The sequence below is a fragment of the Natrix helvetica genome (assembly GCF_964273705.1).
Source record: "Natrix helvetica genome assembly, chromosome: 8".
Classification (NCBI taxonomy): domain Eukaryota; kingdom Metazoa; phylum Chordata; class Lepidosauria; order Squamata; family Natricidae; genus Natrix; species Natrix helvetica.
The window spans coordinates 17,205,586-17,309,354 of NC_138559.1; the positions used below are offsets into that span (position 1 = coordinate 17,205,586).

The 103,769-nt window shown below is 41.5% G+C and overlaps 2 protein-coding genes across 3 annotated transcripts; one reads left to right on the forward strand and one right to left on the reverse strand.

Moving 5' to 3' along the window:
* Positions 1-38,058: 38,058 nt before the first annotated feature.
* Positions 38,059-51,595, forward strand: TMEM218 (transmembrane protein 218). The gene is made up of 4 exons (XM_081961427.1): positions 38,059-38,881; positions 40,936-41,053; positions 43,702-43,804; positions 48,600-51,595. The coding sequence occupies exons 2-4, from the start codon at positions 40,944-40,946 to the stop codon at positions 48,735-48,737; spliced, it is 351 nt and encodes a 116-aa protein (XP_081817553.1). The 5' UTR covers positions 38,059-38,881; positions 40,936-40,943; the 3' UTR covers positions 48,738-51,595.
* Positions 51,596-59,515: 7,920 nt separating this feature from the next.
* SLC37A2 (solute carrier family 37 member 2) lies at positions 59,516-100,448 on the reverse strand. 2 transcript variants are annotated; one of them, XM_081961079.1, is made up of 19 exons: positions 100,156-100,448; positions 86,174-86,255; positions 85,595-85,682; positions 83,788-83,866; positions 81,443-81,578; positions 76,738-76,814; positions 75,900-76,066; positions 73,486-73,523; positions 73,074-73,241; positions 71,950-72,040; positions 71,042-71,104; positions 70,447-70,532; positions 68,892-68,940; positions 68,587-68,660; positions 66,574-66,652; positions 65,489-65,586; positions 65,122-65,186; positions 62,230-62,277; positions 59,516-61,802 (listed from the first exon to the last, which is right to left on the reverse strand). In XM_081961079.1, exons 1-18 carry the CDS (start codon positions 100,212-100,214, stop codon positions 62,259-62,261), a joined length of 1,518 nt encoding a protein of 505 aa, XP_081817205.1. In that variant the 5' UTR covers positions 100,215-100,448; the 3' UTR covers positions 59,516-61,802; positions 62,230-62,258. The 2 variants fall into 2 exon arrangements, with proteins under 2 accessions (XP_081817205.1, XP_081817206.1); XM_081961080.1 differs by lacking the exon at positions 62,230-62,277.
* Positions 100,449-103,769: the final 3,321 nt, after the last annotated feature.

A 103,769-nucleotide genomic window follows, 5' to 3' on the forward strand; every position in this document is an offset into this window, starting at 1 on the left:
CCAGGTCCTTGGAAAGGCCTTGATAGGTGAATAAAAATGTCAAATCCAGCCTAAACAGCTGGCTAACTCTATGAACAAATGTAATAATATTTTAAACTGGAGTTCTTTTTAGCATGGGGGATGACATGCCAACCTAGCCCTTTGTACACTTAGGAAAGCGGGAGTTTATTTCTTGATACAGTTAATATGAATTCATATCAATAGGTCTTTACTTACCATGAGGCTTTTTGGCAAATTTCCATTCCATTTAAATAGCAGTAGCGCCATATGTCTCAATTTAAGATTTGAATTTAAAAAATACAGAAAGAAGAGGAAGGCAGAAACAGAAGGAGCGGGGGAGAGAGAGACAAGCAATTGTTTGAGGGCCAAGAATCCAGAAGTTGTTTCTATTTTGGCTATTTCCAGGAGTTTTGGCAGCTCTCCGCAGACTTGGCCGAGAGCGTAACATTGTTGACCTTTTCTTGTGGGGGACCTCATCCCTAGATATCACATGGTCCAAATAGGAAACCGAAAACACAGCAAGATTTCTTGGCACGGTAGGTGGCAGAAACACAGAACTGTTGCTTGAGTTACAGTGATATATTTTGTAAAAGGTAATAAACCCAACGAATCACAAAAAGAAAATCAGTTCTTCCAATTCTTCTAATTGCTGTAGAAGAACCTGAAAGAGAAAAGGGGATCAGGACCAAGGAGAGCGCTCCTGCAACTGAAGGAAAGACAAGTTACTCCGGAACTACATGGAAAAGTGGCAGGTTTTTAATCTTCCTCCTTCCCTCCTTCCCTCCTTCCCTCCCTCTTTACTGCTTTCTCCTTCCTTCCCATCTCCCCTTGCCACCATTCTTCCCTTCCCCATTCCTTCCTTCTACTCCTTCCCCCTTACTGCTTCTTCCTTCTTTCCTCCCCTCCCTTTCCATCCCCCTTGTTGTCATTCTTCCCTTCCCCTCCTTTTCTTTCCCTTCTTTCCTTCTTCTCCTATCTTCCTTACTACTTCCTTCCCTACCCCTCCCCTCCCTCCCTCTCTTCCTCCCTCCCTTTCTGAAAATACTACAAGGTCCTATTGAAAAGGATGCTATTTGAGGTTGAGGGATGCATTTAAGATCCCTAATATCCATGAAGCTATGGGAGGGGGGGAACTCCGGAGATTGAGTCCTGCTCTTCCTCATACCTGCTGTCTTCAGTACTCAAAATCACTGATTTTGTGTCCTAACTGTTTTAAGACTTTCCAACTTAGGTTATTCAGCTGTAAAATTATGGCTCCCAGACAACATTCCATAGGTGGGTCATAAGGTGACTTGAATTCTTCTCTCCTAGATCAGAGATAAGACACTGGCCTTGAAGGGGAGGTTTGGATATCCCATCCTACAATTCAGACTCTGCAGCTGTTGCTTTCCCAGAGCCCAAAATTAAGATGGGAGCACTTACTATCCACACTGATGTCCCTTATTCCAGAATTAATGTGAGGTAAACCATTATGTTTCCTGGTGGCTTGCAACTCAGCTTTCTGCAAATCAACGGTATTAGAAGAATACCAACCTATGCATTTGGACAGAATTTTATTGCCAGGAGTTTTGATTAGAGAAATATTTAGACATTCAGGCTGCCTATGCTAGTTTGCATGATTAATTCTGAGGGTATTCTTAATGTTAAAATAGCCCAATTTAAATATGAATAATTGAATTGCTTAGTGAAGGAATATCTTTTTTAAAGTAGCTTTGATTAGTTGGTGTGAGAGATGTAGTTTGCCTTTCTCTTGCACTCTTATTTTCACTTTTGTACATTAGTAGCCCATTATGCTGCACTATATGCCTGCATCAACCATTTATAATAGTTCTTGCCATGGTGATAATAATAATTTGTGCAAATTATTAGATTTCTGCATAAACTGGGCACCTTCTCTTCAAAATCTAGGTTTTTTTTAAAAAAAAGAAACAAAATATATTTCATGTGGGAACAATCATGCCAGGTTGCTAAAGTCAGATTTGTTCCTGGATTGAAGCCCATTTCAGATGACAAGGAAGTGCTTTAACTTAGATTAATCCTTTTTCTTTAATACGCATCCCCAACTATTTGCAAGAATTGGATCTCAAGTTACACATCACAACATGATTAGTATCTCACCTCCATTTTTGCTGTCCCTCCATCTTTGTGCACAAATTGAAGAGGTATGCACCATTTCTTTTGATCCTGAGTAATGCAAGATCCCCACCTTCTATACTCTACAGATGGATATACAATTTCTAAACGTACCCAGGAAAAAATATATGCATGTTTGACCTTTATAGGACATAGCATCTAGGAATCCCATTCCACTCTATACAAGCCTTGCTCAAAATTATGCCCAGTTTTCTCAAGTGGTCGGAGTAGAGGAGTTGGTAGTGCCAGGACACAGGGGGAGATGAGATATACACCAGATAGTCCTCAATCTATAATCATAATTGAGTCCAAAAGTTCCATTGCTAAGCAAGACAGTGTTAAATAAATTTAGCCCCATTTTATGACCTTTTCCTGCCACAGTTGTGGATGAAATCATTGCAGATAAGTTAGTGACACGATTGTTATGAATCTAGCTTCCCCATTGGCTCTGCTAGTCAGAAGGTCGCAAAAGGTGTCCACGTGCCCTTGGAACACTGCAACTGTCACAAATAAATGCCATTTGACAAGTGTCCAAATTTTGATCACATGGCCATGGGAAGGCTGCAACGGTCGTAAGTGTGAAATGGTCATAAGACACTTTTTCAGTGTTACTGTAACTGTGGATGGTCACCAGATGAATAACTGTAAGTCAGGTGTGTCAATCGGAAGGCCTGGGAGCCAGATCCTGCCCAGGGGTACTTAGATTTGGCCCTCCACCCTAAAAACAGCAGAGCTCCAGCCTGCGCTGCTTCTGCCAGTGAAATTGGGCTCCCAAGCTCCGTTTTCGGCTGTCACAGCCTCCTGCAACCCTCTGCCAGCGAAAGCAGAGCTCAGGAAGGCACTCCCGAGCACCATTTCCACCGGCAGAGGATTGCAGGAGGTTGTGGAAGCCGAAAACGGAGCTTCGGAGCCTGTTTTCTCTGGCAGAGCACTTGGGCCACCGCAGGCACCCCTGACATGAGTGACACCGAGCTGGCCCTGCCCATCCTAGCCCTACCCCCCCTGGCCCGCCAGAGGTCAAACGCAGCCCTGATGCAGCCCTCAATGAAATCAAGTTTGACACCCCTGCTGTAAGTCATTCACTGTATAGCTGAAAGATTCGGCAAGACAATTAATTCACTGAGCAGAATTGGTTGAAGAAGCCTTTGAAAGTAAACGTTTTTTGCTGAGAAGCTGTACTTACAAAGTACAGTCTGAACTTCAGCTATTTTTTTGTACGCTTGCTTCCTTTCTCTCTGTGTGTGCAAATGTGTGTTTTCCCACCGACTCCGGATGGGTGTTGTTTGAAGAATTGAGCCCTAAATCAGCTTTATGGGAGCCTGCTGTCAATGATAGCTCCGGAGTGTCACGACATTTTTCTGGGCAACTGCAATAATGATATCGACCAATCTTTTTAAATTTGGGAGGCCGTGCCTTCGGGCATCAGATTACGTGCGAGAATTACTGACAGTAATAGAGTGGGTCTCAGTTGGAGGCAGGCAAATAAAAGATATAATGGGTTTAGAAATAAGCTAACCATCCAACAGAGAGTTCTTTTAGATGGCGGCTCTCAAGAGCAGGTCATTAATAAATGGAATTGTTTTACAGTGCAGTTGTGCACAGTTCTACTCAGAGACAGGCTGTGATGATTTCAAGGGATTTGTTCCAGGGATCCCTGGATTGGAATATTTCCATCCTGTGCCACCTTTACTGAGTTCATTCATGAATTGCTTCCACTCTGAATCCAAATATTTCTGCATTCTTGGTGGTGGTGGGGAAACATTGCAGATACTGCATTTAAATGCATATGTGTGAACACATTTTCTTGCAAAATAAATGTTGGCGTATATTTTACATAGTTGGTACTAGGAATCTAAATTTTTAAGAAAAGGTAAGTCCTTAACATAAGACTATGATGGAGCCTGACCGGTACGGTCATATATTGCAACACTCGTAAATGACCGATCCAATTTTACAACATTTTTTTTTGTGGGCGGTAGTTAAATAAACGTGGTGGCTATAAAAGGAAGACGGTTGTTGTTAAGCAAACACTGCCCTTGTCTCAAAGGTGCCTTTTCAAAAGGCAACTGGACTGGGTTTTTTTTTCCTTGAAGAAGAAGGGGGGAAAAAAACGTTTTGCTTCTCATCCAAGAAGCTTCATCAGTTAAGATGGTGAATTTTGTTATTTTGATCCATGGCCTCCACCATCACAACTGATGGAGCTTCTTGGATGAGATGCGAAACGTTTTTTTCTTCTTTCTCAAGGGGAAAAAAAAAACCACTCCAGTTGTCAGCGTTCCAAATATCGTGCAGAATTAAATCAGAGTCCAAGGCAGGGCTATCCTTAAAGTTCCAATTTAATAAGTCAGACATGTTGGCAACGAACAGTGGAATCCCAAATCGGAAGAACTTCCTGGGATTCCACCCAGTTGAAAGTTCATGATCTTATCCCCACACCGATAAATCCATCACATGGTCCAATCTTCTTCTTCCACGCTGGCATCTCCACCCAGCTGGTTCCGGTCAGGTGCAGAGGTGCGGAGACAAAAGATGACCTTGGGCTTCTACAAAGGAATGACAACAACACATTCCACAATTCTACTCCTTTCTATTCCCCCTCCAAATTACTATACTAATGAAACAGCACAGTGAAATAATAGAGTGTGTGGCAGGCCAAAGATCCTAAAAAGGAATATAACTGCAGGCCTGACACCAGTTGCCTTTTGAAAAAGCACCTTTGAGACAACCATGACCTAATGGCTGAGAATCTCTACAGATAAACACTGCAGTTGTAAAGCAAACCAACGCTTCCCTAGAACCGATTTGTTCACATGGATAGGGTGCGTTGAATAGAGAGAGGCAGGCTAAGAAGGATGCTGGTTGGACGCTAACAAGCTTTATTATTTTTTCCTGAGAACTGTGAAGAAACAGGTCACGGAGTCCTGACACTGCTGTCCCTAAGCTCTGACACAGCCTCCTTGCTATTGCACCCAAGCAATAAATCAAAGGGATGTTATTCAGACAATGAGACAGATGGAGAAGATTTCTTTGCAAGACACAGCCAGATTGCTATCGGCACAGCATGTCAGCGTGACAAACATTGTTGGAGGGATCACTTGGAGCAACTCTGGATTCTCCCTCCCTGTCAGAATGCCTTTGGAGAGTTTGAAGGGACTAATGATTTATAATTTTTCTTTCCTGTTCTGGGCTCCACCTACAGTAGGGATCTCAAGAGTGCCTTGTAAATCAAAAAACAGGATGGTCTTCACACACGCATTGTTATTCTACAAGAGCAATGGGAGACAAGAAGCTATAAAAATTGCCTTCATTGCTAAGTTGCTTTTCAGCTAGATTTAGTTCCAGGAAGGGAAGAGAAAGGAAGGAAGGTAGTAGTATAATTGGAGTAGGAGAAATAACTAAGGCAAAAGATAAAATTTATATCTTCACATCTAGGTCAAGGGGAACGTTTGCATATTATTCTTAGAAGAAAAATGAAAGCAAGAAGCGAAGTCGTAACAAAAGAAATCATTTTAATATTTCTGCATGTCTCCCCCAAATGACAAGACAACGCAGTTATTCATGTCTGGGATTTGACTGTCTTTCTGAAGATACAAATTTGTTCCTTCAGCCCACAGTGTAGTTCCGCAGTAGATTGATAGAGCTCCAACTAAGAACATGGGGCGTCTCCATTCCATTTTCTCTTTCTGAACTTATGCTCCGAGATGATGCTGTCTAATAAGTATCTCTCTTGTATCATAGGTGGAAAACCCATCTCTCATGATCTACATGCAGTTCTGACCCCATTAGGACTCTTTTCTTTTCTTCTTTTCTCTTCTCCTCTCCTCTCTTCTCTTCCCTCCATAAGATCGCAGCACACTGAAATTCAATGAGAAAACATTCCTTTAAAAAAAAAAAACACACACACAAACACAATAAGTCCAAAAACAGGTGTATAGAACTCTGGTAGATTTAATGCATGGATTTTCATCCAATTGCTTCCCCAAATCCTGAAAATATAAGTCCTACAATATCATTACATAAATACCCCCAGGTGAAAATAAAAAAAAACAAACCTCTGCCCACAAAACAATATCCTCCTATGATCCATAACTTCTTGATTTTAATCACAAAGCTTTCCTGGTTCTACCTAAGATGCTGTTGATTGACTGCAGCATCCTCTGAAGAAGTCAGCATCAGAATAAAAATCAGAATCAAAACAGCTTTATTGTAGTAACCCTGGAACAATATAGTACAACTCTGTCATAAAAATATAATACATGATTAATAATGTAACGTGGTGATATATCATAATACATATACTGCCATAACACAGCATAAGAGAATAACTGTAAGGTATAAAATATAGAGTACATAAATTAAGAGGGGGAGTAGGAAACATGGGGAAAGCTCCATGAAATATAGATAATATTATATTATGTACTCTTAAATGCCTGCTTAAATTATAATATGAATAAATTCTATAAATAATATGAAGTTAACTCCAAAGTTGCAATTTAACCAAAACAATCATCTTTCAACATTTAAAGGAAAACATACAGTAGTAGAAATGACCACTTGATAAGAAGCTGAAGTCCACCAACCAATTATGTAGGCATTCAACTTTTGAATGCATGAATATGCATTTTGTAGTAAAGTATGGTGTTAACTTTAATGTCCCCCATTTATTCATGAGTCTGAATGCCAAAGATTTATGCTGCTAGATCCTTTCCTTCCGTTTTGCTTACAAGCAGACATCCTATTTTTATTCTCTATAATTTTAACTTTTCCTTACTCTTGCTGGACTTTAGGAAAAGAACATTTTTCTATTACAGCAAAACATGAATAAAAATCCTCATATTAGGAAAATTATGCACAGGGAAATAGCACACCGTATACTTGCAGGCAGGTTTGGGTGAGACTTTGGGGGAAATTAGATCTAAATCCGGAAGCTGACATTCTAATGGGACCAAAGCGAAATTCAGTAGCCGAACAATAAGAATTGAGCACAAGCAAAATTGATCAGTATACCCACCCTTTCTCAAAATATTCAGGTAATCCTCCACCTATTACCGCAATTGAGCCTAAAATTTCTATTGCTAAGTGAGACATTTCTTAAGTGAGTTTTACTCCATTGTTAAGAGACTCCCTGTTAAGCTGTTAAGTTAGTAACACGGTTGTTAAATTGATTCTGGCTTCCCCAATGATTTTGCTGATCAGAAGGTTGCAAAAGGGGATCACATGAACTCAGGACACTGCAACCGTCATAAATATGAGTCAGTTGCCAAGCGTCTGAATTTTGATCAGGTGATCATGGGGATGCTGCAATGGTCATAACTGTGAAAAACAGTCATAAGTCACTTTTTCAGTGCTGTTCTAACTTTGGGCGGACACTAAATGAACAGTTGTAAGTTGATTAGTATAGGACTACCTATATTTAGGCACTTCCTTGCATTTATGGATCAGATTCCCTATATTCAATCAGTATTTCTTCTTCCCTTCTGCAAAAAACTGATAGCCGTTTCTATTACGCACTGTGAAAAAGATATGCTGGCAAAAAGCATAATTTCAACGTGCTAATAATTTACTCTAAAGGACGTTTTTTAATAGCTGTTATAATGGTGACAAGAAAAAAAAGTTCACCCCAAGTTTGTTAAAATAATAAACACTATACAAGTGAAATAGCCCAGATAATTCATAACATTTACACTTTTGCGTAACAAGCTTAGTGAAGAAAACAACTTGCAGAAAAATCCACTGAGTTTGATTGCAAAGTAAAATTCACTACTTTTTTGAGATAAATAATTAAATTCTCTTTATAAGATTATATTATTGTTAGAGTGCAATTTCTCTAACAGAACTATGTCAGGTTGCAAAGGGAAATTAATGCTTACAGGTTTATGTGTACATAAACAGAAAAAGCTTGTTAAATATGCATAAGATGGAAAAGGAATACATTATTGAACAATCTACTTTCAAAAGCACACAGTTTTAAAATTATTGTTGGGGAAGTACACATTTAGGTATTCGAAAGAGGAAGAATTCTTTATATAAATGAAGTTATATTCAATACAAATGAATATATTTATATTGCTAAAAAAAAAAAGAATTGTCTTTTCCCCAATCGTTAAACCAAATGATGCAGTAACTTGAAAAAAAAATCTCTTAGGGCTTAGGGGATAAGCGGTCTTCTATTCCATCAGCCCCAGTGCCAGGGATTGATTGATGATGTACAATGTAGTCCTAAAACATATGAAGAGTATCACATTGCTCACTTCTGGGCAATGAATCCATTTATGGGGCAGTCAAAAAAGAACCTGATTACTATTTCATGAATCTGCTGAATGAGAGAGACAGCACACAGGCAAAGAATTTTAAATATATATACATTTACACGAAAAGAGGCAGAAACATTAATGATGTTCCCCAAATTTCTAGTTTCCACGAAGCTAGAAAATCTCAAGCCAATGCACAAACAATTCAGTAATATAGGTAGTTCTTGACTTACAACCACAATTGGGACCAGAAGTTCTGCTGCTAAGCAAAGTGGTTGTTAAATGAGCCACACTCAATTTTACCACCTCTTTTGCCACGGCTAAGCAAATTACTGCCGTTGTTAAGTGAATTGCGCAAGGATTAAGTGAGCGTAGCTTCCCTCGTTGACTTTGCTGAGCCACGGTGGTGCCGTGGTTAGAGTGCATTACTGCAGGCTACTTCTGCTTGACTGCCAGCTGCCTGCAATTTGGCAGTTCGAATCTCACCCGGCTCAAGGCCGACTCAGGCTGCCACCCCTCTGAGGTTGGTAAAATGAGGGCCCAGATTGTTGGGGGCAATTATGCTGACTCTGTAAATCGCTTAGAGAGGGCTGGAAAGCACTGTGAAGTGGTACATAAGTCTAAGGGCTATTGCTATTGTTGGAAGTTAGTTGGGAAGATTGCAGGTGCAATCACTTGATCTCAGGACGCTGCAACTGTCATTAATATATGCCAATTGCAAAGTGCCCAAATCCTGATCATGTGACTGTAGGATACTGCAACGGATGTAAGTGCGAGGACAGGCTGTAAATCACTTTTTCAGGCCTCTATAAATTTGAATGGTCTCTAAATGAAGGGTTGTAAGTCAAGGGCTACCTGTACTGAATACGCTTCTTATTCCAATGGTTTCAGACCAGTGGTGGATTTCAAAAAAATTTTAGAACCTCTTCTGTAGGTGTGGCCTGCTTTGTGGGAGTGGCTTGCCAGCCATGTGACTGGGTGGGAGTGGCTTGCTGGCCATGTGACCGGGTGGGAGTGGCTTGCCAGCCATGTGACTGAGTGGGAGTGTCTTGGCGCTTAGCAACCAAAAGGTTGGCTCAGAAACTCTGGCATTTGAAGCACACAAGTCTTAAAGCTGTCAAGTTACAAGACCCTTGCACCCCTAACCCTTTAGAAAAAAACCCCAGGGGTGTTCAAACTTGACAGCTTTAAGACTTGTGGACTTCAACTCCCAGAATTCCTCCTCTCGCTCTTCATCTTGATGGTGTGCGGAAGGGCGGGGGGAGGGAACTGGAACCGGTTCTAAACGGCACTGTAGATTTGTGGAACCTTCTTCTATAGAAGAGGTTAGAACTGGCAGGAACCCACCCCTGCTTCAGACTGAGATTGGATGATTTTGGCGGAAGTTTGCTCTCCAAGCTTGTTTCAATTTATTTCTGAACGTTTCGTGACCAGACTAGGTAACATCATCAGCAAGGTTTTCTTGTCCTATTCCTTCCTTTTGCTTTTAGGTGTCTTGTGTGCCAGATTTGTTGTTTGTTTGGAACTATATTTAAATTCTGGGCAGCTGATTGGTTCTCTTGATTGGTCGTTCAAATGGCCCAGTTTCTTATGGATTCATATGCTGGATCTAGATCAATATGCTTGCTCATTGCTCCTTGGGGAGAGTACCAGGCTTCAATAAATTCACGTGTGTGGCGGGTGTTGGCAAACGGCCGATGATTTTTGTTCCTTCCCAATCAAACTGGTATTGTTTATTATCAATGTGGTTTGAGACCAGGGATTTTTGGGTCGTGAGATTGGGTGAGTTGAAAGAATGGGGTTAAAAAACAAAAGATTTTTACCCCAAGGATGAAAAGCCTCTCCTCAGAAATTTCATAGGACAGCAGGCGATTACCGGAATTCTAAAACCAACACACACCACATTCCACATTAATCCTGCAAATGCGGTAAATAAATTGTGTATCACAAAATGCCAAAAGCTTCTCATATTTCATTCCAAAGAAACAGAACCTGTTCTTACCGGCTCAGAGAATCGGCATCCATATCACCATAAATCTCAGAACCGCCATAAATTATTGGCTGTCGTTCCTTCAGAAGTAAATCTTTTGTCTCTTAACTTGTGGAAATAGAGGAAAAAATAGAGCAGTGTGTTTTCACCGATTGTCTCCTAGGTTGTTCCTCCCTCCTACAACTTTGGGCAGTGAGGGACCATTGTGGCTGATGAATACAGTACTGATGCTACTAGACTATTAACACTACTATAATTGATGCGTATTTACTACTATTACTATAGTACTATCACAATTACTACTACTAAGGTTTGCTACTATTACTTGCTTAGCAACCAAAATGTTGGCTCAGAAACTCTGGCATTTGAAGCATGCAAGTCTTAAAGCTGTCAAGTTACAAAACCCTTGCGCCCCTAACCCTTTAGAAAAAAAAACCCCAGGGGTGTTCAAACTTGACAGCTTTAAGACTTGTGGACTTCAACTCCCAGAATTCCTCCTCTCACTCTTCATCTTGATGATGTGCGGACGGGCTGGGGGAGGGAGCTGGAACTGGTTCTAAACGGCAGTGTAGATTTGTAGAACCTCTTCTGTAGAAGAGATTAGAACTGGCAGGAACCCACCCCTGGCCAGCAGTGTATGGCAGCAGCCAAAAAAGCTAATACAATCCTTGGTTGTATAAACAGAGACATAGAATCAAAATCACACGAAGTATTAGTACTGTTTTATAAAGCCTTACTAAGACTACACCTGGAATACTGCATCCACTTTTAGTCACCACATTATAAAAAAAGATGTTGAGACTTTGGAAGGTGATTAAGATGATTAACGGCCTGGAGACAAAAACGTGTCAAGAACAGTTGAAGGAATTGGGTATGGGCAGCCTAGTGAAAAGAAGGACCAGGGATGACATGATAGCAGTCTTCCAACATCTGAGGGGCTGCCAAGAGGGGGCCAACTTATTTTCCAAACCACCAGAAGGCAAGACAAGAAACAATGGATGGAAACTAATCAAGGAAAGAAGCAACCTAGAACTAAGGAGAAATTTCCTAACACTGAAAAACAATTCATCAGTGGTGCAGCTTGCCTTCAGAAGGTGTAGGTATTTCATCACTTTTTTAAAAGAAAAGACTAAACAGCCACCTATATGAAATGGTCTAGGGCCGTGATGGCGAACCTATGGAACCCATGCCAGAGGTGGCACACAGAGCCCTCTTTGTGGGCATGCATGCTGTCACCAGCTGCTCTTCTGGTTTAAAAAGCAATCCCTTTTTCGGGCTGTTTTAGGCTGTTTTCAGGCCAAAAAAATGGCCCCAAAATGCCCCCCCCCCAAAACAGCCTGAAAAACAGTGCCAAAACAGGCATGGGCACACTTTGGGTGTGGTCTTTGGGTTTCTGGCACCCTGGCCCATGGACATGCACACAGGTTCCAATTTGGGCACTCGGTGCCAAAAAGGTTTGCCCTCCCTGGTCTAGGGTCTCTGGCTTGAGCAGGGGGTTGGACTAGAAGACCTCCAAGGTCCCTTCCAGCTCTATTTTGATGGAATAATTGAAATAGCAGACACCTTCAAAATAAATGCAGTGCAGTTGTGTTGCATGCATGGCTTACCCTAAGCCTACGCACCTTCACAGCTGTACGGGTTCAGCCCTTCCCAACAGTCCATTTCTCATGTGGCCCCTTAGGGAAATGAATTGCCCACCCCTGCCATAAGCAGTAGGAGGGTACTGAAAGAAGAAGACAGAGAAAGCAAGGGGCAATGAACTAAAGGAGGTGCATAGGTAGGGGGGGGGAAACTGTATACCAGGGGTGGGTTCCCGCCAATACTAACCTCTTATATAGAAGAGGTTCCACAATGCCGTTTAGAACTAGTTCCAGCTCCCTCCCCCCACCTGTAGGCACATCATCAAGATGAAAAGCGAGAGGAGGAATTCTGGGAGTTGAAATCCACAAGTCTTAAAGCTGTCAAGTTTGAACACCTCTGGGTTTTTTTTCTAAAGGGTTAGGGGTGCAAGGGTCTTGTAACTTGAAAGCTTTAAGACTTGTGTGCTTCAAATGCCAGAGTTTCTGAGCCAACATTTGGATTGCTAAGCAAGAGCGTTGTTAAGTGAGTTTCACCACATTTTACAAGTTGACCACGCCCACCCGGTCACACGGCCGGCAAGCCACTCCCACCCGGTCACATGGCTGGCAAGCCACTCCCACCCGGTCACATGGCCGGCAAGCCACTCCCACAATGCAGGCCACACCTACAGAAGAGGTTCTAAAAAAATTTGAAACCCACCACTGCTGTATACATACACATACCCACTGTGCCAAGGAAAACTGGCAAGCCTCAAACTTCTACAATGCAAAAGGGAATGGAGGTTGAATTACACATACTAAATGGAACAAAAAAAGGCTGTTTATCAGCTGCGAGCTTTCTAATATATATGTATAATAGTGATACAAATGTTATTATTTCCCAAAGGCAAATGGCATTCAATTTTGGCTGGGACAATATTTTATCCTTACTGATTCTTGTTCTCTTACCATTACCCCCAAGCCTTATTGCAGAATCCTGCTTACATACAGCACCTGTTCAAAAGGTAACCAAGCAAGACCTCCAAAGGTATAAGACCATTCAGGAACCTAGATGTGGTCACAACTCTTTAAAGATGCAAATTGAGAATCAGCCATCATAACAAGAGAGTTCTGCTAATTCTCTTATGAGTATGCAGATTTCAGCACCAACTTTTGCGAGGCTTATTTGTTTTATTTAGCAATAAATTTAATACTGGCTCGCTCCCTGAAGCAAAAAGACAGATGGACTATAAACTTTGCATTTTTAGTGGTTTTAGTTACTAGGTTGCAGTTATTTTTTTATCCCCATTTAAATTATATCCTTGCAAGTTTGTATTGATTGAATTTTGACTTTAAAAAAAGTGGCCTCTGGTGTGACTTGTCTATTTTTGCATTAGACTCTGCAGGAATACGTTTTATTGCCTGCGAAAATTCATTGGATTTGTCTGTTCTTAATTTACTTTCTTGATGCATACATGGATTAAGATTAAATGTTTGCATTGAATATCACTCAATGGATACCAACATAGTAGTTATGGTCTCATATGGCAGGCCCAGGAACTGAGAACAACACATAAAGCCATTTCCCATTAGTTCCCCCCACCCTTGCCCACAGACAGAATCTTGCCAGACTAAAGCAACTATCTGCCTAACATTAGATGCATTCTGTGAACTGCTATGGTAAGGAGGGCCCATCCTTGCCCTCTTCCCACCTATCAGACATTCCAAAGTCCACTGCCTCTTTGCCCTCTGGTACTTCCTCATGGGTCTCCAGACTACATTCCACCATGCATGATGAGATGTCCCATGACCAAGAAGCACTTTTTCAAGAGAAGGACCGCATCCTACCCCATACATCCCTGCGGCCGATTCGCTCTCACAGAGAGGGACTCCTCCGGGTGCCGTCCACTAGGCAGTGCCAGTGGGCGACGCCCAGGAGTAGGGTCTTCTCTGTGATGGGCCCGACCCTCTGGAATGACCTCCCCCCCGACATCAGAATAACTACCGATCTCTGCTCCTTCCGCAAGAAACTTAAGACCCACCTGTTCAACTTAGCTGGCCTGGCCTAACCGCAGTTTTAATCTTTCTAGCCTGTATTTTAAATTGTCAGGGGTAGGCTTTTTAGGTTGTTTTTTAATTTTTATTACTGTACAGCCTAATCTGATTTTAGGGGTATTTAAGACTATTTATTCTGTATATGGCTTTTATCTTGCTGTCTGTACACCGCCCCGAGTCCCTTCGGGGAGAGGGGGCGGTCTATAAATTCAATAAAATTCAAATTCAATAGACTTGGACAGTTCATCAGTAGTTCTGGTTTTTAGGTAACTTGCTTATGTACTTGCTTCATCATGTCGTTCACTCACGTCACATGTCTCCAGCAAAGATCAGATGGGTGAGTTTTACACTGCTGAGAAGGTGGTAAAAAGTCAGGAAGTAGGCAGAAATGGTAAAGATGGTATCACCAGCTAACCACGACTTCTATGATTGCTGATGGGGAGGATCATGGAAGGCACGTTGTCCAGACTCTTGGGAGGACAACCTGGTAGGAGGAGAGCTGTGGTAGCCTATAATGGCCAAAATCAGAAGGAGTCTGGTAATACCGTTTCAATCTAACACATTTTGTAAAAAAAGAATAAGTTAACTCCAGCTCACTTCATCGGACGCATAGAACACCTGAACTGACACAGGATTTACAATACAATACAATACAATACAATACAATACAATACAATACAATACAATACAATACAATACAATAGCAGAGTTGGAAGGGACCTTGGAGGTCTTCTAGTCCAACTCCCTGCCTAGGCAGGAAACCCTATACCGTTTCAGACAAATAGCTATCCAACATCCTCTTAAAGACTTCCAGTGTTGGAACATTCACAACTTCTGGAGGCAACTTCTGTTCCACTGATTAATTGTTCTAACTGTCAGGAAGTTTCTCCTCAGTTCTAAGTTGCTTCTCTCCTTGATTAGTTTCCACCCATTGCTTCTTGTTCTACCCTCAGGTGCCTTGGAGAATAGTTTGACTCCCTCTTCTTTGTGGCAACCTCTGAGATATTGGAACACTGCTATCATGTCTCCCCTAGTCCTTCTTTCTCTTAAGCTAAACATACCCAGTTCCTGCAACCGTTCTTCATATGTTTTAGTCTCCAGTCCCCTAATCATCTTTGTTGCTCTTCTCTGCACTCTTTCTTGAGTCTCCACATCTTTTTTACATCGTGGCGACCAGAACTGAATGCAGTATTCCAAGTGTGGCCTCACCAAGGCATTATAAAGTGGCATCAACACTTCACGTGATCTTAATTCTATCCCTCTGTTGATGCAGCCTAGGACTGCGTTGGCTTTTTTGGCAGCTGCTGCACACGGCTGGCTCATATTTAAATGGTTGTCCACTAGGACTCCAAGATCCCTTTCACAGTTACTACTACTGAGCAAGGTACCACCTATACTGTACCTGTGCATTCCATTTTTGTTGCCTAAATGTAGAACCTTACTCTTTTCACCATTGAATTTCATTTTATTAGATAGTGCCCAATGTTCAAGTTTTTACATTGGGAAGAGGTGGATGAAAAGAAGAAGACAGATTGCTTACGCAAATTGCCTGATACACATGAGACAGATTGAAAGGCTCTTATTAACAACAATTATAATGTCTGAAAAATCCACTGTGCCTGTGGCAACCTCCCGAGAGAGGCTGAAACAATATATGTGAAATCAGCAATTTCTTGCTCAATCATGCTGCTAAACTTCCTTTTTTTTCCAAATGGCTACTTTGAGATCCGTACTGGAAGATCCTCGGAGACTAATATGCTCAGAGAGGTGAGCTGTAGCTCATGAAAATGTATACCTTTTTAGAAAATTCAAGTTGTAACTAAGCTCGTCCCCATGTCTGTTCCACATCATAAGACTATATCAATAAACCATGGCTACATGTAGGCTAGTTGGTGTATCTCATGCTTCGCCAGTTACTGCACTGGGAAGCTTTGATGCTGCCTCTTTGGAGCTTTAACTGTTCACTCTAATATTGCCGTTGTCTTCTTAGCAGTGGGGGAATGAAAAACTTTTTAAAGTTAATGGTTGAATGCAAATTCATTTAATCTGGCACTAGAAAAATGCATTTTGCTTCAAATGCTTCTAAAACAGAGCACATTAAGAGAAGGAATTGCAAATAAGTTTGGAGGCGTGTGCCGTGCATAAACATTTGAGTGGATTTTTAAAATAAGAACTCTAACCTGAGAAATGAGAAACTGAAAAAGTGAATTTGATGTAACTGACAAAAACGAAAGACGGAAAGAAAAAGTGAGAAACATTTACACCTTTAAGTAATTGTTATACCAAACTTATCTTAGCCTCTCTTAGCCATCCATTTCTTTGCATCCTGAGGCTTTGCCCCACATAAGAATGGGAGTCATATCTTAAAAGTAGCTTGGACTCATATGGCAGTGTCATTTGGAATGATGCACAGTGAAACATTACAATTAATATTGTAAACTGCCCACCATGTGGCAAGATGGATGGCTAATATTATATAAGTGAGCCCGTGGCTTAGTGGCTAACACTCCTGCCTAAGATATTTACAGCCCGGGTTCAAGTCCCAGTAAGGGTATGGCTAGCTGATGAGAGCTAATTAGCTCGAAATAGATCTATACTAGTCTCCCTTTATTTATTTATCAGTACAAATATAACACACACACACACACACACACACACACACACACACACACACACACACACACACACATATATATATATATATATATATATATATATATATATATATATCCAATAAATACTGACAATACTGGCTTAATTGCCTTTGTACTTTATTCTATATCTTCTTTTGCTTAAGCAGTGGGAACAATTTCATAATACTAACGCCTTAATATTTAGGAAAACATTCTTTCCCCCTCTTTATAACCAGACCCAATTCATAAGCTTTATTCTGAAACAGACTTATGAATCACTTTCCCCATAAGTGGGCATTAGCTAATGCCAAACTGCAATAGGATTGCTACGAATTAACATATGGCAGCCCTATTAAAATATAATGAGGGTTTCCTGATTAATGTTATTATGGGGAACACCAAAGGAACTAATGATGATTACCCACTGTACAGTGGAGAATTTGAGTTCCATTATCAAGGACTGCCTGGCTTCTCTTAAGAACTCAGCTTGGGCCATCTGGCCATGTTTGTCCTGAACGGGGGGGTGGGTGGGTGGGTTATAGGGTGTGTTCTACAGCAGGGAAGCAACAGGTGGAGAGAGGAAAATGTGCATCTGTAGATCTGTCTATGTGTGAATGCGTGTATGTCGGAGGAAGCATTTTTAACCCAGCTGCACTGAATCCAACTGAGATCTGCCAGGAAATAATCTGTGTAGAAGGAAGTTCTCCTCTCGTTTTTGTTACTTTCCAGTAAATATAAAAATCCTGGATAATGGAATGGCTGCATTTATAAGCAGCTAGTAGGTACGTTGCTGTTACAGGGAGGGGCATTTAGTCCTCAACTTACAATAGTTCATTTAATGACCATTCAAAGTTACAATGGCACTGAAAAAAATGTGACTTGTGACTGTTTTTCACTCTTAAGACTGTTGCACCCTCTCATGGTCACGTGATCAAAATTTGGATGTTTTGCAACAGACTCATATTTATGACCGTTGCAATGACCCGATCATCTTTTTGCGACCTTCTGAGAAACGAAGTCAATGGGGAAGCCAGATTCACTGAACAACCAGGTTTTTATTTTTATTTATTTATTTACTGAGCGCTTATAGACCGCCCCCTCTCCCGAAAGGGACTCGGGGCGGTGTACAGTCCATATTGGAAATACATCGTATAAATAACTATAAAATTAAGCAATTAAAATTATTAAATGGATAAATAGATACGAAGGAGGATAAAAAGGTTTAACAGAACTGTACAGCTGAGTAAATAGTTTAAAACCCCTACAAATATCCCATAAAATCAAATTAAATGATGTTACTAAATGATCAACTGCAGTGATTCACTTAACAACTGTGGCAAGAAGGGTCATAAAATGGGGCAAAACTCACTTCACAAATGTTCCTCCTTAACAACAGAAATGTTGGCCTCAATTGTGGTCGTAAATCGAGGATTAACTGTAATTAGAATAACATCCAAGATATGGTGTATCTGAGATGGGATGGATTGATTGCCTCTTGCAAAATTACCCTCCAGGCTGGGCTCTTCGGCCATCTGGTTTTACTTATCCTGCTGAGAAGTCATACATTTGGTCCAGTTTGGGCTTAATGCGCTGTGGGAATGCAGATGCTATGGTTTAGGAAACATGTTTCATGACTTTGTATAGAGAGTGAAGTAAACCAGTTGGGGATTATTCCACAAATTAAGGATAAGCAAATCATAGCTTATTGTCAGAGGTGAACCTAGCTGTTATCTAAAATCAGTGAGGGTCAGGAGGTGGTAACACCTATTCTGAAAAGTGGGGAAGGAGTAGAAATGAGAGAGAGTATTTGAGGCTCAGGACTAAACTGTGAGATCCTTGATGCTCTCTGACACCATTTAACATAACTGGATGATGAAAAGTCTGTGAGAAAACAATGAAGCTGAGAGTGCACCAAGGATGTTGAAGAGAAATGGATTGTTCTTCTAGAGATAATGTAGACTATGGATAAGATACTTCCAGGTCTGTTTAGTCTAGGGCAGGGGTGTCCAAACTTGGGAACTTTAAGACTTGTGGACTTCAACTCCCAGAATATCATGAAATCATAATCCCAAAGTAGGTTTGGTGGACACGGGAGAGTAAATATTCTCTGGGAATGACAAAACTATGGAACTTCGACTCTTTAGTTTCTGATGGTTTTTTTTTAAAATTCTCATCGTCTAATTCTTGGTTGCATGCAGCAATCTACAGGCAAGCTTTTAAAATCTTTAATTAAAGATTGTTCTCATTTTGCTGCGTATCAAACACATTTCTCAAATCCACAGCTGTCTTATATTAAGTTATGGTTTGCTTAATCATTGTTTGTAGAACAAAAATCTTCATTGGCTATGTCTGCATAACACATAATGGTTTGAGAATTATAACGGCTAAGTTCAACCAAAAACAATAAGCCAGGGGTGTCCAAACTTGGGAACTTTAAGACTTGTGGACTTCAACTCCCAGAATTCTGGGAGTTGAAGTCCACAAGTCTTAAAGTTCCCAAGTTTGGACACCCCTGGTCTAGGGAAAACATGGGTGTCCTGAAGAGATAGGCCACACGGGGTTGTTTTTTCCCCATATGTTGGAACTACTTTACAGTGGAGAATTTGAGTTTCATTATCAACGACCGCATGGCTTTTATTAGACTCAGTTTGGGCCATCTGGCTATGTTTGTCCTGTATGTAAGGTACGGGGTTCATTCTATAGAAGTGTCTCTCCAAAAGGTGGAGAGACAAGCGTATTGTCATGGCTCCTTAGTAGCCAAGCCAATCTTCAAGGGCTTCAGTTTTACTTCAGTTATACACTGTCATGGCCACCACCCACTGGAATAACATCCCACCCCACTCAAGATAAAGAAGGCAACCTCACTTCTGGGGTTCTGAAAAGTCCTTGTGACTTGGAAAGGAAACAATTTTTTGCCAGCGGACTGAACTCATCCCTTGCAGATAATTTTTGAGATGGAGTTGACAGCCCGATGGAGTTGTTAAGGCCACAAGTTGGCGACGTCTCCTATTTAGTGTTCCTGACTCACCTGGCCTATTCCTTCATGGATATTTTGGCTTACTTTGTCAAATTGTGGTTATCATGCTAAGAAAGAGAGAGAGCTAGAACCCAAACAAGAAAATGTCCTTGCTGTTTTTCTTGGGAAAATACCCAAAGAAAATTGTACAGGCAGTGTTCAACTGAATCATTCACCGAGAAGAAATGTAATCAAATTACTTTCAAAAGGATTAGGATACCTGCATTTTATCTTCTGGCACATCCTCAGTGATTCAATGCTTCTCCACCCCCCATAAGCCTCCACCACAAAATATCTGGCCACAATCCAGTCCTGTTCTCTCTGACATCGAATGTGCAGGTGGAAAGCGTTCTTGTAAATCTAATATCCAATAATAAGGCATTGAAACTCATCCTAAATCATGCCTTTCTCCATGTCCTTACTAAAGCCCTATTCTATGGTGCCTCAAAACACTATAAACTATTGATTACACACAGGTTCCAGTTAATCCCCCCCAAGGATGCAAAGGAAATGGCAGTGCTTCAAGAGGGCTATTCTTCAGACGGACCTATTGCAGGGTGATTAATTTTGATTTGCTCTGAAATTAATCTTCTCTATTAACTTTTCTGTTCTCTCTCCCCCACCTTCACATATTAAAGGATCGTAATACACACTCATGTAAGCATGGTTTGTAATTGGCTGTATCAAAAACATGCCAGAAATCCAAACTCTGGCTGGACTATTTAGATCAGGCACTGGGAATAACAGAATTCCAAAAATTCAGTCTGAATTCCAAGGCCCTAACCTAGGAGTTGAGGGTGATAAGGATGCAAAATTTGCAGAATAAAATTGTGTAAGGTTTTTCTTGCTGTATCTGACAAGGTGACTCAGAAGCAGAAGAATGGATCCACTGATATTTTTTTTCTTCGTATTTATACACAAGATAAATCAAGTGATGTTTCTTACCATACAGGTTCTCTCACAAACACACAGCCTTCCCCAAATAGGAAATTATCATCCTTGTCCTAAAATGTTGCTACCCATTTATATTTATATTCTTATAGTTCAGTTCTGCAGAACATTATCATTATAATATCATATTCTGGCTAAACTATTGGAGAGGCATTGTCAGCAAAAGCCATTGTGCTAGATCTTTCCAGAAAGCTGTGTGTTTGAACATAGCAGATTTTTTAAACTTTTTTTAAAATGACTTCATATCTCATTTTATTATTTCTGAACCTTGCAGGATTTGTTCTATTTGAAGTTTTACATCCTCATTTCCTGTCAGTTCTATTAAAATTGATTTCCGCCATCAGCAAGAGAAAGATAATACAAAATGAGCTCCTATGAGGAAGGGGGAAATATACTTATCCCCAGAGGAGACATTACAAAACGGCTATATTATTTGAACTTTCTTTTCCTTGTTGTTTGCATTAGAAAAGGGCAAAATCTTATCATTGGGCCAGTTAAAGAACAAATACAAATCTCAAGGAAAAATTGTGAGGAAAATTAAGCCGGCATTGTGCCCAATGTTGAAAATAAATGCGATGGAATCTCTCTCTATCACAATGAATAATTGGTTTTATTTTTGCTTATGTGTTGGTTTTGAACTTGAGCTGGTTACGAACAATAGTAGTATTTTCTTTCATTGAAAACCCAAAATACAGCAGGGAATAATGGCAATATTGGAAGTAGAACCGAAACAGGTTGATCACAAGGTTTGAAGGAGGGTTGGTTAAAATGAAGGGGCTCCATGGCCAATTTGGTCTGGCGGTTAAGGCACCAGGCTAGAAAGGAACAAGCTGTGAGAACAAGTCCCACCTTAGCCATGAAAGCCAGTTGGGCGACCTTGGGTCAATTACCAGGAGATAGTGAGTTCTAGTTCTGTCTTAGCCATGAAAACTGGTTGAAAGACTTGGAGCCAATCACCAGGAGATGGTGAGTTCTAGTCCTGTCTTAGCTATGAAAGCCAATTGAATGACTTTGGGCCAGTCACACTCAGCCCAACTCATCTCACAGGGTTGTTGTGGTAGGGAATAGCAGACGGAAGGAGGATTTAGATGTGTTCACCACCTTGAGTTATTTGTAAAAACAATAAAGGCAGGAAATCAATCAATCAATCAATATTTATTTCAAAAACACTTGGCAGGAAGGGTGAAAAACAGCCGCTTTCCCGGAGGTCCTAAGATGATGAAAATCAGCCACCATTTATTTCCCATAATGCTCTGGAAGATGCTAACTTTGGGTGTTGTGGAATGGCAAATTAAACAGTGGCTAGCCTTAGATATCTAGAATGGGTGAAACATCTGGGCAGTTAAAAAAAACATGGGAAGCTCAGGGAAAATGTCACTGATGCCTCAGAGGCTTCGCTGTTTTAATTAACTTTAACATGTTTATAATTCATGCATTTTATTTATTATTTATCATTATCGGACGCCAGATTGCCAGGTTCTCCACATAACCCGCAGAAGGGATTAAAAATGTAAACCAGCAAGAAAAACCAACTATATAATAAACGTGCAGAAGTGCAGCTGGTCAAGATCACCAGTTTGGGGCGACAGGGAGTAAAACAACAAGTGGAGAGATGTTTAAAATGATGTGGTACCACAAGCATGTTTTTGACCGAAAAAGCAACCAAGAGGGTACCAGCCGAACTACACTAGGAAAAGCACCCCTCAAATTAGGATGACACGTCTCTCAGCGCCCACTATTTTTTCCATCCTATCTGAAAATAGATGATGATCATGACAATGGAGAAAAAAGAAGAGTAGAAGCAACTGAAATGCTTCAAAGTGACAGCCTTTAGTATCGTCTTCATTTTCATTACACTACAGCAGGGGTGTCCAAACTTGGCAACTTTAAGACTTGTGGACTTCAACTCCCAGAATTCCTCCTCTCGCTCTTCATCTTGATGGTGTGCGGAATTCTGGGAGTTGAAGTCCACAAGTCTTAAAGTTGCCAAGTTTGGACACCCCTGCACTACAGGATCATCTAAGTGTGTCTATCTGTCTAAGATGGAAAAGGGAAAGAATAAAACAAAGATGCAAGTAGGAAGCAGGCCCAGGGACAAGAGGTAGTAGTAAGAAGCACAGCCACCATTTTGGTTTGAGGTAACTGGATGTTTGGTGGCTGGTGAAATTAGTGACTTGTCAGTGCATTTTGAAATTCATAGCATGGCCGCTGTTTGGTGAATGGATCAATCCAGTCCATGGTAGCCATTGAGCCTGAGCATCTATAATATGAAATGGCATTCTAAAATGTGTTGATCAAAAATTCTGAATATCTCAGAGTCCATTGAGGACTTTCTGGTTCAACTCAGATGTTTCTAATAGATTCCAGTTCATGTATGCAGAGAGTATATATTAAGTTAATTAGGTGCTTATTATATATTTTCTAGAATATTTTTTTACTCCTCTCATCACTTCTCCCTTCCCTTCCCATTATACAGTGAATCTGTAGTTTTCTCCAATAATTCTAATTTATGTTTGTATTACAATATTAGAATAGGTTGAATATGTAGTTTCCCCGTGCCTACTTAGAATTAATAATATATATACCGGTATTTTAACACAGTTATGTGAACCCTGCATATTGTCTGCTGGGTGATTATTAAGACACTGCTAGAAGAGGCTTCTAGGATCACTGGATTAACTTGTGCCTTTTCTCAATAATATCACACAGCCCATCACCACGTAGAATCTTTTGCTGCATTCTGGTCATTTCTGCTTCCACTTCTTTCTAAACATTCAACAAACACATTCATTAGTTTATCTGGACATTGCCAGAAAAGCCTTTGAATTATTCCCTGGGCCATGGCTACGATCTATTATGAGATCAAAACAGGAATGCCAATTATGTACTAACTGGTGTTAAGAATATCTTAGCTGAAATTTGTGGCCTCCAAGATGTTGCTGAATGGCGATGCTTGCCATTTTTCACTACTGAGCATTGCTGGGTCAAGCTGCTGGGATTTTGTAGTTCACCAACATCTCAAGAGCTTCAGGTTCCTCCACCCTGAATATGAATATGATGTATCTTGTTACAGGTGGTGAACTCCATAGGGAGATAATACTTTGGAGAAAACGAATAAGGGGAAAATAGATCCTCTTAGAATTTATAATTTATGTGAAATTAAAGGCTTAATTTGCGGAAAAAGAGGAATGCAGTTCTTCTCTCTTATCCCAAAGCTCTCTGCTTTAATTGGGAGACAAAGTGGTCCATGTGGAATTCTGATTTTAGGCTGCCTCTATGAGAGCTGGAGAGACAGCCCGCCACCTCGTGGTTGCTTTGGGATGGCAAAGAGGAGTTTGTCTTTAGAAGAGAATAATTTAACGCTACTTCCAGTTAAGCACCATATCTACGGGGCGTGAAATTAGTTCCAGCAAGCAGCTAATAAAAATATTTAGCAATTCACTAGTCTTTAAATCAGCAGCAGAATGTTTCTTTATTTGCATCAGTGCTTGTTTCTTCTCGTTCTAATATTTGATGATCAAGCCAGAACGGCACTACTAAAACTATAAATTCCAAAGTTATATCTTTGTGCAAAAAAAAATTGTTTGGAAGATATCATGTATTCCTTTGGGGGACTGTCAATGGGGAGTGGGGTGAAGAATCAGTAGTGATGAAGAAGTTGGATTGTCTCCGTTCAGGGATAATGGGAACTCTAGCCTGAAAATATCGGGTCAATGGTAGCATTCACAACCTCAACTTTTCTGAATCTGGTAATTCCCTTCAGATGATCTAAAAGACACAATTCTCAGAATTCCCCAGTCAGCTATGGGGCAATTTGCAGAGCTGGCCTTCTAACACTTCTAAAGCATGTTGGAGAAGCCAATGAAATCCACAAACCAAATTAATTTAACCCCACTCTTATTTTTCCCAGTCCCCGAGACACTGGTCCACATTTGCAAACTTGTTTATAACTTTGATGGATTGCCAAAGTTCACATGTAAGAGAAAGCAAAAGTGAACAATTAGTTCAGCCGGTTAGGTGACTTTTGTTCTTATCTCTTAGGACTTTTGGTTTGAATCTTTGGATATCCAAAGATCTTTTTTAAAAAAATGGAAACACAATCAGTCACTACTAATGAGAAAATAGACTGTGCGTAAACTCTGCAGGGCTGAAATTATTTACAAGAGAATATCCATTTGCTGTGGTTTTAAATAAGCCATGACATAGGGAGAAATAAATTCACTCCAACTTGAATCAGACAGTCCTGGCCAATACAGATCTTAAGATAAAGGTTTCCTTTGTCCAGTCGTGTCCAACTCTAAGGAGCGGTACTTATCTCCCCTTTCCTATCCAAGGGAGCCAGCGTTGACCAAGGATAATGTGACCAGCATACTATACTCCAAGGTGCACGGAATGGTCTTACCTTCCCACCCAAATGGTACCTATTTATCTACTCGCATCTGCATGCTTTCTAATTTGTTAGGTTGGTAGGAGCTGGGACGATGGAAGCTCATCCCCTCACATGGAGCTCAGGTCTCAAACCCAGGATGTCGGCTTTCCAACTGACAAGCTCAGCATCTTTAACCACTGAGCCATCGTGCTCCATGGCACAAACAACCTACACTAGGTGGGATGCTTCGGATTTGTCCAATGAGCATATTAAAGTTCTAAAGGAGGTGAAATCTTCGTCATGTCAGGCTCTGAAAAGTGGTATCTCAGTGGTCTCTGGAAGTTTTGATCAACTCTTTTATCTTTTTCTCATAGATTCAAGCACGGGGTGATTTTCTATGACTCTTTTGCTCCTTCTATTCTTTTCTTCAGATCTAAAACCCATCTTTTCTCTAAAACCTTTAAGTTCCTCAATGTGGCACTATGAATACTCCTTTTTTCATCCATCATTGCTTGATGTGAGCAGTAAACCTTTCAGCTTTTTTTTTTTTACGGTGTGCATACATTTGTATATATTCTTAGGTAATTGGGCTAGTAACTTTCCTTTTAGCTTTCCAGAGTAGCTTCAGAGCAGCTACTCTGATTAGCCATGCTCTTCACACCTATTGTTTTGATAAGGGAGTAAGCCTATCCAACCACAGACATTTTACTATTACGGACTGTGTCTTTTGGAATTGTAAATTTTGTTCTTAGGCCGTGCAATCTATGGCCTCCAGATCTTGCTCAACTTTCATTCCCGTCCACCTTTGCAGATGACAAAGGATGCTGGGAGTTGAAGAACATCTGGAACATCTACTATTCAGCCCCTGCTTTCCACTAAGGATCCATCAGCTGAGGATGTAAGAGAAATAGTTAATATTGTTTCCAATATCTGAATACACTGTGGATGTCTGGGAACTTTCTGTTTGTTAGATATTTTCAGAAACTTGGTTTCTCCTGCCTATTCCCTTTCTGTCGTCGTCCCCTCCCCCCCACCTTGATCTTCTTCAATAAATAGTTAGCACATTCTCATTATTCAAGGGCTTGTGATACGTGGCAAGAACAAAGAAACCAAGCCTAGGAGTAACAGCAAAGAAGTCTTTGCTTGACTTTGAAGATTTACAATGAACTCTCTCTCTCCCACAATCCCATCACCATATCAAAACTGCTTTCGTTAAAACACAATGCAGAAGGCTCCCAATTTTATTTCCGGCTCTCTGGCTTCATTTCGTTAAACTTACTTTGGGGAGGGGAGGGAGGGCAGGCAACCAGACTCAGATTATAGAGATGTATTAAACAAACAAACACAAAAAAGGAGCAAGGACGGAGCTTTTGAACAGCTCACACAATGGCATTTCCTCTCCTTTTCCTTGTCAGGCATCAGATGCTGCTCCTCTAAATGCAAACTGCTTAGATGGTAACAATGCAATTTGCTATTTTTGTTCCACTCACTTTCTTTCCATACAATTTCCGTTAATTAAAACATCCTTTGCAGAGATTTAAATCAGCTCTTTGATCACCTTGTGCTGATTGTGATTATATGTTTGCACATCCCCAGCAGAGTGGGAGAGAGACAAATGGGGACAGCATGGGCTTAAGGTCTCATATACTCAGGTCGATGCTAAATGCTGACTTGACCTGAAGCCAATGGCCACCTTCAGGTGGAATAGACTTCTTTGTTATTCTAAAGGTAGTACCAGAACTAGGAGTGGTAATTAAAGGAAGAATGTTTTAGTTAAATAATAGGGAACAGATAAAATATACAGGTAAGTTGTTTAGAAGAGAGCAGGAAGTCTTGGAAGAATAGTTTGCCTTCAGCCTGGCTGAGGAATTCTGAGAGTTGCAGTCCACAACCCTTAAAAGTTTCCAAGTTTGGAGACCCTTAGATAATCAAATGTCCAGAAGATGGATGGAAATTTATCAGGGAGCTTAGTACAGGTCCTGTACTTAGAACAGAGTTGAATGTGATGCCCAATATTCTATCTAGCATTGATTTTGTTATCTGAAATTCTTTACTAGCCTTCATTATGGGGAAATCACTGATGGATATTCTAACAATGATCTCGTTGAGTTTTGATGCGAATTCAATATGTAAGAAGCAATTACAAAGATGAACAGTGAAAATTATTCTTCTTGTCCTTCCTTGTCCAGCTTATTCTCCTTCAAATTTTAGGGTCACCCGTTGCAATCCAGATATGATCTATCTCTCTCTCTCTCTCTCTCTCTCTCTCTCTCTCTCTCTCTCTCTCTCTCTCAGAACTGATTAATATGTTAGGTACTGTTTAATATTAGGGTAAGTTGCACAGATAATTGATAAAATACATAAAGCTTGATGTATTAAAAAGACATATATAACAATTACTACTTCAATGGTTGAAAATATTATAAATTCAGTGCTGTAGATAATATCATAAAATATTGCAATCTGGAAATGCATGGAACCACTGTGAAATGCCATTTTAAGAAGCGAGCGAAAGCATATTATGTTAATACTGTATTTGTTCTGCTTTGTTAAAATTAGCACCACGCTCTTCTATTTTCTATCAGCATAAGGCTTCTATTTAGATGTAACATCAGCTGTTGTGATTTATAAAAAGATGCCCAGCTTTAATTATTTAATTAATTCTGTTCTGTTCTACAGGTGTTCTAAAAGCTCAGCATTTGATTTAAGACCACAACAAAAGAAGATAAATATAGAAGAATCTCCCCTCGGAAATTGTTCTTTATGATGTGATGATAAAGTTTTGATAACCTTCGGATATTTTAGGCCTTGTGTTGCAAAAAAAAAGGTTAAACAAAAATGGATTCAGGGAGCTGGAAAGGCTGGTTAGAACTGAGTCAACATCTTCTTGAATACAGGTAGTCCTCGACTTACAACTATTCATTTAGTGACTGAAGTTACAATAGCACTGAAAAAGTGACTTATGACCATGTTTCACACAACTGTTACAGCATTCCCATGGCCATATGATCAAAATTTGGACACTTGCCAACTGACTCAAATTTGATTGTAAGTCAGGGACTAATTGTATGTCCGGTGAAGGAAAGTCACCTCTTTTCTTGATTTGATTCTTGAACTGTACTTATTTTAGGGAGTTTTCCCTAACATTGACAGCTTGAATCTGCAGTCTTGTATTTTGAGATTATTATTCCATGTCTTTCTTGGAAATTACAGGTAGTACTACTCTGGAATTACAGGTAGGGTTTGACTTACAACCACAATTGAGCCCAAAATTTCTGTTGTTCAGTGAGACGTTGGTTAAGTGAGTTTTGCCCCATTTTACAACCTTTCTTACTACAGTTGTTAAATGCGTCACTGCAGTTGATAAAATAGTAATCTGATTGTTAATCTGGTTTTCCCATTGACTTTGCTTGTTAGAAAGATGCAAAAGAAGATCACATGACCTTCGGACATCACAACGGTCAACAATATGAACCAGGCGCCAAGCGTCTGAATTTTGATGACATGATCATGGGGATGCTGGAAAGGTTGTAAATGTCAAAAACGATTATAAGTCACGTTTTTCAGTGCCGTTGAACTGTTATAAGTCAAGGGCTACCTATATACTGTATTAAACAAGCCTTGACACGTTCTCCATGAGATCCGTTCAGGTATTTGAAGTCTGCTATCATACCTTTCCTCCACTCTTGTCTGCCCTTCAAAGGAAGAGATCAGGAAACAGACATCGTACAAATGAATGTAACCCTTCTTTCTTGCTATAGGGAATAATAAGAAACTCTTGAAGGCATGTTAGTGGTTCCTCTTCTCCCCTCTTATACTAAAGACAATCAAGGTGGGGCAATCTTGAGTTTCTTCTTCCCCTCCTATCTATCTGGGCTTAGTGCAGTGCTTCGCAAATAGTGGGGCGGGCCCCCCAGGGGGGGCGCCAGGCTCCGTAAAGGGGGGCTCAGCTCAAATTATTTTATATATTTTTGTTTTGCAGGTTAAAGTTTTTTTTAATATTGTGTTCCTTTAAATCCTGTGCTCCTTTAAATCTTTTCTGCTACAGTTAATAAAGCTATTCTTTGTTGTAAATTGATCCACGTTTCTTTCTTTTTTTATTCTCTTATAGGTTAATAAGGATACAGTGTTATGCAGAGGTGTACTTATAACAATTTTATAGACAAATGATACTATTTACAGTTGCGCGGGGCGCGCGAAATGTTTTCTTCTTCCTAGGGGGGGCATGACAGAAAATAATTGAGAAGCACTGACTTAGGGTAAGGGTTAGCTCCCCATGAATTCACAGAGTAAAACCGACCCTGCCATTGGATTCAGAGCCCATCGGTATGGTTAGGAGGGGGGACGCCTTTTGAGCCTGCCTTATGTACATTTCCTGGCAAAATAAATGGGAAAATCCCATTGGGGAAAATTCCACTTAGGGTTAGGGTTAGCTCCACATGAATTCGTAGAGCAAAACTGACACTGCCATTGGATTCAGAGCCCATCGGTATGGTTAGGAGGGGGGATGGCTTTTGAGCCTGCCTTATGTACATTTCCTGGCAAAATAAATGGGAAAATCCCATTGGGGAAAATTCCACTAAGGGTTAGGGTTAGCTCCCCATGAATTCGTAGAGCAAAACCGACACTGCCATTGGATTCAGAGCCCATTGGTATGGTTAGGAGGGGGGACGCTTTTTGAGCCTGCCTTATGTACATTTCCTGGCAAAATACATGGGAAAATCCCATTGGGGAAAATTCCACTTAGGGTTAGGGTTAGCTCCACATGAATTCACAGAGCAAAACCGACACTGCCATTGGATTCAGAGCCCATCGGTATGGTTAGGAGGGGGGACGCCTTTTGAGCCTGCCTTATGTACATTTCCTGGCAAAATACATGGGAAAATCCCATTGGGGAAAATTCCACTTAGGGTTAGGGTTAGCTCCACATGAATTCGTAGAGCAAAACCGACACTGCCATTGGATTCAGAGCCCATCGGTATGGTTAGGAGGGGGGGATGGCTTTTGAGCCTGCCTTATGTACATTTCCTGGCAAAATATATGAGAAAATCCCATTGGGGAAAATTCCACTTAGGGTAAGGGTTAGCTCCCCATGAATTCACAGAGTAAAACCGACACTGCCATTGGATTCAGAGCCCATCGGTATGGTTAGGAGGGGGAACGCCTTTTGAGCCGGCCTTATGTACATTTCCTGGCAAAATACATGGGAAAATCCCATTGGGGAAAATTCCACTAAGGGTTAGGGATAGCTCCCCATGAATTCACAGAGCAAAACCGACACTGCCATTGGATTCAGAGCCCATCGGTATGGTTAGGAGGGGGGACGCCTTTTGAGCCTGCCTTATGTACATTTCCTGGCAAAATACATGGGAAAATCCCATTGGGGAAAATTCCACTAAGGGTTAGGGTTAGCTCCCCATGAATTCGTAGAGCAAAACCGACACTGCCATTGGATTCAGAGGCCATCGGTATGGTTAGGAGGGGGGGACGCCTTTTGAGCCTGCCTTATGTACATTTCCTGGCAAAATACATGGGAAAATCCCATTGGGGAAAATTCCACTTAGGGTTAGGGTTAGCTCCACATGAATTCACAGAGCAAAACCGACACTGCCATTGGATTCAGAGCCCATCGGTATGGTTAGGAGGGGGGATGCCTTTTGAGCCTGCTTTATGTACATTTCCTGGCAAAATACATGAGAAAATCCCATTGGGGAAAATTCCACTTAGGGTAAGGGTTAGCTCCCCATGAATTCACAGAGTAAAACCGACACTGCCTTGGATTCAGAGCCCATCGGTATGGTTAGGAGGGGGGACACCTTTTGAGCCTGCCTTATGTACATTTCCTGCCAAAATACATGGGAAAATCCCATTGGGGAAAATTCCACTAAGGGTTAGGGTTAGCTCCCCATGAATTCGTAGAGCAAAACCGACACTGCCATTGGATTCAGAGCCCATTGGTATGGTTAGGAGGGGGGACGCCTTTTGAGCCTGCCTTATGTACATTTCCTAGCAAAATACATGGGAAAATCCCATTGGGGAAAATTCCACTTAGGGTTAGGGTTAGCTCCACATGAATTCACAGAGCAAAACCGACACTGCCATTGGATTCAGAGCCCATCGGTATGGTTAGGAGGGGGGACGCCTTTTGAGCCTGCCTTATGTACATTTCCTGGCAAAATACATGGGAAAATCCCATTGGTGAAAATTCCACTTAGGGTAAGGGTTAGCTCCCCATGAATTGGTAGAGCAAAACCGACACTGCCATTGGATTCAGAGCCCATCGGTATGGTTAGGAGGGGGGACGGCTTTTGAGGCGTCCTTATCTACATTTCCTGGGGAAATACATGGGAAAATCGCATTGGGGAAAATTCCACTTAGGGTTGGGGTTAGCTCCCCACAAATTCACAGTGCAAAACCGACACTGCCATTGGATTCAGAGCCCATCGGTATGCTTAGGAGGGGGGATGGCTTTTGAGCCTGCCTTATGTACATTTCCTGGCAAAATACATGGGAAAATCCCATTGGGGAAAATTCCACTTAGGATTAGTGAATGCTTGAATTTCTTCTTCAAGTCCATCTCCGTGCTCCTCTATAGCATCATATTTTTTGTCAAGGCTAAACATTCCTAGCTTTCTCATTCTAATAAAATTAAACATACAGATCACTTTGTAGAACTATCTATGGATCAGTAGCCTTGTCCACCTGATAGCTTTCTTTATTGAGCACATGACAGTGATGAGCAGACCTATTTTGAGTCAAGCATCACCGTATGTTGGATGTCACTGGGCTACGGGATACTCCTGAGAAGCTGGTTCTGCATAAATACAGCATGATCGTAGCGGAGATTTTACATGTATCCAGTGTAATGTGAAAACCACTGCATGGTTTTCCACATTGTAGATAATCACACTATACCCGTAGAAGAGTGTAGGGATAGAGGAAAGGTTACGTAAAGACATGCGCAGCACACTGCCATGATCTCAGTAGCTGTTTACCTCTTAACCTATGAGCTTGCCTAATTAGCTTCACCAGGCAGTACCAGGAACCATCTGGATATGTGAGACCCTACCCTGGATGGGATGTTCTTAGAGATTGACAAGGAGAATATGCCAATGACAATGCTGTTGCTATATGCTCGTTGCTTTGCTTGTAAAAACTGTACAAAAAGAATAAATCCTGTGGAGGCAGGGAAGCATTTTGGAAAGAACTCTGTAATGTCTGGACTCTGAATCCATCAGAGGACTTCCTTTGTGTCATCAGTTGTCATCCCTGTACATAAACCAAAAAAATCAGTTCCACAAAAAGACTAAAACTACTTTTTACTGAGATTAGTTATATCATCAGAATCTTCAAAGTTTACTTTCTATGCTGTACCTCCTGCGCTTTCTTATACTCCTGTAAATTAGGGAACAATTTGTCTGAACTGCTTATGATTACCACTATCTTCCTGTTATGGACTTTCGGTATTTTTTTAGTCCTCATCGCTTTGGTAACGGAGTTTGAATCTCTATCAAGATTATCTTCCTTACTGTCTGCAACTGTTGTCACAATACAATTTGAGGATTTTAGAGATGGGTGTCACCTATTCAGTCTGTAGTGGGGAGCTTGGCTCCTCATTCAGTTGTAAGGGCAAGGTTCTTATTGTAGTGAGAGAGGATGATAAGAGGGTTGGCCTTCAGAAAACTGCGGTCAAAATCTCCAGATCTGATACCCAGAAACTTGCTATCCTTCATTTTAGGGAAGAGAACTTGAAATTAAAAGAACTATCTATCCAACAGATAAATTTCATTGCCTGTGTAAATTTGAAAAAGGTCAAAATAATCTTTCATTTTCACAAAGTAAAGACTTATTCTTGAAGCTGTCTTAATATTAGCATTTATGAGGCAGTCAGTCCCTCGGGGCATTTCTTATGAAGTACTGGCAAATTCACCCAGCGGGGAGGATAAATTTGTTCATAGTTAAATGGATATTTGGCAGTTTTATATTAAGTGACTCATCCAGATCGAGGAGGGGTCTATTTCACTTCCACTGCACCAAATTCAGAGGGGTGGTTGGAAGGCAGAAGAGGAAGCAACTTAATGGGAACGGAAAGATCGTGCAATAGAGGTGCTCTTGTCAAAGCAAGAATGGCAAAGGAATACCATCATCATCATCATGGCATATATCCTGCTCCTATATCCCATTTAATAGTCTAGCCCAATGGAGTGGTTGTCTCAGATTAGGGGGCTATATGGGTGCAGGCCAGATACAATGCAATTTGCAGCAAGAAAAGCAACAAAGGTTAAACACTCCTGGTTGAATTGGTTAAGATTTTGAACCAAGATGTAATTTTGACATAATAGAAAATACTTGTAGGTCAGGTTTTAGAGTTTGGCAGAGGTTTGCCCTCCAAGCTTGTTTCAATTTAGTTTCTGAATGTTTCATGACCAGACTAGGTAACATCATCATTGGGCTTTTCTTGTCCTATTCCTCTTTAGCTTATATACACTATATTGCCAAAAGTATTCGCTCACCTGCCTTGACTCGCATATGAATTTACTGGAAGTGACATCCCATTCCTAATCCATAGGGTTCAATATGACATCGGTCCACCCTTGGCAGCTATAACAGCTTCAACTCTTCTGGGAAGGCTGTCCACAAGGTTCAGGAGTGTGTTGATGGGAATTTTTGACCATTCTTCCAGAAGCGCATTTGTGAGGTCACACACTGACGTTGGACGAGTTTAGGTGGCCTACCACTTCATGGCGGAGTTGCTGTCATTCCCAAACACTTCCACGTTCTTATAATACAGCTGACGGTTGACTGTGGAATATTTAGGAGCGAGGAAATTTCACGACTGGATTTGTTGCACAGGTGGCATCCTATCACAGTTCCATGCTGGACTTCACTGAGCTCCTGAGAGCGACCTCTTCTTTCCCAAATGTTTGTCAAAACAGTCTGTATGCTTAGGTACTTGATTTTATACACCTGTGGCCATGGAAGTGAGTGGAACACCTGATTCTGATTATTTGGATGGATGAGCAAATACTTTTGGCAATATAGTGTATGTCTTGTGTGGCAGTGTGGTCAGTTGATTGTGTGATTGGTTGGTTGGTTGAAGATGTATTTAAATTCTGAGCAGCTGATTGGTTGTTTTGTTGATTGGTCCTTTGATCTGGTTTCTTACAGATTCATGTGCTGGATCTAAATCAATATGCTCAGTAATTGCTTCTTTGGGAGAACATCAGGCTTCAATAAATTCATGCGTGTGGTGGGTGTTGGTATGACCAATGATTTTTGTTCCTTCCCAATGAAATGTTGTCAAAGTAGTTTGAGATCAGGGACTTTTGAACATGCCGTTTAACTGCCATTTGTGGTTGATGCAACGTGCCATGAGACCAAGTGGGAGGGGCTTGCTGGCCATGTGACTGGGTGGGCATGGGCAACTTGTAAAATGTGGTGAAACTCACTTAACAACCCTCTTCCTTAGCAACCAAAATGTTGGCTCAGAAACTCTGGCATTTGAAGCACTCAAGTCTTAAAGCTGTCAAGTTACAAGACCCTTGCACCCCTAACCCTTTAGAAAACAAAATCCCAGGGGTGTTCAACTTGACAGCTTTAAGACTTGTGGACTTCAACTCCCAGAATTCCTCCTCTCACTCTTCATCTTCATGATGTGCGGACGGGCAGGGGGAGGGAGCTCGAACCGGTTCTAAACGGCACTGTAGATTTGTGGAACCTCTTCTGTAGAAAAGGTTAGAACTGGCAGGAACCCACCAGTGTCTCTTAGGGAGATGGAGCTAGCCTTAATTATGGGGACCTCATCATCATGATGAATTCTGCTTGCATTTTTATATCTCCTCATTTTTATGCCCAGGTTCTCTACCCATTCTCTTTATTGACTTTATGCCTCAATGATATATACTAACTTTTAAAGTTTTGACACCAACAATGTAACTATCAATGTAACTGTGAAGATGGGGGGAAATAGATGCAACAAATTATAATTTTGCAATTTAAGGAAGGCATCAAGAGATCACTACATGCTGAATCTGGTTATTTGCTTTGTAGCTCACTGTTGTTTCAATTTCAAGACATTGGTTCTTCAATGGTCAATCCAATCATTTGTTGCTTGAGCATTTTTTTTAGGTCCGAAATAGCAAAGGCTTGTGAATTTCTGCATACAGACCTGGTCTACCTTTGAACTACAGTCCCACCCTCTAAATATGAGATGCTTCATCAGCTTACGTTCCAATAATTTTGGCAGTCAAATCAAGAGGAAAGCTGCATTAATGGGAAAGTTTATCGGTAGAATGTTTTCACTCTTAAGTGATCGCTCAGGAAGGAAGTGGCTAATCTGGAATGTATAATGAGTTCTACTTCATAGCTGAAATGCTTTTGCAAATTTCTCAGATTCTTCTCCTCCCCTGTGTTCTTCTTTGCTGCAATTCGGACGAAAGAAGAAATGTCTTCCTTTAAGTAAGTAAGTAAGTAAGTAAGTAAGTAAGTAAGTAAGTAAGTAAGTAAGTAAATCTTTATTATGGTCAAAGACGAGCAATACACATTAGTTTTTACAATATGTTAAAAAGTACTGACATTAAGATATAATTAAAAAGTATTGACATTAAAAGTGGAAAATAGCATACATGTCCTCAGATTGTTCGGGTCACTCCCTGGTTTACGTGGGTGCAACGCTGTTAAGTATAGGAGTAAATACAATGGCCCAAAGATTGTTAGAGATACGGCCAGATAATTGGTACAAGATGACAACTATACTTTTGTAGCTGTCTCCCTTTAAAGATTTGGAGAGGGGTTCCTCAATTTCATCATACATCTTTGGTATTACTGAGAAAGCTCTAAATAATTTTAGGTCCAATTATTTTTAGAAAATCCACTTGATGGCTGAAGTGATCTGCCTGAGAACATCCAAGCAACAACGAAGGGACAAAAATCACATCTCAACTTGCTAATGTAGAATGTAGAATAACAAAGTTGGAAGGGGCTTTGGGAGGCCGTCTAGTTCAACCCCCTCCTGAGGTAGGAAACCCTCTATCTGTGATGGCGAACCTATGGTACGCGTGCCACAGGTGGCACTCAGCGCCCTCTCTGTGGGCATGCGAGCTGTCACCCTAGCTCAGCTCCACTGCGCGTGCGCCTCCCACTGGCCAGCTGGTTGTCAGGTCTCTGCCGTGAATGTGCAGGGTGGTGGGGACATGCACGAATGAGTGCATTGCATTTTGGTGGGTTGAACACATGTGCATGCACGCTTTGGACACTTGCTCCGGAAAAGATTAGCCATCACTGCCCTATACCATTTCACACATTTATTTACCTATAAATTCAGAGATATTCCTTTGAGGACATTTTCAAGGGCCCCAAGGAAAACAAATAAATGGACAGAAAAGGCCCTCTTCAGCATTAGCACCCAAAAATTCTGCATGTCTTCCCAAGAGCAACACGTTTGTTTTATTGGCTGATGTGGGTTTCATTGCAATTTTCCTCTGTTGCTTTGTTGTAATAAATGTTATTACTTTTATCTATACAAGGGTGATGTTTTTCTTGCTCTACGGTTTAATCTGCCCTAAGGATCAGAGTGTATTTAGTGGGCATGAAATAAAAGATTATCGCTATATTTTTGGTTCCTTACATATGAAATAAATCTTATGTTTTTCTTTTGCTCATCTGCTGGATTGCAACTGCTAAAATACGGTTGCTAATGATTCAACCATCCATGTTCCATGCCTTCCATGTCTATGCTGCCATTGACTCTGGCGTTGTATCCTATCAAAGTTCTATTTAGTCCAGCATCTTATATCTTAAATGGCTGGTCCCAGATTTCTTCCAAGAAGCCCCAGACTATTCTCCTACTGTTGTAACCCTCTACTCCAAGTAGCATATATTTCACATATGATTAGCGACAAGCAATTGATAAATGCAAGAAGGAGAAAGTGAATTCTATTTTGAGAAGGCCTGGAGATAATATAGAGCAATATGGACCAGCACTGGTCTGCAGCATGCCAGAAACCGGTCCATGCAAACCAGTGAAGCGCCATCCGCAGGACGCAGGCAGCACACAAAATGACACCCCCTCTGGTCCGCAGAAAAACCTCTCTCCACAGAACCAGTCCTGGGTGCCCAAAAGGTTGTGGGCCACTGATATACAGAATACAAGCCATTCTTGTGATCTCCTACTATTTAAACAGCTTCTGATGAAGTTTAAAACAAACCAGAAGGATAGCAATTCCTTACACGGATCTGAAGTGGGAAAAGAAAGGACAGATGGCAATTTTCTCTAGCTGATATTACAAGTGTTTCTATTTTAGATGTTCTCGAATGTTGAAAATAAGCAAGCAAAACAAGTGTGAGATGTTTTCCTCTTATAACGTTTTTTTTAACACATGCACACACCCGCCCAAGCAAGTTCTTGCCAAAGTGGGGTGGAAAAAAATAATAATTGAAGAACGATCCCAATTAGCACAAGTATTTCACAAAAGCCCTCCCCAAAAAGGAGAATCAGTTTTCCAATTTTTTTTGGGGGGGGGAGGGGGCAACCACCTATTCATGTTGCTGATTTTGTATTCTAGTTTATTAAACACCTTAAACACTGTACAGATAGTATTCTACGCCAATTGGAAAGAGAGAAAGAGAGCTGTTCTTTTTGTTATTTCTGTTACCGCAGCCTGTTCTTGCAGGTGCTTCATTTTGACTTGCCAGGATTTGGTGGGTGTTTTTGGTTTTTTTAAAAAAAACTAATCCTGAGTGCTAAATTAGCACATATTTCATTGCCATTCAATTGTGCTTGTTTGTGTTTCTTTAACCGGGTGAGCAAAGAACTGGGCAGGAAAAGACATAAGTTTATACTGTAAACAACTTTTCTTCTTAGAGAGGGGGGGGGGGAAGGCGAACCTTTGATCCACAATTTGAAATCCTGCAAAGTGATCCCCCCCCCCCCCAAATCACATTCCCAGATTTAGATGGGGGCGGGGGGAAAGACGATGATGTCATGCCGAAGGGCCGAAGGCGATTGGTGCAGACACGCCTTCTCTGAACCAATCCGTAGGCAGGCGGCCGACGGGAGGCGCGCTCGCGCTCTCTCCGTCTTGCCTCTCCGCGAGGCTTCGGGTTGCCCCGAGCAACCGCCAATCCGATCCGACCGTGAAGAAGCAAGACCAGCGTTTATTGGCTCTCCCGGGAGATATGCCGTTCAGAGCGTTCCCCGGATTGGTTAAGGTTGCACGCTTTCGGAAGGCAAGGAGTTTGGGGTGGGGGGTAGGTAGGCCGTCACGCGTGGGAGGCCTCCGCTCGTTTATTTTTACCGTTTTATTTTTATTGATGTTGTTTCGGTCTCGTGGCCGGATCCTTAACTAACAAAAAAATTGTTTTTAGTTTGCTTTAAAGGCAGGCAGGAATTCCACCGGGGAAGCTTCGACCAGGATGGTCTCTGCCTGCTAGATTTACAATGGTGGTTCCTTCAAACCTTGTCCTTTAATCCTCTTTGGGCCGCTGGGGCCGCTTTGACTGGGGAGGGGAGGGGAGGAGAGGGAGAAATGGGAGCGTTCCCCCTTTAATGGCCATGATTAAAAGCAGGAAGAGGCACGGATTCCAAACGTTGGATACACCAGATCAGCCAGCTGCCTTTTGTGCATTGCCATGTTGTGTGCCCCAAGTCATTAGGAGCTCTGGGCTGGCTTGGCAGTTGGGCATTAAAGACCAAGAGTAGGTAAATACTACTGGTATTACACATAGGCTAAGTATAGTCTCAATGAAATGCATCACCCCAAGGAGAGAGTTAATTGCCTGTTTCTCAACCGCTGCCAGAACAAGGGAAGCATTGCTGGTGGTGATGAGAATAAGAACCAGAGTTAGAATATTAGTACTGCCCCAAGTTATTAGAAGCTCTGGGCTGGCTTGGCCGTTGGGCATTAAAGACTCCGACTAAGAGGAGGTAAATACTTTGGATCAGATTGAATTGATGGCAGGTTAAGGGCTCAGGGATAGGATCCTGTTTTGAAGCAAGTTTTGGGCAGCAAAGAAGGGAAACGAAGCAATCAGCTCATCGTGAGTTGTTTGAGCAAAATCAAAAAATACTGGAAGGAACTTCTTTTGCTTGCCTGAAAATCTAGAAGTCTGATGTTAAAAGTAAAGGTTGTTTATCGGGTTTAACGGAAAGACCAAGCCGTCTGGCTTTTGAATTCCTCTTCTGTGATCGAAAGCAGGCACTAGAGGACTCCCATTGATTACAAAGAACTTGCCAAAAGAATTTTGCATTTGTGAAGCTTGTCCTGGGTCTTATCAAAAAGGCAATAAGAGGCATCTGGGCAACAGGAAAATGAAATTAAAATCTGAAAGTAAATGGCTCTTTATCCCCAGGCATGAAAAACAACAACAACCAGCTATAAAAACTTAAGTATTTAAGCTGGAAAAAGAAGTCTCAAAAAGAATGCTTGCTCACCTTATTAGGTTAGAGGAAATGCTTTGACACTAAGGTTTGTTTGCAAAGGGAATGTGCTTCCATGTTGTATTAGTCATAGAATCCCCCCCCCCCCCAATTAGACACAGAGAGTGCCTTGCTTTTCTAGGAGTCTGTTGCATCTTAAAAAGGAAACTTCAGTTATAACTGCTTGATAAACTTTATGCTTCAGCTCTTTTCTTGTTTTGAATCGCTCATCATGAGTTGTTCGAGCAAAATCAAAAATACTTCTTTTGCTTGCCTGAAAATCTAGAAGTCTGACGTTAAAAGTGAAGGTTGTTTATTGGGTTTAACTGAAAGACCAAGCCCTCTGGCTTTTGAATTCCCGTTCTGTGATCGGAAGCAGGCACTAGAGGATTCCCATTGTTTACAAAGACTTGACAAATGAATTTTGCATTTGAGAAGTGTTTCCCGTTTAATGGCCATGATTAAAAGCAGGAAGAAGCACTGATTTAAAATGTAGAGGATACACCAGATCAGCCAGCTGTCTTTTGGTACACTACCATGTAGTGTGAATGCAACAATCCTTGTTTAGTCTTACGCTGTACAGTGCATTGTGAAGATTCAGAAGATTTATTTGGGAATCATGCATAAGATAACATGTGAGAATACAACCATTGGGCTGCTTTTTCCTCCCGATGAGTAGAGCTGGGCTGCAAAAATCCACATGAACAGACCATGTGGTCTTTGCTGCCATCTAATAATTAGCAGATTTTTGCAACAGACAATTTCCCCTTATAACCATTCATTGAAAGTGACTGTTTAAAGTTAAGTGGCTCTGAAAAAAAGCAACTTATGACTGTTTTTCACACTTATGACCATTGGAGCATCCCTATGGTTAAATTCAGAGGCTTAGCAACTGGCATGTATTTATGATGATTGCAGTGTCACCTTCTGACAAGCAAAATTAATGGGGAAGCCATAGTAACCATGTTACTCACTTAATAACTGCAGTGATTCACTTAACAGACAGACTGGTTGTAAAATGGAGCAAAACTCACTTAACTGTCTTGCTCAGCAACAGACGTTTTTGGGCTCAATTGTGGTGGTACGTTGATGATTGTCTGTACTTCTTCCTGTCTTTCAGCCACGATGTATTACCTGGTTTTGATTAACCTTGTTTCACAGGCCTGGGAGAATTTTATGTGCGTGAACCATCTATGCGACCCAGTGCTTCCTGGAGGAAGGGGGAATAGTAGCACAGCACCTAAGTAAATGAAGCAACAAAGAAGAGTGGCATCTATTGGTTTATTTCCCTCCATGGTTGCTATGCAGCTTGGGAAACAGGGTTGTTGGTATAGATCAGGGGTGTCCAAACTTGGGAACTTTTAAGACTTGTGGACTTCAACTCCCAGAATTCCCCAGCCAGCATGGCTGGCTGGGGAATTCTGGGAGTTGAAGTCCACAAGTCTTAAAGTTCCCAAGTTTGGACACCCCTGGTATAGATGGAAAAAGAAGTGACAATTTAAATACCTTAAATAAAAATAACCAGTTTATGAAGCTTTCTTGAACTTTTCTTGACTTTTCAGAGAAAAGTATGACTGGTACAATACTTGGAGTTGGGCCTGGAGTATTCATCTTGGCTGTGGTGTGGGTCTTGACTTTATTGCTGTGCCTGTTGTTATCCAGAGCTTCTGGACTTGCTAGGTAAGATCTCTAATACTGGCAAAATAAATGGATGGGAAGCTGCTCTTCGAATGAATTTCAGACCAAGCTTAAGAACACATGAGATTTTTGTGCAAATGCTGGCGATTCTTAACCTGAATTGTCCTAACATATAATACAAATGAGGTGTCAACAAAGAGAGACTTTTCATGGTGATGAGCGCTGGTAACCTGAGCAGCAATGAGGTGGTTTTTTTTTTTTATTGGATCATTCAACTCTCTGGAGTGTTAGCTCTGTAAATTTCCTAATGTTGATCCATGATCGTGTTTACCTGTCAGGGCAGTAGCTCTTAGATATGCAGAGTATGAGCCAGTCCCCCCAGGAAGCCTCCCCAGCATTTCTTCTGCCCATTCACCAGGTTCTGTTTCTTTCCACTGTTGAACGTAATTTCTGTGCTCTTAAGTTGGCTGTAGCAAAATGCTGCGATGAAAGACTGCCTGGCCCTAACAATGAAATTTTACACAGCCTGCCTCACTGCAGTTGCAGGTTTCTGGACCAGTGGAATGGCCCCACTTGATCATGTTAACTATTGACCTGCTGACCTGTGTACAAAGGTGATTCAATCCTTTCAACAGAATCCTTTCTCTTATTGGGCACCTGCTGTTTCTCATTAATGCTCCTGTTGTCCTCTGTGAATTGTCTTCATTGTATCTGGCATTGTTTCTTTGTGTTAGTGTCACATGTGAAGCTTTCTTTGAAGTAGCAAAGCTTTTATACAATTTCAAACATCTTTGCTCTATGCTATAGCTATATAGCAAACTCCACTTTCTATTTTTCCCCTCATTCTGACTTGCTAGTGAATTGTTCTCTGAATATCTGGAGAGGATATTTCAATGAGAGTATAAAGCCTTTAATAATCAGTTGTTCAGTAATAGGTCAATTTTTCTCAAGTGAATGGAGCATTCTGACATTGCTTATACATATTTAGCATTTCAGTAACAGCCAAAGTAGAGCTGTTTATGGTAGCTGTAAGTATTTCATAGACTCATAGTATACAAGGTTAGGAAGTAGTTGAATTAACTACTTCTTGTAATGCTGAAGGTGACGACTAAAATTTAAAGAACCACAGTGTTCCTTTTTTAAAACCAGAGGTTTAATGCACATCATTTTAATATTGTTTAGATGAAAGCATAAGCAATTTTTGAACAAAAATTGTACTTTGTTGTCAAAAAAGAATGAGATTCTGCAAGAGTCTATTGAAAGGTACTCTGAAAAGTTGCATGAAATGAAAATTGACAGATATGTTCTTACTTAATATAAAACATGGCAATTCATTTTCTAGATTACCCTGAAATAAAGACAGCTCCTCCCCAAATCAATTCAGAGTTGCAAATTTCAGTAATTGATTAGAAGCATAATAAATATGAGAATGTATAATTAAATGTTAAATTACCATCTTATACTTTGATGCCAGGCACTTCCTGTGCCTTCTTCCTTTTCCTTTCTTGGACTTGATGGCCCTTGTCCTGCTTTCTAATGTAATTTTAGGGTTCATAGAAGGTGTTATGTCATGGCTGGAAGGGGGGAAAAGGGAAACCCCAGAGTTTACCTTTTTTATCAATAGAAGTAAAGACTTACAGGAATCCCTTGATTTACAATCTTTCATTTAGTGACTCAAAGTTCAACAGCACCGAAAAAAGATGACTTATGTCTAGTTTTCAAACTTATTACCGTTGCAGCCTCCCCATGGTCAACGTGATCAAAATGTGAGTGTTTGACAACTGTCTTATACACTATATTGCCCAAAGTATTCGCTCACCCATCCAAATAATCAGAATCAGGTGTTCCAATCACTTCCATGGCCACAGGTGTATAAAATCAAGCACCTAGGCATGCAGGCTGTTTTTACAAACATTTGTGAAAGGATGGGTTGCTCTTAGGAGCTCAGTGAATTCCAGCGTGGAACTGTGATAGGATGCCACCTGTGCAACAAATCCAGTCGTGAAATTTCCTCGCTCCTAAATATTCCACAGTCAACTGCCAGCTGTATTATAAGAATGTGGAAGTGTTTGGGAACGACAGCAACTCAGCCACGAAGTGGTAGGCCACCTAAACTCGTCCAACATCAGTGTGTGACCTCACAAATGTGCTTCTGGAAGAATGGTCAAAAATTCCCATCAACACACTCCTGAACCTTGTGGACAGCCTTCCCAGAAGAGTTGCAGCTGTTACAGCTGCAAAGGGCGGACCAACGTCATATTGGACCCTATGGATTAGGAATGGGATGTCACAGTAAGTTCCTATGCGAGGAAAGGCAGGTGAGCGAATACTTTTGGCAATATAGCATATTTATAAACGGTTGCAATGTTCTGGGGTCCTGTGATCATCATTGTAACCTTCCCAGATGGCTTCCAACAAGGGAAGCCAGATTCACTTAATAACCTCATGATTCCACTTAACTGCAGTGATTTGCTCATCTGCAGCAAAAAGGTCATAACATGGGACAAAATGCACTTAACAACTGCCTTGCTTGACAGTGGAAATGTTGAGCTTAGTTGTCGTAGGTCGAAGACTACCTGTACGTCTAATGTTTGGCTTACGAGCAAGAACTAATGTAGATTACATACAAGTTAGAGATGCTAGTATTCAAATACTGTGATGATTTCTGCATTGACTTTCTATTTCTCTAGGTTTTCAGTCATTCCGGTTTTCTTTGCGGCTGTGATCATCACTTTAACCTTGTTGCTTTTTCCTCGAGCTGGGAAGTTTCCAGCACCAGTTGCAGAGGTCAAGGTAAAAGCATCTGCAAATCCACGTGTTCTGTCTCAGCTGTTGGTGAAACGAGACAAACGCAGTCTTGGAGCGGATGGAGTACACGGGCTAAGTAGAGTCTCAATGAAATGCATCACCCCAAGCAGAGAGTTAATTGCCTGTTTCTCAACCGCTGCCAGAACAAGGGAAGCGTTGCTGGAGGTGATGACAATAAGAACCAGAGTTAGAATATTAGTACTGCCCCAAGTTATTAGAAGCTCTGGGCTGGCTTGGCCGTTGGGCATTAAAGACTCCGACTAAGAGGAGGTAAATACTTTGGATCAGATTGAATTGATGGCAGGTTAAGGGCTCAGGGATAGGATCCTGTTTTGAAGCAAGTTTTGGGCAGCAAAGAAGGGAAACGAAGCAATCAGCTCATCATGAGTTGTTTGAGCAAAATCAAAAAATACTGGAAGGAACTTCTTTTGCTTGCCTGAAAATCTAGAAGTCTGATGTTAAAAGTAAAGGTTGTTTATCGGGTTTAACGGAAAGACCAAGCCGTCTGGCTTTTGAATTCTCGTTCTGTGATCAGAAGCAGGTACTAGAGGACTCCCATTGATTACAAAGAACTTGCCAAAAGAATTTTGCATTTGTGAAGCTTGTGCTGGGTCTTATCTAAAGAAGTCAAAAAGGAAATAAGAAGTATCTGGGCAACAGGAAAATGAAATTAAAATCTGAAAGTAAATGGCTCTTTATCCCCAGGCATGAAAAAAAAACACCCAGCTATAAAAACTTAAGTATTTAAGCTGGAAAAAGAAGTCTCAAAAAGAATGCTTGCTCACCTTATTAGGTTAGAGGAAATGCTTTGACACTAAGGTTTGTTTGCAAAGGGAATGTGCTTCCATGTTGTATTAGTCATAGAATCCCCCCCCCCCCCCCAATTAGACACAGAGAGTGCCTTGCTTTTCTAGGAGTCTGTTGCATCTTAAAAAGGAAGCTTCAGTTATAACTGCTTGTTAAACTTTATGCTTCAGCTCTTTTCTTGTTTGGATGAAAAGATTCTTCAACAGGGCCACACAATTACATTTGCCTGCTGAAGCTTTGATTTGGATTCATACTATTTCCTGCTTCCTGTCTCCTGAAATTCTATTCCATCTGCCTTGCAAATCTGGTGCGGGTCAGACTAATAACGACTAATGACTTTGCATTATTTTTACTTACTAATAGTTGCCACTCCGTTGAATATTGTCTCTGAATATAAAATTTTCATTAGCCGCTATGGCTGCTGTTTATTATTAGGGTCAGCCAATATAGGTTTCGCTTGAACTTCTTTAAAGACAGTGCTCTTTGCTATAATTTGCATCAAGTTATGAAAATTACCCTTCATGAATTCTATTTTTTTCATAGCACTTCCAAGCCAGCGCTATTCCTTTTATGGGACTCTCCCATATCTGCCACTACTTAATGACTTGCCTCTCATAGTCTCAGACAACTAATCCTACAATTAAATAGGGCAGCGGTGGAAAACTCAAGGCCCTTGGGGCCACCCTGGTAACAGTGAGGAACCGCCCCCCGGTGCCTCTGCCGGTGAAATTGGCCCTCCGGAGCTCTGTTTTCACTGGCAGAGGGTTGCAGGAGACCTCTACAGCCGGAAACAGAGCTCGAGAGCCTGTTTTCACTGGCATAGCACTCAGGCTGCCACAGGCACCCCTGACATGAGTGACATAGAGCAGGCCATGCCCCCTCTGGCCACACCCACACTCGCCCCCCCCCAAGGTCAAACACAACCCTCAATGAAATCGAGTTTGACACTCCTGAAATAGGAAAATGGATTAGTTTTTCTTAAAAAAACACCTTCCACATTGAAAAATTGTTAACCGACTGTGCTTCAGATTTTTTTTAAAAAAATATTTTTTAAATCTAGAAATAAGACCCATCTTTCTTTTTAAAAAAAGTTCCATAATTAATGGCAGTAAAAGCAATGTTACCTAGTCAGAGTGTGACATATCCACAAGTAAACCACCCAAATTCAGAGAGCGCTAAGGATTTCATTTGGACCTTAATTGTGATGAACATAACTTATCTTCTTTGATCTCAGGAGCTGGTTCTTATTCCTCTATGTGCAGACCCTTGGCTTCTGCTTTTACCTTCTTAGAGAGCATCCTAACCCCCTCCCCATATTTTCTTTAGTGCCGTGTATAGTTCTACCTTTTTCCAATAAATCTCACTTTTACTAATTTAGCTGATGCTTCCAGCAGATTTCGCCAATAATCAAATACTCTCTAGGCTTTTACCTGCTGCTGCATTAACCCTCCAAAGCAGTCTGAATTTTTATTAAGAGCTGTGTGTGTCTCTCTTCTCAGATCAACTTTAGAGGCAATTGATTCCTGTTTCTCAGAGATTTCCCAGACCGAATTCTTTAAATTCTATACTCATTCTGAAGCTCTTCTGTCCTTCTCTCCTGGATGATGGGAGTGCTGTGCTTCTTGCAGGGCTGCTGCCTGCCCATGTTCCTGCACAGCTGTGCCATCAGCACGCTTGTGCAACACAGACAGTTGCCTTAGCTGGAGTTACGGTACCTTCTGAAGGACTTTTTATCCAGCCCCTCAATTTAAGGAACAGCCAATGCTGCCCTTCTCCACAAGGGAGGTCAATGTCATTTCCGAAGGAAAAGCATCTGTAGTAATTCCATGAATCTGTTTAGTTTTGTTTAGATTGTTCCATGTTTCCTAAGTCTAGCAGTGGCAAACAATACACACCCATCAAGTCTGATAATTTTTTTTTGGGGGGGGGGGGGCGCTCAGTGCCGAAAAGGTTCTCCATCACTGGGCTAGAAATAAGAATAAATCTACCCTTCATGCCTCTCCTCGATTTTCAGAACCAGGAATAGCAATGGAAAGCGGGCACCAGAATATGGGGATTGAGAGAGAGGGCAGTGCTATAGAAGAGTCATTTGGGGTATCTTTAGAGTTAATTTCAGCAGGAGGTTAAGCACAATAGAATATCGATAATGCCTGCACACAGTTTTCAGCACCCACAATGTGCTAATTGGCTAATTAAAAAGTAAAGCTTGTTGAATGAGCAAACATATCACACACAGGAGGTTTGTCCTGTAGCCAAGAGAGGTCAAACTTGCATTAATCTTGTTTTGTAAAACTTCACTGACAACACAGAGGATCATGGAGGCCCAGGAGCTGAAGAGCTGATTTGTGCATTCTCTCTTTGTTGCGGGTAAGGGCAAACTGGATCTTACACTCTACGTTTCCTATTCGGAGCATGAACTGGTGTGTTTGTATGTCTTTTGTGTGCAGACAAAAGTTTTTAATCCCTTTTATTCCCCTCTGCCCTGCCTCGTAAATACATCATAAGGGGATGAATGGTTAAGAAATATAAAATATAAATAAATTCCGTATCGTAGATAGATTGACCATAGTTACTGCCAAAGTTCTGAGTGACCAGGCTAGGCCAGACGGAGTGAAAGGTAGCTAGAACACAAGACACATGCCTGAATTCAAGTCTATATTGGAGTCTGAAATTATTTTCACCTTGGATATTTCCTTGGGTTTTTCAAATTCATTTTTGCGTATTTGTTCTTTTTCTTTCTAACTCCGTAGGAAGCGCGAAAGAAATTATATAAAGAAACTCAAAAATCCCACCTATTAGGCGCATAAACCTTCCCCCAAACCCATGAGACTGATTTTAATATTAGGAGGCCAAGCAAAACGTCGTTGGGAAACTGGAGCCAGAAGAGGTCCTGCTTGCACAGGGGTGGCCAACTATGACAAGTTTACCACCTGTGGACCTTCAACTCCCTGATTTCCTGCTGGCTCAGGAATTCTGGGAGTTGAAGTCCACAGGTCACAACGTTGCCATTGTTGTCCATCTTGGTGCTTGGGGGTTCCTGGTAGGATATGATTGGCGAGAATAAGACAATGCAGGTTTGATAGGTTTTTGCCCATATCCAGAAAGGCTCTTCTGTTCATAGCATTTCTCTATTTTGCTTATTTATGTGCTGCATTTCATTTGTGTTTTAGTAACTAATTTGAAAAAAAAATACAATTAAGTATAATCAAAGCAATGCAAAAAAATATAAAATCACCCTATTAAAAAAAAAATTAGTCACTAAAAGTAGATTTAGGCACCAAGGATTTAAAAGTCTGGGAGAATAAGACCACCACTACCACCCCTGCTCAGAAAGGCTAGTGTAATAATATCAAGTAAGCCTCCCCAAAGTGAAGGAGCCATAAAGGAATCAGAATAGAGCTGGAAGGGACCTTGGAGGTCTTCTAGTCCAGCCCCCTGCTCAAGCATACCATTTCAGATAAGCAACTGCCCAGTCTCTTCTTAAAAACCTCCAGTGCACCCACAACTCCTGAAGGCAACTTCTGTTCCACTGAAGTTTAATTGTTCTCCCTGTTAGGAAGTTTCTCCTTAATTCCAGATTGGTTCTCTTTGATTTGTTTCCAGCCATTGTTTCTTCTCCTGCCCTCTGGTGCTTTGGAAAATAATTTGAGCCCCTCTTCTTTGTGGCAGCCCCTCAAATACTGGTATCCTGCTAACCCTTGGTCCTTCTTTTCTCTAGTCTAGCCAAACCAAAATCCTGTAACCGTTATTCATATGTTTTAGTCTGAAGACCTTTAATCATTTTAGTTGCTGTTCTTCGCACAGCCCTGCTCTTAGCCTCCAAGCAACTCATCTCAGTTGTCAGGAAAATAGGCAGGGAGCTTTAGTACCTGCCAAGACTGATGCAACACATGGCAGTCTTTCAACTTAATGACCTCTAATGGGATGAAGAGATCTCCAGCCACAGTTGTGACTTACGATATTATGTTCTCAGATTGTAGACACCTTCTTCATTGGCCGTCTCATCCTGCTCTTCGCTTTAACCGCGGTTTTCCTGGGATGCCTGTTTTTGCTTCTGACTCACCATTTTCTGCAACCGGTGTATGCCAAACCTTTGAGATCCAGCACTTAGAATAATTGGCTGCGAGTCCTTGACGGTACTTTGGCCCCAAGAGCATTTCCCATTCCAGTGACTGAAGACACAAGATACAGTTCTATGGATCAGAATGCATTGTTCACAAATACAGAATTTGTATAAGACGGTACCTTGGGTTTCCTTCAAGTTTCAGATACAGTAGAATGAGTACAACCAAATGTATCGTGAATATTAAGTTTGTTCCCCCCCCTTTGTGTTCTAACTTTGGTTAATTGAAAATGTATTTGTACGAAGATGTGTTTGTATAACAGTTCAGATAATGCTGATTCAATCCCATAAAGCATGTGTTGCAGTATTGGTAACTGCCCATTTGCCAGAAGACTCTATTAAACAAATAAAAATGCATTCACGTGAAATGATTGAACGTCAATCTGGTTTGTAACCAGATTGTTTTCCTCCAGGCTCTGTATGGTGAAACTTCACTTGTGAATTTCTTTTTAGTACTTTCTGTATTTATTGGATTTAATTTAATGAATCCCCCAGGGCTTATTTATTGTCTACTCCGCCTGTGTAATACAGGTGAGAGATGCTAATGAATCCCTTTGAGAGGTCTCTCGGCCAAATTGTTCCAGGAGGATAAAACTGAAACAGATCATTTTTCTTCACCAACAGATGATCAGTGTTGCTAAATCATAGTTGAGCAACCAATATCATATATTTGTTCCGATGGTTACATCTAACAGATTTGTTTGGCGGAGAGAATGTTCAGCTCTCTGTCTGCCCTGATACACAAAGAAGAAAGTAGTGCCTTAACGGTGATGTCAGGTAACAGCCATCTAACTTTTTGTGAGATGCAGTGTTTCTCAACCGTGGCAACTTTAAGACGCGTGGACTTCAACTCAGAGTGGGCTGGGGAATTCTGGGACTTGAAGTCCACACATCTTAAAGCTGCCAAGGTTGAGAAACACTGCTCTACTGGATTCTGGACTTCACATGTTAGCATGCCTTGCATGAATGCATTTCTAAAATTCCATTCATGTTAATTGCAATTATTCTCCATGAATGAGATGTACAGGACTTTATATAGTCTAATGTTATCCATATGTTTTGGACCAATTCTCATAATCCCTAACCAGCATAAGCCACCCAGTATTAAAGACGTAAACAGATTGAAATCAGTGGACTGAGGCATAACTCTATTTTTAACATTAAATATTAAAATTAAATGTGCTGCCTTCCCATTAAAAATACTCAGTTAGGTAAAATAATAATAATTAATAATAATAATAATAATTTTTTTCTACAAAAAACCACCCTACTTGGAACAGCTTATATCCTCCGACGTTACCTTAACAGTTCCTAGGTCCTTGGTTAGGACTCGAGCTGTTGAGCTACCAACCAGCCCCAAAGGCTGTGAATCTCACCAAAGATTAACATAATAATAATAATAATAATGTAATACAAAACATAAAAATACATTGGCAAGGGGGAAAATGCCCTGTATTTATCAGACTACAACATGTGTCACATAATTTTAGAGTCCTGATCATAAGGTCTCTAGATCTGTTGAACTATAGATTGTAGAAGCCAAACGTAGCAAATCCTATGTTATTATTCAACTTGTTTATGTTATTATGGATGTTTAATTGATTTTGTGGATCATTACTTATCATGAATGTTTTTAATTGTTGATTTATAATTAGGATTATAAATCAGGAGCCATTGAGACATTAGATGGTACACAAATGGAATGCAATTAAATGAATTTCATATATTTACATCATGAATCTGCAAAATTGTGGAATTATATCAGCCTTAATGGTGGCTCAGTGTTTCTGGCACTGTCTGTATAGGTTTGTTACCATTGTATGCCGCTGTGCATTATATTTCAGGCACAGATTAGATCTCTTTCTCAATATTCTACTTACTTCTCCAGGGTCTCTACTTGTGCTTTGATCCTCTTGTTCGCTCATCCCCCTCAGGCAATTTCAGTGTCCCTTTTGGTGATATTAATCACAGAATGATTTTAACATGGAGTAAAGCGAACAAACTTGAAATTGGGAAAAGGCCTCATCTACCTTTCTTCCCTTAATGAAAGAGGGATGGGAGATGGTCAATCTTTCTAACAAGATTATAGATAAGATTTCCTAACTTCATTAGAAACTTGCCCTGGGAATGAATAATAATAATAATAATAAAAACCTGAAAGGATAATTTTAAAATAGCTGAACCTTCTTTTTAACAAGAGAAATAAGTGGGAAAGTAATTGGCCAACGAAGGAATACTTAAAAACCCAGCAGGGATAGCTTCCTGAAATAGATTAGTGGTGCTTCCATATCACATATTAATTGGCATCAGATGACTTGGAAAGCCATAAAAACCCAAGTGGGCGGAGTGGCGTCAAGGCATCACAAATTCTGGAGATCCTGGTTCATCTAATTTCATTTTTAACAATATTTTTACAGACCAACATGGCAGCGTTCCTACAAAACTGCTTCCATTTCTACAGAATAAAAAATTTAAAACTCGGTGTTTTGATGTTCCAACAAGCTTTAATGTTGCATTTTTTAAGGTTTATTTTTCTACTTTTCCCATTTAAGGATAATCTCTTTGCATGCTCTATTGAAGCGAATAACTTCTTGTAATGTGCTTCCTCATCTTTGAACGCTCTTCTTTTCTGATGTTATATCGAATGTTTTAAATTCTCCCTTGACTATTAACTTGCTGATTTAATTGGCTTGTATGCTACAAGCCTCAAATATTTGGAGGGGATGAATTCCTTATAATTGCTTATTGTTTGATTGTTCTGTATACTGTTAAGTCTCAAGTATTATTTCATCAATTGTATTATTGATTTAAATTACTCATTAATAAATATCAATTGTCTAATTTTATTTATTTGTATCCTGCCTTTATTATTTTTACAAATAACCCAAATGAAAGCAGGTATTGAACTCGCAGCCTCCTGCTTTCTAGCCTGGTGCCTTAACCGCTGGACTAGACCAAGCTGGCTCTCAATTATGTTTTCAATATTGAATTTTTGGAATGCGTCAACCTGTATAATGATCTATAATATTATGGTCCCAAAGGCACTGAAGGAGGCAGCTCCCTCTATTGAAAGGACCGTCCATTGGACAGTGCCCAACCTGCATAATGTTAAGATTAAAAATCATAAAGGGAGCATGATTTTTCTATGAAGTTTGAAGAGACAGTGTTCTCACCCAGCTCCATAACACTCTGTAGTTAAATAAATGTTCCCTTTATTAGGAACACCAGCAGTCCCGACAAAAAGTCTCTCTCTCTCCCTCCCTCTCTCTGCCTCATCTATTCATCTCCGCCCCCTGCCTTTTATCCCTAGAGCTAGGGTGGGGCTTCGCTAGCAGCGGTGGCTCTTCCGTCCCAAGGATTGGCCCATAGATTTCCACTGCTCTCCTCTCCTCTGCCTTCTACGCATCCACATGTCAGGTACTGGACCCAGCTGTTCCTCCTCTTCCTCATCAGCCAGCTCCAGACCTGGCGGCTATTGATGCTCCATCTGAAGGCTGATGGATGGCCTAGGCTCCACCTCTGTCTCTCTCTCTCTCTTGACAACTCCATTCTCTCTTCCCCCTCGGAGCTCTCAGGTTGCCTCGATACTAGCCCTGACTCCTACACCGCCTCCTCATCTGATTTGGCTGCTGGAGGGACCAGCAGCCAACAGGCCACAACAGACAACTTCACTCAGGCCTTAGGTCTATATTTGACTGAACTACATCCATTCTGCACCCTGAAACAATGGCGGGAACAAGATCAAAAGATGATTAAGTGTAGGACAGAAGCTATCTTTGACTCAGCGGGTGTTAAATTTGGTTTCCACGCTTGAAAAATGCTGGCTGGGACAACAATTAGGAAGATGTCAGACACAACTGAATGGCTGACGATAGTGATGACGGCACTATTCGGTGCTTGATGTTAGCAGTAGCACTTAGGCTTATATATATATCACTCCATAGCGCATAAGGCCCTCTCTAAGGGGTTTACAGAGTCAGTCTGTGGCCTCCAACCATTTATGTTCTCATTTTACCAATCTTGGAAGGAGGGAAGGCTGAGTCAACTTTGAGCCATTCAGAATCAAACTCCTAGCAATGAGCAGTGAGTTAGATTGCGAAATTGCATTCTAGCCGCTTCCCCACCATGGCTGATTGTTAGGATGGGTGCCTGTGATGAGGTCCTTTTCACACACTTGGCCACTGTCTGAGGTCAACGCAAAGAGGAGCACAGCGTCCCCCAACCTTTTGGCACCCAGGACAGGTTCTGTGGAGAGAGGTGGGGTGATTTTGCGTGCTGCCTGCATCCTGTGGATGGGACTTCGCTTGTTTGTGTGGACTTGCTTCTGGCATACTGCAGACCAGGGCCAGTCCAGAGACTGGGGGGTTGGAGTAGCACATTTATGTATGTCTAATTTCTTTGTCCTTTTTGGATAAGTGTTTGCCCTAACCAGGAATTCTCACTGATGGGGGAAGAGATAATACTGATGGGAAATCTCATCTCATTGACCTATTCACAAGACCTCCAAGGAAAACATACTCTTACCGTTCTTTCCAGCCTAAGGATGCTAAAGTTGGTAGCTCAGCTCTTTCCTTCTCTGTTTGTTTGAAGAGCGTATACTGCTGGTCTGAGCCCTGAGAGGCTTAATTAAATGTGTTAATTCTGCAGGCCTCCTGCTGCAATTTGTCAAGTAGCTCTGTTTTACGTCTCACAACCCTATGGTCCGAGAAAGAGCGTCTGGGGAGACAGGCATGCTCCATTGATTTCTGAAGATTTCTAGGGTAATATCCTGAAAGGTTTGCTTTTATTTTCTCAGCATAGGACTGGCCCACTTGCTACATAAAGCACTGCTGGGGATTCCTTGATCAGGGTAGCATATAAAACATTCTCTGGTACAACTGGAAATGTGTTTCATTCTCAGTCTGGGTCCAGGAGCCCTCGGGGCCAAGCTCAAATCTTGTGGACAAGGCATCTTGGCAGTAGTTTTGCCCTGCATTTTTGACTTGCTGGATGACCCTTTCAGATACTAATCTGATCTACTGTATCTCTGCTTAGCTCTTTTCAGTATTTACCTTGACAAAGTACAGATAGTCCTGGACTTACAACAGTTCATTTATTCAAAGTTACAACGGCACTGAAAAAAGTGACTTCTGACCATTTTTCACACGATTGTTGTTGCATCCTCACAGTCACATGATCAAAATTCAGATGCTTGGCAACCAACTCATATTTATGACGGTTGCAGTGTCCCAGGGTGATGTGGTCAACTTTTTTGACCTGACAAAGTCGATGGGAAAGCCAGATTCACTTAACAACCACATGACTAACAAGTGCAGTGATTCACTTAACAAATGTGGCAAGAAAGGTCATAAAATGGAGCCAAACTGACTCAACAAATGGTTCGCTTAGCAACAGAAATTTGGGGCTCAATTGTGGTTATAAGTCAAGGACTACCTGTGTTCCAGTTACACGGAGACCATGCTAGAAAACTAACAAAGCCACTTCTTGGGTGGGTCTAATCCTTTAGCTACTGTTTTCTGAAAGGATGAGGAAGAAGGATCAAGGCCCCAACTGAAGAAGATATGAGAGAGGATCTGCAGTTTGTGATTCTGCCAAAGGTCCCCTGTCTTCACTATCCATTCTTGTCTTGATTATTCATTCTTGTCTCGACTATCCATTCTTGTCTCGACTATCCATTCTTGTCTTGATATCCATTCTTGTCTCGACTATCCATTTTAGTCTTGACTATCCATTCTTGTCTTGACTATCCATTCTTGTCTCGACTATCCATTCTTGTCTTGATATCCATTCTTGTCTTGACTATCCATTTTAGTCTTGACTATCCATTCTTGTCTTGACTATCCATTCTTGTCTCGACTATCCATTCTTGTCTTGACTTACTATCCATTTTAGTCTTGACTATCTATTCTTGTCTTGACTATCCATTCTGGTCTTGACTATCCATTCTAGTTGATGCACTCATAGGCTGCCTATTCTCTTCCTTACCTATTGGAATGTCTCCAGGGAAGCTTTTTCAGCCTGTAACTGTCCTGCCTTTTTCACAGAATGTTAGGGGATATCCAGATGTAATGGTTTTTGTCACATTCTCCCCTCTTTTTGCTTCTTATCAAAATAATAAAATTAAATTCATTAAAGGAGTGGAATGGGAAGCAGGATGACTTTGGATTGTCAGCCCAAGGAGATTTACTTCTAAAGAAAGCCTTGGCCAGTTAGAACATCCACAAAAGGGAAAACAAAGGTGGAAATGTTAATTGGGAGTTGCAAAGAGTATAATGGGTTATACAGAAGCGGACGTCCGTAAAACAAACCGAAGAGGTCTTGATGCTTTTAACAGGCAGCTCTATCCTTTAGAGCCAGAAATCCTGGCTCCCTGGAGGAATCCCGGCTTCTCTTACTTTGGAATGCAAGGACCTGACAGGAAGCCCCATTAATCAAAGGTGCTTAAAATGATTCAACATCCCAAGCAAGATTTTTTTCAGACAGGTGTCTTCGGTGTGAATTGTGGAACCCGCAGAGATAAGGGCAGCTCCAGATAAGAAAATGGTTCTGCAAGTTTGATTCTACCGGTAGTCCTCAACTTACATTAGTGACCAAAGTTACAACAGCACTGAAGCAAGTGACTTATGACCGTTTTTCACACTTATGACCTTTGTAGCATCCCCATGATCATGTGATCAATATTCAGATGCTCGGCAACTGACTTATACTTACGACGGTTGTAGTGTCCAGGGGTCGCGCGATCCCCCTTTACAAACTTTTGACAAGCCAGGCCAATGGGGGAAGCCAGATTCACTTAACAACTGGCTTACTAACTTATAACAATCATGACAGGAAAGTTTATACTCACTTAACAAATGTCTCACTTGACAACAGAAATCTTAGGCTCAATTGTAGTTGTAAGTCGAGATCTCCTTGTGTAGAGTTCGGATGAGTTTAAGAACTGGGATATTCTTATTTATTTTTAATTTTTAAAACAAACATAAAAAAGTTTTTGGCAAAAAAAAGGGAACTGGGATATGCTACTTCTCTTTGGATGTTTAAAGAACCTACAAAGCTTAAGGAGTCATGATAGGAGAGTGATCGCTGTAATCATTTTTGTTTTGCGTAAAAAATATCCCATTGTGCTGTTTTATAGTTCTGGGGCATCACTATTAAATCTATTTTCCCTACCTCTGTACCTGATGAATTGAGCTCTAGCCTAAAAATGCAACAGGTACTTTCTATTAAAAGGGCCACATTACTCTTCATTGCATGTGCTATAACAGCATGTCTCCTCCTTAGGGAATTTGTCGGCAATCTGTTCTCCGAGTGTATCTTTGGCAGTAGGCAGTAGGTGTGAATGCATGCAAGCAGGCCTTATAGCTTCGGTTGTTTCAGCACCATTTGTGTTCTGCAGTCCAAATGAAATAAAGAGGTGGAATGATGAAAACAGACTTAACAGAGTTGGAAGTGGTCCAATCTCTTCTTAAGAGGGTGGGGGATAAATCGCAATGTTGGATCCTCAATGGTCTACTGCAGAGCCTTCTGAAGTCTGTGTCAGGCCTGGAAGCCGTCTTTTGCATTGGGCCTTCCAGAGCCTGCCACGTTTAATGCTGTGGGAAAATGGGAGAGGGGGATTACATGGAGTATGGGAAATATACAGATAACATTCCCTTGTCAGAGAGTCGAGGACTTTCTGCCCTATACCTGGAGTGGTGTGACTGGGAGTCATTTCCAGTTTTGGATGGTGCCTGATTGGGCCATGTGATGGACATGTGGGTGCTGGGCAGGGACTTGGACTTTCTTTTGGGTGGGGAAAACCTGGAAGCTTTCAGATTCGGGTTTCCCCAGATGTGCCAATAGGACATCTCTAATAAAATGGAACTTTGAGGAACTTAAAGCCTTGGAGTCTTCTTTTGTTGGGCGGTGTTACTTGGAACCCTGACAGTCTGTTTTTACAAATCTTGTGGTATCCTCCAGTTTTCCTGACTTCTAATTGGGGAGCTTTTTTTTTAAAAAAAAAATTTCAATTTGCATCTGTGTTTACTACATTAAAACTACAAACTCTAAACAGCTGAGCTACAAAGATGTTAACACCTAGCAGAAAGCAAAAGGCAAGGAAGGATGTAAAAGATCCAGGAAACTTCCTCATATGCTGAAAGAAACCAGACAGAAGCAACTCTACGTGCAGGTCATTCAACAAGCCATTTATCCATGGGCACTTCCACTTCATCCATTAACATTTTTCATTTGGTTGTATCTGAAGGAAGCAATGAAAAATCTGGGTATGGGAAAAAAAAGGACAACTATCCTTGTGGACAACTGTTACATGAGGTACCTCCATTTAAGTTTTCACAATTTTCATTGCTAGTATCCTTGATTCTTGCCAGCTGGCATAATAATTTTCTTTGAATCTGTCTGTTTTCAATGATTTATCTCCAGAACAATAAATTCTCCGTTTGCGTGCTTAGTGTTTGGGTGTGGAGGATCAAAGAAAAGCCATGTTGTGAATCTGTTGTTTCTGCAGCTTAATTTCATTGATTGTAAGCATCTCTGTAAAATTATCATTGACCTGCATAGCTTGTAGGAACCACGAATTCATAACTGAAAAGGGAAGAAACAAAAGAACAAATTGCAGAGATGGAAAAGGTGAAAGCAAGGCCAATCATGAATGATCCTGGGGTCATTCTTCTTTCAAGAAAGATTACTATTTTGGGCATTATCGCATGAACATGAAAAGAGTATGGAATTTGATCAACATTTAAGAAAAGTATTTTTAGTGTGAGGAAAATGGACAATTTTAAATGTTATGCAGTCTTTTTTTTAAAGCTAGGATATGAGGTCACACAATGAAATTAATTCACAGTAAATTTGAAAAAGACAAAAGGACACTTCACCTAAAGTATAATGAATTGTTGTTCGGTTATTATTTTTCAGATGTTTGTTACTTGGAAATGCATTTAACTAGACAATCCCTGGAAGTTCAACCTAAACTCTTTTACGATTGTTCTCAAGTGCCACCTAGTGAGTTTTGTTAGAACCACCAATCCAATATCCGTTTTCTCAAGTTCTTTTCTTTGTGATTTGTAAGACCTGGAGTCTTACAAATTTGCCATTTGTAAGACCTGGAGTTTGAATAGGAATGATTTGATTGATCATCCAGAGGGTTCCGTATTGCTCTGAAGTATTGAAGGACCTTAACTGATACCTTTACTTATCCGTTATTTATTTTGAAGGTGGAAGTAAGGGCAAAAGTGAGGATGGGATGGTGCTCACCATTCTCTCTCCCACTGTTTTTTTTAAAATAAAATTCTCCTGGGTCAAAATTTGGAAGGATCCTTCAACTCCAAAATGTCCTCCTTGGCACACCGTTTTTGAACCAGAAGCCGGTGGAAATATAACACAATTGAATGAATGTTTTTCTGCCCCAGTTTTTTCTCAGATACCAGTGAACTCCAAAGGTCCATTTTCTATTTAGCAGATTTGTTTCAAATGCATCACATCTTAACAGTATAAGTCTTTGTGACTCTCTTCTTCCATCTCCTCCTCCTGGTCTTTACTGATGGAATCAGGCTTAATAAAACTACATCTAGAACAAATGTTTCTCTGTGTGCTAAACTCCAAGGAGGTGTATTCAATTATGCTGTACTTTTGTACTGTGCATAAACACTCTACTTGGCACTTACGTTTAATAACAACAGTGGAGAGCTGTTGGGTTTGATTGCAATCTTAGTTCTAACAAAACGTCTCTTAAACATTTGGGTTCTTTTAGATAAAGGAGGCCTTGAAAAGTTTGATGTATTTCCAGTCCATGTAATACCTTAAACATTGTACATGAGGACATAGTTCTCATTTGGTTATTATTCATGTGTTCCATTATAATTGCTAACAGTGGTTGAATCAAAAGCAAACATCAAATGCTAATTTCTTCCTGACCCACTTTTTCAGTCACTCTAGAAATTGGGGCTACTTGGTCTAGGTGGCCTTAAATGCCTTGTGGATTGCACTCTTCACTGTAGATTGATGGGGACAATACTAGAAACAAGGAGAAATTTGGTGACAGTGAGAACAATCAACTGATGGAACAGAAGTTGCCTTCAGAAGTTGTAGGAGCTTCATCACTGAAGCTTTCAAGAAGAGACTGGACGGCCATCTGTCAAAAATGGTGCACAGTCTCCTGCTTTGGGCGGGGGGTTGGACTAGATGACCTACAAAGTCCCAATTTTGTTAATCTGTTATTTATGCTTAGATTCACCCTGATGGGGTGGAAGCCATCATATAAATAGCACCTCAGCTAGAGTATTCCAACTCTCCTTTAAAAAAACCCTTCTCTTATAAAATGTATATAATGCATAACAAAGATATCCACAGGGGATATCTGATGGATATGAATGGCTGTTAAGGAGATAAACAACCATTCAGAACAAAAAGAGACAAGGGTGGTTAGATAGCTCAGAGACAAGTCCAGGGACAGTTTACAATTCAGTATTAAAATGTTATCAGTGGTGGCTGGAACTGCTCACTCTAGAAATCAAGCAGTTGAGATGGCTACAGCCTTAGTCCCAATAAGCCACTGTTGGTTTAACCACGGCTTCTGAAGCAATTACAGAATTCACTTAAAATGCTATGCCCAAACCAATGACATGGTGGCATGATCTATGAATCAGATCACTGAGATTAAAAGTTGAAATACACAAGACAAGTTAAAGTATGAGTCCGGCCTACTTTAGACTTGGCCATTAGTCTCATACCGCCGCAAACCCGAACAAAGTAGGCTACAGTATGAATAAAATTCATGGCGAGTCTTTACTTGTTACACGAATGGAACTAGTACATCACAAGATTTCATCACTAGCAAGTTCTTCTACAAACAAGATGGTAAACATTACATAAACTATCCAGAGCTTCATATTCATCTATAGCAGAGGTGTCCAATCTTGGCAACTTTAAGGCTTGTGGACTTCAATTCCCAAAATCCTTTCATAGCTGTCTGGGGAATTCTGGGAGTTGAAGTTCACAGGTCGTAAAGTTTCTAAGGTTGGATACCTCTGAACTAAAGCCTATAAGAGTTGTTATGACATAAACTTTTGCTAGTGGGGTTCGTGATATTTCTTAATTTGGTTGAAATACTTTCCAATATGACTTAGCACTGTTGAACTTACTCTCTTCTGAACTTCACAGACACGGCTCTTTTAATCCCTCTGCAGCTTCCTTGGTTGACTTCACTAACCTGGGGGGAGGAGGGGGATCCTAATTTGGAAGGGAGGATGAAATTCCCTTCATGAGGCCTTCCATTGTGATTTGAGATAAATTAGAGAGCTCGAGGGGAACCATTTAAAGACCGCTCTATTGCATCTCTTTCTTTAAGTGATTCCTTGAAGTATTTGAAGTCCACTGAAAATACAATGACTGTACTTAATGAAAGACAAAACACAACCCTGGCCTATTGACACCTGAGTTAAATGTAAGCACCCTTTATTAATTCCCTAGGATAATTTTACTAGCATTTTCTTCTCTTGGGAAGAAAAACTCTTTCCCATAACGTTAGGTGACAAGGTTTAACAAAAGCAGAATAGGGCTCCACAGAGACCTAAATCTTGCATTCCTTCGCACCTAACTCTTAAGGAATCTCTGTGCAATGGATGATATGAAGACAGGTGTTTTACCCTGGAGGCCACCTTCAACAAACTCAAACACATCGCCAGAGGAATGTGGTATATCCCAGATCAGAAGGAAACCCCCATTCTGCTGATCTGACTGTTCTTCCAAACATCCAATTTGAATAGTTGACAGCCACTATAATTATTTGCCCTGAGACAATTGTGGTAAACAGAGCTTACAGCAAAATATGTGTTGGCCATGTTTGCATCAAGAGCAGCAGCTCTCTTGTGTTGGTGTGAGATATGAAAAAAAGAGATTAGATGCACAAAGTCTCAAGTCTGGCTCAATGAAGATTGGTTGTTTTCATTCCTGTGTGTCCAAATTAGATCCAGTTGATCCAAGAAATCTTGATCACACTTGACCATTTGCAACTGACCAATTGCAAGCAGGGGAGGTGAGAACATTGAACATTTCTTCTAAAGGAGCCTCCTTTTAGTAAGAAGAAATCATTGCATTAGCCTTCCATTGTCTTTCCAGTTGAAGATATTTCAAGGATATTTTATAGTTGAAGATATTTCAAGGAGACATAAAGTAGGAATAGACAATGGGACCATTTGGTCTTCTGACAAGAGTTGTGGACATGGCTTGTTGTTTCCTTCTTCTGACATATCCCTTAAATTTGCAAGTTCAACAACAACAACAAAATGTTTGCCATGCCTCATTTTCTGAAACTCACTAGCCTTTCCCTCCCAAATGTTATTCACCTCTACAGCACAAGTTTTGCTTTCTGAGTTTAAGGATGGTTTATTAGCACCATTCTGAGCTCACCCTGTGACAGCCTCTGCTGGTGGTATTATTTTACACTGGGCTTCATGTCCTTGTAGTAGAAATAGCTATCATTAACATACAACTTTTAGTAAAAAAAAAAAGTGTTTGGCTTAAGAGGAAACCTCTTTTCCCTGGGTTGTTCTTGTAATTCAAATTAAACACTTGGCAGTGGTTTTGCATAAAATGAAAACATCTCCAGAAATGAAAAAAAAAAAAGGACTGCGGAAGAAGCAGCAAGAGGACTGAAGCTTTTTCTTCCTCCAGGTGGAGAAATGAATCCTGGACTGGTTCTCTGTTTTTAATAGTAAAAAACAAAATGGAACGCATCTGGCAGCTGATAGAAAAACAAAAGTATGGGGACTCCCAACTGGATCCAAAATATGCTCATTCTTTTTCTATTGTTGTATTTCCCCCCCCCCCTGCTTTCCACCGTCAATCATTTTAAAAAACCGAAAGTGAAGCCAGTGATTGACCTGGCTAGCTTTTTTGTAGGAAAGTTTTGTCTCTGGAGCACATTGGAGAGTCAATAATTCATCCCACATGCGTAGGTGGAGGGCAAAAAAAAACGACCCTCTTGGCAATGCTGTTTCTTCTTGCCCCGGTGGACTCCTATGGCCAGGCAGACCACATCAGAATTCTTTAAAGCTGCAACACACAAGAGGATAAAAAATTAGAAATGTCATCAGGTCAGATGGTTTAATGGTATATGAGAAAGACCTTGGGAGAACCTCTCAGGACCCCAACCAAGGCCAAATGGTGCCACTTGCACATCTTGTTCAAGAGTCACAACTGCATTTTAGGCTTAGCCTTCAAAAGGTAGGAAAAGAAGACATCGGAAGCTTGAGATTCAGTTCTTCCTTTAATCAAGAAAAGAGTGCAGAAAGCCCAAGAACTCTAATCATTGAGCAAGGCTCTTTCTCAGATACTTTGATTTTTCTCCACCACCAGGTACTCAAGAAAAAAAAGATTCCCAGAAGGTGTAGGAGGTCAAGAACATCTTTAATGATTGGAACCAAAGACACCAAAGCCAAGACACCTATCAAGGTATACCAGGGGCTTGAAACAGACTTACCGGGATTTATGGCCCCAGAGCATGACTGTTCAAAAAATGGTGATTGACCTGCAAATACAATTAACATAAAATGGACCCAGGTATCTTGGAGGAAGATGGAGAAGCGTATGCAGAAGACATTCAGTAAGGTTCTTTGCTTGTAAAGTAGCGCTTCTCGACGGTTGTGCTAACTGTTCCCAGCAAAGGGCAACTCCCATTGATCCTTGTCTCTCCTGGGCGCATTCACCCAAGCAACATCTTTGGCCTGTTTGCCAAAGATCTTGAGCTGCACCTGTTGGCTTTCTTAAGCAAGACACCCTCAAGGACGGGGGTCTTTCTTTTGGTGGTGCCTTGCTTGTGGATTAACTTAAAACCTTCTCAAAACTTAAAGCTACCCTTTAAATTAGGGCATAGCTTACTAAATGGGCCCTGCTTAGTAAGTTATGCCCTGATTTAAGGAGAAGCTTTAAATCAGATGCTCCTAGGCTGAGGACAAAAGTCAGTGGAAAAAAGATGGAAGGACAATATGCCATCACTGTTTCTAATAACAGACTCAGGGAACGAGTGCTGACAGAAGTGTGATGGGAATTGCTAGATGTTTTTTTTTTTAATCAGGCAGTATAAAAATATAAGAAGGAAGGAAGGAAGGAAGGAAAGAAAGAAAGAAGAAAGAAAGAGAGAGAGAGAAAGAAAGAAAGAAAGAAAGGAAGGAAGGAAGGAAGGAAGGAAGGAAGGAAAGAAATGAAGGAAAGGAAGAAAGAAAGAAAGAAAGAAAGAAAGAAAGAAAGAAAGAAAGAAAGAAAGAAAGAAGAAAGAAAGATGAGCCAAAGCAAGGTCACGGATGAGCAAGAATGGTCCTGATTTTGGAAAAATCTCGTTCCCTTTCTCAATTTTTCCCCCTTTACAAGGGACTTACAATCCACCTCCAGACCTCCAAATATACCTGGTAACCACAGATTATTAAGGAAAAAAAGAGAACAGGACTAGAATGGAAAACACTTGGTGGTCTGGCTTGAACCCTGAATGTTAACAAGATTAGGAGATTAGGATATAGAGCCTCAGATGCACCTAGTATGTTGTGGAAGGCTTTCTTGGCACAAGTCAAGTCAAGTCTGCAGTAATGCTAATTATTTCCCAAGATGTCTTGTGTGAAGTTTCCTCAAGTTGAAATTCATTGAATTCATTAATTTATTATTGGGTGAACTAATTAAGTGGCTCTAGTAAAAAAGAAGACCACCCTCTCTCAATAGGCATGGTTTAGAGTACACTTTCCCACATTCTTGCCTTCCAACCACTGGACTTATAACATTCATCCCCAAACTGTTTAGAAGTTAAGGAAAATGAAGCTGTGGAGCAACAAGTTTGGAGTGACAGGTTCGGCAAAACAAACAACCTGGAAAATTGTGACCTACTCAAGTTGAGTTCTATGATGAATTCAACACGTTCAGGCTTGTGTTGAAAATACAGGAGTCCATCTGACATCACTACTGTGTGTGTGTATGTCTGTGAATCTACTATCAAACCTGAATGTCATTTCAGAGTTGGCCATGGCTTTCCCTGAATGCTGCTTTATAACGGGCCAAATTCTTTCCTCATTTACAATACAATACAATAGTAGAGTTGGAAGGGACCTTGGAGGTCTTCTAGTCCAACCCCCTGCCTAGGCAGGAAACCCTATACCGTTCCAGACAAATGGCTATCCAACATCTTCTTAAAGACTTCCAGTGTTGGGGCATTCACAACTTCTGGAGGCAACTTCTGTTCCACTGATTAACTGTTCTAACTGTCAGGAAGTTTCTCCTCAGTTCTAAGTTGCTTCTCTCCTTGATTAGTTTCCACCCATTGCTTCTTGTTCTACCCTCAGGTGCCTTGGAGAGTAGTTTGACTCCCTCTTCTTTGTGGCAACCCCTGAGATATTGGAACAATGCTATCATATCTCCCCTAGTCCTTCTTTCTCTTAAGCTAAACATACCCAGTTCCTGCAACCGTTCTTCATATGTTTTAGTCTCCAGTCCCCTAATCATCTTTGTTGCTCTTCTCTGCACTCTTTCTAAAAGACTCTCCACTTCTTTTCTACATCGTGGTGACCAAAACTGAATGCCGTATTCCAAGTGTGGCCTTACCAAGGCATTATAAAGTGGTATTAACACTTCACGTGATCTTGATTCTATCCCTCTGTTGATGCAGCCTAGGACTGTGTTGGCTTTTTTGGCAGCTGCTGCACACTCCTGGCTCATATTTAAATGGTTGTCCACTAGGACTGCAAGAACCCTTTCACAGTTACTACTACTGAACAAGGTACCACCTATACTGTACCTGTGCATTCCGTTTTTGTTGCCTAAATGTAGAACCTTACTCTTTTCACCATTGAATTTCATTTTATTAGATAGTGCCCATTTAGTTCAGCACTCCCAAGGCTAGAACTTCTCAAATCTTCCTGCCATTTTAGTGCGTCGTTTTTAATTTTTAAAATATAAATAGGCCACACAGAAGCCTATTTTGCTCACAGAACTTCCACAACTGCATTGGACTCAGAGTTGCCACAAGACAGAAGGAAAATTGATGCGGCAAGGAATCATATACTTCAGATTTGCACATTTTTTTCTCTCTCCATTAAGTAGGAAGAGAGAAATAGTGAATATATTCAGGCAAGTTATTTTGTATCTCACATTATTGTTGAATTAATGTCAAACAAAAGCGATAATAACGTATGGTATAAGTTAAGGGGACATTACAGATTTGGAGATTTTGGTTTGTCTCATGGCTGCAGGATTAGGATTAGGCATCCATGAATTTGGGAAGCAAAATGAGATTCATAATGTTGAAAATTTAGGGAATTTTGTACTGGAATTTTTCCAAAGGAGTGGAACACAGGTTATCAACATCTGGAATACGGCTTTTTCAAATACTTACCCTCTTTTTCTTGTATAGCAGCCACACCATTCTCGAATTTCTTTGAACACCACTCGTGAAAGGAGCTGAAAGCAGAAGACACACTCAAAATTACTTTTCCCATGAATTTTGTAAGTCTGAGCAAAAGCTTATAGTGGATTACATTTATCTGGTTTACTTTAATGCAAACGTAATGCATTCATGCTCCTCCAACCGATGCACTGTCTTCTATTAATTGCTTCTTTCCAAATTTCGTGATGCAGGTCCCCAATTTGTTTTTTTTAAAAAGTGCAATTGGAAGAAGAATTCACCTTCTGACATTCACATTTAGTTAAACAAATTTAATTGACTGCTAAGTGGGAGCAGAAAATTCCTGAAAAGTACTTACCAGACACGCCAAAATATCGGCTGAAATCAACATGTAGAAGACATTATCCCAGCCAGAGCTGGAGATCAAACCTGCTAGCAAAGGTCCAAGAGCAGCACCTGAAAATGGAAATCACACAAAAGATCAGCATCCGAGGAGCTGGTCCACATCTTCCATGTTAGTAGAGTTGGTTTGAGTCTTTGGTTAGTAACTGTCCCCAAGGTGGTCAAGAAGGGGAAATGAGGTAACAAGCATGTGATTACAGACCATGACATAAAATGCCTGGTGGGAACAAGGTCCTTAGCTAGAGTTGTGAAGGAAACGATAGACAACGAAGTATTTTTTCCTGATGAGACCGGTCTATCAGGGCAACCTGGTCAACCCAAATATGGAAGGGAGCATACAGCTTCTGCTTTCGCCTTTCAGCCCCAATCCAGGAGCCTTCGCAGATCAGTCACTTTCGCAACAAACTATATTTGTACTGAATTTATATTTTACCAACAATTTATATTTATTTATATTTTACCGACTCCCTTTATTTCTTTGTCGGTAAAATATAAATTCAGTGCAATGGACAATAAAATGTTTTTGGGAATCTTTTGGGTGGCATCCAAATATGAGAGCCATTTTTAACGCGGAGAATTACTTGATAGCTTCAACTAGACAAGACAATGTGTTCAAAGTGTTGTTCTTTCAGATGCAGACACAACTGCAGGAAAGGGTGTTAAGACTGTGGGTCAAGATAAATCCCTGCATGTGCAGCTGTTTGAATGTTTCTGGGACCAGACAATGCGGACTTTGTGCCAGCCGTTCGTAAGAAGTGGATTTAGACTCAAAATGGATCACGTTGTATTAGCAAGGTAGTCCTTCACTTACAACCAATAGATTAATGACTGTAATGGACAGTCCCAAAGCTATTTATGATTCAGTTTTGATGTTCTATGAATTTGAGTCATCATTCGAGGACTACCTGTGTGAAGCAAAGACTATCCAGTTCTCCTTGTTATGAAAAAATCCTCAATTTTCCTGAGATCTTTACTAAGCCCAACCAAAAGTGTCTTAAAAATGCAATCAAGGATTAAACTGGCGGCCATCTGGCTACCTACCTACAGATCCTGTTCCATCAATGATGGCTGTGACGGTGGATAGAGCTTTCGCGTTTCCCTGAAGACTTTCATGAGTACCCTGGAGTGGATGATGATGATGATAATAAATAATAATAATAATAATAATAATAATAATAATAATAATAATAATAATAATAATAAATTCTAAATTTACCTGACTTGAACATTCTGACTCTACAAAAAGCCACTCTACTTGGAGCAACTTATTACCTTAACAGTTCCTAGGTCCTTGGCTAGGACTCGAGCTGTTGAGCTACCAACCAACCCCAAAGGCTGTGAATCTCACCAAAGATTAACCACATCACAATAATAATAATATAAACAAATGCAAAGAAAAAACTTGAACAGTTGTTGAGCAGCTTATGATGAGAGGGCAAGTACCAGTGTGCAATTTCACAGAGCTCAAAAATATCTTACATTTTATTTGTCCATGGGTATAAAACAGTTTTAGTTGACTGTTCAGGGCTGGCAAAGGAATGCTTTCATAAAGGATTTCCTATATGAAGGACTCAGGGTGCGGAAAGTTTGCTAAGGCCAGGGGTGTCCAAACTTGGCAACTTTAAGACTTGTGGACTTCAACTCCCAGAATTCTGGGAGTTGAAGTCCACAAGTCTTAAAGTTGCCAAGTTTGGACACCCCTGGCTAAGGCTGATAATTTGCTTACTGCATAGCGTAATTTCTGTTTTTCTGTGTTTTGTCTTTGACAGCTTCCTGTGACAATTACATTTTTTGCTGCAATAAAGATCGGCTAGATAGTTATCAGTTTCAGCCAAAAAGAGGAGTAAAGATTTTTTTTTTACATGAACAGTTACTATGGAGAAGGGTTGGCCCATGGGAGAATCAGAAAACCTTTCTAGAATATCTGCTGGCTAAATAGAATTGCTTGGAATCAGCTGTCTTCCAAGTTTCGAATTTTAACTTCTATGGGTTGCTTTAAGCCAAGAATTTCCGTTCTCCTGAGATTCACTGATCCAAGGTGTCGTGTTATACTGGGTGGAAAGAAATTGTTAGCTGTGCCCAAGTAAATGAACTGCTGTGCTATGCACGTAAAATCTTAGTCCAAGGAGTCTGTTCGAGCTCAGAAAATTTAAAGCAGATGAAGATGCAAGGTATTTTATCCATAGCTATGAGTTGTTGACCCAGCAGGAGTCCCCTGCAGCTGCTGAGCGACTCAGATAGCGACGAACCCTATGAGTCGGCTATGGAGGAGGTGGAGGACCCTGGGCAGGGTTCAGATGCAGAGCAGGGACCAGAGAGGCTGGTTGGCCACCAGGAGGCGCCTGAGGCATGGAGCAGTGGGGAAGATCGGAGGGAGTTTGTCCCTGCCGCGAAATTAAGAAGGGCAGAGAAACGAAAGCAACAGCTGCTCTGGAGACAAGCTCCTAAGAGATAATCAAGCTCAGGTGGTTGTGTTGTAGCCCCTCCCAAGAGCGTATGTAAGAAGGGACTTTGGGAGGAGGCTTTTTGCAGGACACAACCGTTCATAATAATCTGGAGAACTCTTTGTCTGATCTGCCTTGTCTTTCTGTTTGTAACAAGCTGGAGAAGCTCTTGTCTGTATCTGTTGGAGTCTGGGTTGCTGCCAACATCTTATCTGTGAGTCGTGTTTGGGCTTTCAGCCAACAAGATTATAGTATTGTCAATAAAGTGTTGCAGACAGCTAAGCCTGTGTCGGCGTTCATTACCGGACGGAGGGGGGTCAAAACAGCTATGTATATCAGAATCAGGATGTTTGACATTTGATGCCAAACGAGGGATGAACTACGCATTACATATATGTGAAGTCTGGCCACTGTTTTAATCCACTAAATTATAATGATGCAAAGTATCGCCTCCCCCTCTGGGGAAACTGAAATAAAAATCCAGAAACGCACACATGCAGGGCTGCAAAACTGCACCCGAGTGAATTAAAAGTTGTGGGTTGCCAGTGTTGACTCAGGCGGCAAGCCAAAAAGTAGTATAGGAGTGAATAAAGAACAAGTTCATCCTTACCAAATCAGCTGACACGGCGGTTGTAATGAGAGCATAGGGTCCATTGACAAGGCCACCACAGATAATGAGCATGGCTAAAGAAAAAGAAAAAGAAAGGAAGATGGATGTCAGTTCTACAACCTAACCAGGTTATTTTCCAGCTAAGGACAGGTAGTCCTTGGCTTATAACCAAAAAGGCTGTCTAGAACAAACAGTAAATATTGCTCACCAGGTCAATGTAATGTGAGAATCAAGTCCAGATTTTCTTTTGGGAAGTTAACATGCATTTGTAGCAAAAAAGTCACCAGAAAGGAATGCATTCTTACCTATGGATGTACCGAGTCCATTTTGGCCAACATAGTTGTACAAAAAGAGCTGGAACCAAAAGCAAAGCAACAAGTAACAATTCATCCATAAAGAAAAATGCACCAGCAACTTGTCCCAAACGGGTGGTGGCCACAGACCCTTTTTATATTGCCAATTATTTTTGATAAATACCATCTTCACAAAATATCTGGGACTCGTCAAACTTTCCATTAATTTCAAGCAGCACGGCTAAAGGCAAACAATTGTGGGAACTTGGCTTCAAAAGCTCAAGACAACCTAAAGTTGGAGAGGGGCTTAGAGGCTACCTTGCCTCTAAAATATAGGCCAAGGTTGCTTGAATTCCGCTCAGCTTGTTGTACAATCCAGGCCAATTATGGCTTATTTGGTAAATATATATAATGAGATGGAACTATTTACAGATCAGATTGCAGTATATAAAAACGGCCAGTGAAATGTTTATTTAATGCAACACTAGCTTTTCCATCAATGATCAACCAGAATACTGCATAAAGCTAACAATCTTCTTACATACCATGTTTCCCCGAAAATACGACCTACCCCGAAAGTAAGTCCTAGCTTGATTTTTCTACACGTGCACCCTACCCCCCAAATAAGCCCTAGTTAAGACCCCACACACACTCCTGGGTGCACGGGGTGAGGTGAGACACATGGGTAAAAATTAAGCTAGTGTGGAAATGGGGGAGCTGCCCTACATACCAGGCCTCACACACCCCGATACCTGCCTTGCCTTGCAGGCACACTTCTTCTGTCGCTACTTGCTACCGCTCACACGTGTCACCCCAGCTTCCGTTTTGCAATCGGATGCCCTTCCGGAAAACCCTCTGCAGCCGATAACAGAGCTCTGGATCCAGAGCTCTTTTATCAGCTGCAGAGGCCTTCTGGAAGGCAAAACAGAACCCGGAGGCGACACATGCAAGTAGCGGCAAGCAGCTGCAGAAGAAGTGGACTGGTAGCAGGCTCACGCTGGGCTATCAGTGCCACCACGGCGAGGTGAGTCAGTAATTAGACATCCCCCGAAAATAAGACCTGTTGCCTTTTTTGGTGGCAAAAATAATAATAATAAGACCAGGTCTTATCCTGGGGAAAAGATTTACTAATTTTATTAATATTTTTTTTGTTTAGATTTTGTTATAAAGATGTAATCTCTCCTGCGTACTTATAAATTCTAGTAATAAATTTTTGTCTAGATTTATTATAATAAAAATATAAATGATTCTAGACAAAAGCACGTTTAAACAAATATAGTTAAATGAGAATGACGGTATATTGATGGCATAAAGATTTTTTGATTTAAAATGTACAATTCAATATGAATGAAATATAAAGAATGATTGTAGTAACGCACGAAATTTATTTGTAACCAATCGACATGCTTTCTGGAAGATGTAATGAAGAATGTTTTTGTGTGTGTTTTTTGTTTAATTAAAAATAATAAAAAAAAGACCGGGTCTTATTTTCAGGGAAACACTGTTAGTTTCTCCTCCCAAAATGATAGAGAACTCATGAATGTGAAGGTGATGTGGGAATACTCACCATAGGAGCTGCCAGGATAAGCATTGCACAGCAAGTGGTGGCCCTGCCACCAGTGTAGTCCGAGACGAGACCAGCCACGATGCCACCTGCAGGACAAAAAGGTATCGTTTCACAGCAGAAGATGCCAAAGCTAAGAGCTGGTGGGGAAGGCAGGGGCTGATCCTACACTTAAGTCCAGAATTTTGTTTTCCAGAGCAGAACTGAGCTCCCAGCTACTTTCCACTAGAGCCGCCGGAAGAAATGGAACGGCAGCAAAAACAGAAAGAAAAGCATCATTGCTGGCTGACATTTAGTGTTACCCCGGATTTTTCCAGCCAAGATTTGGTGGCCCTACTTTCGTTTCAGCAATCTAAATTTAAATGCAGGGAAGGAGTTTTGGTGATTGTTGTTTTGGAGTCCAAAAAATGCTTCATGATGTGCGAATCACTGAAGAAGCCACCTAAATATTGAAAATCCTTTGGGTGGAATTGGCACCCAGATGCTTCCTACCCATGCCTGCTCTAGACTGTCAACTCACAGCCCCAACGTCACCCCCTTTTCCTAGACTCTGATGCAGAAATGAAAAGGTGACTCCAAGGAAATCAATCCAACATACCAATAATGCCACCAACATCAAACAGAGTTGACATATCTCCAGCTTCTTTTGCACTTAAGCGAGCTGCAACAACGGAAAGGAAGAGGAGTAAACATGAATGAACGAATGATGGTCAACCACCTGTGGCAGAGGACATGCTTCGTTGGGATGAACAATATGTAGGATTCAAAGTGGGAAAGGAGTTTTGAAGTAAGCAGCCAAGTCTGACAAACGCTATCTATGCAACCTCAACATGATCTATTTCTATTGGGATCAGAAGCACCTCAACAGCTGTGAGGCATTATATGTATACTTCAAATGTCCAATTTAAAAAATAACACAAGATCTTCATTAACAGTATTGGGAAAACTACTGTTCATAATTTGAAGAGCCATGGCCATTCAACCTCGACAATAGTAAGCTGGATAGTAAGCTCCAACTTACTTCGATCTATTTTGTTTCAAAACAGTTGACTTGATAATCTTTAGCACGCAAGGATTCACGTAGCTCCAGCGCATTACTTTTCTCATGTAATGTTCTATGAATGTGTTGGCCAATCTTTCACCAACTAAAGGCCACACTTGACTTGCTTATTCTGCACCCAGGGAGGGGGTGGGTGCAGAATAAGCAAGACTATGCGATAATTGTGGCAGAGTCTGGAATTTTCCATGCTAGGAGATAGACTCTGTGGGGTTTTTTCCCCCCTGAATTTCTTAATCCTGATTTAGAGTTGACACAACAGCTTTCAAGGTCCTGCAGTTGTGCCATTAAATTTAGCTGGCATGCAACGGCTGAAATTTGATGTGTTGGATAGGTATGTGTCAAAACAGTCCTTGGAAACACCATAAATCAAACTTGCTCACGTAGGTCAAAACTTCCTGGGCCAGTATTATCATTTGGGGATCAGAAGTAACTTGCTCCTGACTCACCAACATTCACGATGTAAAGCGGCAACCAATAGAGAAAGGTGTAGCTGACGAGCTTGGCAAACAAGAGGCAGAAGGAAAATTCGATCACTCCCTGCAATGGTGAGAGAGACAAAGAGAGAGGGATTAGTCATCAGGAAAATGCTCAAAATCAGTAAGGAGGCAGAAAAAGCAAGGTCTGATGTTGGACAGAAGATCAATGATCTAACTTTCCTGATTTCCTGTTTCACCCTTCTTAAATGAAGCTTGTGATTTTTTAACTTTGAGTAACAAAACAGGGGGGGAAACTCAAACTAGTCTTGCAGGCAATTCATTGATTCATTTATTTTTGTTAAGAGATGCCCTAATTTAGGTCAGGACAATCACAGCAGAGAAGTGATCCAACCTTTTGCCTTCCATCGCATTTAATCTTCCCACATCTGACCTGCACACCAGCCCAAATAGAAACTTGCTAAGAGTGCATGTCTTTTTTTTTCTTTTTACAACCTTGAAATCCCTTGTTTCAGATTGGAGTCAACAGAATGGAGCTAGCATTTACTGGCTGGGTACTCTTCCTGATGCCTAGGTGGAGTTCTCGGCAAATGTTTTCTCTTTGCATCCTGATAGAGAAACATCTGTCACTGCCTAGAATTGAACTCTCAACCTTCCAAGTGGGAGGCGAGGGTCTTCACTTCTAGGCCACCATGCAGCTGACTGAGAGGGAATATCTTACTTGGTTCAAAATCATCACTAGCACTGCAGTTGCTATTAGATCCACTGTACTAAAGATGTTGGGCAGGATCCTTTTAAATTGGTTGCCTGTTGGGAATAATTCCAAGGAAGAGAAAAATGATTCAGAGCTGAGGTCTGTGCGTGGAGAGAAAGGCTAAGCATGCCCCCTGCACTTGCTTTAGACCAAAATCAAACTGTCATCCATAGATGTTGGTTGGGAAGCAAATGAAATCCCCAGGTCATGACATCCGTCTTTCATGATGATGTCATGACATACCGATCTCATTTTGATGCCATTGTGGATTCTAAGTGGGTCTAGATTGCCGTCCACAAGTTGCAAGATGGACATCCATTCTTTCAGCCTTCTCTTTGGCCAACAGTAAGTTTGACGGCTTACTGATAAGGAGCGCACTCACAGGAATCTTGAGGGCATCAATGAAACTGATGGCTTCTCGGTCCTCCCCAGAGTCTTTGGCATGATCCACCATGTCAATGATGTTTTCTCGGCTGTTGGTAGAAGCATTCAGGCTCCCGTCACTGATGGAGTGTCCTGCCTCTAGACCTTTCTCATCAGAACTGGCCTCCTGTATAAAGACAAGCATATATGGTAGTCTTCGAATGACAACTGTTTAGTGACTGAAGTTACAACGGCGCTGAAAAATGGACTTGTTGACTATTTTTCACACTTATGACCATTGCAGCATCCCCTTGGATCAAAATTTGGACACTTGGCAACTGGCCTGTTACTTAAGGCAGTTGCAGTGTCCTAGGGTCACGTGACCACTTTTTGTGACAAACAAAATGTATTTATTCCCAGATAAAACTTACGTGGTGAAGAGGAGGGCTGCAGTCAACGTCTTCTGGATCTGAAAGACATGGAAACAAAAGGGTCCTTTTATTTGAAATTAATGATTTCTCCAACAGACGGTAAAGTAGGGAACTGCCAGTAGGTGTAAAGGTACATAGGGTAGATAAGGGAATTATAAATAATAAACGACCAATTCAGTTAGGGTTCAGGTGAGGTCTCCATGAATTCAGAGTGCAAAATGGACATCGCCAATGGATTCAGAGATACATCGGTATACTTAGGAGGGCACTGAGTTTTCGAAGATCCATTAGCTACCTTTCCTGGTAAAACACCTGAGAAAATCCCACTGGGGGGCAAATCCATTTAGGATTAGAGTTAGGTCTCCATGAATGGCAGCAAAATGGACATCACCAATGGATTCGGAGTGCATGGGTATGCTGAGGAAGAGGCGGTGCTGACTTTTTGTGCCTGCCTTACTTATGTTCCCTGGTAAAATACATGTATCGAACTAATTTTCTGGCAAAGAATGTAGTAATGTTGTTACCTGCCACTAGGTGGTGACAGCCACTTGAATAAAATGTGACCCATGAAATAAGAAACATTAGAGCCCCCCCCCGCCCCCATTCAATTGAGCTGATCTCATTAGCACATCATCAAGATATATTTCTCCATGTTGATGTTATGACAGTTATGGCTTGCATGATCCAAAATGTGAGAATTACTTTTATTTAAATCTGCAGCATTTTTTTTTTTGCAATTTGAGAAACTGATTCAGCCTGACACAATATGTTATTTACACATATTTAGATTAAGTATTATTCACCTATCATTTTGCTAGCAAAAACCATCAAGTTTTAGTTAGATGACATTCATTGAACTGAATATATTTTTTTCTCCTGGGTCATATTAAAAGATTTAGCACTGCAGACATTTCAGCTAAAAATAATACTTTTCAGGGTCAATCTCTGCTGCAGGGGAAAATTAAGGGTTTTAACCCCATTTCACACATTTTTCACTTAGGGAGGGGATACACCATCTTGGGAATTCTGACTGCTAGAATTAAAGGTAAAGATAAAGGTTCTCCTTGCACATATGTGCTAGTCGTTCCCGACTCTAGGGGGCGGTGCTCATCTCTGTTTCAAAGCCGAAGAGCCAGCACTGTCCGAAGACGTCTCTGTGGTCATGTGGCCGGCATGACTAAATGCCAAAGGTGCACAGAATGCTGTTACCTTCCCACCAAAGGTGGTTCCTATTTTTCTACTTGCATTTTTATGTGCTTTTGAACTGCTAGGTTGGCAGAAGCTGGGAAAAAGTAACAGGAGCTCACTCCGTTACGTAGCACTAGAGATTCGTACCACCAAATTGCCGACCTTTCTGATCGACAAGCTCAGCATCTTAGCCACCGAGCCACCGTGTGAATGCTAGAATGAAAAGTTATCTTTTGTTCAGAAGAAGCTGGGTTGAAGGCGAGGCATATTAACATTAATCTGAGTTGGCTTTGTGACAATTTCACAAAGCACCATTATGATAAAGCTTGATCCAAGCAACTGCAATGTTCCCAGCAGGCACAGGTATTTAAGAAAAACCCTGTAGCAAATCTTTTTACCCCAGCAACAATGTCAGGCCGCTGTCACTGTCCATCACCAGGCCACCAAAGCAAATCTCATTTCCTATCATGCAAAATGTCTAGTTTGATCAAAAGAAGAATGAGGGGAGACATGATAGCAGTGTTCCAATATCTCAGGGGTTGCCACAAAGAAGAGGGAGTCAAACTATTCTCCAAAGCACCTGGGGGTAGAACAAGAAGCAATGGGTGGAAACTAATCAAGTAGAGAAGCAACTTAGAACTGAGGAGAAACTTCCTGGCAGTTAGAACAATTAATCAGTGGAACAGAAGTTGCCTCCAGAAGTTGTGAATGTTCCCACACTGGAGTTTTTTAAGAAGAGATGGGATAACCGTTTGTCTGAAATGGTGGAGAGTTTCTTGCCTAAGCAGGGGGTTGGACTAGAAGGCCTCCAAGGTCCCCTCCAACTCTGTCTATTCTATTCTATTCTATTCTATTCTATTCTATTCTATTCTAGAGGGATGCAGTGGCTCAGTGGCTGATGCTGAGCGCCGCGTAACGGAGTGAGCTCCTGTTACTTGTCCCAGCTTCTGCCAACCTAGCAGTTCAAAAGCACATTAAAAAATGCAAGTAGCCACATGACCACAGAGACGTTTTCGGACAGCACTGGCTCTTCGGCTTTGAAACAGAGATGAGCACTGCCCCATAGTGTCAGGAACGACTAGCACATATGTGCGAGGAGGGGAACCTTTACCTTTACCTTTAAACAGCCATCAAGAATCTCTTTTGTGGGTTTGTCTCCTGCATCTTGAAGACCATCAAATTGGTGATTTATCTCCTCTTGTGGTTATGTTTCATAAAAGACTTACATTCAATGAGGAAGAGGAAGCAGAAAACACCCATGAAGGCTATGATGATTCCAGGCACAATGAAGGACAGTCCCCAAGCCTTGGAGACCCAGATGCCAGCAATCAAGGACCCCAAGATGTTCCCGACAGATGTGTGTGAATTCCAGATGCCCATGATTAAACCTCTCCTGGCAAGAAACAAAAAGACCGATTGTAAATTTCTGTCCTTTTTGACTTAGTTCTCAGAGGCCGATAGGAATTCACATATGGTTCAGCACTTGGTGGGAATCGGTTCCACGAGAGCTCTCTGGCAGTTCAGACCAATGCTTCAACCTACAGGTAAACTTCCCAGAATTTTTGACTGACAGCTCCCACAATCTTGTACCACTGCCCATTGCTGGTTGGGGCTGGTGAGAACTGATGCCCCAAACATCTGGATGGCACATATTCGCTTTGCATTAAATTATTATTATTATTTTAAAAAAGCAAAAAGTGAATTAAATGACGTTATCATTTAATCTGTCTTTATCCTGTGTCCTATATCCCTTACATAACATTGAAAGGCCAGCAACGACATTGATCCGCTGATTTCCAACGATCAGTCATCTGAACCATCTCAAAGGGTCACTGCAGAGATGAAAGAGGGCAGCTCTCCTTTAGGGCAGAGGCCACAGGGCCAGCATGCAAAGCATAAGGAGATGCAGGCAGTCAATCAAACCACTGTCCCATTTAACTGCGCAGGGTTGCGTTTCCTGTCAGTGTGGGAACAAATCAAAGACTTCCTTCTAGGGATTAAAGTGAAGCAACCGAGATTGGAAAGCAAACAACAATCTGCAAGGCATGAAGGAACCAAACTCACTTCCCCTTGCCAAACCAATTGCCGACACACGTCACCACCGATGGCCAACCGGTTGTCTGAGCCAAGCCATTCAGGATCTAATAAGAGGGCACAAGAGGGGAAAACCAGTTTAACTGCTGAAGGACATGCTTCTTACATGTATGCATTCACTCTCTCTCACATGCGCAGACACACGCAGGTAATCTTTGATGTACGACTACTTTTACTTTTACTTTACTTTTATTCATATTTCTAGACCGCCCCCTCTCCCAAAAGGGACTCGGGGCGGTGTACAGTCGATGGAATACATAAAAAGAATACATAAATAAACAAATACTTAAATATTTAAATACTTAAATAATTAAATGCTTACATGGAGGAGGTTATAAAAACTGTACATTCAAGTAAAGCATTTAAAATACAATATTTAAAAAACGACCCCTAAAAATACCCCAAAGAATTAAATTTAAAATAGTTCCCTGTTGGGATGACTACGATTCATCCCAACGTTTCTGTTGCTAGGTGAGGCAGTTGATAAGTGAATTTGTCCACATTTTGCAACTTCTCTTGCCACGGCAGTTATTAAGTTAGTAGCAAGGTTATTCAGGGAAATTGGCTTCCCCATTGACTTTGCTCATCAGACCTTTGCAAAAAGGTGACCCCGGGACACTGCAACCGTCATAAACATGAGTCAGCTGCCAAGCAGCTGAATTTTGATCACATGATCATGGGGGTACTTGTAATGGTCATAAGAGTGAAAAACGGTCGTCACTTTTTTCAGTGCTGTTGTAAGTTTGAACGGTCACTAAACCAACTCTTGTAAGTTGAGGACTAGCTATAAAGCTGATTCTAGAGAGGGAGGGTTTTTTTTTTAATCTTTTGCAAGGAAAAATACTGTAAATGTCTTGGGACATCCTAAAGATTAACACATGATAACAGCAGAAGCTTTCAAGAAGCAAGTAAGAAGTTATGTAGTGGGCCACCGGAATTGCTGTAGGAGCAGAGAGAAAAAGAAGGCAGGGAAAGCAAAGATGAGGCCAATTCCCTCCCCCCAAATGACCCTAAATGGGACACAGACATTCCCTCACTGAGTAGCTAAGTAACCAGATGGAAAATGTGTGATTGGAAAAAATGTAATCATGTCAAATCATGAAGAGAGTTTTTGGCAATGGGATGGAAAAACTTGGGACTTCTTGCTTAACAAGCTACAAAAATAGCAGGAAGTGGGTCACTGCGTCACAGCCCACTAGAGCTCACAGAATGATATTCTGGAGGGAAAAAGAGGGACGGAAGAATGGGGAAGATGCCACTTTGACCTCCTGAAAATAAGAAATAAAAAAAGGCAGAGGAGATCTAGAAAACAGGCAGGAGGTGGGCAGATCTCCAAAACACCCGTTAGATCTTGCCACTGTCCTCTTGCTCTCCTGCCCCAGATGGTCTGATTTTATATCACCCAATGCTTTCCCCCACCTTAAGAACTTCACCCAGCTGGAAAGGGAGCTTGCTCAAGGCTGAATACTGAATACTGCATTCAGTTCTGGTCGCCACGATGTAAAAAAGATGTGGAGACTCTAGAAAGAGCGCAGAGAAGAGCAACAAAGATGATTATGGGACTGGAGACTAAAACATATGAAGAACGGTTGCAGGAACTGGGTATGTTTAGCTTAAGAGAAAGAAGGACTAGGGGAGACATGATAGCATTGTTCTAATATCTCAGGGGTTGCCACAAAGAAGAGGGAGTCAAGCTATTCTCCAAGGCACCTGAGGGTAGAACAAGAAGCAATGGGTGGAAACTAATCAAGGAGAGAAGCAACTTAGAACTGAGGAGAAACTTCCTGACAGTTAGAACAATTAATCAGTGGAACAGAAGTTGCCTCCAGAAGTTGTGAATGCCCCAACACTGGAAGTCTTTAAGAAGATGTTGGAGAGCCATTTGTCTGAAACGGTATAGGGTTTCCTGCCTAGGCAGGGGGTTGGACTAGAAGACCTCCAAGGTCTCCTCCAACTCCACTATTGTATTGTATTGTATTGTATTGTATTGTATTGTATTGTATTGTATTAAGGCCACAGCACTGGGCAGCACTGGGTTCCTCAGGGATTTCTAGGTGGTTATCAGCCTGATGAAGCAGCCATGGCAGATCCTGGTACAACTGTCAGGGCCTACATACTCCCTCCTTTGTGGTGGCTGCAGCATTCTTCCTCCTCTTCCTTCTCCAACAGCTGCGGTTGAGTGACTCAGCAGTGGCTCTTTCCCAGCAAATGACAAACGTTATTCGTTCCTCAACGAGCCTTTTTCTAATGCTGCCCCCCTCCAAAGCCCCAGCTGCCGCCTTTGTCATATCCTCAGCTCCTCCCTGCTTCTTGTTTCTATGCAGCATTATACAGCAGAGGCCATTTATAAATGGACCCGGCCTTACAGTATGCACATGGCTGCTCTTTTTAAGTGTACAGGTGGCAAAATCTGGCCCACAGAGTGAAACAACGAGGTGAAATGATGGAATGATTCATAGGAATTATTCAAGGACAATAGTCTCAGGTGTAATTCAATGGGAAACTGGTTATGGGACACCAGGAGTATTTTAATTATGGGCTGCATACAAACCACATGTTTTGCTATAGTTACTATCATGAATTAAACTAGGTAAAGATAATTATTTGATTCAAGGGAGTATGTATGTATGTATGTATGTATGTATGTATGTATGTATGTGTGTGTGTATGTGTGTTACAACCCCTGGTATGCTCAAATACGGGAGGGAACTCACTATTCCCCCTTTCTGTCTATCGGCTCACTACAGGAGACCATCCAGGCAGAAAACCATATTTTTAATGTTGCCTTTTTATATTTGTGTTGTATTTGTGCTCACAAATAAAGTCTCCCTTTATTTATTTATCAGCACAAATACAACACACACACACACACACACACACACACATAATGTCATCACCATTTTCTACTACTCAGACATTATTTATTCAGTTCTTTTTCTCTCACTAAATAGAGAACTTTTTTCTAGCTGGAAAAAATATCCATAAAGGAAGAAATAGGGGAAGATTCCACGTTGCCTTTGATCACAACCTTTCATTCAATTTCAGGTTTTTTTTTAAAAAAAAAAGCGAGCAGAGAAACTTGGAGAAAAGCCACAGGGTCACTGCTGTCACAGACAGGAGGGTACATAGAAGGAATATTCCTGAATCATGATTTTTTAATTATAAATAAACAGGGGACTAGAATGGCCAGACACCATCTGCAAACACCTCATCCGGGGTGAGCCTGTGTCTCATGTACACATGGATGGAAAATCAGATTCCATCCCTTCCCTAATTCTTTCCAGGGGCTAAATATATCTGCTGTTTGCCCAGCCTTTAATGCATGTGACTGCTACACCCGCAGACCACAACATCTCTGCGTTCCAGTTTTCTGTGAAACCGGGAAAACCCACGAGAACAAAACAAAACTGCAACCCAAGGCATAGAACCAAGAAAGGCAGTGAGGAAGTGCAACATGTCCATGCCTAAGAAAGCATTTCTTTGAAGTTGGGCTCTGGCATTGTCTTAGATCAGGGGTGTCCAAACTTGGCAACTTTAAGACTTGTGGACTTCAACTCCCAGAATTCCCCAGCCAGCTCTGCTGCTGAGCTGGCTGGGGAATTCTGGGAGTTGAAGTCCACAAGTCTTAAAGTTGCCAAGTTTGGACACCCCTGTCTTAGATGATCAGAACAGTGGTGGGTTTCAAATTTTTTTAGAACCTCTTCTGTAGGTGTGGCCTGCTTTGTGGGAGTGGCTTGCCGGCCATGTGACCGTGTGGGCATGGCTTGCCAGCCATGTGACCAAGTGGGAGTGGCTTGGCAGTCATGTAACTGGGTGGGCGTAGCCAACTGTAAAATGTGGTGAAACTCACTTAACAACGCTCTTGCTTAGCAACCAAAATGTTGGCTCAGAAACTCTGGCATTTGAAGCATGCAAGTCTTAAAGCTGTCAAGTTACAAGACCCTTGCACCCCTAACCCTTTAGAAAAAACCCCCAGGGGTGTTCAAACTTGACAGCTTTAAGATTTGTGAACTTCAACTCCCAGAATTCCTCCTCCAGTCATGTTGGCTCAGAAACTCTGGCATTTGAAGCGCGCAAGTCTTAAAGCTGTCAAGTTACAAGACCCTTGCACCCCTAACCCTTTAGAAAAAAAACCCCAGGGGTTTTCAAACTTGACAGCTTTAAGACTTTTAGATAGGACTCTTAGAAGCAGGCGGGGCGATTGGTGAGCCAGCCAATCAGTGAGCGGTGGGCAGGGCAAGCATGGTGCGGACGTGCTGGGGGAGGGAGCTGGAACCGGTTCTAAATGGCATGGTAGATTTGTGGAACCTCTTCTATAGAAGAGGTTAGAACTGGCAGGAACCCACCCCTGGATCAGAAGTACAAAAGAACCTCAAATGAATGACAGCACTGATGACCAATCTCTGTTGAGAGACATGGTTAAAAATCGAAGACCATGTCTTCTTGAATGCTAGACTTTTTTTGGTTCCTGATGGGAAATTGAAACAGAGGCTCTTTTGCGGGTTTTTTCTTTCTTTCTTAATGGTAGGAGGAGGAAAAGGCATGAATGGGAAACCCTGAATGAAAAATGCCTCAAGATGCTGGTGCACAACTTGTGTAGGGTTGACCAGAGCCTGCCCACCCCATATAAAATGGGGAGAGAACTTGATTAGCTTGATGAGGACAAACTCCTTACCTGTACAAACACAAAGTACCATAACTGATGGATATTCCAGTAGTAGCCCAATCCAAATAAGGCAGTAAATAAACCACTCAGCAACATGCCTCCGGAAAGGTAGTAGCGCAGAGGAAGGCGCTCACCGAAAATCCCGCTGTGGGAAAATAGAATAGACAGGTTGTTCAATCACAATTTGTTATCACAGTTTCCCTTCAGTGCAAAATTCTAGAATCCTGGAGCTGGAGGAGGTTTGAAAGTCATCAAATCTTATGTCAGGCCTGTAGTTATGTTCCTTTTAGGATCTTTGGCCTGCCACACTTTCTATTATTTCACTGTGCTGTTTCATTAGTGTAGTAATTGAGAGGGGAAATAGAAAGGAGTAGAATTGTGGAATGTGTTGTTGTCATTCTTTTCTAGAAGCGCAAGGTCATCTTTTGTCTCCGCATCTCTGCACCTGACCGGAACCAGCTGGGTGGAGATGCCAGCGTGGCCGAAAAAGATTGGGCCATGTGATGGATTTATGGGTGTGGGGATAAGATCATGAACTTTCAACTGGGTAGAATCCCAGGAAGTTCTTCAGATTTGAGATTCCACAGTTTGTGCTAACATGTCTGTCTTATTAAATTGGAACTTTAAGGATAGCCCTGCCTTGGACTCTGATTTAATTCTGCATGATACTTGGAACGCTGACACCTTAGCTATGTGGAGTTGGGTTTTCCTATTACACTATAAGACACCGCATGATTCATCTGATCTTGGCTAAGTGTGACGTATGGACTGAGATACCTTGACTGCAAGATTCCGATTTTGAACTATGGGGGGAATATATAATTTTCCATTGTGTCATCTTCGGAAATGTGAATCCAGTCATCACTTGCCCTAGGCTTTGTTAGACTGTGGTTGTCTCTCCGCTCCTATGTTTTGTCTCAGGCAATTGTTAGCCAAAATGATATTGTTTCTGCAGGCAGGTGCTTGTTATGCCACATCAACTAGCAGATTTTGTTTAAACCCCTCAAGGACATGCCCTAACTTCACCTGTGCTTTCTTTCTGTGTCAAAGCTAAAAGCCAAATTGTTTTGCCTTTGGGATTAAGGAATTGGCCTTGTACACACTTTAAAATGGAGAGAAGGAAGGAAGGAAGGAAGGAAGGAAGGAAGGAAGGAAGGAAGGAAGGAAGGAAGGAAAGAAGGAAGGACTCAAAGACAAAATGAAGATTAAAGAACACAACACAATCTGAATTGCAGTTGATGAGAAGGAAACTGGGTTTATTGTACACAATGCAGGCCTTCCATCCCTAAGCCAAACAACTTTCTCTTTCATCAGCCTACACAATTCTGACGTATCATTAGCCTTCCAAATACCCTACGAAGCTCTTTAATAATCAATTAGGTGACCAAAGGGTCTGTTTAGTTCTCAGTAAACAGAATCTATCATCTTAACAAGAGTCCTGTTGACATTTCAAGCTCTCCATTAGCCGATTTCTTATCTGCCTGGCATTGTAACCCCAGTTAAGGGAATTTTCTATCTCTGAACTACTTTCCTGCAAGGTGGAGAAGTGGGTTGATTGCTCCTGAATGTGGCCAACAGTTGTCATGTAATCAAATATTATAGATATGTCCCAAAGGACCTCCTTAGATCACAGGATGTTTTCAAACCATCAACCTGAGCCACCAAGTCAAGGTGCCAAGTTGCTGACGCTCTCCATGACAAATTGTTGAAGCAATTGATTATGGAAAGGCTCTATCAGTAAAAGTCAACCAAGAACAAACCTTAATGACAAATGACGACAAAAGGAACAGTGAAACTATCGGTAACAGACTGCCTTGCTAAAGCAAAGTCCAATACAAATGTCTTTATGAAGGAAAACACCACCCTGAGTGCAGAGGCTCCAGACCAGGGTTTCTCAACCACGGCAACTTTAAGATGGGTGGACTTCAACTCCCAGAATTCCCAGCCAACAGAAGGGACTCTGTTTTCCCACACTGATTCTAACTGCAGAGGGGAACCAGATGTCCAATGAGGTCTGCAGTGGAAACCTGAGACGTACAGTGTGAATGGTGTTGGTGGAAACTTTATTTTTCTTATTCTTATTCCAGATCTTGCTTCCTTGGTCTTCCTACTCCTTACTGCTTTTCCCGGCATTGCAGAACATTGGTTCCCCTAAAATAGTGTTAACAATTAATCAGTGGAACAACTTGCCTCCAGAAGTTGTGAATGCCCCAACACTGGAAGTCTTTAAGAAGATGTTGGATAGCCATCTGTCTGAAACGGTATAGGGTTTCCTGCCTAGGCAGGGGGTTGGACTAGAAGACCTCCAAGGTCCCTTCCAACTCTACTATTGTAGTGTATTGTAAAATACATACCTAATATACATCCCAATTGCATAAGCAACCAAGAAAGCATTGTCCAGGGCTCCAAACAGTTCCTTGTAGTTATCCTGATCTGGGAAAAGAAAAACACAACATGCTTTGAAGGTGTTTTATCAAACCACAAAAGAAGCAATTTATAGTTTCCAGAACTTAAATAAGTAGTATTTTTTTTGTGGGGGGGGGAGAACCCTGGGAACAAGGCTTGCCTCCCAAAGCATTGGGGAAAAGATGGGCTAGACTTCCCATGATGAAATGCATCCATAAAAAGCCCATGTGGTCCTTAGCTTTGTCCTCTAACGTCTGATTCCCAACTACAAACAAACATTTAAATAGATTGATTTGCACCTGATTTCCCCCACTCTGGATTCAACAATAAACACTTTGCTACCAAAAGACATTCGGTCAATGACCAACCTTATTAGTTAAAAAGGATTAGAAGACGAGGAGCCCTTTTTAACATTTCCAGGGCTTTTGGTGTTATAGGATTTGTTTTCTGATTCCATATGATTACAGTATTTCTTGGTTGGATGAAAATTAATAATCAATCCTCACTTCAAATCCTGTACAAGATTAAAACGGGGTCCAAATTGATGAGACTGACTCAAGGCCATTGCTTCTAAAGTGATGAGTGAGTAGCAGCTTCAGATTAGAATATCTATTTGAAATTGTTATGACCTTTGCAGGTAGCAATTTCTCCCATTTTGGCCTAAAAACTCTGTGAAGCTCCTCGAATTGCTGAAAGAGGTTAGAATAGTACAAAATTAAATACATGCTAATTTCCAGCCCTCCAAAGTCAAGGACACATCAGATCAGTGGTCACCACCAGTGGTCTGCAGACTACGGGTGGCCCACGGGAAAATTTTGGTGGTCCTCAGAAAAATTATTTGCATTTTTATACTGCACTAAATACTACTTATCTTTTTAAAAAATCATATTAGTGGTCCACAGGATTTAAAATTATGAATTTAGTGGTCCCTGAGGTCCGAAAGGTTGGTGACCCCTGCTTTAGATGGCCTTCAACGATATTTTAACGAAGTCAAGATTCAGATCAGTCATTGCATCAGAATACTTGTAAGTGTCACTGCGTTAATTGGTTTGCTAGCTGTGCTGAAGATTTACTGCGCAGGTCACAGTTCTTATCTGACAATGATTTACTGCGCATGCACTTTCACATGCCTTCTTAACTTTCTCTTCTGATCTTCTGCTCACCTGCCAGGAGGTAGGCACATAGCTTTGCCAAGATGTAATTAATTCAGTTAGCAAGTTTGTATTTTTACTTTCTTTTATATTAAAGTGTTTTTTTTAATTAGATCATGCTTCGGGTTTATTTTTGCTTATTCAGAAGTATGCTGCCAGGAAAAGCCACGATCCATCATCATTAATTACAAAGGGTTTAAATTATATTCCTTGACAGTAAGGATGGACTCTATTGGATCGGTGCTTAAGGTGGTGATAAAGGCTGCCATAGTCTGACTTCTGAAAAGGATTTCTGCTACAGCTGAAAAGCTGTAGAGAAAGCCTTAGTGGATAAAACACTGCTCCAATTTTTCAGACAGGAAGAAGAGCTTTGGAAAGCTAGATTCCCCCACCAAGGAAGAACAGGGCTTCTATTCCTTTCCACCATAGCTGGAAATGCCAGGATTGCAGGAATGAAGAAAATTTGCTCTCCCTTAAGTAGCAAATCCTCCCCATTTCACAGTACTTTAGTCCTCAGATATCCAGCCTTCTTGTCCTATAGCAATTTGATGACCCAAAACGATTGTGGGTTTGGTGGGAAACACAATTATCAAGAATATCTTACCGAAGGGCTTCCAATCACACCACGTGGTGCTGTTGGACGCATTGTTTGGCCTGGATCCCAGTGAAGAACAGTTAAAATGCAGTTCGCTCTGATCAAAGAAAGGACAGAGAGCAGATTATCAACACCGACACTGAATTTTAGCAGTGTAAAAGGACAAATCTGTTAACAATCATTTTGGGAATTGAAGAGAAATAGGGGAGGCAATATGCATTGTAAACTGCTATTTCCTGGGAAGCAGTACTTCCTCTAGCCCAGGATTTCTCGGCAATTTTAAGACGTGTGGACTTCAACTCCCAGAAATCCCTAGCCAACATGCTCTATCCAGGGGTGTCAAACTGGCGACCCTGCAGGCCGGATGCGTCATGCACAGGCCACGCCCATCCCATCTCCATGAATGGGGAAAACGCTGGGAAACATCCCGTGACAGCAATGTGACGCCATGAGTTTGACACCTATACAGTCTATTCCATGGAGATTGTTGACAAATATAGTAAAGGTCTTGATCTGAATAGCTAGTGAGTCTCTCGTCCTTATATGGCTAAAATTCACTCTTCCACCCTGGGTTTTACTTATACCTACCTTTACAATGCTAATGGGTTTCCGTGAGAGATGGAAAGTGGTATAGCACAGGAATGTTAGCACCAGAATTAATCCTCGGTACCTATGAAAAATATACAACAGGAGGATGAGAAGAACATTACAGAAGGAGGTAAATCAGTGACTACTTTATAGCAAGGCTGCCTCAATTCACAGGAGTGTTGTAGGACTTGGACTGCCAAGTCTTAACACTTAATGGAACAGAAGTGAGAGTAAGTACTAAATATTTGTTTTCATCTTACCCAGTTCTTTGTCCTGACTCCACCCACTTTTTTTAGAGCCTGGTCTTCCATTACAAATTGCAGCCCCTGGTCTCTTGAATGTTGTATACCAATAAAGGACACGGCCAAGATTCCCAGGCTTAACTCCTTAACAAAAGGCACCTGCAGGATTAAGGTTTAATCAGCTTCCTAAAGTCCTCCAATAGTGGGACAGCTTGGATCCAGATTCATGGCTGCGTAGGGTACAGTGATGCTCTCCAAAGCATCTCAGGCATCCTATGCAAGTGAAATTCCACAGCTAAAGTTACTAAAGAGCAGGGGACGAGTGATTTTTTCATTCCTATTGGGAATTGGAATCAGTTCATGTTCTAATAGCTATGCGTCTTTGCTGCCTTGAATTAGGCTCTGAATTCTCCTTCGGTTATGCATCACAAGCAATGGTGAGAGTGTAGGAACATGCCATTTTCAAGACATCTATACTGCCAAATATTCTTGGGGAACCTTTCTAAAACTTACCAACCATCCAATCAACTCAGCATTTCAACACAGGAAACCCAACGGTCTAACTTTGCTTAAGCCAGCGCTGTATGAAATAATTAAGTCCACTGCTAACAACAAGAGTGATGTCATGAATCTCTGGCTCAGGCTGTCAATCTGGTCTGCCAGGCACATCCAGACTATGGGTCCTTGATTCTGCCCCCTCACCTCCCCCCCCAAAATAACCCATAAATCACTTCTTTAGAATTCAACAGCACCTTTTGCTTATATACCATGTCCTGGGAAGTCTTTCCTTACACCCATTTTTTGACACAAAACAACTTAATCTCAGGTTTATTTAAATCCCAACTGGTTGAAAACCAACAAGCAACATCCAGATTTTGAATTTCTTCACTTAAAGCCACCACTACAATTATTATTTTCCCTACTCAGCATCCTTGTTACTTCCCTTATTTGAAATCTTGCTATCTAGAGTGACTTCCTTGCAATGACAAAAATGTGATAACCTTACCATGATGGAAAAGTGGGCTTTTTAAAAAAAAAAAAAAAAAAAGATTATTTTTGGAGGGTGGAAGGAATAACTAAATGTCCCTTCTTAGATGTTCTCCCTTTCCTAAGATAAGGAATCTAAATGCTCAATCTAACCCTACAAGTAGAACTGCTCCAAAATATTTGCTGCTTTTTTGGATGGGATAGAGGTTTGCATTAAATTGCTTTCTTCTGCTGGGTTCATTTATCAGGATTGAATGAGGATCCTTCGGCTTATCCTTCCATGTGATTGAATCATGTAAATGAATACAAAAATTGCTTGGCAAGTAAAGAGGCAAGATTACACAGTAAGTAAGCCAATTTTCTTACAGAATGAGCAATAGAGTCGTTCCTTGTGAGGTAAACCAAGCTCAGAGAGCGCCAAAAAACTCCACAATTCAACTTGAACTACCTATTCAGTATTTTCTTCCATTAGAATCTTTCCGTTCTCCAAAGCAAGTCAGGTCAAGCAGATCTTCAGAGTCACATGGGGAGTGGCCGATGGAAATTAAAGCATGCAAGGAAAGTTGACTTCAGACTTCTGGGTGCTGCAAAAGCAAGAGGAAGCTAACTCCTGCTGCCCTTGGAGAAAACAAATTTCAACCTCCTCTTGAGAGCTCTTGCTTATCAACTCTTTTATCTTATCAAGCAAGATAACCAAAAGACAATCTCTGAAAGGTAGACCCTGAGACGCTTCCAAATCAATTGTAAAAAAAAAAAATATTGCACTGAGTTATTTCATCATCAGATAGTGCTAACAGGATCTTTTCAAGTGGAAGAACAAATGGGAAAGCAGAAATCAACTTCCTGCATTTAAATGAGCCTCTGCTTGGGATCATATTACTGCTTTGTTTTATTTGGTTCTGAATAATAGGTTTTAAGATTTTTTTGAAGTGCCTCTGTGGCTTCCGGATCTTAATGTTGACCCTGACTGTTTATAGCAGTGGTTCTCAACCTGTGGGTCGGGACCCCTTTGCCTAAGACCACAGGAAAACACATATTTTCGATGGTCATAGGAACTGAGACACCAATTTTATGGTTGGGGGTCACCACAACATGAGGAACTGTATTAAAGGGTGGCGGCATTGGGAAGGTTGAGAACCACTGGTTTATAGTGTTCAGTTTATTCAAAGTCAACACTGTTGAAGTAGTGGATGGCTAACAACAGCATTGGATTTGCTATACATTTAAGAGTGTCTCTTTTTTCTGTGTGTGAGCCATTAATCCTATTTGGTCTTCTTGGAAAATTGCAAACTTGGCCCTCTTTCTTCTTGTTACAATTGCTTTCACTTCTGCCTCAAGGCCAAATTGAGATATTCAAAGAGATTCTGGAGAAAACACAGCTTTTAAAGACCCAGTAAAAATCTGACTTGGGAAGGACGTAGTTTTTGGACAGCGATACAGGTTGAAATCCCTCAGCCACATATACTCAGCCACACAAAATGGAGGGTCAACGTCATCGCCCAGAGGATCATTTGTTGCCCTCTCCCCTCTTTGGAAGAGCTTTATAGCTCCTGCTGCCTTAAGAAAGTTCAAAACATTCTTAAAGATCCATCTCATTCTGGGCGCCCTTTTTTTTAACTATTATCATCTGGCAGGCAGTACAGGACAATAAAAACAAGGTCAAATAGGCTGAAAAACAGAGCAGTAACTATATTGAATTCTACTGTATAGTGCGATACTGATGCAATATCAGGGGTTTTCAATTCAATTGTATGGAATGCGAAGGTTGTGTGTTTCTGTTTTATTTTTATGGTTATGATGTACCCTGAAGATGGCATTTAATTTCATTTTATGAGGTGCAATGACAATAAAGTAAACTAAGCTAAACTACCTGCACCATAAGGCCTTAGAGCAGTGTTTCTCAACCTTGGTGACTTTAAGTCCTGTGGACTTCAACTCACAGAATCCCCCAGCTGTATTTAAATACTTCACATATATTTGCATTGAAAGGACAATTGAATAAAATCAAATTTCATTGTTATGCTGTCTCTGTCTACTTTGAGGGGCTACAGCCCCTGGATGGCACTTCAAGGTCACCTGCAGGACTCTCACCAAACAAAGTTGTCATACAGGTAGTCCTCGACACACAAGAGTTTGTTTATCGAGCATTCAAAGTTACAGTGGCACTGAAAAAAAATGACTTACGACCGTTTTTCACACTTACAACCGCTGCAGCATCCTCACGGTCACATGATCAAAATTCAGACACTTGGCAACTGACTCATATTTATGACGGTTGCAGGGTCCCAGGGTCATGGGATCCCCTTTTGCAACCTTCTTAAAAGCAGTCACGGGAAGCCAGGTTCACTTAACAACTGTGCTACTAACTTAACAACTGCAGTGATTCACCTAATAATGGTGGCAAGAGAGGTCACAAAATGGGGCAAAATGCATTAACTGCCTCACTTAGTGGCAGATATTTTGGGCTCAATTGTCATAAGTCAAGGACTACCTGTAGTATGTACTATATAACTTCACGCCAAGATGTTATTAAAACCACAGAGTTTACTAAACCACACTAAAATGCCAATGCAGACTCTCAAAACATCCACTACAGCAGAAAGCCCTGAAGAAGTCTAGTGGCTTGTTGATGTCTAGGTGATGACTCAACCTGGTGCCCTCCAAAAGAATTGTTCTCCAATCCATCATCTCTAGCAATGGCCATGTTTCCTACAGATGATGGCCTTCCTCTTATTACTTCTCTGGAATGTTGGAGAAGAGTGGTGTGTTGAGGTCATCTTTTCAATAGTTCCAGGCTCAAAATTATTCCTGGTTGGTTTGGTTCCTCATCTGATATGTACTCATACAGTATACGCCTTGTAGGAATCTAGGTCACTATAACTGGGCCATGCTGATGCCCCTGGCAGTGACTGGTGGAAGCACAAACATTAATGCCCCATTCATAATTTCATAGCAGGGCCAAAACTCTAGAACTTCAAAGGCTCAGCATCTTCTCTGTGCCAAGTATTTTCTTGCAGTCTTATATACTACATATCTTTGGACATGGGGGGGATTTTATGGATTTGAGGCCTATTTTCCTCTCTCTTTACCTTAGAATATGAAGAAGTCTTCCCTGGTGTAGGGTCTGCTGCTTGGATGGGGGGGATTGGACTAGATGACCTACAAGGTCCTTCCATCTCTGCTAACCTATCATCATCATCATCATCTGTTTTCCTAAAATGCGCCTCTCTATATTATAAGATATGATGGAGCACTGCGTTAAGGAGGACATAAGAAATATGAAGTAGGCATAAACTACTTTTGTTGGCAAACATAACACAGGCAAAATTTCTGCATTGTTTTAGGTGCTCTGTAAATTTTCAGTGGACTTTGGGCTTCCGACTGAATGCAGGAGAAGTTAAAGAGGCATGTTAAAAAAAATGATTCATCTAGCTGAATATAATGAATAGATTCCTTAAAAACAAATTTTGCTGGCAAGCTACTTTAGGAAGTAGCTGCCAGAACCTTTCCCTTATTTCTTTATCAAAGTAGATCATCTGAAACACAAGAAACTTGAGAGGCAATAATTGATTTCACATAGCATGCTAGATCTTTACCTTAGAATATGAAGAAGTCTTGCTTATATAGCATTGCTGTTTGCATTCCATTAACTTGAGAGAAAAGGGATGCAATTATAATGAAGAGAAAAGGTTTTTAAGGAAGTGCCTTGATTTCACAAGGAGCTTTTTTAAAAATCCAATTGTTTGGGGATTTACAACCATATGGGAATGGTATATGGGGATGACCTTAGGAGGTAGGAGAAAGAGTTGCAGATTGAACAACTGATGTATAAAACATATCTCAGCCCAAAGAAGGAGATCAGGACATGGAAAGCATTCCAGAAGGGACCCTCCCTAGTTTTCTGGAGAGTGAAAGGAAAGCAGAGGAGAAGTACTTTCAGTCTTGCAAGATTCTGCTATTGGAATCTTATAATAAAGATAAAGAGTTAGTACTCATGATTGGGCTTCTTGTTTCTACTACTTCAACACAGTCAGACAAAACAATTTGGTGCAAACCTTCAATTAGAAGAAATAAACATTCTCGTGCAAACTCTGAATAGGGCTATGTGTCTGGAAGGACTTTAAAAATCAGCTTTATACAGTACTCAAGAGTTCAAATTTTTCACCAACCGATAGAGCCATATATATTTAAACTCAATCAAACAATTTATTTCACATTTGGGAGGTCTCATCAGGACAAAGGGATGACCCTGCTTATAGCAATCATTTTGATCCACGTGTCTCTCCTAAGGTTTTATAGACAACTTGTCTTCATTCAGACAAGGAGAAAATATAGCCAGCTCGTTCTGCTTATCTTGAACTTTAAGGGGATCTGCATAAATTAGAGAGCAGTAAGGCAGCTAAGGTTACATGCCTGTATAGACAGGCAAGAAAACTCAAGTTTCCCATGTTTATCCTTGAAAGAATTGTCAAAAGTACCAATGTCCTTAAAAAACATAGCAATCATCTCTGTTGCTTTCTGTTTTAATCTGCATCTTAGGTGAACATTTCTCTCGACTTTAGTGTCCCGAGAGGTCACGAATACATTATTACATTTTACAGAAACAACGTTCACCGATAAGATTTTCCCACTTTGAAAAGAGATCTTCTCTCTTGCAGTAAATAGATACCTTTGAAACGGAGTATCCTTTTAAACATTCATCTCAAATTGTAAGAAAAGTTTAATTTAACTAATTGTAAAATTTCCATAACCTTCCTTGTGTCCTTGGAACATGAGACAGATATCAAGACAAATAATACGTGGAACAACAAAGAATATCTTTAAAGGTTTAAATTATAGCCCAGAAAAGCTTAGCATAGGAAATCAGTGGCTGATTATAGACAGAGAATAGCAGCTGAATACAGAATATCTCCAAAAGGTAGAAATAAATTAAAACAACATTCTAATAAAATTATGGTAAACGTTTTCCAACTGTATCTCAGTTATTTTGGCTGTGTCATGTGGAGGAATTCACTGGAGAAAGCAACTATGTTTGGAAGAATTAGTGGTAAAAGGAAACCAAGCTGTCAAAGAACACAATGACTGGACACTATCAAAGCTGACACCAGCCAGAGCATAAAGTAGTGCGAGATCAAAAGATGTGAGGACATCTGACCCATAGAATCACCAAGAGTGTGACACCATTGAATGGATATCATCTCCCTCTTCTTCCTCATCATCTAGTCTAGTGAAGAGAAGGACCAGGGGAGACAGGATAGCAGTCTTCCAATATTTGAGGAGCTGCCATAGAGAGGAGGGAGTCAAGCTATCTTCTAAGGGACCTGAAGGCCAGACAAGGAATAATGGATGGAAACTGATCAAGGAGAGATTCAGCCTAGAAATAAGGAGACATTTTCTGACAGTGAGAGCAATCAACCCATGGAACAGAAGTTGCCTTCAGAAATTGTGGGAGTTTCATTACTGGAAGCTTTCAAGAAGAGACTAGACTGCCATCTGTCAGAAATGGTATAGGGCCGTGATGGCGAACCTATGGCACGCATGGGCACACTGGCCAGCTGATTTTGGCCTTCATTTTCAGCCGTTTTTCACCCTCCGGAGGCTTCTCTGAAGCCTCCGGAGGGCGAAAAACGGCACTACGCGCAAACCGGTCATTCAGGAACAAACTTCCGGATTCTGCATTGCCTGTTTTTTGCCCTCTGGAGACTTAAGGAGGCTTCCCTGAAGCCTTCAGAGGGTGCAAAACAGGCCAAACGCAAACCGGAAGTCATAAAACAGGCCCTGTCCAGCCTCTGGGCAGGGGGGGGGGGCAGGAGAGGCCATTTTCGCCCTCCCCAGGCTCCTAGAAAGCCTCTGGAGCCCTGGGAGGGTGAAAAATGGACCTACTGGGCCCACCAGAAGTCGGAAAACATTCCGGCCTCTGGAGGGCGGAGGCTGTTTTCTCACATTCCATAGGCTCCAAGAAACCATGCATGCATGTGCAGACCAGCAGGGGGGGCATGCGTGCATGCTCAAGGGGCATGGTGTGGGGTGGGCATTAAGTTATGGGGGTGGGCTTGCGAGAAAGGTTCGCCATCCCTGGTGTAGGGTCTCCTGCTTGGATGGGGGGATTGGACTAGATGACCTACAAGGTCCTTCCATCTCTGTTAACCTATCATCATCATCATCATCATCATCATCATCATCATCATCATTTGTTTTCCTAAAATGCGCCTCTCTATATTATAAGATATGATGGAGCACTGCGTTAAGGAGGACATAAGAAATATGCAGTAGGCATAAAATACTTTTGTTGGCAAACATAACACAGGCAAAATTTGTGCATTGTTTTAGGTGCTCTGTAAATTTTCAGTGGACTTTGGGCTTCCGACTGAATGCAGAAGTTAACGAGGCATGTTTAAAAAAAAATGATTCATCTAGCTGAATATAATGAATAGATTCCTTAAAAACAAATTTTGCTGGCAAGCTACTTTAGGAAGTAGCTGCCAGAACCTTTCCCTTATTTCTTTATCAAAGTAGATCATCTGAAACACAGGAAACTTGAGAGGCAATAATTGATTCCACATAGCATGCTAGATCGTCATGTGGTTTTTTGGGTTTGGACTGAACATGTTATTGAAACCACTGTGATTTGTAAGTCGTTATTTACAGGTCAGTGAGATGTTTGAAGCAAGAACTGTGGTTATTTAACCCACCAGTTTTCAGGAAATTATAACCTATTCTAACATGGGACCCTTTCAACCCTTGAAAAAGTTGCTTCTCTAGGAGATGTCACTTTACTGTTTTTGTGGTACAGAGCTGCCAAGAGATTTGTGACATGAGACATGATCTTTATAATGTACAACGCGGAAGATTTATCAGGGGGTAATAGCCAAGAGGAAGAAAAAAATTATGTGTTGTTCTTCATTCAACTGTATGTAACATTTAGCCAATATTTGGGAATGGCTTCTGTCTTCATGTCTCATTGAGCTTCATGTCTCATTGAGCTCCTTTAAAAATCTGTAGATTTTTTTTTAAAAGTGAGTAATTTATCCTGTGCCACTGACCTTTTAACTTTTCTCTTTTTGCTCAAATCTGTGTTGCGTGACGGCAGCATTTGGCAGAAAATGAAATGGAAATATCGTTATAGTTGGGTGGAAATGAGGAAAGAATAAACATTACTACGAGGATGTGCAGGAATCCCTCTGAAACTCTTATTATATTTCTGTTCAATTGTGCCCTTCGCAATTAGGCAAACCAGGTCATTTGTATTGCTTAATACTCTGACATTCTCTTTGGCTCTTCGTGGCATTTGAGGTAGAGATTCTTGAGCAGAAAAAAAGGAACTGATTTAAATGCTCAGATCTAGTATCTCCAGTTGAAAAGTTTGAATGGAAAATTAATTTAACTGACAATACACAAATAATGCCAAATAGTAAAAATATGACTTGAAAGGTTAAAGCTATTGTTGTTTGGAGTTGATCAAATGAATTAACAAGCTGGCTTAGACAGGTTGTTCTAAGACATGATGACATTAACTGTATTTGGTTGAATAAGCCAGAACTATCCTTCCATTACAATAGCACACAAAGCACAACAGCTGGGTTCATACATCACTGGGACAAGCCAAATGAACCACATGTTGTCTTAGTTTACTGTGCACAGGTAGCCAGAGTTTTCTTTCACAGGTATGGACTCTTGTGCAATTGACAGTCTAATTATGGCACTTTCTGTAAGCCAAAGGTAGGTCAGTGGGCCTTTTGGAATCCAGAACAACTGCATCACACACTAACCCAACTCCTATTAGATTAATACAGAGATGAGGGTGTGATAGTGTTACAGCCCAAGATAATTGAATGGATTTAGGCTGGGACGAAAACTCTACCTGATTGGTTTTAGTCAGTCCCAAGAGGATAGAGGAGATCAAATTTGGCTAGAAAAATAATCAAAGCTGACTTTTCTTCAGATGCTCTACTGTTGTGGGGCAACAGGCCCTGCAGAGGGGAAGAAGGAGGAACAACTGATGAAACATGTGTTGCAACACAAGCCCTAATTTTAGGCACTTCCATGTGGTATCTTCTTTCACACAAGTTTTGTCATTTGGGAATCACCAGTTTAGGACCAAAGACCTATCAGTCGACATCCTCTGAAGAACTGAATGAAGTAGGAGTCAAACAATCCATGGCAGAAAGTATGGAAACAAATCTACAAGTATCAGCTCTTCAAGTGTGTTGAACTTCACAGAATTTCCATTAATAACAGCAGTTGTGGGGGAAAAAATTGACAGATTGGGGAAAGTGATAACAACAACAACCACCACCAAATGTCCTAGCCTCCCTTCTTCCAGAAGCTGGAGCCCCAAGCTTGAAACAAAGCCAATATCCAAATATTAGGCGAGTCATTTCATGCTTGCAGGAACTTAAGCGCAAAAGAAGTCAAACTGGATCTCAGCATTGCCTTGGCAACGCTTGCAAATGGAGAGAAGAAGAAGAAGAAGAAGATGGACTAGTCTGCAGAGAATCACAGCCTTTGCAGTCTGCTGAGAGCTTCTGGTTGGGCACTGCACAAAACAAAATCAGAAGGAAAATAGACCTTTGGTCTAATTCAGCTTCCACACATTCACCTAGTCTTGCCTAAGAGCTCTGCGTGTGAATATACTGATAAGGAGCGAAGGATTTAAATGCTTTAAGATTGGCAATGATCTTGAAAATCCAATTTGAGCCAGGAAGGTCTAGAATGACGCAAATGGGTGGGACTGGTCGATGGGATTCCCAATCAAGTTTCAGTCCTATTAGCTGTTATTCCCCGATGACCGTGTGGTTTGGTAGCTGTTGAATGCACATTCTGCCTCATGTTTCTGGGAACAGCCATTGTGTCTCTCTGCAAATTAGTATTTATATAAAAATACTGTATTTTTCAGAGTATAAGATGCACCTTTCCCCACCCCACCCCAAAAGAGGGTGAAAATCCGGGTGCGTCATATACACTGAATACAGCACTTTTGGCCTACCAAAACCTTGCCCCCTTTGCAAAAATGGACGTGCAGGGGGTTTGGGAGGCTTGCAAAGTGCTCCTGGGGGCTGGGGAGGGCAAAAATGAGTGAAAAACAGGCCATTTTTTTCTCGTTCCCGCCCCCCCCAGCCCCCAGGAGTACTCTGCAAGCCTCCCAAAGCTCTGCATGCCCTTTTTTGTTGTTGCAAAAAATGAGGCATTCAGAGGATTTGGGAGGCCTGCAGAGTGCAAAAACCTTTTTAAAAAATTTACCTCTTCAAAATCATGGTGTGTCTTATACTCCGGTGCTTCTTATTGTCTGAAAAATACGGTAGCTCCTACATTGCAGACTCAAAATCCGAATAATAAACAATGGCATGCTTACGGAATTTGCTGAAAGATAACTGTTTAAACCATGGCAATAAAATTATAAAGTTGTGCAGAGATATTACAATATTTGTTCTTTGCATCTGATATGCTTCTTAATCTCTGTAGAGGACTCCAGTGTGGAAGTTGCAAATAGTAAGGATGATTGCAGCTGACAACGAGAAAGAAATCTAATCTGCACCCAAGAAACTATATCAATGCATGAAGAAAGAACGAAGGCAGCCTGGAAAGAATCCAGCCCCTGAAATGAAATGATAGGCCCTTTTCTTGAATGATGTTTGGAATAATGTCTTCATGTAGAAGGCTCTGTTTTAATATGACCAACAATCTCTGGGCACTAGGTAATTCTTGGGTTTGGAAGAGCTGCCCCATTCCTCCCATTTCTGCTTTTAGATATTGACATATCAATGGCTTCTAGTTTTAAGAATGTTATGCTACTTTCAGAATTAGAAAGACATTTTCACTCTAGATGGCGGTTACTGGGGAACAATGAGGACAAACCACTGTTTGTGGGCTTCTCGGGGTCTTTTGCCTTAACACAGGGAAAGAGGTCACTGAAATTTGTAAAAAAGACCATTCCTGGTGGCGCAGTGGTTAGAGTGCAGTATTGCAGGCTAAATCTGTCCCCAGTCAATCCTGAGGGGCTCAAGGGAGACTCAGCCTTCCATCTTTCCAAGGTTGGTAAAATGAGGACCTGGATTATTGGGGAAAATATGCTGACATTGTAACCCATCCAAACAGTGCTGTAAAGTAGCATGGACTGGTATGTACAGTAAGTCTAGGTCAGTGTTTCTCAACCTTGGCAACTTGACGATGTCTGGACTTCAACTCCCAGAATTCCCCAGTCAGCGAATGCTGGCTGGGGAATTCTGGGAATTCTGGGAGTTGAATTCTGGAAGTTGAATTCTGGGAATTCTGGGAGTTGAAGTCTGGGAATTCTGGGAATTCTGAGAGTTGAATTCTGGGAGTTGAATTCTGGGAATTCTGGGAGTTGAAGTCCAGACATCGTCAAGTTGCCAAGGTTGAGAAACATTGGTCTAGGTGCTATTGCTAATCAGATCTAACAAGTGTTTGGTTTTTTTTAGCATGCGCCTAATTCCTAATAAAAACAAGTTTGGTTATATATGGCTTCACTGTTTGGAGAAGGCCACGCCCAAGTCTTACAAGCACAACCTGCTCTCTTTCTGGTGTGTGGGTGCTAGATGTGTTGACAACCAACGATTGTGAGATGAAAGGAATGCCTTTCTAGTGTTCCGTCTATAACAACTTGATCCCAGATGCAAAATACCTCGTCGGTCCTCAAGAGTGAAAGGTGCATACTCCAATGAGCAGCAATTGCTGCTTTAGAAAAAACCTACCACCAATGCCTGAGCGCTTTCTTTCTGAGTGATTTGTCTGGGGTTTCTCATTTGATGCTTGATCTGTTCATTCTATAAAACAAGACCAGGGAGAGATGACCCGATTGCTCTACACTGTTGTACAGAAACGCTACAGAGGAGAGACTTGTCAATCTTGTAAACACACACACAACTTACAAATGCAGCACGCGGGCAAAACTAGAGCAATCCAGTCTCAGAAGACAAGGATAATTTCCATTGCAATTGCTTACCAATACAAATCATCATCACCGTGTTTGGGGTAATTAAATGGAGATGTGATATCTTTGGACAATTAATGTGATATCTCTAGGCTCAATCAAATAAACCACGATGGCCTGTTCTAGTCCATGACACACAAACTCAAGTTGTATTCTCCTTGTGACACCTGCAAAAGCTAGGTACAACTTAGCTGACCCTGGGATAGCAAAGTTGTTTTCTGTATAGATTGCAGGCACTGCGTAAAGATGCCACACTGTTGGAAATAGCAAAAAAATTGATGAGGGAAGGAAGGATATGACAGCGAGCATTGCTGTCACTGAGAAAATGTTAGCAAGACAGAATGATATTTCTTGTTGCTTGTGGTCAAACCAGCAAAGGGTGTTAAATCAGATTGAAACAGATCTCTGTTGAAATTTTAAAAAATCTTTTAGGAACACAGGGCAAAACCTTATCCATGGGGGACTCAATTACTGCTCTCTTTGGGACCTTTTTGGCCTAATGATTTCTGCACCCATCCAATCATTTGGAATAATTTCCAAATATGTGGGAAATGACATACTGGAAAGGCTGCCTTCTTATATTCTGAAGGAAAACCTCACAAGCAATAAGTAGCATGGATTTTATGATCCGGTTGAAGATGTTTCCTACAAAAGCTGATGTGGGATAAACCTTGCTTTCACATCCCCACCACTCCATGGTTTTCCTGCCCACTCAGGTGACACGGAGGTCTCAATTGTGTTCCTAAGTTGAGGGCTGCCTATTATTGTTTCCATGGAAGGTGACATCCCTATATTCACTATTTGTCTTGCACATGGCAAGGACTGAACATGGAGCTCAACATTGATCTGTGGTTGCCCATTTTGTGTATCGGAGCTCCCACTGTTTGCAGCTGGAAGATGCCTTGACATTTGAGGATTCATTGCAATTCCCTTGAAGGGGGGAGATGGCCCTGTCTTTTTCCCTCCAAGAGAACCAGGTGTCTGAAGGCACCTGTGGGAGCCACCCAGCCAATCTGTTTGCCTTTCAGTCACATTATGCAATGTAATGAAAATGCAACCACCACATTTGTGATAACGCCACATCACCCTCGCCTGTTCCCACAGAACCACAAGGCGGCATCCCAGGTGATCCCCTCCCGCCTGGATCCATTGAATAGATCCCAGAGCGAGACTAAGGATGTCTGATTTTCTCTGCCTCGTGCCCCAAAAGTGAAAGCAGGGGCTACCTAGGAATGGACTCTCTCCTTAGAGAGAGAGACTGCAAGGTGCACGAGATTCAGAGGCGCCCAGCTGGATCTCTGATCTTTTCATCGGAAGGGCCCGAGCAGATCCTTAACGCTGGAGGTTCTGGATCGCAGGAGCCTCCAGAAGAAGGGAAGGGAAAGCGGGTCCGGGATGGGGGGGAGGGGGCTCCTTTACACGCGCCCCTTCTCTGCCTGCCTTCAGCCGCAGAAAAGGCCAGTCGCGAGCCAGACGGGCATCCCCGGCACGTGCCGCGCTGCTACTTTGCACATTGCCGGTCCGCAGCTCTTCTCTCCCGCGGATAGCTGGGCTGCCTCCCCGCCAGCGGCTCTTTGTTCTAGCCGGGCGGGGACCGAGGAGCGGTTGAGGTCCGGGGGCGATCGGGCCAGGCCTAGCACAGCACTAGGCAGCGAGGCAGCCTCCCCCGATATCCCCCCCTCAACCTTCAAGCGCGCCGGACAGCCGGCCGCCACCCTTCCCCGCCCCGAAAGCCGGCGCCGTTGCCGCCGACGGCCCCCAAGCCTCTGCAGGCGGCGCGGCGCCCAGTTGGCCGTCCTTACCAGCTGTCCCTGGAGAAGGAGCGAAGGAAGCGGATGCCCGGCGCAGGGATGGCCCGCATGGCTGCTGCTGAGCGAGAGGCGGAGGAGAAGGAGGCGCCGCAAGAGCTACCGGCCGGTCGGGTGTTGGGTTGGCTGGCTGGAGGGCTGCCGGTGCGGGTTCCTCTCGGAGCGGGAGGGGCGCGATCGGGCCGGCTCTCGCTTGGTTCGAGCGCGGGCGGTGTTGTTGGCGGCGGCTGGCGCTACTTCGGCTTGAACCCCGGGTGGCATTTAAATGCCCCCGCTGGAGGACAGGCGACGGGCACCCGCCGGTGATTCAAGGCCGCTTCCCCGCCCCGGCGCGGGCAGGGCGAGAAGGGGAGCTGCCCGCTTGGGCCGCCCCTCCCGGCCCCTCCCCTGCCCGAGTCACGCTTCCAGATGGGCAGCCCGGGCGCCGCCAAAGTCCCCTCCGCGGCTGGCTAAAGTCCCCTCCGAGGTGGCATCAACCTCGCCCTGGTTAAAAACCAAGGATCGGAGAAGCCGTCGCCTTCCCCGCCCGCGGAGCCTGGTCCCGTTTGGCTCCGGGTGGGCGCCAGCGACCCCTGGGTTGAGCAAAGCTTTGGAAGGGGGCTCATCAGGGGACTTGTCTTGCTCCCGCACCGCGGAGCCCAGGGGAACCAGCTCCTAAAGCCAATGAAAAAATGGGCATCAACGATCGCTTCTGAAGTCATCCTTTGGGCCGGTGGTCGCCACTTTGAGGCAGGATTGCAACGGGGGGGGGGGGCAAATCAAAGGAAAGAAAAAAGTCTGTCAAAGTCACTTTACAGGCCAATGATTTTATCTCCCAATCAATTGGAGGTAGTTGGGTGTAGAGATCTTTTTTTTGGGGGGGGCAAAGTCATCCCATGACTTCCTCCGTTAAGGAGTAGATTGGAGCCTGGGTTTTTCCATCCCTATTCCAGCATCCTGACCATTACATCACACTGGCTCTTTTGGATTGTACATGTAGTACTCGAGTTACAACAATTCACTTAGGGACCCAACGGCAGGTGAAAAAAATGACTCATGGCCGTTTTTCACACTTACGACTGTTGCATTCCCTACGGTCACGTGATCAGAATTTGGATGCTTGGCAACTGACTCATATTTATGACGGTTGCAGTGTCCTGGGCTCATGGGATCCCCTTTTGCGACTTTCCCACAAGCAGAGTCGATGGGGAAGCCAGGTTCACTCAACAAGCTTGTTACTGAGTTAACAACTACAGGGATTCGCTTAACAAATGTGGTAAGAAAGTGTCTATGGAGTCATGCAGGTCGTGGTTGTCCCAAAAGTGCTTTTTCAAGAGGCAACTGGACTTTCTGGTTTTTCTTTGAAGACATCTCGCTCCTCATCCAAGAAGGTTCTTCGTGGATGAGACGCTCAGAGCTGAAGAAGCTTCTTGGATGAGAAGGAAAACGTCTTCAAAGAAAAACCAGAATGTCCCGTTGCCTCTTGAAAAAGCACCTTTGTGGTAAGAAAGCTTGCAACATTCACTTAACAAATGTTTCATTTAGCAACAAAAAAATTTGGTTCCATTGCGGTTGTAATTTAAGGGCTACCTATACTAACACAGGTGGATTATACTCATGGTTTCCTTAACCACCAACCCCACTGTTGACATCATCTGCAAATGTACCCACATCCCTCTGATGGAAATGCACTTTCAGGCTTTTTCTGTTGAATTTTTTTATTTCTTTATCATCCAAAGAATGTTGCTCAAGGCTTCCAGTGCTCAGAATAAAATCCCAGGCCTGTTGGATTTGTGGCATAGATTTGGCATGAAAAACACTGATCTACAGGATGAGTCCAGCAAAAACTGAAAACTGTCTCACAACTTATTTTCTGTTAGAATTATTCAAGTATTCATGCTACTGTTTCAATATTATCCCTTTAATTGACCTAGAGGGCTAATTTTGGGACAAAATGTAAGTTAAGATAATAGAGAAAATAGTATGCTATTTTTCTCCTTAATCCTTTCATTTCTGTTTCAAAGTATATCAAGGATCTTATGAGAGAGGAGAATAATAAGCACATGATTAATCTTTCCAGCAACAGAAACTAAAATAGAATCTAAATGGAAAAATGATGTTTTTTGGGGGTAGAACAGCATGGAAATGAAGAGCATGGAATTCAGTGTCCATGGTAAATTTTATTCATTTGATAGGATTTAGAAAAGGCAGAAAATAAAAAACAACAACCAACATTTATAGATATCTGGATTTTCCCTGCTTCTTTTCATCTTCTAAAATAAAAGAACAGAACAAAATGTAAGTAATGAATAACTGCATCAGCTTTCTTTGAAGACTTGATTTTTGTATTTAAATGGAATGTTAATCACTCACACTCCCCCGAGATTATATCACAAAAAGATAATTAACTATTTGTACATTTCATTCCCCCCCCCCCCCAAAAAAATCTGGCTGGCAATTTAAAAACAATTTCCCCATCCCACTTATTTGGTAGGGTAGCTTTCTCTTCTACTTGTTGTCTTCTGATGTAGTGAGATTAGAACACCCAAAATATCAATCAGATTGAGCCACGGTGGTGTAGTGGTTAGAGTGCAGTACTGCAGGCTACTTCTGCTGCCTGCCAGCTGCCTGCAATTTGGCAGTTCAAATCTCACCAGGCTCAAGATTGACTCAGCCTTCTATCCGTCTGGGGTGAGTAAAATGAGGACCCAGATTGTTGGGGGCAATATGCTGATTCTATAAACCGCTTAGAGAGGGCTGTAAATCGCCGTGAAGCGGTATATACGGTAAGTCTAATTGCTATTGCTATATGGGAATTCCGGTACTGCAACTCCACATTTGATGGACACAAAGCTGGGCAACACTCCACAAGAGTGTCTATGTGAAAGAACAATTACTTCAAGAAAAATAAACTTCCCACCCATTCATCTTTCTTTTTTTTATAAACCATTAGTCTTTTTAAAAAAAATACAATAAACCCTCTCATTTAACACATAAATCAGCATAATTCCAAGAGCTTCCAGTAAACCTTTTTATCCAGTTCATAAGAGACCACATTTTCTTCTCATTTTGATACTATCAGACACCTTTATTCAAAGTAATTTTGCACGATCTCATGCTCAAGCCCAGTGTTCATACTTGTATAATGTATCAATGGATGATATAGTAGAGGGTCTTTCAATGTCCTTTTGCTCTAACAGACATAGCATTCCATCTCTCCAGATGTGAGTTTCTCATCCCCAGACCTACTTGAAAAACTATCTGGATGGTTGCCAACTTGAACATTGAGACCTTTGTTAGAAGACCAGTTGTAAATTTCTCTGCAAAGTAGGGGTTGATTACTGTAGCTTTTGTGTCCCTCTAGCCTGTATTTTAAATTTTAAATGTTTAGGGATAGATTTTATAGGTTGTTTTAATTTTTAACTATAATGTACAGCCTATCATATAATTTGTTTTAATGGGTATTTATAATTATTTAAGTTTGTATATTGTTTTATTGTGGTCTGTACACCGCCCCGAGTCCCTTTGGGGAGAGGGGGCGGTCTATAAATAAAATAAAATAAAATAAAATAAAATAAATTAAATTAATTGCTGTGAGGAATCTTTCCTCACCCCCACCCCCAGCCTGG

Coding starts and splice junctions, on each gene's coding strand:
- SLC37A2 (XM_081961079.1), bottom strand. CDS start 100,214: ATGCGGGCCATCCCTGCGCCGGGCATCCGCTTCCTTCGCTCCTTCTCC. Junction 81,579..83,787: donor GCAATTGGGATGTATATTAG/GTATGTATTTTA, acceptor ATTTTCCCACAG/CGGGATTTTCGGTGAGCGCC. Junction 76,815..81,442: donor GGTACTTTGTGTTTGTACAG/GTAAGGAGTTTG, acceptor CCCTCTTATTAG/ATCCTGAATGGCTTGGCTCA.
- TMEM218 (XM_081961427.1), top strand. CDS start 40,944: ATGACTGGTACAATACTTGGAGTTGGGCCTGGAGTATTCATCTTGGCT. Junction 41,054..43,701: donor AGAGCTTCTGGACTTGCTAG/GTAAGATCTCTA, acceptor CTATTTCTCTAG/GTTTTCAGTCATTCCGGTTT. Junction 43,805..48,599: donor CACCAGTTGCAGAGGTCAAG/GTAAAAGCATCT, acceptor TTATGTTCTCAG/ATTGTAGACACCTTCTTCAT.